The sequence below is a fragment of the Pristiophorus japonicus genome, chromosome 1 (genome assembly GCF_044704955.1).
Source record: "Pristiophorus japonicus isolate sPriJap1 chromosome 1, sPriJap1.hap1, whole genome shotgun sequence".
In the NCBI taxonomy this organism is placed as follows: Eukaryota; Metazoa; Chordata; class Chondrichthyes; family Pristiophoridae; genus Pristiophorus; species Pristiophorus japonicus.
Genome location: NC_091977.1, coordinates 31,098,295 through 31,242,473, shown reverse-complemented (window position 1 = coordinate 31,242,473; position 144,179 = coordinate 31,098,295). Strand labels below are relative to the sequence as shown.

The window sequence follows — 144,179 nt, the reverse complement described above, 5'->3', positions numbered from 1 at the left end:
TTTTTTATAGTTGGACTCCCTAAGGCTCCATCTGATAGAGGGTTAAAGGGCACGGGGAGTGAGCAGAAGAGTGGGATTAGACCACTCCTCTGTTGTCGAACTACAGTACGCAGACGACGCTTGTGCCTGCGCACATTCAGAGGCTGCATTCCAAGCCATCATCAACATCTTCACCGAGGCATACGAAAGCATGGGCCTCACACTAAACAGCTGTAAGACAAAGGTCTTCCACCAACCTGACCCTGCCATACAGCACTGCAACCCGGTCATCAAAACCCATGGCACGGCCTTGGTCAATGTGGACTACTTTCCATACCTCGGGAGCATACTACCAGCAAGGGCAGACATCGACGATGAGGTCCAACACTGCCTCCAGTGTGTCAGTGCAGCCTTCGGTCGCCTGAGGAAGAGAGTGTTCGAGGAGCAGGCCCTCAAATCTGGCACCAAGCTTATGGTCTGCAGGGCTGTAGTGATACCCGCCTTCCTGTATAGCTCAGAGACGTGGACCATATACAGCAAATCGCTGGAGAAATACCACCAACTATGTCTCCGCAAGATCCTGCAGATCCCCTGGGAGGATAGACGGACGAACATCAGTGTTCTTGATCAAGCCAGCATCCCAGGATTGAAGCGCTGACCACATTTGACCAGCTCCATTGGGCGGGCCAGATTGTCCGCATGCCCAACAGAAGACTCCCAAAGCAATCGAGCCCCAGGTGGACAGAGGAAACATTTCAAAGACACCCTCAAAGCTTCCTTGATAAAGTGCAACAGCCCCACCGACACCTGGCCAAAGACCGCCCTAAGTGGAGGAAGAGCATCTGGGAGGGCGTTGAGCACCTCGAGTCTCGTCGCCGAGAGCATGCAGAAGACAAGCGCAGGTAGCGGAAGGAGCATGCGGCAAACCAGACTCCCCACCCACCCTTTCCTTCAATGACTGTCTGTCCCACCTGTGACAGAAAATGTAATTCCCGTATTGGACTGTACAGTCACGTGAGAACTCACTTTTAGAGTGGAAGCAAGTCTTCCTCGATTTTGAGGGCCTGCCTAACCCTAACCCTAACCCTAACTCTAGGTGGCTAATATGGAGAAAAGCTCCACATTAGCTCCAAAAGATTTGATGATCCAAAAGGTCTGTTTCTGTGCTGTAGCGTTCTTTGAGTTGGCTAAAAATTGTTTCATTTATATCAGGAATCGTTTAATTTGCTGACCAGCAACAGACAAACCCTTTGCCAAGCAGTATACGGCTAAATGAATAGTAAAATCTGTCTCATGTCAACTTTAGCAAATCAAGAAACAGCTATCAAGATAAAAGTTCATTTAACTCTGGTTATGAATTCACGTAGAAAGGGTTTGGCAGCCATGGTGTCTGCCTTAACGTGAATGTTCAACGTGATGAACATACTTTCAGTCAGCCTAAAAATTGGGACATGCTTTCATCCTTCTGTTGCAGTACTAGATTGGTGCAGTTCAGTTCGAAGTAATTGCTGACTGAATGACGACGTTAAGTTACCCACTCTCACTATAGTTTTACTCGCCCTATGAAGGTAATTTAACCACCGTGTATATAGCTTCCTGTCTCCTACCTCTTACTTCTGTCTCTCTCTCTGACTAGGAACTCTATATTTGCTGCAACTTAATGAGATTCAATCCCAACATAAGATCTTATGTGCAGAAATTTTGGCACAGGGGCACATTATTCAGCCCTGTTTGCTTGCACTGACATGGGCTGGTTTCAAACAGTTCCACAATTTGATCCCATTTTCCTGTTGTCTCTCCAAGAATATCAAGGGACATGGAGAATAGGTGGCTAAATGGGGTTCAGGTATTGATCAGCCACCATCTAATTGAAACAAGTTCAAACTCCTGTTCCTAGGCATAGAAATTTGGGTCATTTGCTTCTCATTTGGGGAGGTGAGCTGCTGTTAAAAAAAAATTCTCCAATTTTTTGCTGTGCCCCATTGGTGCTTTAAGGTGGGGTCCGTGCTGTGATCAGTCAGCCCGGCACGCTGCATGAGTGCTGGGCTGTTGGCATGGCATCCCTGTTGGTCCAGGTAGGACCCTTTTTTCACTGCAGAGTATGCAGCTTGGGCCCTTCCCTTTAATTAAGAGAAGAGCCCCTCCTACGCGGCAGTACGTAACGCTACGCCCCGCACCCGAGGTGTCCGTCCTGCTACTGCCCCAGAAAGGAAGTGGAGCGCTTGATTTAGTGCCCCACTTCATTTCGGGGGCGGTAACCCCAATTTCTCACCCGTGGAGAGACTTCTGCCCTGGTGCAAAGTCTCGAGCCTTGTGAGTGGTACTGCTCCCGGTACCAGGTTATTCCCCGGTACTAGTATTTAGGACCCAAATTTGATGAAGGCCCCCGCCTGCCCACATGCCGCCCAAAGGTCTGCCGATGGCTGCTGAGGTCCCTGACGGTACTGTGAGTGGGGTTTTCATTCGGAAGGGTGCCTCGAAGATCGGCGGGCAGCAAATGAGCGACTTACGCCACCAATCACGGCGGCAGCGCTCATTCTCAGCGGCAAAGGCCCACGGAGGGTCGAAGAGCTGGAAAGCAAAAGCATAAAAAAAAAATGTAAACCATCTGAAGACCTTCAAGGGGATCCCATCCACGTAAATCCCTGTAAAGGAAAAAAATTATTAAAAAATGTACTAACCTTTTTTTCTCCATCTTCCTACTCGCCGTCGGGGACAGACCAGCCTTCAGCCAGCGGTCCTTCTCCGTTCTACTGCCGAGTCCCGCCGACTCCCGCCCGCATCAATATCGCAGCTCGGCGGGCGGGAGGTCAGCCGCGCCACTCGGCCATCCGCTGACGTCGGCGGGCGCTTACCAGTGGCTCTCCCCTCCTGCCCGCTTCCGCCTGCTCCAGGCCACGTCAAAAGTGGCACTGGGCGGTTCGACGAGAAGAATGTTGCCGGTAGTGGGCAATAAGTTCTTCAATTTCGTGCCCTTATACTCCACCTGTAATGAAGAACCTAAAACTACATACAGTATTCCAGATGTGGGCTAGCTATTGCTATGACCTCCATATTTTTGTATCTAATCCTTCTCAGCATAAATCTTGAAATTAAATCAGCATTGCTAATGTTTTTTAAACTTATCCACCTATTTTTAAGAGTTTCTGTATCTGCCACAATGAGATCCTTTTTCTTTTCCGCTGCCTTGAGAAATTTACCATTTGAGGTTAAATTCCTTTCTGTATTCTTGTTTTCAAAATATATTCGTTCACTCTTTCTGTATTAAACTGCACCTGCCATCTATCTGCCCATTGTCCTGGCCCAGTTGTGACCTCATGCATTCTTCCTGACAGTTTGCTACTCATTCCAGTTTGGGGACAATTAAAGGGGACAATTAAAGTCTTTGAAAAGGATCTTAGTCCTGTAACAGGAAGAAAAGACTGAGACGTGAAGTGAAGTGAAGGGAAACCCAAGGTACAGGCATGTATCTGCAGGCAAGTGATGGTGCAGACCACCAACCAATCCTTGTTTGATGACCCCTGAAGCAGAAGCGGTTGCGATGACGGCCGCCACCTTTTTTGCCACTGTATGGTACCAGCCCCACAGGTCTGCATTGTAGCAAGTTTGCAAGGGGATGAAGATGGTTTGGTGGTTGTGGCAGACTGGTACTGTCATTGGCCATGCCAGCCTGATGCTCCATGTTAAACGCAGGGGTCAAATCAGCAGGGTGGTGCTGTGCAATTTGCTCTCTGTTGACATGGACCTGGTGAAGACAGCTCCTTGCGATCACTACCGGGTAAATTCAACAGGGCGTGCCGATATGATTGGTGACATCTTGGTGGATGTGGCCGATTCGAAGATGGTATTTGTTGATCACTATGGCGTGTCTTCTTTCATACAGTATCACTGATGACATGGCACATCATGACTGGAGACGTTTTCAAAGGGAGCATCCAACACTATAGTTAATCGGGCATCGTATACTTTAGTGGTGCCATTAAATCTGCGGTCCCAGCTTCTATTGTTAATACAAGCCTTTGTCTGCATTAATCATCTGCCAAAGTGAAATATATTCACCTCAGTCAACATGAATAGCAGAAGGTGGGCACAGAACTCCCCTCATACAGTTTAATCTGCCTGGATTCTCTCCCTTAGTCCTCGCTCATCGAAATACTTCGATTAGAGAGTTTGCCTTTGGTAAACTCAATCATCAAAGCAAATCCAACGATCGGATCAAAGGCTTATAAGAACCTAAGTTCCGACAGAAAAAACACAATAAAAGTGAAAGATTGGTTCAGAAATGGCTCTAGAACTGCAGAATTAATGTACCTGACATGTCCTCGAAATCACAATTAGCAAACTTGGACACCCAGTTGAAATGGCCTTATTTGGAAACAACCTCCTGCATGCCAGAACATTTGACAAATGGTGAGCTTCATGCCCTTCACCCCGCACATTAATATTTAAATGAAGTTCCTGTTTGTTCAAAGCAGGTGCTTCCACAACCAATGCTTTCCACAAACACAGGAAATAACATTTGACACAAAGTAGTCGGACATCTGGTATGATTACATTTTCCACACAGGAAAATTAAAGCATGGATCTGGTAGATTCGACTGAAAAATCCAGGCTGCTAATTAATTCTAAGAAATGTTAGATTCCTCACAGATTTTCTTATATAGATAAGAAAGAAAGATTGCATTTATATGGCGCCTTTCACAAACCCAGGAGATCCCGAAGCACTTTACAGCCAATAAAGTACTTTTGAAGTGTAGTCAATGTTGTCATCATCATCATAGGCAGTCCCTCGAAAGCGAGGAGAACTTGCTTCCACTCTAAAAGTGAGTTCTCAGGTGACTGAACAGTCCAATATGGGAATTACAGTCTCTGTCACAGGTGGGACAGACAGTGGTTGAAGGAAAGGGTGGGTGGGGAGTCTGGTTTGCCGCACGCTCCTTCCGCTGCCTGCGCTTGATTTCTGCATGCTCTTGGCGATGAGACTCGAGGTGCTCAGTGCCCTCTCAATGCTCTTCCTCCACTTAGGACAGTCTTGGGCCAGGGATTCCTAGATGTCGGTGGGGATGTTGCACTATGTCAAGGAGGCTTTGAGGGTGCACTTGAAACGTTTCCTCTGCCCACTTGGGGCTTGCTTGCCGTGTAGGAGTTCTGAGTAGACATGCAAACCGCGATCCTGACCAATGGATCTACCACAGACCCAATCCACATCCAGGCCGGGGTCAAGCAGGGCTGCGTCAACGTGCCAACATTATTCTCGATCTTCTTCGCTGCAATGCTCCATCTCATGTTCAACAAGCTTCCCGCTGGAGTTGAACTAAACTATAGAACTAGTGGGAACTTGTTCAACCTTTGTCACTACCAGACTAGATGTTGGCTTGATCGAGAACACTGCCATTGGTGCGTCTATCCTCCCAGGGGATTTTCAGGATCTTGCGGAGACATCATTGGTGGTATTTCTCCAGTGATTTGAAGAGTCTACTGTATATGATCCACGTCACTGAGTCATACAGGAGGGTGGGTTTCTCTACAGGCCTGTAGACCATAAGTTTGGTGCCAGATCTGAGTAGAGCGCTTGCTTTAGAAACATAGAAACATAGAAAATAGGTGCAGAAGTAGGCCATTCGGCCCTTCGAGCCTGCACCACCATTCAATAAGATCATGGCTGATCATTCACCTCAGTACCCCTTTCCTGCTTTCTCTCCATACCCCTTGATCCCTTTAGCCGTACTTGAATACATCCAATGCTTTGGGAGTCTTGTGTCGGGCCTGCAGACGATGTGGCCTGCCCAAAGGAGCTGGTCGAGTGTGGTCAGTGCTTCGATACTGGGGATGTTGGCTTGATCGAGAACACTGACGTTGGTGCGTCTGTCCTCCATGGGGATTTTCAGGATCTTGCGTGGAGACATCGTTGGTGATATATCTCCAGTGATTTGAGGTATCTATTGTATATGGTCCACGTCTCTGAGTCATACAGGAGGGTGGATTTCACTACCTGCCTGCAGACCATAAGTTTGGTGCCAGATTTGAGGTCCTGGTCTTTGAACACTCTCTTCCTCAGGCAATCGAAGGCTGCACTGGTGCACTGGAGGCGGTGTTCGACTTCGTCATCGAGGTCTGCCCTTGCTTGATAGTAGGATCCCGAGGTATGGAAAGTGGTCCACGTTATCCAAGGCCGCGCCTTGGATTTTGATGACTGAGGGCAGTGCTGTGTGGCGGAGTCAGGTTGATGGAGGACCTTTGTCTTACAGATGTTTAGTGTGAGGCCCATGCTTTCGTACACCTCTGTGAAGATGTTGATGATGCCTTGGAGTTCAGCCTCTGAATGTGCGCAGAAGCAAGCGTCGTCCGCGAACTGTAGTTCGATGACAGAGGATGAGACGGTGTTGGATCTAACCTGGTCATAACAAAGTTTGAACAAGTTCCCACTAGTTCTATAGTTTAGTTCAACTCCAGTGGGGAGCTTGTTGCGCGTGAGATGGAGCATTGCAGCGAAGAAGATCGAGAATAATGTTGGCGCGATGACGCAGCCCTGCTTGACCCCGGTCCAGATGTGGATTGGGTCTATGGTGGATCCATTGGTCAGGATCACGGCTTGCATGTCGTCATGGAGCAGGTGGATGATGGTGATGAACCTTTGGGGCAGCTGAAATGGAGGAGGACATTCCATAGTCCCTCACGGTTGACAGTGTCAAAGGCCTTTGTGAGGTCAAAGAAGGCCACGTAAAAGGGTTGGTGCTGTTCCCTGCATTTCTCTTTCAGTTGTCTTGCAGTGATGATCATGTCCGTTGTACCCCATAGTGAACAGAATCCGCATTGTGACTCTGGGAGGAGCTCTTCAGCCACAGGGAGAAGACGGTTGAGGAGTATTCTAGCGATGACTTTCCCAGTGGTCGAGAGGAAGGAGATATGTCTTTAGTGGCCACATTTGGACTTGTCTCCTTTTTTAAAGATGGTCACGATTACGGCAACTCCAGGCATGGTCTCCTCCTTCCAGATAAGAGAGAGGAGGTAATGCATTTGTGCCAATAGTGCCTCTCTGCCATACTTTAGCACCTCAGCGGGGATTCCATCTGCTCCCGATGCCTTGTTGTTCTGGAGCCGACGGATGGCCTTTTCCACCTAGTGCAGGGCTGGGGTTTTGCTGAGATGGTGGCGGGTAGCATGTTGCGGGATGGAGTTGAGGACAGTCATGTCAAAGGCAGAGTTTCGATTAAGGAGATCATCGAAGTGCTCCTTCTAGCCGGCCCTGACAGCCTCGGTGTCCTTGATGAGTGTCTCCCCTTTCTTGGCCAACAGTGGGGTGGGGCCTTGGGTGCTTGGGCCGTAGGTGGACTTGACTGCAGTGAAGCACCCTCGCATGTCATGGCTGTCGGCCAGCTGCTGAATCTCATGTGCTTTCTCCACCCACCATCTACTCTTTAGCTTGCAGGTTTTTTGTTGGACCTCGGCCTTCAGCCGTCTGTAGAGCTGCTTTGCTGCTCCCGAGTTGGGTTGTTGCTTTAGGTTCAGAAATGCCCTGTGCTTGCAGTTTATTAGCTCCTGGATCTCCTGGTCATTCTCATCAAACCAGAGGCCTGAAGGGCACTCTGTGTCTCAGGGTCATCGAGGGTCGCCAGGTTGGCAGTGAGGTGCTGGCTGTTTAGGGCTCTCTTAGCTGGGTCTTTGAGTGCCCCGGCGTTGATTTTTCTGCAGCATTGCTTCTGTTGCCATCATCACTTTGGGGCTATATTGATGTTGATGACGGAACGGATTAGGCGGTGGTCCATCCAGCAGTCGTCGGCTCCTGTCATGGCACGAGTGATGCGCACGTCCTTGCGTTCCTTCGCTCAGACGATGACATAGTCGAGCAGGTGCCAGTGCTTGGAGTGAGGGAGTTGCCACGATGCCTTGAACTTGTCCCTCTGGCGGAGCAAGGTGTTGGTGATGACAAGGTCGTGATCTCGGCATTTTGTCAGGAGCAGGGTACCGCTGGAGTTGGTTTTCCCTACCCTCTCTCTGCCGATCACGCCTCCCCAGAGGTCTGTGTCCTTACCGACTCTGGTGTTGAAGTCGCTGAGGATCAGTTTGTCATCCGTAGGGACTCGGGACAGGGATTGTTCGAGGCTGGAGCAGGGTCCCACAAAAAGCAATGTGATAAGGGCCAGACAATCTGTTTTAGTGAGGGATAAATATTGGACAGGACACCAGGGATAACTCCCCTACTCTTCGTCAATATATTACAATGGGATCCTTTACATCCACCTGAGAGAGAAGACAGGACCTTGGTTTAACGTCTCATCTGAAAGACGGCACCTCCAACAGTGCAGCACTCCCTCAGCACAGCACTGGAGTGTCAGCTTAGATTTACGTGCTCAAGTCCCTGGAGTGGGACTTGAACCCACAACCCTCATCATTCAGAGGCGAGGGTACTACTCACTGAGCCACATCGGACACCCTTTATATTCTTTAAACATAGTTCACTACTTCAAATAAATTGGGGAATCAAAGGACATGGCCCTTTAAAACAACTGATCTTCCCCGTTGCCACATGAATTGTCTCATCACTTGATGCTTTGATACATGTACAGCAATGCTGTGGATTCACACCTCAGTTCACAGGCGTATCAAGTATGTCTAAGCAATCTTGCCGGAAAGCAAAACCCGCTCTTAGCTAGCAGAAGGCAGCACCCAGCGGACAGAGCAGCATTCTCACCTGGTGGCCTCCATTTTGATGAGGTTACACGGTTCAGCGATGCAAAAGCACTGCCACTCTCGAGAAATTGCCACAGTGATTTACTGCGAACAGCAAACAACATAACCCTTAACACACTTGCCTAAAAAAAATCAATCAATCTCAGTTTTTAAATTTTCAATTGACCCCTCAGCCTCAAGAGCTTTTCGAGGGAGAGAGTTCCAGATTGCCACTACTCTTGGTGTGAAGAAGTGCTTCCTGACATCACCCCTGAATGTCATAGCTCTAATTTTAAAGTTATGCCCCCTTTGTTCTGGACTCCCTTCGAGTTTCCCTTGATCTATCTATCCTTTCAACTCTTTTAATCATCTTAAAGGTCTCAGTTAGATCACTCTTTAATCTTTTATATTCGAGGGAACACAAGCCGAGTCTATACAATCTGTCCTCATAATTGAACCCTTTTAGCCCCGGTCATCATAGGCAGTCCCTCAGAATCGAGGAAGACTTGCTTCCACTCCCAAGGTGAGTTCTCTGATGGCTGAACAGTCCAATACAAGAGCCACAGACCCTGTTACAGGTGGGACAGACATTCGTCGAGGGAAGGGGTCAGTGGGGCTGGTTTGTCGTGCATTCCTTCCGCTACGTTCGCTTGACCTCTTCACGCTCTTTGCGTTGAGACTCAAAGAGCTCAACGCCCTCCCGGATGCACTTTCTCCACCACGGGCGGAATCAATCTGGTGAATCTGCAGGATCCTCCCAGACCAATATACCCTTCCTGAGGTGCGGTTGAACCCCAGGACTGTAAATGGAATCTATAGAGCTGTAATATAACTTCCACCCTTTCATATTTCAACTTCAATGAGGGTGTGAAATTGATGCTATTGGATGAGCCGCCCATCATAAACACTGCTCAAATTTCCTTTCCATTGATGGGTGGTATAACAGGCAGTCGATCTAATATCGCTAATTTTCCACCCCCTCAAAAGCTGTAAGTTACCCCCACTGTTCATGCTGATCATTGTTTCCAGGCTAGGATGAAGCCTGTAAAAACACATGGGGCTCAGCAATCGAGTCTCCATTTGGAACATTAGCATTTCCCCAGGACCCTTTCGAGTGTGCCTTGGGATTGAATGAGGACGCTTTGAAAGCATTATCCCAATCTCAAAAAGGCTTGCGAGATTTCAGGCATCTCTTCGGTAAGTTCAGGTTGTATTGTACTCCCGAGTTGTCTCTCTCCATATTTTAGGTGGAGTATATGAGCCGCAGTGGTCAGCCATTCAACGGCCGATGCTGCAGTATTTTGTTGAGACAGTGTCAAAGGATCTTATCCCACATGCTGATGCCTGATAATAGATGCAAGAAGTGAAAAAAATATGGTGTTCCTCAGCAATAACATCCTTAACCTGAGCACAATATTAATTAAAAATAAAAGCCCATTACTCAAAATGTTTAACATTATTGGTGATTCAGTAGTTAGCAATCACATAAATTGTTATTGGATATGTTATGCCCAGTTATTTATGTCTCTGCAGCGGTAAATCAAAAGGACCACTGCAGATAAGAGCTATTACATGCAGTTACAATCGGTCTAATCAGAGAACAGTTGCTGAATCCATTTGAACTGTGCTTGCCATTTAATCAACTGCACTGTATCTGTTCAATAAAGCAAATATTCAGAACCCAAGGAAATGGATTCAGTCCTTAATGCTCAGTATTAGTAGTGATGTTTAATCATTAAGATAATTTCATAAAAGCATTGGCTGCAAAATGGCCATTCAATGAGAAGTGTTTACGATCTTGCTCTTGCAGAGAGCCGGCACGGGCTCGATGGGCCGAATGGCATTCTTCCGTGCTGCAATCATTCTACGATTCTATGATCTGAAAAGCATAGAGCTTCCTAACTGTTGGCCAAAGCATTTTTAGCTGCTTAATCAATGATCTTCCCACCGACATAAGATTAGGAATGGTGCTGTTCATGCAGTGGCGGACAGGTAAAGACCCTTTGGTCCATCCAGCCTGTCCTACACAATTTCTGATACCTTGTGCTTCACAGTATTTACACTCTCCACTCCACCTGAAACCATGTGATCTCCTCGGAGAGGCGGAAAATATTAGATTAAAAACACAGGCCAATTTGGGTGAAAAAAATCTGGAAAATTCCTCTCTGACCCTCTTAAACGATCTAAACTAGTCCAAGGTGTTTCACTGATGATTCCACTATGTTCAGCTTCATTCACAACTCTTCACATTTTATTTTGCCTTTAACATAGAAAATGATCACAGATGCTTCAGAAAGATGTGAGGGAATGATGGCACTGTGACAAAAAGGGAAAGGTTAGATGAGATAACCAAAAGCTGGTCTAAGAGGTGAGAGCAAAAGAAGACTCAAAGGAGGAGATTGAATTGGAGAGGCAGAGGGTTTGAAGAACATATGAATTAGGAACAGGAGTCATACAGCCCCTCGCACCTGCTCTGCCATTCAATAAGATCATGGCTGATCTTCGACCTCAACTCCACTTTCCCGCCCGATCCCCATATCCCTTGATTCCCCAAGAGTCCAAAAATCTATCGATCTCCGCCTTGAATATACTCAATTACTCAGCATTCACAGCTCTTTAGTGCAGAGAATTCCAAAGATTCATACACCTCTGTGAAGAAATTCCTCCTCATCTCAGTCTTAAATGATCGATCCTTTATTCTGCAACTATGCCCCCTGGTTAGACTCTTCAGCCAGGGGAAACAGGGAGGGATTTCCAGCTGCAAGGTGTGGCTGCTAATGGTGGGACAAAGGACTGGAATCAGACAATTGGATAGTTTAGGAGTTTGGGGTCTGGTATGGAATATTTTTGTTGTGCTGGAGGAGATCACAGAGATAGGGTAGGAATTCAAATTAGAATTTTCTATAGAATTATAAAGATGGCAAGATTTTTTTTATTAGTTCCTGGGATGTGAGCGTCACTGGTAAGGCCAACATTTATTGCCCATCCCGAAATGCCCTCGAGAAGGTAGCGGTGAGCCTTCTTAACCCGCTGCAGTCCATGTGGTGAAGATATTCCCACAGTGCTATTAGGAAGGGAGTTCCAGGGTTTTGACCCAGCAACAATGGAGAGATGGTGATATACTTCCAAGTCAGGATGGTGTGTGACTTGTTGCAAAATTTGGAGGTGGTTGTGCTTCTAGATGATAGATGTCGTGGCTTTGGGAGGTGCTGTCGAAGAAGCCTTGACGAGTTCAATCTAACATCATAAAATAATAAAGTTCTATTCTACAGTGGTGCATATGTTTTCCTAGCTGAAAGTTACTTCTGAATTTGTAAGCTCTGCCAGTTGAAATTCAGATGGTAATGTGAATGGAGTGCAAATTGAATTAGAAAATGTGATTAATGAGAATCCACAGTTTCTAGGCTGAAAGCAAAAGTATTTTATTTTCCTGCTTTCTAATCACATTTTTTTCCTCCTCTGCTGGTGGAGTTTGCTACTGTATGGTTCTGTCCTTTCCTTTTACCTCATTCAAACAGGCTCTTTGGTTCCAGAAGAACATAAAAATTAGGAGCAGGAGTTGGCCATTCGGCCCGTCGAGCCTGCTCCGCCATTCAATAAGATCACGGCTGATCTTCTACCTCATCTCACCATATCCCTTGATTCCCCTAGAGTCCAAAAATCTATCAATCTCTGTCTGGAATATATTCAATGAATGAGCATCTACAGCCCTCTGGGGTAGAGAATTCCAAAGATTGAGAAGAAATTGCTTCTCATCTCAGTCCTAAATGGTCGACTCCTTATTCTGAGACCATACTCGGAGTACTAGAGCCTTAGCCTGGGGAAACATCCTTCCTGCATCTACCCTGCCAAGCCCTGTAAGAATTTTGTATGTTTCAATGAGATCACCTCTCATTCTTCTAAACTCTAGAGAATGAAGGCCCAGTCTACTCAATCTCCCCCCATCCCAGAAATCAGTCTAGTGAACCTTTGTTGCACTTCCTCTAAGGTAACTATATCATTCCTTAGGTAGGGAGACCAAAACTGTAAGGGTTAAAAGGGAAATCATAACTGAGGTCGGTCCTGTGCATATGTGTGAACTTTCCAGTGGTGGTGGTCGGGGGGGGGGGTTGCGGTTAGGGAGTGGGAGGGGGGGCGAGGCTAGGGGGGTTGTTGGGAGTGGGGAAGGGGGGGTTGGGGGTGGGGTCGTTTGGGGTGGGGTTATAGAGTGGGGGAGGGGGATTGAGGGGTGGGGGTGTTTGGGGTGGGGCTAGGGAGTGGGGGGGGTTGGGGTGGGGTTAGGAAGTGGGGGAGGGGGATTTGGGGTGGGGTTATGGAGTGGGGGGTGTTGGGGGGTTGGTGGTCGGGTTAGGGAGGGCAGAGATTGGGGGTGGCAAAAAGCAAAAAGGGTCACATTACAGCAAAATTACAGCAAAACTCTAAAGGGGCAAAGTGTGTTAAAAAGACAAGCCTGAAGGCTCTGTGCCTCAATGCGAAGAGTATTTGGAATAAGGTGGACGAATTAACTGCGCAAGCAGCTATTAACGGATATGATGTAATTGGCATCACGGAGACATGGCTCCAGGGTGACCAAGGCTGGGAACTCAACATCCAGGGGTATTCAACATTCAGGAAGGATAGACAAAAAGAAGAAGGAGATGGGGTAGTATTGCTGGGTAAAGAGGAAATTAATGCAATAGTAAGGAAGGACATTAGCTTGGATGACGTGGAATCGGTATGGGTGGAGCAATGCAATTCCAAAGGGCAGAAAACACTAGTGGGAGTTGTGTACAGACCAACAAACAGTAGTAGTGAGGTTGGGGATGGCATCAAACAGGAAATTATGGATGTGTGCAATAAAGGTACAGCAGTTATCATGGCCGACTTTAATCTACATATAGATTGGGCTAACCAAACTGGTAGCAATGCGGTGGAGGAGGATTTCCTGGAGTGTATTAGGGATGGTTTTCGAGACCAATATGTCGAGGAACCAACTAGAGGGCTGGCCATCCTAGACTGGGTGATGTGTAATGAGAAAGGACTAATTAGTAATCTTGTTGTGCGAGTCCCCTTGGGGAAGAGTGACCATAATATGGTAGAATTCTTTATTAAGATGGAAAGTGACACAATTAATTCAGAGACTAGGGTCCTGAACTTAAAGAAAGGTAACTTCGATGGTATGAGATGTGAATTGGCTAGAATAGACTGGCAAATGATACTTGAAGGGTTGACGGTGGAAAGACAATGGAAAACATTTAAAGATCACATGGATGAACTTCAACAATTGTACATCCCTGTCTGGAGTAAAAATAAAACAGGGAAGGTGGCTCAACCGTGGCTAACAAGTGAAATTAAGGATAATGTTAAATCCAAGGAAGAGGCATATAAATTGGCCAGAAAAAGCAACAAACCTGAGGACTGGGAGAATTTTATAATTCAGCAGAGGAGGACAAAGGATTTAATTAGGAGGGGGAAAATAGAGTATGAGAGGAAGCTTGCTGGGAACATAAAAACTGACTGCAAAAGCTATTATAGATATGTGAAGAGAAAAAGATTAGTGAAGACAAACGTAGGTCCCTTGCAGTAAGATTCAGGTGAATTTATAATTTATAATGGGGAAGAAAGAAATGGCAGACCAGTTGAACAAATACTTTGGTTCTGTCTTCACGAAGGAAGACACCTTCCAGAAATAATATGTGACCGAGGGTCTAGTGAGAAGGAGGAACTGAAGGAAATCCTTATTAGGCAGGAAATTGTGTAGGGAAATTGATGGGATTGAAGGCCAATAAATCCCCGGGGCCTGATAGTCTGCATCCCAGAGTACTTAAGGAAGTGGCCCTAGAAATAGTGAATGCATTAGTGGTCATTTTCCAACAGTCTATCGACTCTGGATCAGTTCCTATGGACTGGAGGGTAGCTAATGTAACACCAATTTTTAAAAAAGGAGGGAGAGAGAAAACAGGTAATTATAGATCGGTTAGCCTGACATCAGTAATGGGGAAAATGTTGGAATCAATTATTAAAGATGAAATAGCAGTGCATTTGGAAAGCAGTGACAGGATCGGTCCAAGTCAGCATGGATTTATGAAAGGGAAATTATGCTTGACAAATCTTCTGGAATTTTTTGAGGATGTAACTGGTAGAGTGGACAAGGGAGAACCAGTGGATGTGGTGTATTTGGACTTTCAAAAGACTTTTGACAAGGTTCCACACAAGAGATTGGTGTGCAAAATTAAAGCACATGGTATTGGAGGTAATGTACTGATGTGGATGGAGAACTGGTTTGCAGACAGGAAGCAGAGAGTCAGGATGAATGGGTCCTTTTCAGAATGGCAGGCAATGACTAGCATGATGCTGCAGGGCTCAGTGTTGGACCCCAGCTATATACAACTTACATCAATGATTTAGATGAAGGAATTGAGTGTAATATCTCCAAGTTTGCAGATGACACTAAGCTGGATGGCGGTGTGAGCTGTGAGGAGGATGCTAGGAGGCTGCAGATTGACTTGGACAGGTTAGGTGAGTGGGCAAATACATAGCAGATGCAGTATAATGTTGATAAATGTGAGGTTATCCACTTTGGTGGCAAAAACACAAAGGCAGAATATTATCTGAATGGCGGCAGATTAGGAAAAGGGGAGGTGCAACGAGACCTGGGTGTCATAGTATATCAGTCATTGAAAGTTGGTATGCAGGTACAGCAGGCGGTGAAGAAGGCAAATGGTATGTTGACCTTCATAGCTAGGGGATTTGAGTATAGGAGCAGGGAGGTCTTACTGCAGTTGTACAGGGCCTTGGTGAGGTCTCACCTGGAATATTTTTATGTTCAGGTTTGGTCTCCTAATCTGAGGAAGGACGTTCTTGCTATTGAGGGAGTGCAGCGAAGATTCACCAGATTGATTCCCGGGATGGCAGGACTGACATATGAGGAGAGACTGGATTGACTGATCCTGTATTCACTGGAATTTAGAAGGATGAGAGGGGATCTCATAGAAACATATAAAATTCTGACGGGACTGGACAGGTTGGATGCAGGAAGAATGTTCCCAATGTTGGGGAAGTCCAGAACCAGGGGACATAGTCTAAGGATAAGGGGTAAGCTATTTAGGACTGAGATGAGGAGAGACCTCTTCACTCAGAGAGTTGTTAACCTGTGGAATTCCCAACCGCAGAAAGTTGTTGATGCTAGTTCATTGGATATATTCAAGAGAGAGTGAGGTGTGGCCCTTACGGCTAAAGAGATCAAAGGGTATGGAGAGAAAGCAGGAAAGGGATACTGAGGGAATGATCAGCCATGATCATATTGAATGGTGGTGCAGGCTCGAAGGGCCAAATGGCTTCCTCCTGCACCTATTTTCTATGTTTCTATGTTTCTAAGTTTGGGAGTGTGGGAGGGGAAGGGTTGATGGATGGGGTTAGGGAGCGGGGGAGGGGATTGTTGGGGGTGGGATGGTTGGGGTGGGGTTATGGAGTGGGGTAGGTGGGGTTGGGGGTGAGAGTGGGCTTAGAGAGTGGGGGAGGGGGTTAGCGAGTGGGGGAGGGGGCCTCTGTGTAACAATGAGAAATGTCTACGTTGACTGATCTTTTTGATTTTTAATTTGCTCTACCTTCTTATTTCATACATATACCTTCCTCGGCCATGGAAGCAGCAAGCCAATTGTAGTACCCCTGTTAAGATTAGCAAACTCCACACAGACAATGTCCAAACCTAGAACATTTCTCGTCTACATGGAGTCAGCACTACATAGGAACATTGGAACAGGTTACTCAGCCCCTCGAGCCTGTTCCGCCAATTAATTAAATCATTGCTGATCTGTTCCTCAACTCCAATGACTTTTGGGTAAGGGAGTTCCAGATTTCCATGACCCGTTGTGTAAAAAGGTGCTTTGAGATTTTATCCCTAAGTGGCGTAGCTCATATTTTAAGATTATTCCCTTTTGTCCTGGCTTCCTAATCAGAGGAAATAGTTTCTCTGTATCTACCCGTATTTAAGGAAGGATATACTTGCATTGGAGGCTGTTCAAAGAAGATTCCCTAAGTTGCATCATCATCATAGGCAGTCCCTCGAGTCGAGGATGACTTGCTTCCACGCCAAGAAGTTCACAGGTGTTTCAATGAAGGATCTAAAATTCTAGATCCCGAACAAAATCTTGCAGGGTGGAAGATGCCTGTGCGTGGATTTTTTTAACGTCTGGTGGCCGTTGCACACCAGCCACCATACGGGCTTGACAGAGCTAGGTCTTGGTCCAGTGGCAAGGGGTTATCCAAGATGACTGGAGACCAGCTCTGCTGCACGGGCCTACTGCGCATACATATCGCCGTGTGGGCTGGCCCCTGCTGCCCCTGGGCTCTCGCCTCTTCTGGGCCCCGAACTCACACCTCTCCTGCGCCACGATCACGTCCCTCTACAATCATTCGCCACTACAATCACTAGTTTGATTCCGGTGATGAGGGGGTTGATTTATGAGGATATTTTGAGTAGGTTGGGCTTATAATCATTGGAGTTCAGAAGAATGAGAGACGATCTTATTGAAATTTTATGATAATGAGGGGGCTCGACAAGGTGGATACAGAGAGGATATTTCCACTCATAGGGGAAACTAAAATTAGAGGTCACAGTCTTAGAATAAGGGGCCGCCCATTTAAAACTAGGATGAGGAGAAATTTCTTCTCTCAGAGGGTTGTAAATCTGTGGAATTCTCTGCCCCAGAGAGCTGGGTCATTGAATAAGGCGGAGATAGACAGATTTTTGAACGATAAGGGAGTAAAGTGTTATGGCTAGCGGGCTGGGAAGTGGAGCTGAGTCCATGATCAGATCAGCCATGATTTTATTGAATGGCGGAGCAGGCTTCAGGGGCCAAATGGCCTACTCCTGCTCCTATTTCTTATGTTATTATGTTACCCTGTGTTGTGTTTACCTGAGGAACCATCATAGGAGCCCAAGATCATCTTCTGAAGGGTACAAAAACTTCGGGAGTTCTGACCTAAGTGTACCATATGCATATTAATGTTTCTCATTTTTTTTTATTTATTCTCGGAATATTAGTATCTAAAGCTGATATTTGTTGCCCATCTGCAGTTCACAACATAGAAACATAGAAACATAGAAAATAGGTGCAGAAGTAGGCCATTCGGCCCTTCTAGCCTGCACAGCCATTCATAGAAACATAGAAACATAGAAACATAGAAAATGAGTTCATGGCTGAACATGCAACTTCAGTAACCCATTCCTGCTTTCTCGCCATACGCCTTGATCCTCCTAGTAGTAAGGACTACATCTAACTCCTTTTTGAATATATTTAGTGAATTGGCCTCAACAACTTTCTGTGGTAGAGAATTCCACATGTTCACCACTCTCTGGGTGAAGAAGTTTCTCCTCATCTCGGTCCTAAATGGCTTACCCCTTATCCTTAGACTGTGACCCCTAGTTCTGGACTTCCCCAACATTGGGAAAATTTTTCCTGCATCTAACCTGTCTAAACCCGTCATAATTTTAAACGTTTCTATGAGATCCCCTCTCATTCTTCTGAACTCCAGTGAATACAAGCCCAGTTGATCCAGTCTTTCTTGATATGTCAGTCCCACCATCCCGGGAATCAGTCTGGTGAACCTTCATTGCACTCCCTCAATAGCAACAATGTCCTTCCTCAAGTTAGGAGACCAAAACTGTACACAATACTCCAGGTGTGGCCTCACCAAGGCCCTGTACAACTGTAGTAACACCTCCCTGCCCCTGTACTCAAATCCCCTAGCTATGAAGGCCAACATGCCATTTGCCTTCTTAACCACCTGCTGTACCTGCATTCCAACCTTCAATGACTGATGTACCATGACACCCAGGTCTCGTTGCACCTCCCCTTTTCCTAATCTGTCACCATTCAGATAATAGTTTGTCTCTCTTTTCTTACAACCAAAGAGGATAACCTCACATTTATCCACTTTATATTTCATCTGCCATGTATTTGCCCACTCACCTAACCTATCCAAGTCACTCTGCAGCCTCATAGCATCCTCCTCGGAGCTCACACTGCCACCCAACTTAGTGTCATCCGCAAATTTGGAGATACTACATTTAATCCCCTCGTCTAAATCATTAATGTACAATGTAAACAGCTGGGGCCCCAGCACAGAATCTTGCGGTACCCCACTAGTCACTGTCTGCCATTCTGAAAAGTATCCATTTACTCCTACTCTTTGCTTCCTGTCTGCCAACCAGTTCTTAATCCACATCAGCACACTACCCCCAATCCCATGTGCTTTAACTTTGCACATTAATCTCTTGTGTGGGACCTTGTCGAAAGCCTTCTGAAAGTCCAAATACACCACATCAACTGGTTCTCCCTTATCCACTCTACTGGAAACATCCTCAAAAAATTCCAGAAGATTTGTCAAGCATGATTTCCCTTTCACAAATCCATGCTGACTTGGACCTATCATGTCACCTCTTTCCAAATGCGCTGCTGTGACATCCTTAATAATTGATTCCATCATTTTACCCACTACCGATGTCAGGCTGACCGGTCTATAATTCCTTGTTTTCTCTACCTCCTTTTTTAAAAAGTGGGGTTACATTGGCTACCCTCCACTCCATAGGAAGTGATCCAGAGTCTATGGAATGTTGGAAAATGACTGTCAATGTATCCGCTATTTCCAAGGCCACCTCCTTAAGTACTCTGGGATGCAGACCATCAGGCCCTGGGGATTTATCGGCCTTCAATCCCATCAATTTTCCCAACACAATTTCCCGACTAATAAGAATTTCCCTCAGTTTCTCCTTCTTTCGAGATCCTTTGACCCCTTTTATATCCGGAAGGTTGTTTGTGTCCTCCTTAGTGAATACCGAACCAAAGTACTTGTTCAATTGGTCTGCCATTTCTTTGTTTCCCGTTATGACTTCCCCTGATTCTGACTGCAGGGGACCTATGTTTGTCTTTACTAACCTTTTTATCTTTACATATCTATAGAAGCTTTTGCAGTCCATTTTAATGTTCCCTGCAAGCTTCCTCTCGTACTCTATTTTCCCTGCCCTAATCAAACCCTTTGTCCTCCTCTGCTGAGTTCTAAATTTCTCCCATTCCCCGGGTTCGCTGCTATTTCTGGCCAATTTGTATGTCACTTCCTTGGCTTTAATACTATCCCTGATTTCCCTTGATAGCCACGGTTGAGCCACCTTTCCTTTTTTATTTTTACGCCAGACAGGGATGTACAATTGTTGTAGTTCATCCATGTAGTTGAACTTGAGAAGGTGATGGTGGGCCTTCTTCTTGAACCGCTGTAGTTCTTGTGGTGAAGGTACTCCCACAGTGTTGTTAGGGAGGGAGTTCCAGGTATTTGACCCAGCGTCGATGAAGGAACCGCGACATATGTCCAAGTTGAATGGTGTGTGACTTGATGTCGAACTTGGAGGTGATGGTGTTCCCATGAGTCTGTTGCCCCAGTCCTTTCTAGGTGATAGAGGTCACGCGTTTGGGAGTTGTTAATTTTTAGCGATGCACTTTTATATAGTAGTAGTGATGGGCTAGCCTTTTGTATTGCCCGAGTATCATTAGTTTGTGAAAATGTCAATGTACAATATAGTGATGACAACCAATGATGACCCAGGTTCAAGTTTAAATTCCAATGAGTTAAATTTCAAATCAAGTTCACCTGAATGTTTATCCCGGCTCAGACCATTCAGTACATATTTCCAGGCTGCTTTATTTACGCAGTGAGCTGTTGTGATAAGGAATGCGCTGCCTGAAAGAGTGGTGGAAGTAGATTCAATATTAACTTTCCAAAGGGAATTGGATAAATACTCGAGAAGGAAACATTTGCAAGGTTATGAGCAAAGAGCAGGGAGAATGGGACTAATTGGATTGCTCTTTCAAAGAGCTGGCACAAGCACGATGGGCCGAGTGTCCTCCTTCTGTGCTGGAAGATTCTTTTGATTCTATAATAAAAACAGAAAATGCTGGAAATCTCAGCAGGTCAGGCAGCATCTGTGGAGAGGAAGCAGAGTTAACGTTTCGGGTCGATGACCCTTCGGCAGAACTGGAGAGTGTTCGAAAAGAACAGATTCTTAACAAGCACTGAAAGGGGGAAGAAAGAACAAAAGGGAAGGTCTGTGATAGGTTGGAAGGCAAGGTTGCTTTTGTCTTATGATTCTATGCTGGCTTCGTGCTGCAATCACAATGGGATCAACTTTATTCCCTTTGTTTTGAGAAATAAGTCTGAGTCGGAGATTCTGTGAAATTTCACTTGGGTGAACATTTATCTCCCGGCCCCACAAGTCCCTCTTGCGATGCCCCACCAGGTGCTCAGAGTCTGTGTTGGCGCGTCATCAACTTTTTTCCCCAGCGCCCCCTATAAAAGGGAAGGGGACACTAAAAGCACCGGCAATGAAAACAAATTAAACTTTAAAACATAAAATCAAATTAAAATTTGGTTGCCGGGCGTGATGATGCACTCCAGTCCCTCCGGTGCCCACCTCTCGCGGAAGGCCGCGAGCGTACCGGTGGACACCGCGTGCTCCATCTCCAAGGACACCCTGGACCGGATGTAAGAGCGGAAGAGAGGCAGGCAGTCAGGTTGAACGACCCCCTCGACCGCCCGCTGCCTGGACCGGCTGATGGCACCCTTGGCCGTGCCCAGGAGCAGTCCTACGAGGAGGCCCTCAGACCTACCCGCTCCCCTCCACACAGGGTGCCCAAAGATCAGGAGAGTGGGACTGAAGTGCAGCCAGAATTTCAGGAGCAGCCCCTTCAAATAATGGAACAGGGGCTGCAACCTCGTGCACTCAATAAAAACATGGAACACGGACTCCTCCAGACCGCAGAAATTGCAGGCGGCCTGGGAGTCCGTGAACCGGCTTAAAAATTTGTTGCACGGCACTGCTCCGTGCACCACCCTCCAGGCCAAGTCCCCGACGAATAGTGGGAGGACCCCTGCGTAGAGTGCCCTCCTCCGGACGGCAAGATGGTACGCCATGGCGTGTCCGGATGGCAGGCGAGGATGGCAAAGTTGAGAGTGTGCAGGAGCAGCCCGTACAAGAAACCCCTCCGCGCGGAACTGAAAGGCACGGAGGAGATTTCCCCGAGGCGGCTCAAGTTGTGAGGCGCCGGCCCCCGAGGGAGGTTCCGGGGTTTGGCGCCGATGAGGAATTCCGTCCGGACGGGGGTCAGTTCGGACGGGATCTCCCCACGTGCTTGAGCCTCCTCGATGCACCTAACGGAGTCAGGGCCCAGAGCTGTTTTTAGCGACTCGATGGCATCGGCCGCGTGGCGGACGTTGGCAGAATTTAGGCGCCGCGCCAGCGTGTCTGGCGCCATCCAGCCCGCTCCTCCGCCATCGAGCAGGTCCCTGACTCTGGTCACCTCACCAGCCACAGCCCTCTCTTCCGACCGCCACATAAAACCTCGGTCGTGGAGGTACGGATTCCCGAGCAGCGGCTCCTGCAGGACGGCCGCCACTCCAGCCGGCGGAGAGCTGCGCTTGGTGGAGACTTTGTTCCAGACCCTGATGAGTTCCTTGTAAAAGACAGGCAGCTCCCGGAGGGCGGTCCTGACACCCCCCAAGTTCACAAACAGGAGCTGCGTGTCATAATTGAGGTCGCGCTGCTGGCGGAAGAAATACCTCGCCAGAGCACACCACCTAGGAGGGGGCTCGACGTAAAGGTATCTCTGCAGGGTCTGAAGACGGAAAGTCGCGAGCTGGGCGCTGACGCACACCAACGACTGACCGCCCTCCTCAAGCGGGAGACTCAAGACCGCAGCAGAGACCCAGTGCTTCCTGATGTTCCAGAAGAAGTCCACCAGCTTCTTCTGTATCTTGGCGACAAACGCAGGGGGAGGGGTCAAAGTGACCAGCCGGTACCACAACATTGCGGCCACCAGCGGGTTTTTGACTAGTTGGCGCGTCATCAATACTGGTTTGACTTTTTCCAGGTGTTGCACCTGGCACAAGGACCACGGCACGTGACGCTCCGTGCAGGCATGTGAGCAGCAGACCTGTGAAGCAGTGAGATTTGTTTCTGCCTGTTCCATGGGTTGCGGTTTGGTGCGTGAGCCGTTTCCCTTCTTGGCAGGCAGGCGGAATCCCACCATGTCAAAACAAAAGCAGGAAATAGAGATGAAGTGCCTCATTGCTCTTTGTTCAGTCGCACAAAATGGCACATTGTTCTGCTGGGGAGGTGGGGGTGGAGTGGTGGTGGTGCGGGGTGGGGGGTGGGGGCGGGTAGGAGTGCAAGGGATAAGAGTCACTTGAAGGGATACATGACGCGCTGCTAACATTCACCCAAAGGATATCCAGGCAGCCGTAACTGTGGCTCTCACTGCCAAAATGATCTATGATTCGGTCACAATAAACTTGTACTGTGTGCACCAACGCTACACTGAGGGAAGTAAATTTAGCACAGTGGCTTTTGCTTCTGCATTGTGAACAATACCACAGGATGATCACCGGTCAGGAGCCTCAGGAGGTGGAGGGACCCGAGTTTCATATCCAAAGTGAACAATGTCTTAATATCATGCGTTTTGTGAAGCAGTTTTCATTTAAGCAGGTTACGGTACAATGGAACAGTGCCAAACACTGAGCCAGTCTGCAGGAGAGCTAGCTACAAATTTTGGGTTGATTCACGGGTGGGCGCATCTATTTTTATGACAAGTACTTTCAAAGCCTTGGTTTTGGGCACATAAATGTCACGCCTTCTCAGCACATTGACAACCCAAAATTACTGTGTCACTGCACTGCCAGGCTGTCTAACCAACTGATTTGATTAATTGGAGATAAACGTTTGAGAAAGGACTGAACCAATCAATTCCACCCAACGATTAGTCTACTGCACATATTTCTACTGAGGTGATAATGACAGGGCCCATCACTGAACCTCAGCATCCAGCTTAAACGAAAAGTAGCTCAGATATGTCGGGAGCTGGGTTTTATTCCCCAACTCTGATCATCATTTTTAATTCCCTGCTGCACGGAAGGATTCACAAGCGGGAAAGAGCAGAAAATTAACGACTGAGTCCATTTGAATCGACTCTAACCTATCGGTGAAAAGCATTGCAGTTATTTGTCAAGGTGTGCCCGAGGAGCCCGAGTATGGTGTGTTAGCCAATACCAATATCTCTTAATGTTTTCCAGTGCTACACTCATCGATTGAAGCGGAAGAACAAATGATAACATATTTCACTGCATTCAATTCTATATTTTTTTTTCCAACAGCATTCTGTAAAATGAATTACAGTATGTGATGAAATCCTATTAAAATGCAAATGGTCTTTTGGATTTCATACTTTTCGTTACAAATAGTTGTGGGACAAAAGAGGTTTTCTGGCTAGGAAATCACTCAGAGAGGATGTATATTGACTATAATTGCATGTGTTTGAAAAAAAATCTAATTTTGTCAAGTTTGGCCATTTTTAATGTAGAGGTGATATATGACGATACTTGATTCTCGTACGATCTTTTAAGTCAGTATTGGCGTTCTCGTTTTCCACACATTTATCTTTTACAGGCTTCTCAACTGTCATTAAAAAAAAGAAATGACTAGCTGTCAGGATGTGATCTTACTGCTTCTAAATGTTGTCACTTTGCTGCCAAAATGCCCACCTTCAGCACTGGGAATCATGGACTCCCACTCCCGATAAAGTTCTTAGCAAGGAGCCAGATGCATCAGTAGTGGGGATGAGGCATCCATCTTAGAAAAGAACACAGACGTTTACATATAGTCAGGGTTAATTGGAATGCTTCTAATTAGTTGCTAAACAAGATTTAATTCACCGCAGCAAGGCCTAAATTGTACAGTGAAACACCCAAAATGGCTGAGTGGCAAAAGAATGGGCAATTGATGTCGAATATTATTTCCTTTTGTAAATTGATCTTCCTTTGATTTTTATTGTGTGTGTTTTCTTTTTTTCATAAAAAGAGAAGAAAAATCTTATTGCTGTTTGTGGGAGCTTGCTGTGTGCAAATTGGCTGCTGCATTTCCTACATTTCTTACAGTGACTACACTTCAAAAAGAAAGACTTGCCTTTATATAGCACCTTTCATGACCACCAGATGTCTCAAAGCGCTTTGCAGCCAATTAAGTACTTTTGGAGTGTCGTCACTGTAGTAATGTGGGAAACGCGGCAGCCAATTTGGCAAACAGCAATGTGATAACGACCAGATAATCAGTTTTTGCTGTGTTGATTGAGGGGTAAATATTGGCTAGGATATTGGGGATAACAAACTAGTGCCATGGGATCTTTTACATCCACCTGAGGGAGTAGACAGGGCCTCGGTTTAACATCTACTCCGGAAGACAGCATCTCCGACAGTGCAGCATTCGCTCAGCACTGCACTGGAGTGTCTGCCTCAATTTAGGAGCTCAGGACCCTGGAGTGGGACTATGAACCCACAAACCTCTAACTCTATAGGTGACTGTGCTACCCATTGAGCCATAGCTGACACAAATACTTAGTTGGCTGTAAAGCACATTGGGAGAAAAACAGAAAATGCTGCAAATGCTCAGCAGGTCAGGCAGTATCTGTGGAGAGAAAAGCTTCAGGTCGATGACCTGCAGTCAGAAGTTTGATTTTGTTATAAGCGTTTTGGGATGTTCTGCGGTCGTGAACGGTGTTGCTCTACACATAGGTTTCTTGCTTATAAGTGAAAGTAATTGATCATTTTGACACTTTGGGACATTTAGAGTATAACCACAACAATGTCATCAATCAGCTTGATGATGCAGAATTCGTTAATGGCGAACAGATGGTCTGAGATGTTAATTTGTTAAAATGGCTGCATGAAATTTTGAACAGACACCGAACTGGCATTGGCTGATATTCCGGATTTAACATTATTATCTGGCAAGTCGTATGAGATTCTTACAAACAACAGTTTATTAATGTTTTTAAACAGAGAGACATGAGAGCTTGTTGTGGCTCTCAATTATATTGGATTTCTTTCTTGTGTTCATAGCAAATATCATAAAATAAGTACATTCAGTTCAACTTGCTCATCCATCCACAGGTTCCCCTCCACCCCACATCACAACACCTAACTGGCCCGAGAAGGTCTCCAGAGTTTTTAATAAGATTGTGCTCCCCCTCCGCCCCCCGGACTAGAGGAAGCAGTTGTTCTCTATCTACCCTCTCAAATCCTTTAATCACCTTAAACCCTCAATTCGATCACCCCTCCGAGCGCATGTCCTTGCTACCTGCTCAGGAGAGCAGGTTAAAATGGTAGATGTTGCGATCATGGCGACTTTCGGACAGGTGAGAGCCAGGGCGATTCTAACTGCCCACCCGCCCGGTTTCTGCGGAGCGAGTAGGGTTAAAGCCCCCCCCTTAAAGTCAGCTTTAAAAGAGTAATTGTAACTGAGCAGATTTAGTCTTGATATAATATGTTCAGACATATTTAAATTAGATCTTTGACTGATATAGGAATGATGCTAAATTTCTACTGTAAAATGTGTCACATATGTACAAAATGTTTACAGAGATAAAAATAGAGCAATAAGTTTTAAATGTTAATTATTTCTGTTTCCACTTTCTATCTGTCAGCTTCCTGCTGTGTTGTCATTGATTGAGGACCCATTTATTGGTATGTGGGTTTGTCAGACTTCATTAGTGTTGTGTATGCAATAACTGTTGGATTGAGTACTGTTTAACTGCAGGAGGTATGATCATGGCTCTGCTTTATTAAGGCCCAAAGTGATTAATATACAAAATGGCTAGCCTTTTATACTTGGGCTGCACACACGTGCGTGCAGCCCAATGGTCTCCAATAGTGACGCCATCTAGAGGCTAGTGATCCCAAAAGTACATACATGACAATTAGCTCACAGAGGCAAACTTCTCAACTATTATCCTTTTGATCGGGCTTTGCACAAGTGACTGTCTCTGAACGGATTTAAAAGGGGCAATTCTACATAGAACTTACAGCACAGAAACAGACCAACTGGCCTACGCTGGTACAAAAAATAAAAACAGAAAATGCTGGAAATACTCAGCGGGTCAGGCAACATCTGAGCAGAGAGAAGCAGAGTTAACGTTTCGGGTCGATGACCCTTGGTCAGAACTGGAACTAGTTGGAGATGTAACAGGTTTTTCAGCAAGTGCAGGGGCAGGGAAAGGGGGAAGGGGATAAAAGAACAAAAGGGAAAGCTCTGACAAGGTGGAAGGCAGGAATGATTAAATGTCAAAAGGTGTGATAGTACAAAGCGAAAGGCGATGGTAATGGCAAAAGTACAGAAACAAACGTTGAGTCCAGATGAGATGTAAATGGGAATGGCAGAATCACCAACAACTGCCATGAAAAAATAGGAGCAGAGGTTATGGCCTGAGGTTGACTCCAGACGGCTGTAAAATGCTTAATCGAAAGATGAGGTGCTGTTCCTCGAGCTGACGTTAAGCTTTGTAAGAGCAGTGTAAGAGGCCGAGGACGGAGAGGTCAGAATGGGAGTGGAGCAGAGAATGAAATTAAATTCACATGGCAGCTTTTTCCAGTTCTGCCGAAAGGTCATTGACCTGAAACGTGAACTCTGCTTGTCCCTCCATGGACGCTGCCTGACCTGCTGAGTATTTCCAGCATTTTCTGTTTTTATTTCCGATTTCCAGCACCCGCAGTATTTTGCTTTTGCATTCGTGGTCTATGCTGGTGTTGATGCTCCACACAAGCCGTCTCCCACCCCTCACTTTCTGACTCTGCGTTTCCACAGGGGCAGCCCACCCGCTGGGAAGTTGAAGTGTAAACTCCTGCGGCAGCGGCAAAAGGGCAGGAAGGTGTCCATAAAAGAGTAAACTGTATTGGCCCTATTCCGAATGTACAGGCCACAGATCGTTAACTAGGTAGGGTCTTTGGATCAATGAGTGGCTTGAGAGAATCCCAGGGGTCTAAGGGTTCAACAGACTTCCTGCCTTTTTCTGTATTTGGTTGATTTACTAGCACATTATTTCTGTTGTTGCATATAAATGCAAAGTCTTCTCTGCAGTGACAGCCCTCTTTTCCTTTAGATAGCTGACATGGCCTTTTGGAAATTAGGATAGTTTTTTTTCAATTTATTAATTCATGGGATGTGGGTGTTTATTTTTGCATCCTAAAATATCTCTTGAGAAGGTGGTGGTGAGCTGTGTTTTTGAACCGCTGCAGTTCATGTGGTGAAAGTACTCCCACAGTGTTGACTTTGTTGTAGCGGTTTGGTACAACTGACTGGCTTGCAAGGCCATTTCAGAGGGCAGTTAAGAGTCAACCACATTGCTGCGGGTCTGTATGGCTCAGAGACATGGACCATGTACAGTAGACACCTCAAGTCGCTGGAGAAATACCACCAACGATGTCTCCGCAAGATCCTACAAATCCCTTGGGAGGACAGACGCATCAACATTAACATCCTCGACCAGGCCAACATCCCCAGCATTGAAGCACTGACCACATTTGATCAACTCCGCTGGGTAGACCACATTGTCCGCATGCCAGATACCGAGACTCCCAAAGCAAGCGCTCTACTCAGAGCTCCTTCACGGCAAACGAGCTAAAGGTGGGCAGAGGAAAAGTTACAAGGACACCCTCAAAGCCTCCCTGATAAAGTGCAACATCCCCATCGACACCTGAGAGTCCCTGGCCAAAGACCGTCCTTAGTGGAGAAAGTGCATCCAGGAGGGCGCTGAGCACCTCGAGTCTCATCGCCGAGAGCATGCAGAAATCAAGCGCAGGCAGTGGAAAGAGCATGCGGCAAATCTGTCCCACCCTTCCTTACCCTCAACGACTATCTGTCCCACCTGTGACAGGGAATGTAGCTCTCGTATTGGACAGTTCAGCCACCTAAGGACTAATTTTAAGAGTGGAAGCAAGTCTTCCTCGATTCCGAGGGACTGCCTATGATGATGATAATGATGGGTCTGGAGTCACAAATAGGCTAGACCGGGTAAGGACGGCAGATTTCCTTCCCGAAAGGACATCAGTGAACCAGATGGGTTTTTCTGACAATCTCGTAGTTTCATGGTCATCACTACAAGCTTTTTTAAAAATTCCAGATTTATTTAATGAACTGAATTTAAATTCCCCAGCTGCCGTGGTGGGATTTGAACTCATGTCTCCAGACTATTAGTCCAGGCCTCTGGATTACTAGTCCAGTAACATAACCACTATGTTACCTTGGGCATATTCCTGTATTTCAGGGCTGGAAAACTTTTTTAAAATCACTAGAATGGACCTTAAAAGAATGACAATTGTTTTCCAGTAATGAGCATAAATCACGCACGCAGCTGAACGTTAAAATAGCATGGTAATTTTTTAATGCTTCATATTTAATAGATCTTGCAGTCTAACAATTTAACACAGTTGTAAATCTGTAAACTTGCCAATTAACTTTTTACATTTTAGTCCGATGCAAGATATATTATGCAACACAATAAAAATGAATTGCAATTTAACTAGAATGAATTTCAGGATTGCGAGTTTGTTTACTTGTCTGGCAGGGGATACAGCCTTATATACTAGTTTCTCTGATTGCTTTCTGCTGTGGTGTATAGACGACTTGTTTCTCTTGTAATATCAGGGGTATCGTGAGTAAGATTTTATTTTCATGGTTAGGGTTGGAAATAGCTCTTCTTGTTTGTCAAGCTGCAGGGTTTGACGGTGTAATCGTAATACAGTGGAGGAAATTCCTCTTTCATACAAAATTCTTACAGGGCTTGACAGGGTAGGTGCAGGGAGGATGTTTCCTCTGACTAGGGAGTCTAGAACCGGGGGAGGGGGCCACGGTCTCAGAATAAGGGGTCGGCCATTTAGAACTGAGATGAGGAGAAATTTCTTCACTGAGTGAGTGGTGAATATTTGGAATTCTATACCCCAGAGAGCTGTGGAGGCTCAGTCTTTGAGTATATTGAAGACAGAAATCGTTAGATTTTTGGATATTAAGGGAATCGAGAGATATGGGGATAGAACAGGCAAGTGGAGTTGAGGTAGAAGATCAGCCATGATCTTATTGAATGGCGGAGCAGGCTTCTATTTTTTATGTGCTTATGTTCTTAAATGAACAATATGTCAATTTGGCTCAGCTGCTTCTGAGACAAAAGGCTGTGAGTTCTAGCCCTGCTCAAGAACTTACAGCACCTAACTTGCATTTATATAGTGCTTTTAATACAGAGAAACATCCCAAATTAATATCGAGCCACATAAAGCGATATTAGGACAGCTGGTCATAGTGGTAGGTTTTAAGGAGTGACTTAAAGCAGGAGAGAGAGCTGGCGAGAGGTGAAGAGATTTAGGGAGGTATTTCCACAGCTTAGATCCTAAGCAGCTAAAAGCACGTCCCCCAGTGAAGGCACGAAGAATATGGGGGATGCACAAGAAGCCAGAACTGGAGGAATGTGGAGTTCTCAGAGAGTTGTTGGGCTGGAGCAGGTAACAGAGATAGGTAGCAGCGAGGCTATGGAGGGATTTGAACACAAATGTGACTTTTTTTTAAATAGAGGTGTTGGTGAACTAGGAGCCAATGTAGTTCAATGAGTGGGACTTGGTGCTGAGTTTCGACGTGATGAAATTGAAAATATTCCTTCAGTTGGCCAAAGATGGAGCAATCCCTGGGCTACAGGGATACATGGCCTCAACAGACACAAGAGGATGTAATCTTTGAATTCGAGCTAAGAAATGAAAAACCTCTTCACTCAAATGGGTGCAAGAATGCTACAAGGGTACCACACTGAAGACACAAACTAAATTAAGTTTTAAAATTCTCATCTTCCTGTTCAAATCCCTCCGCCTTGCTAACTCTCTTTCCTCCTTTAAGACATTCCTTAAAACCTGACTCTTTGACCAAGCACCATCCTAATATCTCCTTATGTGGCTCGTGGTCAAATGTTATCGCTCCTGGGACATTGAACTATGTTAAAGATGCTTGCATAAATGTGAGTTGGTGTATTACGCCTTTAGAAAAAAGTATATAATTGGCTGTAATGCACTTTGGGACGTCCTGAACTCGTAAAAGGCGTTGTATAATTGCAAGTCTTTCCTTCTTCTTTCTCTATGATTAACAGCCTGCAGATTAAAATTGCATGTTGAGAAACTGCACCTTTCAAACAACAACAACAACAAACTGTACTGATAGACTTTTTAATTTTCAGTCTCGTCCCATGGTGCTTCATACATATGTATGAGGGAAAGATCAAGAGGGGTGATTGAGAGCTTGGGCAAAGAGGTGGGCCTTGAGTAGGTTTTGAAATGTAGAGAGTGAGGGGGAGAGGCAGCGCAGGTGCTGCAAAGAGTAGGACTACTGGTGGTTGAGAGGCCCGCCACTGATTGTGGGGCAAAGGGAGAGGGGATGGGAATAAACGGCTGAAGTCAGAGGAAGATACGTTGCACAATGTCACTTGTTTACAGGAAACAAACTCATGCTACGTTATTAAAGAACAAAGATTTAGAAAGTGAGGCGAGTGCTATTCACAGTGACTCATAAATCTTTTATCATTTCTAACCAATAACGCACAGAGAAAATTATCCCCTGCGTTCCTATAGAGATTACAATTACAGAAGCACATAGAACCAGGAGTAGGCCATTCAGCCCCTCAAGCCTGCTTTGTCATTTAATTAGATCATAGCTGAACTATGATCACAATTTAATTTCCATGCCTTGCTTCCATATTCCCTAATACCCAACAATCTATCAGTCTCAGTTTTGATCTAGCCTCTTGGAACATAGCAACAGGAGTAGGTCTTTCAGCCCCACGAGCCTGCTCTGCCATTCAATGAGATCGTGGCTGACCTGCGACCTAACTCCATATACCCTCCTTTGGCCCATATCCCTTAATACCTTTGGTTAACAGAAAACTATCAATCTCCGATTTAAAATCAACAATTGATCTAGCATCAATTGCCTTTTGTGGAAGAGAGTTCCAAACTTCTACCACTCTTTGGGCCCAAGTTTCGAGCCGCGCCTAGAACGGCGCAGTCCCGACCTGGACGCCCGTTTTTCGCGCCACAAAGTGCGCCTAAAAAAACCCTCCAGATTCTCCACCTCCTTGCAGGTCCTCTGGCCCTCGGCGCAGCGCAGCAGGAGCTGTAGGGGGCGGAGCCAGGTCCCTGCGCCGAAAACAGTGCCGGGACCTCTGCACATGCGTGCTACAGTGGGCATGCAAGTGCAGTAGCTCCAGGCGCCCGAAACTGTGTGGGAGGGGCCCGAAGCACGCAACCCCTAGCCCTGGCCCAATGGCCTCACTGGGGCTGTGTGAATAAGGCTCCTCCCACGGCCAGTTCCTGCTTCCTCCCGACCCGACTCGACTCCCGCTTCCCGCCTCCGGACCAGACCCGACACCCGCTCCCGGACCGGACCCAACACCCGTTCCCCCCCTCCCCGCCCCCGGACCGGACCCGACACCCGCTCCCCCCCCACCCCGCCCCCAGACCAGACCCGACACCCGCTCCCCCCCCCCCCCAGCCCCCGGACCGGACCCGACACCCGCTCCCCCCACCCCCCCGCCCCCGGACTGGATCCGACCTGACCTCCCTCCCCCCAACCTGACCTCCCTCTCCCTCCCCACGACCCAAACCGAACCGACCTCCCTCCCACCACCCCACCAACCCGACCCAATGCCACCTACCTGTAAATCTGGTGCTGGGGACGGGCCCTGCCCGAAGTCTTGGGCCCGGCCCATTCAGCCTCCCTCCCCCTTCTCCTTCCCCCCCACCCCACCCAATCTCCTTCCCCCCCCCAATCTCCTTCCCCCCCCCAATCTCCTTCCCCCTCCCCCAATCTCCTTCCCGCCCCCAATCTCCTTCCTCCCCAATCTCCTTCCCCCCCAATCTCCTTCCCCCCCAATCTCCTTCCCCCCCCGCAATCTCCTTCGCCCCCCCAATCTCCTTCTCCCCCACCATCTCGTTTCCCCTCTATCTTCTTTCCCCCATCTCCTTTCTCCCCCTTCTCCCCTTTATCCCCTTCTTTCCCCCTCCCCCCTTCTCCCCCCCTCCCCTTCTCCCCCATCCCTCCCCCTTCTCCCCCATCCCTCCCCTTCTCCCCCATTCCTCTCCCTTCTCCCCTCTCCCCCTTCTCCCCCATCCCTCCCCCTTCCCTCCCCTTCCCTCCCTCTGCTCCCCCTCTCTCTCCCTCTACCCCCCTCCTCCCCCTCCCCTCGCTGTCAGAAACACTGACAGACAGAGAATGAGAGACACACAGACAGACAGAGAGATAGAGACACTGACAGAGACACACTGAGGGGGGCATCCCAGCACGCTGTTGGAGGGCACCCGGTGCTGCAGTCGGTAAGTAGAAAATGTTTTATTTATTGATTTTTTAAAAAAAAATTATTTCTTATTAATTTTTTTTGATTGATTTATTGGTTGGTTTATTGATGTATTTATCATTTATTATTGATGATGGCTCTTTATTTGTAAAATTGAAGTGTTTAATGTTTGTAAACTTCCCTTTAAACACCCCATCCCCCCCCCCCCACCATTCCCTACGCCTGATTTGTAACCTACGCCTGATTTTCTAAAGTGTAGACAAGATTTTTTCGAGCATACAAAAATCTTCACTTACTCCATCCTAAGTTAGTTTGGAGTAAGTTTTCACTGACGAAACTTTGAAATCAGGCGTAAGTGGCCGGACATGCCCCCTTTTGAAAAAAAAATTCTGTTCCAAAGTGAAACTGTTCTAACTGACTAGAACTGGAGCAAACTAAATGACGAGAATTCCGATTTCTAAGATACTCCGTTCTACACCAGTTGCTCCTAAAATCAGGAGCAAATCATGTGGAAACTTGGGGCCTATGTGTGTAGAAGTGTTTCCTAATTTCACTCCTGAAAGGTCTGGCTCTAATTTTTATACTATGCCCCCCTAGTCCTAAATCAGCAGGAATAATTTCTCTCCATCTGCCCTATTTGGTCCCCTTAATATCTGGAAAACTTTGATCAGATCACCCCTTAACCATTTAAATTCTAGGAAATACAACAATCAGCTGTGTAATCTCCCCTCGTAACTTAACCCTTAAGCCTCAACAGCCACGACCTTATTGAATGGTGGTGCAGGCTCGAAGGGCCGAATGGCCTGACCCTGCACCTATTTTCTACGTTTCTATGTAACAGCTTTTATGGGGAGAGAGTTCCAGATTTTGACTACTCTTTGTGTGAATAAGTGCTTTGTGACATCGCCCCTGGATGGCCTAGCTCTAATTTTAAGGTTATGATCTCTTGTTCTAGACTCCCTCACCAGAGAAAATAGTCTCCTTCTATCTACTCTATTAAATCCTTTTTTGATAAAGGGACCGCAATTACAACTGGTTGGGTCAGTAATTACAGAGAAAAAAAACAACAGACCTTTTTCTTTGAGAAGCATTTCAGACCTCCAAGTAAGAGAACCTTTCAGACCTTAAATGCACAGTTCTTGAGCAATTCGTACTAAGGATGAACCAGCCATTCCTCCATAGAATTTCATGGAGTGTAATAAAGCAATTGATAGACCGCCCTGAAATGAGTTAAAGCAGAAGCCTTGAGCAGGCTGTGCACTCTTCTGATAGGTTTAGTGGATATTCACTACCAGTGCTCAGAAAACTGAATTACCAATGAAAAGGAGTTAATGCCACTTTGTTCAGTGAGAGGGATATTACTGCGATAAATCACAACACAATGGTTCTGTTTCTTCACTGCTTAAGCCTTCTCAACTTAGAATGAAAGGATTTTGGCCTGCTTATTTATACGATGTATTCAGAAAGCAATGATGCAATAACAATTTAATGTTGTCGTTCTTCTTTCTGTAAGTACCTCTCGCGTGACCTCAGTAACCTGGACCAGCAACATTTGTGATCTTTCTCTTAAGTCAGCTTGGAAATCTTTCTATCCTGCCGAGCTCCTGGGGAGTGGAGTATAGGCCTTGGCGGAATACAGAAATGCTGAACGTGTAATTTTAAAAAAACCCACAGAACTATAGAATATCAAAGGCTTCAGTTTCAAGGTCGCTCATTCAATGTTACAAAGTGAAGACAGTGTCCCACATTGTGTTTTATTCAGGCTCTAATTGAAACATTTTAAAAGCAGCCGTTGAACTGCACGCTCCACACTTTCCAACAACTACTGTTCCTGACGATGTTACCATTTTTTTGTGTGGTAGCTCTTTTAGTCCTCCAAATAATTGTGATGGCATCATGTACACTGAAGTTATTTCAGAATCAATGTGATTCTGAACCAATTGAAAACAGTTTCTTCGTAAGAAAGCCCCTTGTAAAGAACTTAAGAACATAAGAAATAGGAGCAGGAGCAGTCCATTTGGCCCCTCGAGCCTGCTCCGCCATTCAATAAGATCATGGCTGATCTGATCATGACCTCAACTCCACTTCCCTGCCGGCTCCCCATAACCCTTGGCTCACCTCTAGTTCAAAAATCTGTCTATCTCCGCATTAAATATATTCAATGACCCAGCTTCCATCAATCTCTGGGGTAGAGAATTCACTTGCTTCATTATCCCTTTACTTTTGTCTCTCAGCTGATTATTTTGAACATATTTTGGTTTTAAGAATAGAAACGGGTGGCCTTGCTGGAGCGAAAGGGCGGACTAACTTGGCGGAGGCCGTTACTGACCTTGAAGCTGACTTTGTTTACAGGGCACCATCAGGCAGCAACAGATTTGTCATCAGTTATTTGGATCTGTTCTCATTATTGGGTGAAGGGATAACAGTGAGTGGTTGAATCGCTATTGAGGCATTAAGGTTGAGGAATCCTGTGTTTGAAATGCTGGACGTTAATTAATTGGCAGCGACACAGCTCCTTTATTTACATGCTTTCAATAAATGATGGAAACTTGTCTTTAGGTTTGATACATGGCAGATATTAGTTTACTAAATTAAGCAGAAGTCATACTTCAGGAATGAGCTATTTAGAGACTTGTTAACCAATCGAAGACAAACCAGAGCAAATTGACAAATTCTCAGCTACACATAGTTGGCCCAGAATAATACTTTTCAAATTTTCGCAACATTCAGAGTATATTCGCTTCACAACTTTCCATTTGTAGATGTGTATCTTCCACAGTGTTAGGAGGAAGCTTCGACCTAAACATTGTATCGCTGGTCTGGAGAGGCCAAAGGTCAGCAGAATAAAATGGCAGCCATTTATATTGCCTCCAGTGGGGGTGGGAGGCGGAGGCGGTGGGGGCAGAGAGGAATTGAGAGACGCTATTCAGTGACTCCACAGGCTTGTGTGGCAGCTTTAACTTTGGGTGCAGTACTGTAATTGTATAATTTACACTCCAGGATTTTGCTGTCTCAGTTCAACTCCAGCCTTGGGTGAGTGTTCAGAGTCTGTTGTGATTGGTGGCTGGGTGGCTGACCTGGCGGGAGTGGCAATGGCCATGTCAGGGATTGAAAGTCCATTTTCATTGAACATGTCAGCGATTGAAAGTTCCGATTCACTGATGACCACTGAGTCCTCTGATGACTGGGGATAGGTTGGTTGGTCGTCGATTGTCTCTTCTTCCGACTGTTCCGTCTGTGTGCCGCAGCTTTGTCTGATCCATATGTTTCCTGCATGTTTGCCCGTTTTTGAGCGTGACAATAAATACTCTGTTGCCCTCCTTGGCCATGACAGTACTAGCTGTAAAGTCCTGAGCCTGCAGTACAGACTTACATGAGGCACATGCTGAAATCAAGGTCACTCTGGACCTGCACCTTTATTTCACAGCTCTCGAGTGCCACACTTGCCTGAGACCTGCCTTTATATACCTGTGTGAAACAGGTATGCAGTGTCTCCTGCAAGTGCACCCCTGGTGGTAAAGTATGCTTGTGGTTACAGGTCATATCTAGTTACAGTCATGTACAGCATGGTAAGATATAGTTATATACAGTAGTGTGAGCTACATGACATCACCCTCCCCCAAGGTTGTATTGTCTTTGTAGATTCAGTATCTCAGGTGGTCTACGCTCTTGCGTGGAGCGTCTTAGTTGTGGTTCAGTTGTTGCCTTGGTGCCTGTTTTTCTTTCGGTGTGATTGCTGGTATCTCGCCTGGGCTGTCTGTTTCGTTCAGTATGATTGCTGGTATCTCGCCTGGGCTGTCTATTGAGATTGCCCTTTCCTCAGGTTGTTCCCTCTGTCTGTCCACCAGGTGTGGTGTGAGTTCCACATTGTAGTCTGCCTCTGGTTCTGCAGTGTTGTTGGTGAATCTACTTTTTACTTGGTCTACATGCCTCCGGCAGGTTTGGCCAATTGCACAACCAGTAGCCTGTTTCCTTCCTTGCCTGTTACTGTCCCTGCAAGCCATTTGGGACCCCTGCCATAGTTTAGCACAAAAACTTTGTCCCCTATCTCATTCTACCTCCTCCTCGAATTTCGGTCATGGTACTCAGTTAGCTTTCGGCGCTTTGCCTCAGCAATTTCATGCATGTCTGGGAGGATTAACAAGAGCCTAGTCTTTAAAGTCCGTTTCATCAATAGTTGCGCGGGGGGAACCCCAGTCAATGAATGCAGACAAGATCTGTATGCCAGCAGCAGTCGCGACAGGCAGCTCTGCAGCGTGGGACCTTGGATTTTTAGCATGCCCTGTTTAACGATTTGCACTGCTCGCTCTGCCTGGCCGTTGGAAGCCAGCTTGAACGGTGCCGTCTTAACGTGATTTATGCCGTGGTCAACGATAAAATCTTGGAATTCTGCGTTGGTGAAGCACGGACCATTATCACTGACCAATATGTCAGGAATTCTGTGCGTTGCAAACATGGTTCTAAGGCTCTCCACAGTGGTGGAGGTGGTGCTCGAGTTTAAAATGGTGCACTCGATCCATTTTGAAAATGCAACGCGACTACGAGGAACATTTTGGCCATGAATGGCCCCGCATAGTTTACATGCACCCACGACCACGGTTTGGTGGGCCAGGGCCAGGGGCTTAGGGGGGCCTCCCTGGGGGCATTACTGAGTTGGGCACAAATGGTGCACCGCCGGACGCAGAGCTCCAAGTCTGCATCAATGCCAGGCCACCAGACGTGAGATCTGACTATGTCCTTCATAAAGACGATCCCCTGGTGCTCGTGGTGGAGCTCCTGGACAAACGTCTCTCTGCCTCGCAAGGGCATAACTACTCGGCTGCCCCACATCAGGCAGTCTGCCTGTAGTGATAGTTCATGCATGCGCCTATGGAAAGGTTTGATCTCCTCGGGGCAGGCATCGCAAGCCTCTGCCCAGTCACCAGTTAAAACACATCTTTTGACTAAGGATAACGTGGGGTCGCTGGTCGTCCAGGCTCTGATTTGACGAGCCGTCATGGGCAAACCTGTAGATTCAAAGGCATTGATTGCCATGACCATCTCACAGTCCTGTTCATCGGACCCTTCCGTGGTCGCCAGGGGTAGCCTGCTAAGCGCGTCGGCACAGTTGTCTGTGCCTGGTCTGTGCCTTATCGTGTAGTCGTAAGATGCCAGCATGAGTGCCCACCACTAAATGTGCGCCAAGGCATTGGCGTTTATTGCCTTGCACTCGGATAGCAGGGACGTGAGGGGCTTGTGGTTGGTTTCTAACGCGAACTTAGCCCTGAAAAGGTATTGGTGCATCTTTTTAATACCGTACACACACGCGAGCGCCTCCTTCTCAACCATACCGTACCCTTGCTCCACCCACGAAAGTGACCTGGAGGCATAAGCAATGGGTTGTAATTTACCCACATCATTGACATGCTGTAAAACGCACCCGACCCCGTACGCTGATGCATCACATGTAAGAAGTAGCTTTTTACCTGGGTCAAAAAAGGCTAAAACACTCTTGGAACATAGAAGGTTGCGTGCTTTATTGAAGGCGCGTTCTTGGGCGTCCCCCCAAAACCAATCGCACCCCTTTCTGAGTAGCACGTGGAGAGGCTCCAGCAGCGTGCTCAACTTCTGCATAAAGTTCCCAAAGTAATTGAGTAGCCCAAGAAAGGCGCGCAGTTCCGAGACATTCCGGGGCCTGGGTGCCAGGCGAATTGCTTCGGTTTTGGATTCTGTTGGGCAGGTTCCATCAGCGGCAATCCTTCTCCCCAAAAATTCAACTTCGGGCACGAGAAACAGACACTTGGATTTCTTAACTCTTAGGCCTACCCGATCCAATTGACTTAGTACTTCCTCCAAATTGCGGAGATGAGAGTCGGCGTCCCTGCCCGTGATGAGTATGTCATCTTGAAGCACAACTGTCCCCAGGATGGACTTGAGCAGACTCTCCATGTTGCGCTGGAATATAGCAGCTGCTGACCTGATGCCAAAAGTGCATCGATTGTACATAAAGAGGCCTCGATGTGTGTTGATGGTGGGGAGTAACTTAGACTCTTCGGTCAGTTCTTGCGTCATATACGCAGATGTGAGATCTAGTTTCGAGAAAAGTTTTCCTCTAGCCAATGTGGCAAATAGGTCCTCCACTCTGGGCAGCAGGTATTGGTCCTTTTGGGAGACTCTGTTTATGGTAGACTTGTAATCCCCACAGATTCTTATGGATCCATCAGGCTTCATGACGGGGACGATGGGACTTGCCCAGTCGCAAAATTCCATGGGTGAGATAATGCCTTCCCGCAGAAGCCGGTCCAGTTCATGTTCAATCTTTTCCCTCATCACATGAGGCACAGCTCTAGCCTTGTGATGGACCGGTCTGGCATCCTGTGTGATGTAGATTTTAACTTTAGCCCCTTTGAAGGTGCCCACACCTGGCTGAAAGAGATGTTCAAAATGACTTAGAACTGTTGAGCAGGAGGTCCGTTCCTCTGACGACATGGCGTGAACATCATCCCATTTCCAATTTAGTTTTGCCAGCCAGCTTCTCCCCAACAGTGCTGGGAGATCTCCGTGGACAATCCACAGGGGAAGTCGGTTCACCGTTCCTTTGTGCGTGACTGAGAGCATGGCGCTGCCAAGGACTGGGATGATTTCTTTGGTATAGGTCCTTAGTTTGGTGTCGATCCTTGTGACTTTTGGTCTGTTGCTTTTGTGCGGCCACAGCTGTTCAAATTGTTGGATGCTCATGAGAGATTGACTCGCTCCCGTGTCCAGTTCCATGTTGACGGGTATCCCGTTGAGTAGGACCCTCATCATTATTGGAGGTGTCTTGTTGTAAGAACAGTGGACATTGATCGTGTTGACCCGCTGTACTCCGGCGTCCCGGGCACTGTCCCCACCGTCTTCTGGTCCGCTTTCCGACCCATCCGATTTGTATACCAGCCGAGCTGCTGTTTTTCTGCACGTGCGAGCCAGATGCCCTGTATAATTGCAGTTTCTGCAAACAGCATGCTGAAATCGACACCCCTTTGTTGAGTGCCTTCCTCCACATCTCCAATACAGACCATTTCCATTATTTCCGAAGGAGGAGCTGCGTCTGGCTGATCTCTCTTGAGCTTCTCTCAGTCTGTAGTTGATTGCTCGCATTGTGGGTTGATGAGGTGTGAACGACTGTTCATGTGGCCCTTGATGGCTTCTGGCACCACTGCCATCTGTTGAAGGCCTGCTCTCCTGCCTTTGTCTGTGTGTGGGGGTAGCAGCTTGTTTCACAATGTGAACCCCTTGTTTCGATGTTTCTTTAGTTGTCGTACCCGCAGCATAGATCAACCTCGTTTCTTCTTCTCCTGCCAAGAATGTCTGTGCGACCAGTGCTGCTGCCTCTAGGGTCAAGTTCTTGGTCTCTATAAGCTTTCGGAATATGCCTGCGTAGCCTATTCCTTCAATAAAAAAGTCTCTTAGTACTTCTCTCCTTAGTTCATCGGAGAACTAGCTAGCCTCCGAAGTTCCACCACAAAGTCAGATATGCTCTGGCCCACACAGCGTCTGTAGTTGTAGAACCTGTGCCTGGCTATGTGTAGGCTGCTCGCTGGCTTCAGGTGGTCTCTCACCAGTGTGCTCAACTCCTCAAATGACTTGCTTGCTGGTTTCTCGGGTGCCAGCAGGTCCTTCATTAAGGCTTATGTTTTCGAGCCACAGCTAGTCAAGAGATGGGCTCTTCTCTTGTCTGCCTTATCGTCGCCCAACCAGTTTTTGGTTACAAAGCTTTGCTGGAGCATTTCTATAAAGTCCTCCCAATTGTCTCCAGCATTGTATTTCTCATTTGAGCCATTGGTAGCCATTCTGTGGATTCTGTGATCCCGTAACTTGTCGCCACTGTAAAGTCCTGACCCTGCAGTACAGACTTACATGAGGCACATGCTGAAGTCAAGGTCATTCTGGACCTGCACCTTTATTTCACAGCTCTCGAGTGCCACACTTGCCTGAGACCTGCCTTTATATACCTGTGTGGAACAGGTATGCAGTGTCTCCTGCAAGTGCACCCCTGGTGGTAAAGTATGCTTGTGGTTACAGGTCATATCTAGTTACAGTCATGTATCGCATGGTAAGATACAGTTATATACAGCAGTGTGAGATACATGACACTAGCGATCCACTTGGGACCCTGACCATAATTCAGAACTAATATACAGGATCATTTACAGAAATATCGCGTGACACAGTGCGATCGTGATACCTTTGCTGATTTTTTCTTCTATATTCAATATGATTATTCAAGTCAGGGTGTACAAGAGATGGCTTGGTCTTAAGACCTCTTTTCATCATTACTTCAGCAGGTGAGACCCTTGTAAGCATGTGTGGTCTTGTCCTGTAACTAAGCAGTGTGCATGACAGGCGGGTCTGCAGTGACCCTTCGGTTACTCACTTCATACTCTGCTTTATGATTTGCACAGCACGTTTTGCTTGCCCATTGGATGCAGGTTTGAAGACCTGGACCAGCTGACCTTACATTTTTGATACCATTGAGTTTCATGAACTCTTGAAACTCCTGACTGATGAAGCACGATCCGTTGTCGCTAACAACGATATCAGGCAGACCATGTGTCGCAAACATGACACTGAGATTCTCAATGGTAGCTGTGGATGTGTTGGATGACATGATTATACAGTCTATCCACTTTGGAAATGCATCCATCACAACTAAAAACATCCTCCCCAGGAAGGGACCTGCAAAGTCTATGTGGATCCTGGATCATGATTTGGATGGCCACGACCACAGACTCAGCGACGATTCCGCTGGTACTTTGCTGAGCCGCATGCAAGTGTTGCACTAATGCACACATGATTCCAGATCAGAGTCAATTCCCGGCCAGCATACATGAGACCTTGCGATGGCTTTCATCATTAAATGCCGGGATGTATGCTATGTAGCTCACGTACAAATTTTCTCTCCCTTTGTTGGGCATAACAACACAATTGCCCCACAGTATACAATCCAACTGAATAGACAGTTCGTCTTTGCGACGAATGTAAGGTTTGGTCTCCTCGCACATTTGCTTGGGTATGGCAGACCAATCATCTTTGAGGATGCAACACTTCACCACCGATAAAATCGGATCCTGGCTGGTCCAGGTCTTAACTTGTTGAGCCATGACAGGGGTTCCTTCACTCTCAAAAGCATCCATAACTAATAATAGGTCCGCCGGTTGTGGCGTTTCCACCTCCGGTGTGGACAACGGAAGATGACTCAAAGCGTCGGCACAATTCTCGGTGCCAGGTCTATGGCAAATGACATAATCAGAAGCGGATAATGTCAGTGCCCACCTCTGGATGCGGGATGAAGCATTGATATTGATACCTTTGTTTTCAGAGAACAATGAAATGAGCAGCTTGTGATCTTCTCCAGTTCAAACCGAAGACCAACAGGTACTGATGCATCTTTTTAACCCCATACACACAGGCTAGAGATTCTTTCTCTACCATGCTGTTGGCTCTTTCTGCTTTAGACAAACTTTTTGAGGCATATGCGACTGGTTGAAGTTTACCCGACTCATTAGCTTGTTGGAGTACACAACCAATTCCATATGACGAAGCATCACAGGCCAATACTAAATATTTACATGAGTCATAATGTACCAGCCACTTGTTAGAGCAAAGCAGATTAGTGGATTTCTCAAAAGCTCTGTCTTGAAATGCACCCCACACCCAGCTGTTGCCTTTTCTTTGCAGCATGTGCAGTGGTTCTAATAAGGTGCTCAATTTAGGTAGGAAGTTACCGAAGTACTTGATTAGGCCCAGGACCAAACGCAGCTCCGTCACATTCTGCGGCTTGGGTGCATTCTTGATGGCCTTGGTTTTCACGTCCGTGGGCCTAATGCCGTCAGCACCAATTTTCCTCCCCAGGAATTCGACCTCTGGTGGCATGAGGACGCACTTCGAGGGTTTCAATCTGATTCCGACTTTGTCCAGATGATGTAGAACCTCTCCCAGGTTATTCAGCTGTTCCTCGGAGTCACGACCTGTGATCAGGATTTCATCTTGGAACACAACGGTTCTGGGAACGGACTTCAGTAGACTCTCTATGTTCCTTTGAAATATTGCAGCAGCTAAGCGAATTCCAAAAGGGCACCTGTGATAAATAAACAGTCCTTTATACATGTTAATGAACGTAAGTCTCTTCAACGTCTCAACCAGCTCCTGTGTCATGTCGGCCAATGTCAAGTCCAGTTTGGTGAATGACTTCCCCCCCCAGCTAGCGTTGCAAACAAGTCATCAGTCTTCGGTAATGGGTACTGATCCTGTTTTGAAACCCTATTGATCATAGCCTTGTAGTCTCCACAGATTCTGACTGTGCCATCACTTTTCAGCACAGGAATAATGGGGCTGGCCCATTCATTAAATTCAACCGGTGATATGATCCCTTCACACTGGAGTCTCTCTAGTTCGATTTCGACCTTCTCCCTCATCATATATGGAACTGCCCGAGCTTTATGATGGACAGGTCTTGCATTCGAGTCCACGTGGATCTGCACCTTGGCTCCCGTGAAGTTGCTGATGCCTGGTTCAAACAGCGAGGGGAACTTGCTCAGTACTTGGGCACATGTATCTTTCTCCGACGACAACGCCTTGATGTCGTTCCAATCGCATCTGATTTTTTCAAGCCTGTTCCTGCCAAACAGCATTGGGTCATTGCCTGGGACAATCCATAGCGGTAACTCGTGAACCGCACCGTGATACGACACTTTAATTGTGGTACTGTCAATCACTTATGATTTCTTTGGTGTATGTGCGCAACTTGGCATTGACTGGACTCAGCCTGGGTCTCACAGCCTTCATATCCTACAGCTTGTTGAATGCCCTCTGGCTCATTATCGATTGACTTGTCCCCGTGTCCAGTTCCATCGATACCGGCACCCCATTCACGTTGATCATTATTGGTTTGCTCTTAGTTAGGAATGAGTACAGTCCATACACTTCCTCCTGTGGCGTCTCGGATTGCGTATCCGGATCCAAGCCAGTCTGACCATCATCCTCCACATGGTGTGTTGCAGCACGCTTGCTCATCTGCGGACACTTGCGTTGGAGATGCCCCACTCTCAGACAGCCTTTGCAACTATATTGCTTAAATGTGCACTGCTGGTGCCGGTGATTTCCCTCACAATGCCAACATGGAGAAATTGGATGCATTCCCACTGGCAGACTTTGGGCAGCCACAGATTTCACGTACACTATCGGGTAGGCCCTGCCATGTGCCGCTCTGCCGAACGCCGAATCAATCATATTTACAGTATTTGCCGAGTTTCGATTTTTCACTGATATCTGCTTTAGAGTTCTATAAGTCGTCATGCATGACTGAGCGATCGAGATGGCCCTGTTCAAGTCCAACGTCTCCACCGCCAGTAGCTTACACAGGATCACCTCGTGGTTGATGCCGATTACAAAGAAGTCCCGCAGCATGTCTGCCAACACAGCCCCAAACTTACACGGTCCCGCTAGATGTCTCAGGTCGGCAACAATTTGCGCCGCATTCTGGCCCTCTGAGCGAAGGTGTGTGTATAATCTGTATCTTGAGATGATGATGCCTTCGTCTGGCTTAAGGTGGTCCTGTACCAGTGTACACAATTCTTCATACGTCTTCTCTGTTGGACTCTCAGGTAGGAGTAGATTCTTTATCAGACCATAAATATTTGGACCGCAAACCGTGAGGAACACCGCCCAGCGCCGATCTGCGTCGCTGACCTCTTCCACTTTGCTAGCCACAAAGAACTGGCTCAAACGACTCACAAAGTCTGCCCAATCTTCTCCTTCCACAAATCGCTCCAACAATCCAATTGTGCTCATTTTTGCATGTAAAGGTTCTTGTTGCCTCGTTGCCAAATGTTGTGTGTGCAATAACTGTTTGACTGAGCGCTGTTTAACTCCAAGAGGTATGACCTTGGCTCTGTTCTATTAAGACCCAAAGTGCGTTTTATACAAAATGGCTGGCCTTTTATACTTGGGCCTCCAACAGTGACGTCATCTAGTGGCGAGTAATCCCAAAAGTATATACATGTCAATAATATGAAGGGGATATAAGTTCATTCAATTACTATTGATAGGACATCAACCTTTAAATTGATTTTAAAGTGTTGAAAGCCTCAACCACTGAAAAGAACTATTAATTTTGCTGATTCTAAAAGGCTATTAAAATGTTATATTTTTCACAGCCCACCAGTGATGTACTGAGGGTGTGCTGCACTGTCGAAGCTGTCGTCTTTCGGATGAGACTCAAAACCAAGGCCCCGTCTGTCCTCTCATAAAAAGAGCAGGGGAGTTCTCTCGGGGGTCCTGGCCACTATCTATCCCTCAATCATAGAATTATAGAATCATACAGCACAGGAGGAGATCGTTCGGCCCATCATCTCTGTGTTGGCTCTTGAAAAGAGCTATCCAATTAGTCTTTCCCCATAGCCCTCTCAATTGGTCCTTTCAAGTATAGATCCAGTTCTCTTTTGAAAGTTACTATTGAATCTGCTTCCACCACCCTTTCAGGCAGTGCACTCCCGATGACAACAACTCGCTGCATAAAAAATATTCTCCTCATCTCTCCCCTGGTTCTTTTACAGATTATCTTAAATCTGTGTCCTCTGGTTAACGACCCCACTGCCTGAAACCGTTCCTCCCTATCCACTCTATCATGCAGTATATTTGCTCTGTAACCCCCTTATGAGCTTCTTAGCCCAGCTTTGTGGAGCATCAAGTCATTCTACGCAGAATCCATCATCTGTGAATTTTTTTCTTAGAGGTGATCGAAGAAACAAAGGTTCCCTTTGTGAGGAATCCAAACTGGGCCACAACCACTTGTCAAGATGCCAGTGTTTGGCAAAGCACTCGAACTCTTCTGCTCTTCCTTTCAGAATGTGATTTCATTTTTTTTGTTAAAAAAAACACATTCTCCAAGTCTCTAGAAGAGCTACCGTGGTTGTGTGAAACACAGCGCTCCTTGTTATGGGCACCATTCTCTGCAGGGAAGGCTTTACAGATTTCAGACGCTATAGGGACAGAACCGTACTTAAAACCGAACATTGTGGACTGTGTGCAAGGCCTTCGCTTGGCTAAACACGATTGTACCAGTATTCACTGCACCCAGCAGACCTGCTCTTTCCACTCATTTCTTCGGTGCTTCTGCACACTGGGACATGCTAATCTAATAGAATGTGACAGAGTGCATACGGTATTCCAACTCGCTATATTAGTATTTTCCAAGCTGGTCAAGAGATCCCACAATCCATTTCAGTGTTGCAAATTAATCAAGAATTGTTTTGAATTTGCCTGTTGGCTTCTATCACCATCCTTCGGTTAAAAAAAATAGATAAAGCTGTGGGGAGGTTACCATGGTCACAGGTCAGGTTGTAGGCCAAGTACAGGCATGCGGTTAACAATAACAGAATAGCAGTCACTGGGCTGTGTGATGCGAAACTGTAAATAGAATTACTTTATAAAAGTCTTGTGTTATTAGTTTAATTGGTCCATAAAGAAAACAAATCTCCTTCACGTGATAATTGGATTTAGTTTGAGGAATCACAGCGCTTTGCTCCCACACAAGTCAGAGCTCCTACATTACAACAGTGACTACACTTCAAAATGTACTTAATTTGCTGTAAAACGTTTTGGGATGTCAGGTGGTCGTGAAAAGCGCTATATTGAGTTTTTATCTGGTTTTTGCCTCTCCCAGGAGATCACATGGCTCCGGTTGGGGTGGAGTGTAGAATGTTTCGGTGCAAGGGGTGTCGCAGTTGTGCGGGGCGGATTGGTTGGGCTGGGTGCTCTGCACCTTTCTGCCATTGTTCATTGTTCATAGATTTATATGTGACCGAGGGACCATGTGGCTCTTTGTCTGTCGGCGTGGACGCGATGGGCCAAAATGGCCTCCTTCTGTGCTGTAAATTTCTATGTTTCTATAAATGCAAGTCTTTTTTTACGTGAACCAGGATGGTCTGGCAAAAGCTGACTCCGATTCTCCGCAGTATCTCTACCTGATAAAGGTTTCGGATGTGTTTTGATAAGCCGAACCCTCATTAATCCTTTGACATACCCACAAACTCTGTTGATGGGGACACGGACTCCTGCTCAGGTGAACCGACAGTTTAGATTTACGGCTGGTGAACCTGCGGAACACTCTGCCCAAGGAGATGATGGATCCAGATAGAACCATGGAGCCTTACTGAACAGAAGGAGGCCATTCGGCCCGTTGTGCCTGTGGCTGGCTCTTTGAGTTCACGATGAAGCCGGATATGTTTTTTCCTCCCAAAATAAAGCTATTAAGTGTGTTTGGTGTTTGGAGATAGACTAATGTCCTTGAGGGAAGGATATGCGCTGCCCTTACCCAGTTTGGCCTGTTGTGACTTCAGACCCACAGCCGTGTTGTTGACTCTTAACTGCCCGCTGAAATGGATGAGCAAGCCACTCAGTTGTCTCGCCATCATCTTCTCAAGGGTAAGTAAGGATGGGCAATAAATGCTGGCCTCGTCAGCAACGCCCACATTCCATCCAATATAAAAACAACTGCACTATGATGGGCTGCTGTGATATATTCTTCACAACATCACAAACACACAGAGTACAAGATGGCTCTACAATAACTTGTCATGTGACCTTGTCACATGATCCTTTTATCATATTTCCATGAGTAGTTGCATTACCACAGTCGTCCACTAGGTGGGGAAGTAGTCCACTAGGCTCTATATTACAAGGGGTGGGGCAAATTCCAAGGGTTGGGGCAAATTCCAAGGGTTGGGGGAAGATGCAATTCAGGCAGAGTGCCCAGGATGGGTAGTGGTGGGGGTGGGGGGGGGGGTGGACCAGGAGAAGGGAAGCCGACGGCATAAACTTGGCATGGAATCCCTCGGATCTTCCCTTTTTAATCTGCACCAGCAATCCCAATCGAGGACTACACCAACATCTTCCAGTGATGGCCCTATGTCCTCGGAGGCCGCTTGGCGAAGTGTCTGGGCGGGGGGGGAATTCCTAGGTTCTGCTGGGAATTTCAACCCACCCAGTGCACCACTCGTTGGCCCAACAGATCCCATGCCCGCCGAGGATTATGCTGCGAGGCCTTCACGGAGGCCCAACGAGATGCTGAGACCCAAAGGAAGGACCAGTAAGTTAAGCTGCTGCCCCTGTGAGGCCCTGCCAGACAGTAAAATTGTTTCCCCATTAAGGTCCTTGGGATCCCACCACTGGAGGGGAAGGTTGCTTCTCCGAGTAGGCACATCTGTCGCACCTCGACAAGTGGGGGTCACAGCTCCTGGGATGTGGGCTGGGTCAATGTCAGGGCACAGCTGTGGCCGGAGGTCCTTCACCATAACACTTCTGGCAGAAATGTGGGAACCCAGGAATGTTGACCCTGATATCTTTTGAAATTTGGAAGTGACCAGTGGCCTATTCTGGTCTGCACATTCCTATCTTTCTGAAAGTAAGTTGGAGCAGACAGTTTTACTAAAAGAGTGAAGATTGGAAACATTCAAAGGAGATGTATGAAATTCCAAAATCGCACATCTCTCTCAGTTTTATAAATAAAATGCTCTCAGTACATACTTATTAATTTAAATAATCTGAGTAGACAATAGCTATGGCTATACATCTGCAAGGAAAATAAACATTACAATCAAAACTTCCATGTCGTTTTCTTTACCTTTGATTTAATTTTGTGTAGAGTTCTAGAATTAGTACACTGCTCCTTGAAGATATGGGTTTGAACTCAGTCCCAGGCTGACATTAGGCCCTGATTTTAACTCCAGGCGAAATCTCTGCTCAGGCCTGAATAAAAATTACAGTCGGATCTCAATGATGTCATCGGGCCACAAGATGCATATGTGAAGACCCTGTTGGCTCCGACTGTATGTCCTTGCTGCCTGCTCAGGAGAGCAGCTCAAAATTGCAGATTAAACATTCACCTTAAGCATTCACGCCCTCCACCACCGGCGCATCGTGGCTGCAGTGTGTACCATCTACAAGATGCTCTGCACTAACTCACCAAAGCTTCTTCGACAGCACCTCCAAAACCCATAACCTCTCCCATCTAGCAGGACAAGGGCAGCAGGCGCAGGGGAACATCATCACCTCCAAATTCCCCTCCAAGTTACGCACCATCCTGACTTGGAAATATATCGCCGTTCCTTCATCGTCACTGGGTCAAAATTCTGGAACTCCCTCCCTAACAGCACTGTGGGAGTATCTTCACCACACGGACTGCAGCAATTCAAGAATGCACCAAGGGCAATTAGGGATGGGCAATAAATGCTGGCTTTGCCAGCGACGCCCACATCGCGTGAATGAATTTTAATAAGGATGTTGCGATCATGTCGGCTTTCAGACAGGTGAGAGCCAGGGCAATTTTCAACTGCCCACCCACCAGTTTTCTGCTGAGCGAGTAGGGTTAAATTCGCTCCATCAGACATAAACTGATTTTTACACTTACCCTGCCATCTCTTCAAGGTTGGGGTAATTTTGACCTTCGCTGCTTGGGTGGTAAATTAGAGCACCCTGCCTGTTATAGAATCTGTCCGATTCTCATTACCATGAGACAAAACTCAGGCGGGTTCTATAAGGGGCGGGCGATCTGCTCTGCCAGTATAATGCCCAAGCGGGTGAAGGTGAAAGTTGCCCCCATTGCTTCTGGTGACACAGGACAGACTTTAGGTGGCGTTATACAGAAAAACGAATCGAAAGCAAAACATTGTCATTATATATGGCCTGGAAATTTCCTGCGTTTACGCTCTTAAACGGGATTTACGCCACACCTCCGACGGTGGCAGAGAGGGAGCAACTCAAGGAAATTCCTGGCTCTGGTCTTGGAGGGAGATTCAATACAAAAGATAACTATTTGTGCTGTTAAACCCAAATTGCTTTCTCCACCATTGACAGCAATAAAGGAAGAACATGCATTTATAAAGCACCTTTCACATCCTCGGAACATCCCAAAACATTTACTTTTTGAAGTGTAGTCACTGTTTTAATGTAGGAGCATGAGGAAGCCAAATATGTGCGCAGCAATTTATGTTGTTATTTTTCATTGCATGATGTTGAATGAGTTGGGAGTGCAGACACACATTTGTTTTGGACTAGTGGTGATGCTTGAGTTTGCTACAAGAAGAGATAAGATACCATGAATAGTGCGGAAAGCAAGTAGCCAGACACCCTGCTCAGTAGGGTTGGATAAGCAGGCAGGGCAGGTTAGTGAAGCAGTGAGATCTGTCCAGTCCCAACCAGTCAAATGCAAAATGGAAGCTTTCTCATTTCCAGTCTTAAAACGTGTCTCCTTGAGGATAGCCTCGTTTAGGTTCTTTAAATGTACCATTAATGGAGGACTTCATAGACCACTCGAATGGCAGAAGTTTTGCCTATTGTTTACAGGTGGAAGTCGCTGCCCTGAATAGAAACCCTGGAGGCACCATTACTAGGATCAAATATTACTACATTATAAGATCAGATAAAATAGATGGGGGTGGGGGGAAAAATTGTGGGGCTTGCCTGTTTAAACATTATATTTTGGGACTGAATCACGAGCTATCACACTGATGTCACCTTAAATGCGGAAGAAAATTGTGCACGATTCAGACTTAGCCATCTTGCTTACCAATGAACATTTAAGAGTTGTTAGAAAAATGTAAATATAACATATTGAAGTGCAATTTGTGTTTATTTTGTTTTTCAGGGTGCTTTGAGTGTTGCATCAAGTGTCTGGGCGGTATTCCCTATGCGTCTCTGATCGCCACCATCCTACTGTACGCTGGCGTGGCACTGTTCTGTGGCTGTGGCCATGAAGCTCTCTCTGGAACGGTCACAATCCTACAGAATAACTTTGAGGTGGTAAGAGGTGCTGGGGACACCATAGACGTTTTCACTATGTAAGTAATCCTACTCGTTATCCATTCTGGTTCACGGGCCTTGGTGCGGTCTGGAGCTCAGGATCGCAGACCTGTCAGTCGTAGCTCAGTTAGTAGCACTCTCGCCTCTGAGTCAAGAAGATCATGGATTCAAGTACCACTTGAGCTCATAGTGCAGTGCTGAGGGAGTGCTGCAGTGCCGGAGGTATCCTCTTTTGGATGAGATGTTAAACCGAGGCCCACGTCTGCCCTCTCAGGTGGACGTAAAAGATGGCACTATTTTGAAGAAGAGCAGGAGCGTTCTACCTGCTGTTCTGGTAGTTATCCCTCAACCAACGTCACTGAAACAGATTATCTGATCATTACAACAGTGATTACACTTCAGAAGTGCTGAATTGGCTATACAGTGCTTTGCGACGTCCTGTGATGATGAAAGGCGCTATTTAAATGCAAGTCTTTTTTTTCTTGCAGACAGGTTTCTTCTTTTGTTAATTTTTTCATTTTTGCCCAAACTTCAAGCAGTCTATTTTTCAAAAAGTTATATAATGTTGTCTCAAGGTTCGTATATGCGTTGAATCATTTTGTTTATTTCAGGTGCCCAGTTTAGGGGAAGATAATACCACAAGCCACAATGTTGGGTCTCCAAGCTGAAGCGTCATCAAAGCATGACAGAGTAGTTGGTCCCAGGTTTGATTTACAAGTTTAAATTATCTCTGCTAAGACAGTAATAGGACACTATGATTGTGCTGTATGCTCGTAATCCACAAGATGGGAAACCAGTCAGGATTCCTGCCTCTGACCACTGTCCATGATCCCTATTGGATAGTGTGGACTTTGTGTGAGAAACAAAGAAACATAGAAAATAGGTGCAGGAGTAGGCCATTCGGCCCTTCGAGCCTGCATTACCATTCAATATGATCATGGCTGATCCCCTTCAGTACCCCATTCCTGCTTTCTCCCCATGCCCCTTGATCCCCTTGATGATAGGAATTGGGGTCATGAGTTGGTTCAGTGAGGGGATTAGCTCACTGATAATCACCATTTAGGAACCCCATGTGAAGAATAGTCCGCACATGAGGTACCAGCAGGCACCTGGTGCCTGTGGAATTGTCTCCTCATCAGTCGTACGTGCCTTCAGGATAAAAAATTCGGCCTAAAAATAGACTGAATGTGAACCAAAGTCTTCTCCAAGGACAGCATATACATCAGCCAGGGCCAGAAATAATAAATTGACCTGCATCTCCTCATCGCTGAACAAAAGACCATTGTATAATGGTGCCTGTGAAGAGGTCTTCAAATTAGATCACCTAGTTGAAGAATCAAGCATGATACACAAAAAAAACCATACAAAAAAAAAAGTAATTGTTTTTTTAAAGCTGATGGTTTATGTAGTTTCTCTATTGGTAAGGGAATCAGAATAAGAGCTCAAATGACCTCTCTGCCTTTGAACAGAATTGCTCTTTGGTGGTGGGAAAATATTACTTTCCACACCTTTAAAAGTAAAATGAGTGCAGGAGTTGGAGAGATTTCGCCCGTGCGGAGCAAATTGCTTTGAAAGGTGATACTATCGTCCTCCATGTGCTGTATTGATGTATGATCCACTAGGAACAGGACGAGGCCATTTATCCCCTTGAGCCTGTTCCGCCATTCAATGGTGTTATGTATGCAATAAAGGTTCAAACTGAGTACTGTTTAACTAAGCAAGGTACAATTTTGGCTCTGCTTTATTTAGGCCCAAAGTGCCTGACTCTCAAAATAGCTGGCCTTTTATACCTGAGAAGGCTACAACAATGACGCCATCTGGTGGCTACTAACAGAATGTACATACATGACAAATGGGATCATAGCTGATCTGTATTTTAACTCCATCTACCCGCCTTGGTTCTGTAGCCCTTATTACTACCCTCGCCTAACAAAAATCTATCAATCTCAATTAACCCAGCCTCAACGGCTTTTTTTTTGTGTGGGGTGGGAGGGGGGGGGGGGGATTTAAGATTTGCACTACCCTTTGTGTGAAGAAATGCTTCCTGACATCACCCCTAGGTTTAAGTCAAGCCCCCTTGTTCTGGATTCCTTCGCCAGAGACAATAGTTTCTCTCTATCTACGCTATCAACTCCTTTAATCATCTTAAACATCTCAAGTAGATCACCCCTTAATCTTCTATACTCATGGGAATACAAGCCTAGTCTATGCAACCTGTCCTCAGCGTTTAACCTTTTAACTTCGGTATCGTTCTGGTAAATCTGTGCTGCACCCACTTCAAGGCCAATATATCCTTCCTGAGATGCGGTGCTCAGAACTGATCGCAGTACTCTACATAGGGACTAACTAGATCTTTATATAACTGTAACATGGTAGCAAATCTTATCTGTGTATACCCCGTATAGCATAATTGAAAACTCCAAACTTATTGTGTATCAACTACTTTGCAGAAGTTCTTAACTTAACTCAATTAAGATAATTCACTGAGAGAGCTTTTGGATGTTATTTCCAGCTGTCGATGGGAATTCATACAATCAATTGTTGCCTTTAAAATGAGTTGGCAGAAGCGCTATCAAAGCATTGAAAGGAACACTATTGTTTGGCTCATGACACTTTATGCCCACTGATTGTACAATGATATGATCTTGATGTTTGCAATTCACTGTCACAAAGTACTGAACATTTCTGAGTACACTTTTAAGCTGTTTAACTAAGGAATTTGCTGGGTTCCCAGTTACATAGGTTATAGTGCAGAGTAGGAATACAAAAACTCTATGCTGCTTGCTGCCAAATTTATTTCTGTTTGAAATTCAGTTAAGCAGCAGTTGTGCATTCAAGACCCCATGCCATAACTTGTGCAATGTTCCTTTAAATTTTTTGTGGGGGGGTTGTTCGGCCCCTTTAAGTCAGGAGTGTGATGGAATACTCTCCACTTGCCTGGATGAGTGCAGCTCCAGCAACACTCAAGAGGCTCAACACCATCCAGGACAGTGCGGCCCATTTGATTGGCACCAAATTCACCACCTTCAACATTCACCGGTGCACCATGGTTGCAGTATGTGCCATCTACAAGATGCACTGCAGCAATTTGCCAAGGCTTCTTCGGCAGCGCCTCCCAAACCCGCGACCTCTACCACTTAGAAGGACAAGGGCAGCAGGCGCATGGGAACACCATCACCTACAGGTTTCCCTCCAAGTCACACATTCGGCCCATTCAAAATGCTGCAAATGCGCTGTTTTTCCTATTTAAAAGCTAGTGAGCCAGCTGCGCGGGAGCTGCGGAGAGCTGTGCAGTCGCGCAGCCTCACGGGAACATTGGACTTGAGCCCATAATCTAAGCTGATACTTCAGTGCAGCACTGAAGGAGTCCTGCAGTATTGGAGGTGATGTCCTCTGGGGGGGAGATGTTAAACCAAGAGCCTTTCTGGTGGTTCAAGTCACAATGGAATTAATTGAAGAAGAGCAGGGCTAGGTCACTTGGAAATTTCAAAACTGAGATTAATAGATATTTGTTAAGCAAGGGTTTTTTTATTAATCCGTTCATGGGATGTGGGCGTTGCTGGCAAATCCAGCATTTATTGCCTATCACTTATTGCCCTTGAGAAGGTGGTGGTGAGCCACCTTCTTGAACTGCTGCAGTCCGTGTGGTGAAGGTACTCTCACAGTGCTGTTAGGGAGGGGGTTCCAGGATTTTGACCCAGCAATGATGAAGGAATGACGATATATTTCCAAGTCAGGATGGTGTGTGACTTGGAGGGGAACATTGAGGTGATGGTGTTCCCATGCGCCTGCTGCCCTTGTCCTTCTAGGTGGTAGAGGTCATGGATTTGGGAGGTGCTGTCGAAGAAGCCTTGGCGACTTGTTGCAGTGCATTTTGTAACTGGTACGTACTACAGCTATGTTACATCAGTGATGGAGGGAATGAATGTTTCAGGTAGTGGATGGGATGCCAATCAAGTGGGTTGCTTTGTTCTGGATGGTGTCGAGCTTCTTGAGTGTTGTTGGAGCTGCACTCATCCAGGCAAGTGGAGCTTATTCCATCACACTCCTGACTTGTGCCTTGTAGATGGTGGAAAGGTTTTGGGGAGTGAGGAGGTGAGACACTCGCCACAGAATACCCAGCCTCTGACCTGCTCTTGTTGCCACAGTATTATGTGGCTGGTCCAGGTAAGTTTCTGGTTAATGGTGCCTTCCAGGATGTTGATGGTGGGGGATTCAGTGATGGCAATGCCGTTGAATGTCAAGGGACGGTGGTTAGACTCTCGCTTGTTGGATATAGTCATTACCTGGCAGTTGCCACTTATCAGCCCTAGCCTGAATGTCATCCAGGTCTTGATGCATGTAGGCATGAAATGCTTCGTTATTTGCGAATGGCACTGAACACAGTGCAGTCATTAGTGAACATCCCCACTTCTGACCTTATGATGGAGGGATTAAGGGCTATGGAACCAAGGTGGCTAAATGGAATTAAGTTACCGATCAGCTATGATCTAAATGAATGGCGGAACAGGTTTGAAGGGCTGAATGGCTTCCTCCTGTTCCTATGTTTATAGAAGGTGAAGTAAAAGGTGGTGTACATTCTTATGCATTAAATATCGAGGCTGGAATTGTAAATCGCCCCGTTTGGGACGATAACCTTCATGAGGCGGGAGTTCCTGCACCCGGAGAGGAAGTCCCGCCCCGCGACCTAAATTCCGCTTACCGACCCCGAGTGGAGCATAATGTAGGGTGTTGCTCTCGGGGGTGGGGTCTAGGACGCTAACCTACGTGTCCTCTCCACGTAGCGCTGACGCGATCACACGCCTCTCCCCTTCGATAAATGGGAGGGCACACTGCGAGCTCTGCAGTGGTTCTGAAGGCCTCTGCTGCATCACCGGGGATGCAGGGTGACGTGGCCGCAGCCCGGCACAGAAGCAGAGTGCCAGGGCTGCACCATCGCGGCACGGACCCTGCAAAAATTATCAAGGAAGGCCAGAACGGGTAAGTTGGCCAAAAATTCAAAATGCCATCGTGCACCTCCCCATTAAGTTTCATCCCATGAGTGGAGAGGGGCTGGCACTGACATTGCCCACGGTGGCCACGTGGGCCGTTGCCCAATTTCCATCCCGGGGTGAAAACGGGGTGCTGCGCACGGCAGGCGCAGTGACCTGGGGGACAACACCAGTTTTTGCCTCCGCTAACTCTCGCGCAATTTTGCGGGAGCTGGTAGCGCCCCCCTCACCCCCCAGGCGAGAAATGGTTTGTGCCCCGTTCGCGCCCCCAGAGGCGCTAATGGCAGTAGCAAACCATGCGAATATCTCCCCCATAATCCTGTAAAAAGAATACTTCAGCTTGAATTACTTTAAGGTTAATTATATGGTTAAACTCTTTTCCATGTGTCTAAAACAAATGCTGTGAAGGAACTAGTCAAATTTGCAAAGCTGTCTTGGATGTTGAAACAAGCAACAATACACGAGCAACATTTCTGACTGTCCGATGCAAGTGTTGTTTCCCTTCAGTTTCTTTTGCTGATGTATTTTAGTGAGATGGCAGTTAATTTTTATGGGCGACTGTACACTTTGATGTGCTTCTTGACTGACTCAGGATCTTAACTGGGTGTGTAACAACACGTGAGCTTGAATGGGCCTGGCGTTTCAATGGGGTACAAGATTATTTATTCATTCTCAGGATGTGGGCGTCGCTGGCAAGGCCGGCATTTATTGCCCATCCCTAATTGACCTTGAGAAGGTGGTGCTGAGCTGCCTTAAAACATAGAAACAAAGAAAATAGGTGCAGGAGTTGGCCATTCAGCCCTTCTAGCCTGCACCGCCATTCAATGAGTTCATGGCTGAACATGCAACTTCAGTACCGCCTTCCTGCTTTCTCGCCATACCTCTTGATCCCCTTAGTAGTAAGGACTTCATCTAACTCCCTTTTGAATATATTTAGTGAATTGGCCTCAACAGCTCTCTGTGGTAGAGAATTCCACAGGTTCACCACTCTCTGGGTAAAGAAGTTTCTCCTCATCTCGGTCCTAAATGGTTTACCCCTTATCCTTAGACTGTGACCCCTGGTTCTGGACTTCCCCAACATTGGGAACATTCTTCCTGCATCTAACCTGTCTAAACCCGTCAGAATTTTAAATGTTTCTATGAGGTCCCCTCACATTCTTCTGAACTCCAGTGACTACAAGCCCAGTTGATCAAGTCTTTCTTGATAGGTCAGTCCCACCATCCCGGGAATCAGTCTGGTGAACCTTCGCTGTACTCGCTCAATAGCAAGAATGTCCTTCCTCAAGTTAGGCGACCAAAACTGTACACAATAGTCCAGGTGTGGCCTCACCAAGGCCCAGTACAACTGTAGCAACACCTCCCTGCCCCTGTACTCAAATCCCCTCGCTATGAAGGCCAACATTCCATTTGCTTTCTTAACCGCCTGCTGTACCTGCATGCCAATCTTCAATGACTGATGTACCATGACACCCAGGTCTCGTTGCACCTCCCCTTTTCCTAATCTGTCACCATTCAGATAATAGTCTGTCTCTCTGTTTTTACCACCAAAGTGGATAACCTCACATTTATCCACATTATACTTCATCTGCCATGCATTTGCCCACTCACCTAACCTATCCAAGTCACTCTGCAGCCTCATAGCATCCTCCTCGCAGCTCACACTTATTGTCATCCGCAAATTTGGAGATACTACATTTAATCCCCTCGTCTAAATCATTAATGTACAATGTAAACAGCTGGGGCCCCAGCACAGAACCTTGCGGTACCACACTAGTCACTGCCTGCCATTCTGAAAAGTACCCATTTACTCCTACTCTTTGCTTCCTGTCTGACAACCAGTTCTCAATCCACGTCAGCACACTACCCCCAATCGCATGTGCTTTAACTTTGCACACTAATCTCTTGTGTGGGACTTTGTCGAAAGCCTTCTGAAAGTCCAAATATACCACATCAACTGGTTCCCCCTTGTCCACTCTACTGGAAACATCCTCAAAAAATTCCAGAAGATTTGTCAAGCATGATTTCCCTTTCACAAATCCATGCTGACTTGGACCTATCATGTCACCTCTTTCCAAATGCGCTGCTATGATATCCTTAATAATTGATTCCATCATTTTACCCACTACTGAGTTCAGGCTGACCGATCTATAATTCCCTGTTTTCTCTCTCCCTCCTTTTTCAAAAAGTGGGGTTACATTGGCTACCCTCCACTCGATAGGAACTGATCCAGAGTCAATGGAATGTTGGAAAATGACTGTCAATGCATCTGCTATTTCCAAGGCCACCTCCTTAAGTACTCTGGGATGCAGTCCATCAGGCCCTGGGGATTTATCTGCCTTCAATCCCATCAATTTCCCCAACACAATTTCCTGACGAATAAAGATTTCCCTCAGTTCCTCCTCCTTACTAGACCCTCTGACCCCTTTTATATCCGGAAGGTTGTTTATATCCTTCTTAGTGAATACCGAACCAAAGTACTTGTTCAATTGGTCTGCCATTTCTTTGTTCCCCATTATGACTTCCCCTGATTCTGACTGCAGGGGACCTACGTTTGTCTTTACTAACCTTTTTCTCTTTACATATCTATAGAAACTTTTGCAATCCGTCTTAATGTTCCCTGCAAGCTTCTTCTCGTACTCCATTTTCCCCTGCCGTAATCAAACCCTTTGTCCTCCTCTGCTGAGTTCTAAATTTCTCCCAATCCCCGGGTTCGCTGCTATTTCTGGCCCATTTGTATGCCACTTCCTTGGCTTTAATACTATCCCTGATTTCCCTTGATAGCCACGGTTGAGCCACCTTCCCTTTTTTATTTTTACGCCAGACAGGAATGTACAATTGTTGTAGTTCATCCATGCGGTCTCTAAATGTCTTCCATTGCCCACCCACAGTCAACCCCTTCAGTATCATTCGCCAATCTATCCTAGCCAATTCACGCCTCATACCTTCAAAGTTACCCTTCTTAAGTTCTGGACCATGGTCTCTGAATTAACTGTTTCATTCTCCATCAGAATGCAGAATTCCACTATATTATGATCACTTTTCCCCAAGGGGCCTCGCACAACGAGATTGCTAATTAATCCTCTCTCATTACACAACACCCAGTCTAAGATGGCCTCCTCCCTAGTTGGTTCCTTGACATATTGCTCTCGAAAACCATCCCTTATGCACTCCAGGAAATCCTCCTCCACCGTATTGCTTCCAGTTTGGTTAGCCCAATCTATGTGCATATTAAAGTCCATTATAACTGCTACACCCTTATTGCATGCACCCCTAATTTCCTGTTTGATGCCCTCCCCAACATTACTGCTACTGTTTGGAGGTCTGTACACAACTCCCACTCACGTTTTTTGCCCTTTGGTGTTCTGCAGTTCTACCCATATAGATTCCACATCATCCAAGCTAATGTCCATTCTAACTATTGCATTAATCGCTTCTTTAACCAGCAATGCTACCCCACCTCCTTTTCCTTTTATTCTATCCTTCCTGAACGTTGAATACCCCTGGATGTTGAGTCCCCAGCCCTGATCATCCTGAGCCACGTCTCCATAATCCCAATCACATCATATTTGTTAACATCTATTTGCACAGTTAATTCATCCACCTTATTGCGGATACTCCTTGCACTAAGACACAAAGCCTTCAGGCTTGTTTTTTTAACACCCTTTGTCCTTTTAGAATTTTGCTGTACAGTGGCCCTTTTTGTTCTTCTTCTTCGGTTTCTCTGCCCTCCATTTTTCCTCATCTCCTTTCTGTCTTTTGCTTCTGTCTCCTTTTTGTTTCCCTCTGTCTCCCTGCATTGGTTCCCATCCCCCTGCCATATTAGTTTAACTCCTCCCCAACAGCACTAGCAAACACTCCCCCTAGGACATTGGTTCCGGTCCTGCCCAGATGCAGACCGTCCAGTTTGTACTGGTCCCACCTACCCCAGAACCAGTTCCAATGCCCCAGGAATTTGAATCCCTCCCTGCTGCACCACTGCTCAAGCCACGTATTCATCTGCACTATTCTGTGATTCCTACTCTGACTAGCACATGGCACTGATAGCAATCCCGAGATTACTACTTTTGAGGTCCTACTTTTTAATTTAGCTCCTAGCTCCTTAAATTCGTTTCGTAGGACCTCATCCCTTTTTTTACCTATGTCGTTGGTACCAATGTGCACCACGACAACTGGCTGTTCTTCCTCCCTTTTTAGAATGTCCTGAACCCGCTCCGAGACATCCTTGACCCTTGCACCAGAGAGGCAACATACCATCCTGGAGTCTTGGTTGCGGCCGCAGAAACGCCCATCTATTTCCCTCACAATTGAATCCCCTATCACTATAACTCTCCCACTCTTTTTCTTGCCCTCCTGTGCAACAGAGCCAGCCACGGTGCCATGAACTTGGCTGCTGCTGCCCTCCCCTGATAAGTCATCCCCCTCAACAGCACTCAAAGCAGTGTATCTGTTTTGCAGGAGGATGACCACAGGAGACCCCTGCACAACCTTCCTTGCACTACTCTTCCTGCTGGTCTTCCATTCCCTAGCTGGCTGTGGCTCCTTCTCCTGCGGTAAGACCAACTCGCTACATGTGTTACTCACGTCGTTCTCAGCATCGTGGATGCTCCAGAGTGAATTCACCCTCAGCTCCAATTCTGCAACGCGGTCAGTCAGGAGCTGGAGGCAGATACACTTCCCGCACACGTAGTCGTCAGGGACACCGGAAGTGTCCCTGAGTTCCCACATGGTACAGGAGGAGCATAACACCCGACCGAGCTCTCCTGCCATGACTTAACCCTTAGAGACACTTAAATTAGCAACAACAATTTTAAAAGTTACTGACTGATATAAAAAAGAAAGAAAAAGAAAAGCTACTCACCAATCACCAGCCAATCACTTACCCCCTTGGCTGTGACGTCATCTTTCTGTTTCTTTCTACTTCTTTTTGCCCTCTACCTGTAGCTGCACAAGTAACCCTTTTGTAGGCCTCTCACCGACCCCGGACTCACGTCTCTCCACGCACATCCCGACGCCTCTCGTGGCCTTTTGTCGGCCTCTCGCTGACCCCGGTCTCACGTCTCTCCACGCACATCCCGACGCCTCTCGCGACCTTTTATAGGCCTCTCGCCGACCCCGGACTCACGTCTCTCAACGCACCTCCCGAAGCCTTCTTGAACCACTGCAGTCCATGTGGTGAAGGTTCTCCCACAGTGCTGTTCGATTGTAATTTTGTGATTTTTGTGTTTCCCATGATGGGAATCCATAGCAGGAATTTGTAGTTCACGTGACTTTGCATCCATTGTATGCAACTGGATCCCGGCCATTTCCTTTAGGTACATAGCAACATAAGAATCTAGGAACAGGAGTAGGCCATTTAACCTCTCAATCCTGTTCCACCATTCATGGATGATCTGTGACCTAACTACATATTGCCCCATATCCCTTAATACCTTTGGGTAATAAAAATCTATCAATCTTCGATTTAAAATTAACAATTGATCTAGCATCAATTGCCATTTGTGGAAGAGAGTTCCAAACTTCTCCCACCCTTTGTGTGTCGAAGTGTTTCCTAATTTCACTCCTGGAATGTCAGGCTCTAAGTTTTAGACTTTGTCCCCCTAGGCCTAGACTCCCCAACAAGCGGCAATACTTTCTCTCTATCTACCCTATATTCTCTTCAATATCTCGAAAATTTTGATCAAATCACCCCTTAACCCTCTAAATTCTAGGGAATGTAACCCCAGTTTGTGTATTCTCTCCTCGTAACTTAACCCTTGAAATCCAGGTATCATTCTGGTAAACCTACGCTGCACTCCCTCCAAGGCCAATATATTCTTCCTAAGGAGTGGTGCCCAGAACTGTTCACAGTGCTCCAGCTGTGATTTAAACAGGGCTTTGTATAGCTGTGTTAAACAGGGCTTTGTTAAACAAATTAAAAGTATAAGCTGAAATGTGAAATAATTTTTTCTATGTGTATAAGAGAAAGAGATGCGGAGGGCAGATAGCGGGTCACAATCATTTGATGTAGGCCCAATTAAGTTATTTGAAGACCTGTAAAAAGAAAGAAAGACTTGTATTTATATAGCGCCTTTCATGGCCACTGAACGTCTCAAAGCGTTGAGCTAGTGCTGAGGCAGCGGTGTAATCGTGCGCCTTCTGGTACTGTGTTTGCTGGATGTGAAGAACTACTCAGTGGCTTTTGACAATCTGCTCCCGATGGAAATTGTGGACCGTTTGCTCCTCCCCCACCCGCCCAATTAACTTTCCCAAATCAGTGTCAGAAAATAGATCCCAAGCAAAGGTCTGCTTCAACAGGGTCCCGCGTGCATACACCTTTTAAATACATGTTGCTTCCAGTCCCCTGTAGGAACTTGAGCTGTGGGACCTACAGAATAATTCTCCATCCCAAACTGAAGGAAATTTATCCTTGGCCCAAAGTGCTTGCTTCCGATCTTCTGCACTAATTGAAATGAAATTCTGGCTGAGGCAAAAATTCTTCCAAAGGCAGAGGGGTAAAGTGGGGCCTAAACTGTTTGATACGCTTAAATTGATTGTTCCTTAAACGCTAAGGTAAGAAAATTTGAACCAGGTATGAGAACGGCGACTGACAGAACATGTCCCTGATGGTGGTACTGTCCCGATGTGTGTGTATTGCTCATTCATGGTAACGTTCATCATCTGATGCTTGTAAATTTGACCCTGTAGGATTGACATCTTCAAGTATGTAATCTATGGTGTGGCAGCTGCCTTCTTTGTCTATGGCATTCTACTGATGGTGGAAGGATTTTTCACAACTGGCGCCATTAAGGATCTTTATGGAGACTTCAAAATCACCACCTGCGGCCGATGCGTTAGCGGCTGGGTATGTAATATCATGTCATTGTTTGCTGTTTCGCTGCAAGTCCGAGTTTTGGTCTATATTGAATGTGATTGCATGCTATTCGAACATAAATCACATCCTACTGCTTTTTAGGGCTTCAGATAAGATTCTTCCCCTGGCAGTGTTGGCTAATTTAATTTTAATCTGTCACCAGTATTTTTAATTCATTCTGGAGATGTGGGCACCATTGGATTTATTGCCCATCCCTAATTGCCCTTGAGTAAAATGGTGGTGAGCTTCCTTCTTGAATCGCTGCAGTCCGCGCGGTGAAGATACTCCCACAGTGCTGTTAGGGAGCGAGTGCCTGGATTTTGACTCAGCAATGATGAAGAAACGGCGATATATTTTCAAGCCAGCATGGTGTGGGACATGAAGGGGAACATGGAGATGGTGGAGTTCACCTGCACCTGCTGTCCTTGCCCTTCTAGTTGATAGAGGTCACGGGTTTGGGAGGTGCTGTCGAAGAAGCCTTGGCAAGTTGCTGCAGTGCAATTTGTAGATAGTACACACCGCAGCCACAGTGCGCTGGTAGTGGAAGGAGTGATGCTTGCTTTTTTATTCCAGATTTATTTATTAACTGAATTTAAATTCCCCAGTTGCCATGGTGAGATTAACAACTCATGTCTCCAGATCATTAGTAGAGATTTCTGGGTTATTAATCCAGTAATATAACCACTATGCTACTATTCCTTGTCAGACCCCACCTCAAGTACTGTGTCCCGGTTTGGTTACTGAGGCATAAATACTTGAGTTGCATCAGAGAAGAGTCACAAGGTTGACCACATTTTTGGCAAACAGATGGAATTGGGTGCAATGCTGATTTTACATCCTGACCGATTCTGCTCTCCATTTGAAGTAAGTATAAAATCGGTGTTCCACCCGATCTCATCGGTTTTCCGATGGGAGGGTTAAGTTAAAATAACCCCCGGACCTTCAGTGGACTGGAAGTATCAGAAAAGACTGGAAAAAATGCCTCTATCAGCCCCAAAAAGTTACAACTGAGAGGTGATCTTGTAGAGATTTGGAGAAAGTATGGAAAAGTTCGATCTGGAAAATGAGTTGAAGCTGAATTGTGACATTAGGGCAAAAGGACGCAAAGTTCAAACTAGTTCGTGGCAAATTTAGCATCGAAGTCAGGAAGTTATTCTTCAGACAAACTGATTGGCACATGGAAAGGACATCTGGGTGGAGTGGTGTAAGTGACATTCATGGAATAATTTAGGAAATAGCTGGAACCTGCAACAGGGAGTGGGGTAACTGTGTAATCTTTCTGGTTGGGCGAAATAACACAGGCACAATGGTCTTCTTCATCTCGAGCACGATCCAGCATAAGGAGCTCGGATAAGTCATGGGGAGTCAGAAACCTGAGCATGGATTTTCCTCTTCCGTTAATGTGTGTTACTACTGGTGTGCTGCTCATTCAGTTCATATCAGTGGAGACCTGTTTGCTGTGAGCAGGGACTCAAATTGTGCTGCCTTGTAACAAATTAAACAAAACAAAATAATAGAGGAGTCGCAGGAGGAAAGACCACTCGCTGCAGTCTGGCTGCTCTATAGATTATTGCCTTGAGGCATAATATGTGGACAGGCATTGTTGTGACGATGTGGTGAAAATCCACAACCAGGTGGTGGCAGATTGTCCACTGTCCTGCCAGCAGCAATGCTATTGTCACCCCCCAAAGGGAAAAACCGTTGCTGTCCTTCAGCCCCAGGTACGATGGGCCGAATGTCCTACTTCTATGCGGTATCATTCTATTGTCCAAACCCTCTTTCTCTTTAAACTCCACATTACTGCTACACTCACCTTTGGCAAGATGCAGAATCGATCAGCTAGCCAGTTGAAGTGTTGCATTTAAACAGCGGCTTTTTTCAATCACTAACTAATCAGTACACGCTATAGTTTGTTGTTTATACACATGAAACCGTGTAAGCACTTCTTCGACAAAAGCACCTTGCTGTTTATAAATGCAAAGGCAAGGTTGCCAAGCAGACAGTTCAAGCCACAAATGTTGCAGAGGGATGTATCAATGCAAACTTGTCATGATGGTGCTACGTTGTGGAGTAGTGTGGTTTGCCAGTTTGAGTACCTGATGCATGCATGTGTACTGAATTCCTGCTTGTGGCAAAATAACCATGCTTTATGTTCTGACAATTACAGTGATGTTGGTGGACCCAAATTGAGACAGTCAGTCATTTATTTGCAATTTGTTGTCATCTACAATGGAAGTAACTGAACTGGTGCAGCAAAAGGGCAGACTTTGCTGTTTACTCTCTCTCATCCCCATGCTCAAATCCCTCCATGGCCTCGCCTCCTCCCTATCTCTGTAACCTCCTCCAGCCCTACAACCCAGAGATCTCTGCTCTCCTCCAATTCTGGCCTCTTGTGCATCCCCGATTTTCCTCGCTCCACCATTGGTGGCCGTGCCTTCAGCTGCCCAGGCCCGAAAGTCTGGAATTCCCTCTCTAAATCTTTCCGCCTCACTACCTCGCTCTCTTCACCTTTGAGACACTTCTTAAAACCTATGACCAAGCCCTGTCCTAATATCTCCTTTTGTGGCTCAGTGACGTATTTTTTCTGATTACGCTCCTGTGAAGTGCCTTAGGACATTTTACTACATTAAAGACGCTAGCTTAATGCAAGTTGTTGTTGTTTTTGTCATTACGTCGTGCAGTTTTACTTGGAGCTGGTGAACTTGGTCAGGGCCGTTGTCCTGCCTGACATGGCCTGCTTGTCCAGCTCCAGGTCTACAGCATTCTGGATTCCCCAAGAGCAGGAGAAAGCCTGCACTTTGTTGCTGCTCCAAGAGGATTATAGAATCATACAGCACAGAAGGAGGCCATTCGGCCCATCGTGTCTGTGTCGGCTCTTTGAAAGAGCAATCCAATTAGTCCCATTCTCCTGCTCTTTTCCCATAGCCCCTGCATATTTTTTTCTTGTCAAGCATATCTCCAATTCCCTTTTGAAAGTTGCTGTTGAATCTGCTTCCACCACCTTTTCAGGCCGTGCACTCCAGATCACAGCAGCTCGCGGCATGAAAAAGATTCTCATCTCTCCTTTGATTCTTTTGCCATTTATTTTAAATTTGTGTCATCGGGTTACCGACGCTCCTGCCAGTGGAAACACCTTCATCCTATCTATTCTATAAAAAAACCCTCATAACTTTGAACACTTCTGTCAAATCTTCTCTTAACCTTCGCTGTTCTAAGGAGAACAACTTCTCCTTAAGCTTCTCTAGTCTCTCCACATTTACCACAGTTTAGGGACTCTGGCGATTGAAGCCTGCACATTGGTTCAGTCTACGTTAGCACTCTGACCTGGCGTTACACATTTTGGGCTCTCTCGTTTAGATATTGGCCGACAAATTCGGCTTGCTCTCAGATGCGTGCAAAGTCGGCGCAGCGATGACTCCTCGGTAGGTCCGCGGCGGTCTGAGGCCCGAGGAAACCTTCTGCCTTAGGCCTCACTTAAATGACCCAGATGAGATGTGGACACCAAACAGTACAGTTCACTGGTTCCCAAGGGTGGGAAATCAGCCGGGTCTTGCCCATGAACGATGATGGGCAGGAAAACGCCTTCTAGTCTGTCCAACCTGCCCCACACTATATAGGCTCCCCAACTAAACTGAAACCATGTGAACTCCTTGGAGGGGCGAAAAAACAGAAAAACCCAGGGCAACTTCTCCCGTAGAAGCGGCTGGTTGGTCAGGTTCTCGAGCAGAGGCAATCCCCGGGGGAGCCTCGAATTTGCCAGCAGTGAGGCGGAGTTTTTTTTCCATGTAGGCCCAGGGTGCGTGCTCCTGTTTTGCCGAGGCCCACAAAAAATTAAAACTGAAAATGTCATGGGCTTATTTTTTCGGAGCGGCCTTCAGCGATCCCTTTAAGGATCCCTTTAAGGATTGTTGGTTAGATCATTCAATGCCTGGTACAACTAGGCAGAATGTGCACGGTGCAAAGTTCAGCCTATTTGTGCCTGAATTTCACATTCGGGGTCCTACAACCAGCAATTTATATATTTAAGGAGCTGAAGACCTATTTCAAGTGGGTGCCCTTGATGAATAAAAGTTGGCACAAATATGGCGTCCGGTGCAGTTTAGGTGCGGCGGATTACGATGCAAATTTTGGTGGCTAACACTGATTTTAAGCTGCTAAAATGGTTGGCCGTAAGTTGGATCTTTCTCAGGTACAGCAACGCTGGTCACTCCCATATGCGGTCCCTGAGTCCTGCATTCAGGAGTATGCCTGCAATGCCCAATATGTAATTATATGCTACCAAAACCCAGTGGCATAACAAAGATAACCCCTTCCTATCAGATGATAAAGAGCTGGTTTTCCACAGACTCAAAAACAAATCATTTACCATTACTGAGCAGAGAAAGCTCAGGCCTCAGTACTCCTGGAGCAGGCGTCATGTGCCTCTGTCAGCTACATAAAATAATAGGTGGAAGTGAGAAGGGCCAAGAAATTATGCAGCGTTTGTTCTATTTTGCCTTTTTTATGGGGCAGTAAAAACTAAAATGACGCTGTGAAGACCCGAATAAGATTTATTTTCCCCATAGAACAAATGTTCTGAACTTATTCGACAAAACGTAACAAAAGACAATATCAATCCCTTCTTCAACAGAGTCATTTTTAGTCTTCCCAAAACATCAGATGAAATCATTCTTCTGCAGTTTTGTTCACCGTACAGCTACAGTGCATGTTGAAATGACACTAAGTAAATTGGTGTGCATGGCAACAACTGCGTGCAGTTTAGTGTTGCAGATGCTCAACGGTGTAAGCACGTCAGGAAAATGAACAAACTCCATGACTCATCGTGTTGAAGAATTAGAATAAGAGTTGGGTTTTTTGTCTTGATCTATTCTTGGATTCTGGGAAGAAGTTTAAAATAATGGACCTCGCTAAGACTCTTTCATTTGCAATAGTACATCTCCACGTTTAACCCAACAACTGAAGTGTTCTTGTACACAGACAAAACTTACAAAGTTGACCAGTGGGTCCATTTCTTTTAACAAGAGAGGTATAGATGAACAAAGCCATTCCAATCATCCTAGCTAATCTATTCCGATAAAAAGCTTGCGTGCCTCCGTCACATTCTCCAAGTGTATCTTGAATGCATCTATGGTGTTCACCTCAACTATCATACCTCGAAAACTATTTCAAATGTGTTTGCATGAAGGTCTTCCAGCTAAGATTTGTTCTAAATTGTTATTCATCAATTTGAACCGACACCTCTGAGCACAATTTGAATTGGGTACCATATTTGTCTTATTTTTTCTCCTTACTATCTAGTATACTTTTATAAATATTTTTTTAATTACTTTTCACTTTTCAAGATTAAAGTGTCCCAATTTCTCCGGGTCTTTCCTCTTAACTCAATCCTTTGAAGCTACGGACCAACTTTGTTGCTTTACCACTGTGGCTTTATGACTTTGTGACTTGGTGACCAGAATTGAACACATTACTCAAGTTGTTGTGTGACCAGTTTCAGAGAGACATCTTCTGACTTATGCTCAACTGGTCTAGCAATATAATTAAGCATTCTATGCGCTTTTTATTTTATTGCTGTTCCACAATAATTTGACATGTCTATCATCGTCCAGATCCCTACTTACGATGGCCAACTTTCCTTCCAATATATATTACCTTGCACTTGTCCCGATTGAGTTTCATCTACCATTGATTTACCCATTGGTAAATGTAACAAACTGCTTTCTTCAGCCCTTGGCTATTTCTTCCGAGCCTGATTTTTCAGCTTGACACTGATTTAAAATACAGTGCTACCTGATCAAATCTGACATGGCAACACTTTCCTCAGTTTAAAAGACACATCATTTCAGACGTCCTATCATTGCTGGGTAACACCTGTGAGAGAAACTGTAGATCCCACATTGGTCTTATCAGTCACCTTAGAATTCATTTAATCTGGAAGCAAGTCATCCTCGACTCCAGGGATCTGCCGAAGAAGAAGAAGTGCACATATTGTTCGCATTGGAACAGAGGAGGTTGTGAGGAGACCTCATTGAGGTGCACAAAATATTGAGGGGCCTGAACATAGTCGATAGTAAGGCTCTATTTCCATTGGTGGTGGGGTCTATTATGAGGGCGCATGGTTTTAAGGTGGTTGGTGGAAGGTTTAGAGGGGATTTGAGGGTGGGGGGGGCTTCTTTACGCAGAGGGTTGTGGGGATCTGGAACTCGCTGCCTGGAAGAGTGGTGGATGCAGAAACCCTCACCACTTTTAAGAGCTGGTTGGATGGACACTTAAAGTGCAGTAACCTGCAGGGTTACAAACCTAGAGCTGGTAATTGGGATTAGATTCGATGACATTTTGTTGGACGGTGCAGATATAATGGTAAGTACTGCAGGGAATAGAATACGGCCAGTGTGATCTCCTGGACTAGTTTCGATCACCTGGATGGTGTCGGAGAGGGATTTTCCCAGATGTTTTTCTCCCTAAATTGGCCTGGGTTTTTTATCTGGCTTTTGCTTCTCCAGGAGATCACATGGCTCCTGTTCAGGTGGAGTGTATAATGTTTCATTATAAGGGGTGTTTTAGTTGTGTGGGACGGATTGGTTGGGCTGGGTGCTCTTTGCCTTTCCGTCATTGTTCATAGGTTTATATGTAACCTTCAGGGCTGCTGACCAAGGGCCGTGTGGCTCTGTGTCGGCCGGCGAAGACACGATGGGCCGAAATGGCCTCCTTCTGCGCTGTAAATTTCTATGTTTCTATGTTTCTATTGGAGGGTTAGGCCAGGCCATTTCATGTGATGCACAAAAGTTCATCATTTCCTTAGGTTCGTCCTCTCCACATGTACATGCTTGCTCATAGATGTTTAACGGGAATTCCTTCATTTCTGCAAAGGGCACTGACAACTGAACGATAGACCCAACAGACCCAGCATCCAGTGCTAAGCTCTAATAATAGCTTTCTTTCTTCACTCTCGGCGTAGTTGAACACGTCTCCTAATCTGTACACACAGACTGAACTGAAAAGGGACACTTTTTAGCTGATTATAATTGTTGAAACTGTTAAAAGGATTTCATATGCACTGAGAAAAAGCAGTTCATTGTGCGCTGATAGACACATTGCATAGAATTACATAAAATTTAAAGCACAGAAGCAGGCCATTTGGCCCAACTGGTCTGTGCCGGTGTTTATGCTCCACACGAGCCTCCTCCCACCCTACTTCATCTCACCCTATCATCATAACTTTCTAGATTCCTGACTGTAACTTCCCCTGCCTGGTGGAAACTGGATGGGGTGGCAGTTAAAATGAGGCCAATCACTTACCCGCTCTGATCTCACTGCCTTTTCGCCGTGTCCCAATTTTAACCCCACCCCACCCCCTCCCCATAAAATCAGGGTTGTTGTTGCCTCCAACTGGTCAGTGGCAAGTAAATGTTGTTTGACAGGTTTGTGTTAGCCCACACCACAAACCCTAATCGAAATCCCCTCTTTCCTAAACCCCTACAAAGGTAGTCCTTTAGGGGGTTGTTCCTGATACGCAGATAATAACAAATGAAGATGATAAATAGATTAGTTCGCTTTGTTCATCAAATGAAGTTACTCTCCACAGATCATATTTCCTCTCTTTTCCTCACGGGCATGGTCTAGTGAAAATTGGATTTCTGTGATTGGATTTTATTCATTGTGCTGTAACTGTTTAATATTGTGTCAAAATTGAGAAAGGGTATCTGAATCTTAAGGGTTATGACATTTAAAATATTATTTTGAACAGTGAGATTTCCAATTTCTCCTTTTTTGCTACAGAAATTAATAAAAATCTCTCCCTTGTTGTGAGTCTATGCACAGCATTTCAAATGAGATTGTGACCTGCCACTGTGACATTGCCCAATATGACCATGTGATGCTGACCATTAGGAAACTAGTGACACATGAATTGTAATTTGTTTGCATGTACTACAAGGTATCTCGCATTGGACCGAATTGCACTTGAACTGGAAAACAAGGAAATGTAACGAACGGAACTGCTGTCAGCACCCAAATAATAGTGTATGGGATTGCTGACCGCAGCTAAAAGTATTGAAATGCCTTTGAATGTACTGTACAGATTTTTTTATGAATAAAGTATATTTTGAAATTAAAAAAAAATTAGGAAACTAGCAACAGCAGTTTCTAAGGAACATAAGAACATAAGAATTAGGAGCAGGAGTAGACCATACAATAAGGTCATGGCTGATCTTCGACCTCAACTCCACATTCCCTCCCGATCCCCATATCCCTTGATTCCCCTAGAGTCCAAAAGTCTATCTATCTCCCTCAGCTTTGAATATACTCAACAAATCTGATGATCCTTTGATTAGTTGGTCCTCCCTGACACATTCTGCACCTGTCTGATGGCACGGTTAATACAGGGAACTTGTCACGTAGAAATCATGGTGTCAAATCAATGATTGCCTCAGTACAGCACTAGTCAATTCCCATTTAAGGTCTGTCCCATGTGCAGGGAGAACAAAGTCACGGTATGGGATTAAAATCTCAGAAAGTCAAATGATGATGGTATTTTTCCCAATGCGCTCTCAAAGTAACAGCAGGAAAATAGGAAAAGGGTCGACTTCTCCAGTTAAACAGCTGGCACCAGCATTGGCACATAGAAACTACAGCACAGAAACAGGCCTGTCAGCCCAACTGGTCTCTAATCCACACAAGCTTCTTCCCACTGTAATTACCTTTTCCTACCCCGTCCCCAAATCTCCATATTTCTTTCCTCGTCATGTGTGAACATAAGAACATAAGAAATAGGAGCAGGAGTAGGCCATTTGGCTCCTCGAGCCTGCTCTGCCATTCAATAAGATCATGGCTGATCTGATCAAGGACTCAACTCCACTTTACTGTCCACTCCCCATAACCCTTTATTCCCTTATTGCTCAAAAATCTGTCTTTCTCCGCCTTCAATGACCCAGCCTCCACAGCTCTCTGGGGCAGAGAATTCCATAGAGTTACAACCCTCTGAGAGAAGAAATTTCTCCTCATCTCAATTTTAAATGGGCATCCTCTTATTCTGAAACTATGCCTCTTAGTTTTAGTTTCACCTATGAGTCGAAATATCCTCTCTGCATCCACCTTGTTGAGCCCCCTCATTATCTTATGAGTTTCAATAAGATCACCTCTCATTCTTCTGAACTCCAATGAGTATAAGCTCAACCTACTCAACCTACCCTCATAAGGCAACCCCCTTATCTCTGGAATCAACCTAGTGAATCTTCTCTGAACAGCCTCCAATGCAAGTATATCCTTCCTTAAATACGGAGACCAATCCTGCCTTAAATGCATCTCTGCTTCAACCATGTGTAAAGAAATTCCTCATAAATTCTTTATTTGATCTGTTAGTGGCTATATTATATTTATGTCCCCTATTTTGGATTCACTCACAAGTGAAAATATAAGAGACTGCTAATAAAAATGAGAGTGCGTGGAACTGGAGGCAACCTATTGACAGGAGTGGGGAATTGGTTAGGAAGTAGGTGACAGAGAGTAGGGATAATGGAATGTGACTTGTGATGTCCCTCAGGGATCTGTACCGGGGCTTCAGCTATTCACCATATTTATAAATGACTTGGATGAAGGAATAGGGAGTTGTATATCCAGGTTTGATGACACCAGGTTAGGTGGCACAGTAAATAGTGTAGATGGGAGCAGAATGTTGCAAAGGGAGATTGAGAAATTGAGCGAGCAAAACTGTGGCTGATGGGGTTCAATGTGGGGAAGTGTGAGGTCATAAAAAAGATAGATCAGGATATTTTCTAAATGATGAGAAGCTAGGAACTGTGGAGGAGCAGAGAGATTTACGGGTACAAATACTAAAAGTTAGTGGTCAAATAAAAAAATAATTTGAAAGGCTGAGGGAGCCGACATGGGCTCGACAGGTTGAATGGTCTCTTTCTGTGCTGTAACCATTCTATATGATTCTATGATAATGAAATGTTGACCTTTGTCGCAAGGGGGCTGCACTAGAGAGGGGTGGAAGTTATCGTACAGTTGTATAAAGCTCTGGTTAGACTCCATTTAGAGTATCGTGTTTAGGCAGTGCACCTCAGGATATATTGGCCAGAATGATACAAGGGCTAAAAGGGTTACCTTATGAGATAAAAGCAAAATACTGAGATTGGAAATCTGAACTAAAAAGAGAAAATGCTGGAAATACTCAGCAGGTCAGGCAGCACCTGTGGAGAGAGAAACAGAGTTAACGTTTCAGGTTGATGACCTTTCATCAGAACTCGAAAAGGTAAGAGATGTAACAGGTTTTAAGCGAGTACAGAGGCAGGAAAAGGGGCGAGGGAGGAAAGAACAAAAGGAAAGGTCTGTGATAGGGTGGAAGGCAGGAGAGATTAAATGACAAAAAGGATGATGGTGCAAGACAAAAGGAGATGGTAATGGGACAAGTAAAAGGTGGGGCTCGAGGAGCTGGAAATGGCAATAGCAAAATATTACTATCAGATGATGTCCGGAAAAATGGGTGCAGTGTTTATGTTCTGAAATTGTTGAACTCAATATTGAGTACGGAAGGCTGTAAAGTGTCTTAAATTATGAGCACCGGTTGCATAGACTAGACGGTTGCTTGTTTCTCCTTGAGTATAGAAGATTAAGGGGAAAACTAATTGAGGTGATTAAGAGAATGAAAGGAGTTGATAGGGTAGATAGAGAGAAACTACTGCCTCTGGCGGGAGAATATAGATCAAGAGGACAGACCCTTTTAATTAGAGCCAGACCATTCAGAGCTGATGTCAGTCAGGATACACTTCTTTACACAAAGGGTAATGGCTATCTGGAATTCTCTCCCCCAAAACATCGGTGAGGCTGGGGGTCAATTGCAAATGTAAAAACTGAGATTGATAGTTTTTTGGTAGGCGAGGGTATTAAGCGATACGGAAACAAGGCGGGTAGATGGAGTCAAGATACAGATCAGCCACAATTGAATGGTGGAACAGGCTCGAGGGGCTGAATGGCTTATTCCTGTTCCTATGTTCCTAAACAGTTTCTCCACACCCCCCTCCTGTCGAACCCCTTTATAATTTTAAAGGTCTCTATCAGTTATTTTCTTAGTCTACTCTTTTCCGCAGAAAAGGGCCCCAGCCTGTTCAACCTTTCCTGGCTAGTTACATCCTCTCAATTCCGGTAACATCCTTGTAAATCTTTCACGCACTTTCTTCAATATCATTTCTACAAAATAGAGGCCAGAACTGCCGGCATTTCTGATTCAGTCGAGTATATTCTCACCTTGGCGTCATGGGATGGTAACCTGGTGGAGCACATCGACTTCCTGTTGTAGAACCTGTCTGGATTTCAATGCCTTGATATCAATGAAATGAAAATAGGGCGGTGGGTTAAATAACGATGGGACGATCTGTTCTGCCAGATTATCCTCCTGAGCAGTGATGAAAATATGTCTCACATGATGCATGATTTATTTATGTTAAAAATGAAAGAATAAGATAGCCACTGATAGAGCAGAAATCTGCTTCTTCTTCATCAGTCGAGAGCTGGATTTTCATACAACTGTTTTTATGATGATTCTGCATCTTTGACTTTTGAAACTAATGTTCACAATAAACCTCTTGTCAGATGATTTATGCGCTGTCTGTTACACGCAATGTCAGAGACCGGAGAGGTTAGAATTATCAGGAACGACTGAACAGGCTGGGGCTCTTCCCTCTAGAAAACTAACTTGGCAAGGGGATGGGAACCTGAGAATAGATTCAGTCGGGAGAAGCATAGCTGGAATTAGAAAGCAAAAAAGTAGAAAGTGAATTTGGAAGACAGAGGAAACAAGGGCTAGAAAATAGTCAACAAGGAAGTTTGGCAATGCTAAATGCAAAGAGTGTATAGAGTAAAGCAGATGAGCTGAGAGCACAGATAGACACTTGGGAGTATGATATTATAGCTATTACTGAGACATGGCTGAAAGAAGGGCAGGTATGGCAGCTCAACATTCCTGGTTACAGGGTTTTCAGACAGGATAGAGAGGGGTTAAAAAAATAAGGGGAGGGGGGGTGGGTCACAGCATTGATTAAAGAAACAATTATAGATGTGAGGAGGGATGATATGTTGGAAGGATCACCAAATAAGGCCTTTTGATTCGAATTGAAGAACAAAAAAGGGGCGATTACACTGCTGGGATTGTACTAGAGACCCCCCAAACAGTCAGAGGGAGATAAAAGAACAAATATGTAGTCAAGTTTCTGAGAAGTGCAAAAACTATGGAGCAGTAATAGTAGGGGATATCAACTACCCTAATATTAACTGGGGTAAAATTAGTGTGAAAGGTATAGAGGGTGTGGAATTCCTAAAATGCATTCAGGAGAACTTTTTTAGCCAATATATAGCAAGCCCAACAAGGGAAAAGATGGTTCTGGATTTAGTTTTAGGGAATGAAGCTGGGCAAGTGGAAGGGCTATCAGTGGGAGAGCATTTTGGTGTTCGTGATCATAATTCAGTTAGATTTAGGGTAATTATGGAAAAGAACAAAGATAGACCAAGAATAAAAGTTCTCAATTGGAGAAAAGCCAATTTTGATAAGCTGAGAGTTGATTTAGACTGGAAAAAGCTACTCGAAGGTAAATCGGTGCCAGAGCAGTGGGAGGCATTCAAGGAGGAGATCCGGAGGGTTCAGAGCAAGTATGTTCCCTTCGGAAAAAAAGGTGAGGCCAACAATTCTAGAGCCCCCTGGATGTCATGACAAATACCAAGGACTAAATACTGCAGAAATTCTAGAGGAGTATAGAAAGTGCAGGGGTGAAATTAAAAAGGAAATTAGGAAAGCAAAGAGAGAGCATGAAAACATTTTGGCAAGTAAAATCAAGGAAACTGCAAAGATGTTTTATAAATATATTAAGAGCAAAAGGATAACTAAAGAAAGAGTAGGGCCTATTAGAGACCATAAAGTTTATCTGTGTGGAGGCAGAAGATGTGGATATGGTTCTTAATGAATACTTTGTGTCTGTTTTCACAAAAGAGAGGGGCAATCAAGGATGAGGAGTGTGAAATATTAGATAAAATAAGCATAGTGAGGGAGGAAGTATTAAGGGGTTTAACAGCTTTGAAAGTGGATAAATCCCCAGGCCCGGACGAAATGTATCGCAGGCTGTTAAGAGAAGCAAAAGAGGAAATGGCAGAGGCTCTGACCATCATTTTCTAATCCTCCCTGTCTATAGGTGTGGTGCCAGAGGACTGGAGGACTGCAAACGTGGCAACTTTATTTAAAAAAGGAGAAAGGAATAGGCTGAGTAATTGCAGGCCAGTCAGCCTAATCTCAGTGGGAAAATTATTGGAAAAAATTCTGAGGGACAGGATAAATCTTCATTTAGAAAGACACAGATTAATCAAGGTCAATCGGCATGGATTTGTCAAGGGAAGGTCATGTCTGACAAACTCGATTGAATTTTTTGAGGAGGTAACACGGAGGGTCAATGAGGGTAGTGCATTTGACGTAGTGTATAGGGATATTAGCAAGACTTTTGATAAGGTCCCACATGACAGACTGGTCATGAAAGGGATTAAGGCAAAGTGGCAAGATGGATCCAAAATTGGCTCAGAGGCAGGAAACAAAGGATAATGGTTGATTTGTGACTGGAAGGATGTTTCCAGTAGTGTTCTGCAGGGCTCAGTACTAGGTCCCTTGCTTTTTATGGTTGATAATGAAGAAGAAAACTGTAGTCTGCAAGAAGATATCAATGAACTGGTCAGGTTGGCAGAACAGTGGATAGTGGAATTCTATCTGGAGAAGTGTGAGGTAATGCATTTGGGGAGGGCTAACAAGGCAACAGAATACACATTAAATGGTAGGACACTGAGAACAAAGGGACCTTGGAGTGCATGTTCACAGATTCCTGAAGGTAGCAGTCTAGGTAGATAATGTGGTTAAGAAGGCATACTGAATGCTTGCCTTTCTTGGCCGAGGCATAGAATAAAAGAGCAGTGGGGTTATGCTTGTGCTGTATAAAACACTAGTTAGGCCACAGCTGGAGTACTGCGTGCAGTTCTGGTCACCAGATTACAGGAAAGACGTGATTTCACTGGAGAGGGTACAGAGGAAATTTACAAGGATGTTGCTAGGAATTAAGAATATTAGCTATGAGGAAAGATTGGATAGGCTGTACCTGTTTTTCTTGGAACAGAGGAGGCTGAGGTGAGACCTTATTGAGGTATATAAAATTATGAGGGACCTAGATAGAGTGGATAGGATGTAACTATTTCCCTTAGCAGAGAAGTCAAAACCAGGTGGTATAGATTTAAAATAATTGGTAGAAACTTTAGAGGGGATTTGAAAGAATGAAAGACTTGGATTTCTATAGCGCCTTTCATGACCACCAGACATCTCAAAGCACGTTACAGCCAATGAGGTACTTTTGGAATGTAGTCACTGATAATAGTAGGAAACGCAGCAGCCAATTTGCGCACAGCGAGATCCCACAAACAGCAATGTGATAGTGACCAGATCATTTGGAAGATGGCACCTCCGACAGTGCAGCACTCCCTCAGCACTGCACCGGAATGTCAGCCTAGATATTTTTATGCTCAGACTTGAGCCCACAACCTTCTGTCACTAGAGAGAGAGAGAGAGAGAGAGAGAGAGAGAGAGAAATGTTTTCACCCAGAGGGTGGTATGGAATCCAAAATATGGCGTCATTAATATAAAATAGTCCAATGAGAATGTTATTGAAACAATAATTACTTTCTGCAAGGTAACCTGTCCAAATGATGTGGAGTAACACTGGAGACCATTATACTTCCTTGAGTATTGCTTCTACAGATTGGATTCTGCATTGGATAAACCTTCTGAGGACAACTAATCAAATTCAGTGACATCCCGTAGAAACCTTTTTACCCAGGGAGTGGTTAGAATGTGGAACTTAAGAGTAGTTGAGATGAATAGCATAGATATCGTTAAGGGGAAATTAGGTAAGTACATGAGGGAGACAGGAATAGAAGGATGTGCTGATAGGGTGAGGTGAAGACGTGTGAGAGGAGGCTCATATGGAGCATGAACTCTGGCACAGACCAGCTGGGCTGAATGGCCTGTCTCTGTGCTGTAAAATTTTTATGTAAGCGGTCTGAACATTTATATGATGTAACAGAACTAATGTTACGATAGTAATTTAAATGTTTAAATTGGGCAGTAATATTATTTAAGGAAACAGATCTATCCTGCAAAAAATACTTCAGTACAATTCAATTTTTTAAAAATTATGTGAAATCCTTCTTCTTAGGCCATCACCCAGAGTCAAGGATGACTTGCGTCCACACTAAAATGAGTTCTAAGGTAATGAGAGCAATGCGGACCTGCAGTCTCTGTCACAGGTGGGGCAGATGGTGGTTGGAGGGACGGGTGGGTGGGGAGCTTGGTTTATCATGCGCTCCTTCCGCTGTTTGTACTTGGCTTCCGCTTGCTCTCGGCGAAGAGACTCTGGGTGTTTGGCGCCTTCTCGGATGCTTCATCTCCACTTTGAGCGGTCTTGGGCCAGGGATTCCCAAGAGTCGGTGGGAATATTACATTTTTTCATGGAGACTTTGAGGGTGCCCTTGAAGCATTTTCTCTGCCCTTCTGGGGCTCGCTTGCCATGACGAAGCTCAGAGTAGGATGCTTGTTTCGGGAGTCTAGTATCGGGCATGCGGACAATGCGGCCCGCCCACCGGAGCTGATCGAGCGAGGTCAATGCCTCGAAGATGGGGATGTCGGCGTAAGAGAGAACGCAGACACGGTGCGCCTATAAACCAGTGAATGTGCAGGATTTTGCGGGGACAGTTGGTGCTACTTCACCAGTGTTTTGAGGTGCCTACTGTACATAGTCCATGTCTCTGAAGAACATAGGACGGCGGGTATCACTACTGCTCTGACCATAAAGCTTGGTGTCGGGTTAGAGATCCTGGTCTTCAAAATATTTATCTTTTTATTTAAGACTCCTGAGCTTTCCTCCAAAATGTTAGCGGTTTTGATGAGGTCAATGGGTGAGACGGTAACTGGAGGACATAAATTTAAAGGCATCACCAAAAGAGCAGAGCGGGGAGATTAGGAGAATGTCTTTTTCTGCAGAGGGTTGTTGGGACATGATATGTTCCACCAGAAATAGTGATGGAAGCAGAATCCATAACAGATTTTAAAAGGGAAGTGGATAAATATTTTAAAAATTAACGTGTGTGGGGAAAGGACAGGGCGATAGGACAAAGGGGACAGATCTGTCTGTCAATGGCTATGACAATCTAACCCACTTGGTGGGAGGCAGAAGCGATGAGTTCGATCGTCCATTGCATTGAAGTCAAACGGCCAACTGATCTGATCGGCCCAGCTACCTACTGGGCGAGTTAAGGTAAAAGGACTGCATTCATTTAAAAGGGAATTCGGTAAATATTAGAAGAAAAAGATTGTAAATGAATAGCGGGAAGAAAGGGTAGGCTAATTAGATATGTGTAGGTAGGTACAGTAGAAGAGCTAGCAGCAGCTCAGACAAGATGGGCTGAATGTCCTCCCTCTGTGTTGCAAATGTCTATAGTTAATTCTGTGACTGAGGCAATGGATAGGTCATTTGCCCCCAAGTCTTCAATCTCTGCTATGATCTCGCTGACATTTTGGAGGTGCACAAACGTGTCCTCTTCTGTTCTTCCTCCCTTCCCACACTGCCCACGGAAAATTACAGGCACGGGTCCCAAATCACATCACCAGTGTGCCAACCTGCTGGCTGTTTGCAAATGAAAGAATAACCAATTCAAGAAAAATTGAATAAGGGCAAGTCATTAAAAATATGCTGTCCCGACTTTTAATTTTTTTTAAATTATAGCATTGAAAACCCGAATGCCATGAATATATGCAAATTTGTGTGCCATGCTTGCACCAAATTGAGGAAGGCAAAGCAACTGTGTAAGAATAGTCAACATAAATTGATATGATACATTGTGATACGACATGATTGATATGATACAATATGATTGAAGATACTATACGAAATATTGGTCCTGAAATCCTGATCCTCTGCTTCCCGCGGGTGCTTGACAGAAAATGGTAAAAAGGTTGCGGACCTAACTTTTCCTGCTGCGCTCACCAGCGATCCCTGTCCCGAGGCCTCCTCTTCCCGCGGATCGGAGCGCGTGCACGTCAGGACGGACATATGCTGGAGCTGGAGTCACATGGCACTGGGCAGCCAATCCAGGTACAGTATTTTCTCATTCATAATAATGGGAACTCTGTAAGGAGTTCCCATTATTATGATTGAGAAATAACACCCCCCCCAAACACACAAACACAAATAAGAAATAGAAAAACACATCACATATTTAAGATTAATTTAAATTAAAGTTAATAAGTGTCTTAGAAAAAATATATATTTTCCCGATTTTTTAAAAAGTCTTTTAATCATGGTTTAAAATAAACTTATCTTAGTGGGCAGGGTTTTTAACATTAAAAGGTGCTTTTTAAATTTTATTGTTATCTGTTTCTTTATATTTTTAAACTATGTGCCTGCTTTTCAGGCGCAAGAGTTTTCAGGACATTTGCTGGGCAAGAAATACCGCAACCTTGCCCTTCCGAATATCCTGGCTATGGGGATACGGAGGATAGGGCTCGACATATCGGGAAAGCTGTTTTTCAACACACACTCTGTACGGACCTGGGGAGGCTGCGATTTCAGGGCCAATATGATATGATATGAGTGATAGGTACGATATGATTAATCTGATCTGATATCACACGCTACAATGATACGACATGATTCCGCTAATATGATTGATCTGACAAAATACTATACGATACAATATGATACGATATGAGTGATCTAATCTGGCATGACACATTACGATATGTTATGATACAAATGATTGATATGATACAATATGACACGATATAATTGAAATGATCTATATGATTGATATGAAAGCAAAGCAGCAGTGTAATAATAGTCAACTTCTACAGAACAATCACAGCTTAATTGTCCAGACTCCTTGTGAGGTCCAACAGGAATTGCTTGATGAAAAAAAGACCAAGCTCCATCTATTTCGCCTTCCACCGTTGGGCTATGCAAAGACAGCCACACACTTTTAGAAGTAAGATGAGGTCACATTATTTCTCATCCGCAATCTTTAACTTTTTCAGTTCATCATGCTGACCTATATCTTCATGCTGGCGTGGTTGGGAGTGACAGCCTTCACCTCGCTGCCTGTCTTCATGTACTTCAACATCTGGACGCTCTGCCAGAACGTCACCATCATGGAGTCCACCGATCTCTGCTTTGATCTCCGTCAGTTTGGTATGTATCAGCTCGAACTGAGCGATGGAATAAAAATATGTGAGAATGTTTACACTTGGATTTGAATGTTCATCATTTCTCTCCTCCTCCCTTCCTGAGGCTCAATTTGTAGCAGTCTCATTTGAGTCAGGAGGAAGTCCCACTCCAGAGACTTGAACACAAAATCCAGGCTGACACTCCCAGTGCAGTGCTGAGGGAGCGCTGCACTGACAGAGCTGCCGTCTTTCAGAAGAGTCATTAAACCGTGGTCTCGACTCCCCTCTCATGGCACTATTTCAAAGAAGAGCAGGGGAGTTTTCCTCGTGTCCTGTCCAATATTTATCCCTCAACCAACATCACTAAAGCACAAAAACAGAAAATGCTGGAAATACTCAGCAAATCAGGCAGCATCTGTGGCGAGAGAAACAAGAGTTAATGTTTCAGGTTGAAATCAGAAATGCTGCATTTCCTACATTAAAACAGTGACTACACTTCAAAAGTAAAGCGTTTGCAATGTCTTGAGGTCATGAAAGGTGCTATATAAATGCACGTCTTCTTTTCTTTCTATCCTTCTTTCTTTCCTTCGTTCCTTCCTTCTTACCTTCTTTTCTTCTTTAATTCCTTGTTTCTTTTTCTCTTGCCTTCTTTCCTGTTTTCTTTCTTAATGTCCCTTATGTTCATGCAATCAGGTGACTTGTTGCTAGACTCCTGTTGATGCTGCTCGATGATTGGTCGGCAGGAGGCGTACCAGAACAGTATGAAGCAGGGGTAGCAATTAGTGCCCCGCTGAATGAAGTGCACTTGGAGCAGTGCCGAGGTTGCGGATTGCTAATGATGATTGATTAGCGGACGTTTCTGTTTCAGGTATTGTGCCTATTCATGAGCAGAAGACCGTCTGCACCTTGAACGAGAACTTCAGCAAGCTGTGCCAATCCAACGATGTAAGTCCATTGGAGAGTTTACTGTCCTTGGTAACAAGCGCTGAATACTGAGTAGATGTACATTGTGGGACCTTGCCTATCTATATATCATCATCATCATCATAGGCAGTCCCTCGAATCGAGGATGACTTGCTTCCACGTCAAAAAGTTCACAGGTGTATCAATGATGGACCTAAAATTCCAGATCTGAACGAAATCTTGAAGGGGTGGAAGATGCCTGTGCTTGGATTTTTTTAATGTGTGGTGGCCGTTGCAGCCCAGCCATCACATGGGCTTGACAGAGCCAGGTCTTGGTCCAGTGGCAAGGATTAACCAAGACGACTGGAGACCTGCTCTGCTGCACGGAACTAGTGCGCACACATATCGCAGTGTGGGCTGGCCCGTGCTGCCCCTGGGCCCTCGCCTTATCTGGGCCCCGAACTCACGCCTCTCCTGGGCCCCGATCACGTCCCTCTACAGTCTCTCGCCGTTCCTTCGCCCCGATCTCGCCGCTCCTGATGTACCTGCCCACGCTCTAATCACCAACCTGGACCTTGGTGATGTCCCTTTTCACTGCCGTTGTTCTCCTGCTCCAACACGTGCTGCTCCCTGGAGTGGTATGCCGCCTCACTGCTCCTTCCGCTCCCTGGCCTGCTCCAATGGTGCTTGCAAGCCGGGGGCCACTCAGCCTGCTGGGCTAGGCTGCCACGCTGCTCCTTACTGTCCATATACCCCCATACTGTCCGCCCTTTCAGGCTGAAATATATACACCTGGAAGCCACTGTTGCCATGAACCAAACGCAGTTCCAGTGTTTTTTATTGTTTGTTGTCGTCGGACTTCCCAAAATGAGGAATAAAGAAGCAGATTAAAAAAAAAATCTTGTTCATTTGTAGTTTAATTTAATAATTGTGTAAATTGTAGAATTTATTCAGGTAAGAGCCACTTGTTTGAAACGGGATTGTGATCCGTCTCAGTGTTTCTGATCAGACATTTCTCCCATCAGCTCCCGTGTTGACAGACCTGACAAGTGATAAAATAGGTTAATTGATTTTAAATTGGCAATGCGGGGTGAAGAGCAAATGATCGTGAGAAGGAACGAGAAGACTAGGTGATGGTGAGGTAACAGCAAGCTGGGCTTTTAAACACCTGTAGGTTGTCGGAGGAAGGGAAGACTGAGGGAGGGAAAGAGGTTTAAGGTCCCAGGAAAGTACAGATTAGTGTGGGAGAGCGATGATGCTAATTACGGAGCGCTTAAAAATGGTTTTCTGCTGAGCTAGGGTGGTTGGGGGAATCTTGACTGCAGAGCTATATGAGCCATTGTGAACATTATTTTTTAAATTTGCGCAGCTTCCGGTAGCTTCCGGTTCGTTGTCATGAGTCATTCCACATCAAAATCCTTCGTGGGACATATACCTGTCTACAAACCTCATTTCCTTATGATTTTTGATCACGCTTTTCTGTTTTCTACTCAAATTTGCTATGTCAATTGTATAATTTGGACACTAGGGGAATCAAGGGATATGGGGCTCGGGCGGGAAAGTGGAGTTGAGGTAGAAGATCAGCCATGATCTAATTGAATGGCGGAGCATGTTCAAGGGGCCAAATGGCCTACTCCTACTCCTAATTCCTATGTTCTGCATGTTCTTGTAACTGCAATTACAATCCACCCTCTACCACTGTCTTTGTCCATGAGGAAACTTTGGACTCAAACCTCCTGGGGCTGGAGATGGTGGAAAGCCACAGAACTGCAATTTGGGATAAAACCCGGTTCTGCTGGGATTCTACAAGAACACAAGAAATAGGAGCAGGAGTAGGTTATATGGCCGCTCGAGCCATTCACGTTAGAGGATCGTGGCTGATCTTCCATCTCAACTTCACTTTCACGCCCTATCCGCATATCTCTTGATTTCCAGTGATTCCCAGTGTCCAAATATATGTGTCTGTTAATTAAAAATAAGTAAGGGGCCATATGGATACATTGGAGTTGAAATTCCCCATAGCGATTGTAGTAGCCTATTAGATTAAGAGTGTGTATATATAAAATCCCTCCCGCTCGCTCCTTCACTGACTCCGTCAATGAATCAAATAGAGCTGTTTGATCAGTGAGCTGCAATTATCTCAGAGCTGAGTTTCAATGTTATGTTTTCATGCATGGAATTTTCGATTTCCTGACTACTCACAGCATGTGACACTTATCTGTTTTGCTCTTCTGCCTCCTAGCTGAACATGACTTTCCACTTGTTCATCGTGGCCCTGGCTGGAGCTGGTGCGGCAGTCATTGCGATGGTGAGTACAAAACAGAGCCCATTGTATGACTTAAGACAATGCAGAGAGGGTGTCTCTGCTGATAGGGGAGACTAGAACTAGGGGGCATAATCTTAGAATAAGGGGCCGCCTATTTAAAACTGAGATGAGGAGGAATTTCTTCTCTCAGAGGGCGTGAGTCTGTGGAATTTGCTGCCTCAGAGAGCTGTGGAGGCTGAGTCACTATTTAAGACAGAAATAGACAGTTTCTTAACCAATAAGGGAATAAGGGGTTATGGGGAGCATGAGTCCATGATTGGATCAGCCATGATCTTATTGAATGGCAGAGCAGGCTCGAGGGGCCGTATGGCCTACCCCTGCACATATCAATATACATAAGAACATACTTCTTATGTTCTTATGTATATTGATATATGCACTGAAGATGTTCATGCCATGTTATCCTGTAAAAACTTCAAGTGCCAGTGAAGCCAAATCAATAGGAGATTGCTCAATAACTGTATTTAGTTTCTTGCGGAGACAAATGTAAATCTCCAGTAACTGGAGGTGTACTTGCATTTTCGACTGCAGTGAAAATGATGGGTTCTTTCACAATATCAGATGGCTTTTCGATTGCAGGATAAGCTGATTGAGTTCAATTATGCGATGATTGATTCTCTATCACAGAAGACAAGCTCAGCAGTTGCATTTGTAGCTTTGTTCAATTGTTAGGTTAATACGAGCATGACTCAAAGCCACGGTACTACCTGTGCAGTAATTATGTTTTACTTGAGCGCAACCATTTCTGGGGAAAATGGTATTGCTCTGTTTGGAAGCTGCATAGGTCCCGAAGTTTGCTTTGCAATTTGTGCCAAATAAACGCGTAATCTGGGCGCAAACCAATTACGTGGTTTGAAAGACCGAGGAATCTTGGACATAAGTGAGTTACCTGCGTAACTAGAATATGCCCAAGTCTCCAAATTCTCTTACCTCCCTCCATCAAACTCTCCACCCGAGCGAAGCTCCGCCCACATAACCGACCACGCCTCCGAGTGTCGGATTTCATCCGATTGCGTTTGTTGGGGGAGGTCGCTCAACATTGCCATCAGATTTTCAGCCGCAGCAAAAAAGAAAGGGTTAAAAATTCGTTATAGCCCAGTTTGAGGCGGTAATACCGCCTGGTCGCTAACTTTAGCGTCAGGCGATATTTTCCACCTCCAATTGGGATTTTGGTTTTTTAGCACCCCAAGAGTGGAGTGGAACGCTGAGAGAAGCACTCACACTCCTCTTAGGGCATTATCCCTGATTTTCGGGGCACTATTGCGGGAGTGCTGCTGAAGTTCTGGAGCTCGGAAATCTAACCCCTAAACGGGAGGTCAGCTGGACCAGCCGAAAACTGAAAGAAAATGCAGGGGAAATTAGCAACAGTGTTGAACACCTAAGATTTACAAATTAATTGCAAATAAATTCCATTTTAACCGCCCATCTGCTCACCCGGGGAAATATCGCTCTGGCAGCTTCTTCGGGACGCCTTCGCTGGAAGCGCACAGGACAGGGCACGGCCCCAAACTGTTCACGTCCTCAGAATGAATTCATCACCATTGGGAGTTTCCACTAATTGCACATTCATTTGTGGGATCTTCGAGGCGGCTCCAAATATTAAGTTGGTTCTTTTGGGCGTGAGGACACTCATAGCCACGTTTTAAAAGCTTTTGAATTTTTTTTGAATTTACGAAGCAACTGACTACTGTGCACCAATCTAATTAGCACATGGCTCTGTACAGTTTTTTAAAGTCATTTTCAATGATTTGAAATTGGGTTACTCACAGCTAGTGGACTAGGCACTCTGATTAAAATGCTTATTTTTTTGTGATAGGTCCATTTTCAGCTATATTAATAATATTGTTCCATGTTTTAAATATATCAAAAATGACGTTTTAAAACGCTGCCTGATTGTGCTGGTTCAGGGCAGATTTTGGATTCGATGATATCCAAATGAGTTTCGGCGGGAACCTGGGGGAAAAAACACTTCTCAAAACTGCCGCAATTTGGGCCACAATTTGTGCCCCGATCACTGATTGCAGCCAAAGCGGAGACTTGACCCCACTGTGCCTGAAGTGCTTGAATGATGGGGAAATGAGTTGGAACTTCAAATTTTAAGCCTCAATCAAGAAAGATACTGGTGTGTGTTTGGAGCTTCCTTGGGCCCTGATGGTTTATGTTCATTTATGCCCATTTTAAGTTCGGGCATATTCTAATGGGTTTGGAGGGCACTTGGGTGCAACTTGACATCAGCAAAATGGGTCCAATTTCGGGTGCAACCTCCGGGTTTCGCCCACGGAGAAAACTCCAGGCCGTTGTGTCATGGCCACCAGTGCGTATCTCCTTGAGCAAGGCTGGCTGGTAACTCACCTTGCATAGTAACTCTCCCTTCCCCCATCATAGCATCACAAGTATATTATACTGGCCTGCCCCATGATTCAGTATATAAAGGGCATCCGTCAGGAGAAGTGGTTTATGGGGAAATAAAGCAGTCGCGGAGGCTACAAGTAAATGACTTATCGGCGCTGCACCACTGCTCAGTCATTTTTCACGCCCTAGCCCTCTCTGACTTGTGGAATAACAACAGTCAATGCCGGAAGCCCCCAGCAGCCTTTGCCGAGAGAGTAAAGCAGGGCGAACTTGACAGGTCAATGACCTTTTGCTGTTTGTACAGCACATGTGAGTCTGAACATGGATCTTGATTTTGGAATTTTAAGTGTCAATATAGTGGGAGGCTGGAAAAACCAGCACAAAAAAAAGCACTTATAAAAATGTATAGTTATTAACTCAAAACATATTACGTAAAGCAAACAGATGTTGGAGGATTTAAAAAAAAACATCTACGTCACGATTTCTTTGAATTAAAATATATATATTAAAATGTTTTAGCAGAGCCAGATCATGCTAAGTTCCATTGTACATGATTTTAAGAGAGTTACTAACCTCTAAATAGCACAGAGATGAGTTTCAACCCGATGGGTCTGCCTGAGGCCCATAAATCTCTGAGGGAAAATCCACGATAATCTTGCAAACATGCACTGTACAAATTTGTCATTTCATGAGGTCTCCCCATGATGAATTCTATTTGAAATACATCGATCTTAAAAAAACAAGATGTACTGTGTTTTAATATTCAAACCCATGATCCTGATTCTCCGACCCGAACGCCTATCTCCTGAGGCTCTGTGCTGCAACTGGAGTCTTTCAAAATTACCGCCATATTTTTCGAGTCATAGAACAAGACTTCTGAAGTGTTTGAGGTGTCACTGCATCGTCACATCTGTGACAGTAAGCTCCGATTTCCACTGGCATTCTCGTACCGTTTGTGTATCCCTGCATGTGATATATTCACAGAGCACAGCACACACACCTTCCAAAATGGCAGACAGCATCTCAGAAGTTCCGGAAGCTTCTCGTCAGCTAACTCATTTATTCACCTTTAGATGCAGTAACACAATAGGTCCACATCCACAGTGTAGAGCTGCAACATTACAGCTTACAGACATTACACTTCTCCCTCCTGAATGAAGAAGTTATTATAACAAACATCATACATAACTTGCATGTTTATACATAACAAAGGATATAGACTTATTTTGCCATATCTACAAATTTAACTCAACCATTTGTTTTCTGTTTTGAAGAAGATACCTTCACTCTCGAACAGAACCTTCCAAACATGGTGTTGAACTTAAACTCATTCGAGACTGATCCTGGGGAATGTTTTCCTCCAAGGGATTTCCTTGATTTTCATTTGAACTCACTCTAGCTTCAGACTGTTTGTTTTCCTGACTTGGACTCAGATTAAATTCTGATTTTCTCTTGGATTTGTTTCCAGTACATTAGATGTAGGATCTGATACTGGTGTATCAAAACTATCTGATGAGTCAGAAATAATTGAATCATTCCCACCTTCCATGTCTGTAGGTAAAATATGATCAATATGAACAAACCTAACCTCTCTATTATCAAACATCTTGACCAAATATGTGCGAGGACCACATACCTTCACCACTTTACCCATTTATGGTGATGGTTCTTCACTCTCACCTTCTAATGTTAATTCCACACTTCTCTCTTTTACTCTACCTCTATCATGATTCTCTTTCTGTCTTAATTGTGCCTCTTCTACGGACTGTGCCAAATTTGGTTTTAACAACAAGAATCTGTTTTGTGGCTGTTGTTTGAGAAACAACTTTGGTGGTGTTGTACCAGTAGTTGCATGAGGAGTATTACAATACATAATCAGAAAATTAGCCAATTTGTGATCCAATGACAACTGTCACTTCTTTGGATTTGGATCCAACATTTGTTTTATGAGGGCACATTTTACAATTTATACAATGCGCTCTGTTGCACCATTTGAAGCAGGATGGTACAGCGGCACCTTGGTATGTTTCATACCATTTTTGTTCATGAACTGTGCAAATTTTTCTGAATGGAATTGTGGTCCATTATCCAAAACAATTTCTTCTGGAAGGCCAAATGAAGAAAATAAACTTCGGAAAATGTCTAATGTTTTACTTGTTATTTTCCACATTGAGAACACCTCGACCCACTTCGAATGGCTATCAATTACAATGAACAATTGTTCTCCTTCGAGCTCAGCAAAATCAATATGTAGCCTTTGCCACACCCTGGGAGGCCATTTCCGTGGCTGTAATGGTACTGATGGTGGTTGCGTACTTCTCTTTTGACATGTCGTACACTGACTTACGATGTACTCTATATCTTTATCCGGTCATCATAAATAACTACGTGCAAAACTCTTGGTCAAGCACATTCCCAGGTGCTGGCCATGGAGGTCTGCTAATAATTTGGATCTGAATTTATTTGGTATAACCACTCTTGCACCCCACATGATACAATCTTTATCGACTGATAAGTCATTCCTACGAATGAAGAATGGATGAATATCTTTGTCTGTTACCTGGTTTGGCCATCCATTTGCAATATAATCATATACTTTGACATCACTGGGTCATGCTTGGTTGTTCTACCAATCTCTTCAGCTGTGACTGGTCATTCATCAATGTATGAAAAATAGAACATTTCTTCCCTATCAGGTGTGACTTGTGATGGGGAAGGCAATCTAGACATTGCATCAGCATTACTGTGATCAGCTGATCATCTGTATTCAATATCATATGAATATGCTGACAAAATCAAAGCCCATCTCTGCATTCGGGCTGCAGCTAATGTTGGAACTGGGGACTTTGGATGAAGGATTGCTGTTAGGGGCTTATGATCCATAACGATGGTAAACTTATGACCATGCAGGTATTTGTGGAACTTCTTGACCCCAAAAATTAATGCCAAAGCTTCCCTTTCAATTTGCACATAATTACTCACACCGGCACTGAGATTGCGTGAAGCAAAAGCAATTGGTCTCTCCTCTCCACTACGTAATACATGAGAGATTACTGCCCAACTCCATATGGAGAGGCATCACATGCTAGCTTAATCTCCTTAGATATGTCATAGTGAACTAACATGGTGCTCTCTACCAATTTGCTTTTGCACTCCTTGAATGCTGTATCGCATTCTTTTGACCACTTCCAATGGATCTGTTTTTTCAATAGTTCATTCAGTGGATGTAATACTGTAGCCAAATTAGGTAGGAACTTCCCATAATAGTTCAAAAGACCCAAGAATGAAAAATTTAAGTGACATTCCTGAGAGTGGGTGCATTTCTAATTGCATCCAGTTTTCCCATAGTTGGATGTAAACCATCTTTGTCTACTCTGTACCCTAAGTACTCCACTGAGTTTTTAAATAACTCACACTTACGAGCAGACACTCGTACTTTGTGCTTCTCTAACTGTTTGAGGACTTCATTCAATATGTTATTATGAATTTGCCTATTTAGTGCTGAAATTAGTATGTCATCCAAATAACATACTACCCCTTCAATACCTTGCAAAATCTGGTTCATCTGGAATATGGCAGAGGTGGAAGACACTCCAAACGGTAGCCTATTAAATTGATATAGGCCAAGATGAGTATTTATAGTCAAGCATGACTTGGACTCCTCATCTAGTTCAAGCTGTAAGTAGGCATTCGTAAGATCCAGCTTTGAGAAGATCTGACCACCTGTCAGTGTTGTGAACAAATCTTCTATATTTGGCAATGTATTGGGGACATTATCCTCTAGAACCTGGTTTACAGTTACTTTAAAATCACCACACAATCGGATTTAGGTACAACAATAATGGGTGTAGACCAATTACATTGATCTAGCTCAGAAATAATGTTCTCATCTCTAGTCTTTTGAGTTCTTGCTCAACTTTTTCCTTGAGTGCATATGGTACGGAACATGACTTGCAGTAAACCGATCTAGCATCCTTCTGTACCCTGACACTTGCCTTGAAGCCTTGGATCGGACTGCCCGTTTCACAGAACACCTTCGGATAACTCTTGATAACATCATCCGTTGATGCAAATCTCGCTTCAACACAAAAAATCTCAGTTTCAGTGATCTCAACCAATTTCTTCCTAGTAAGGCAGGCTTGTCTCCTTTCACTACTATTAGAGGCAAGTTCTGAAATTAAACCTTGTATTTCACCAGTACGATGATATGACCAACCACAGGAATTTTCTCTCCCAAGTAGCCTCGCAGCTCCATCTTGGATTTCTTCAATGGGAAATCACGCAATTTGTCGAGGTATAGCGACTCCGGTACTGCACTCACAGATGCACCCATGTCGATTTCCATTTGTATCTTGAATCCCGCAACATCTATGTGGATTTTGATACTTTTCGAATTGTCGTCCGTTAACCTCGTGCTTCTGATGACGTGTTGTTGTTCGTCCATGCTATGTAGTCGCTGGGGATTTCTACTCATAGCTTTGAAAACTGGACTTATAGCTTTGAAAGCTGGTTTACCCTTCAGTCGGTAGGCCTTCGCAAGATGCCCAGTCTTTCTGCAGAAGAAACACTCTTCCTTCACATATGAACAATTTGAGCAATGTGTTGTCCCAGGCACCTATAGCATGACTTTGGTGCTCTGTTAGAACTTTCAGTTTCTGAGACTTTGGGCCCCCACCACCCTTTACTTTGAATCTGTAGGCGATTCACCTCGGTTGACTGATGACTGTAATTATTATGAAATTCTCAGAAATATTGATCGGCCATGCCCATCGACCTCACTGTCTGACAAGCAATCTCAAAAGTCAAGTCATCCGTCGTCAATAACTTTCTTCTGATCGCATCATTTTTCACCCCACAAACAAAATGATCCTGTTATGCTCGGTTTTGAAAGTTACCGAACTTACAGTGAGTAGATAACTTTTTTAATGTTACAATGTACTCACTGATATCTTCATCAGTCTTTTCATTTCGTATACTGAAATGATAACTTTCAGCAATTTCTAATGGTTTGGCGTTGTAGTGCTGCTCCAGCTTCATTAAAATCTCTTTAAGTGTTGTGTCCTTTGGCTCGTCAGGCACAAGCAGATTTATCAGCGTTTCATACAATTCCAGGGCCGCTGCAGATAAGAAAATTGCCCTTTTCTGTTCCAACACTGTATGATTACGGTCTCCATCATTTAGGACTTTGATTATTTTATTTGCAGTGAAATACATTTCTAGCCGATCCACATATGCCTTAAACCTTTCACAGTTGCGTTTATATTCACCTAACTGACCCATTCCTGCTATGGGTGCCGCCATTTTGATGTTGCAGTTTAAAACTAGTGTGCTCGTTTTTTTTTACTTCGGATTTTGTAGCTACTTCCAAAGACAGAGAAGCTTCCAAAGTCTCTCTGTTGGCTGGCTGAATCCTTCACCAACAAAATTTCAGCTTTATATCATCCGAAAAATCCCATCTCATCGCCAAATGTGATATATTCACAGAGCACAGCACACACAGCTTTCTATAATGGCAGTAAGCATCTCAGAAGTTCCGGAAGCTTCTGGTCAGCGGATTCATTTATTCCACTTTAGTTGCAGTAACACAATAGATCCACATCCACAGTGTGGAGCTACAACATTACAAGCTTACAGGCATTACACTGCGACCTCTGCACTTTGAGCCAGACAGGGAGCAGAGGTAAGTGCTGTTATCTGGACTAGTAATCCAGTAGGCCTGGAGCACTAATCCAAAGACTGTGAGTTCAAATCCCACTTTGCCAGTTTGATAATTTGATTAAAAAACTAGAAGTAATTTAAAAAGCTGGAATCAGTAAAAGTGACAATGAAGCTGTCGGATTGTAGTTAAAAACCTAATATATTCATTAATGTCCTTTGGGGAAGGGAAGCTGCTGTCCTTACCTGATCTAGCCTATGTTTGATTCCAGTTCCACATCGAGGTGATTGACTCTGAATTGCCCTCTGAAGTGGCCTAGCAAGCCACTCAGTTGTCCAAGGCCAATTAGGGATGGGCAATAAATGCCAGCCTTTCCAGCGACATCCACATACCACGAATGAGTATTAAGAAAAATAACTCCCTGTAAATAAAACTAAACCTTCACAGAAAATTGCTAAATATCCTGTCAAGGATGTCAAGGCTTTGGAGGGCATACTGAGGAGATTTAATTGGATAGCTCTTGCAAAGAACTGGCTCAGACACAATGAACTGAGAGGCCTTCTTTTCTATGATTCTCTGACTCTCCAGTCATGTGGTGCGAGAATTGCTGGTTTGAATTACTTCATTAGCTCCTGCCTAAATTCTGCAGTGAGTGTCTTACCTCCTGATTCCACAAAGCCTTTCCACCATCTACAAGGCACAATTCAGGAGTGTGATGGAATACTCTCCACTTGCCTGGATGAGTGCAGCTCTAACAGCACTCAAGAAGCTCAACCCAAGCCATCCAAGACAAACCAGCCCACTTGATTGGAACTCCATACACCAACTTAAACATTCACCACCGCGCACCGTGGCTGCAGTTTGTACCATCTATAAGATGCACTGCAGCAACTCGCCAAGGCTTCTTCACCTGGAAGGACAAGGCAGCAGGCATATGGAAATACCTGTGTAATGTATGCACCTGTGAGTCTGCTCACAGTTTTGTGAGCTGTTGAGTTGGGAGTGGCATAGCCAGTCACGTAATGTTCACAAGACTCAATAAAACTCCCGCCAGTTGGGTTTGGGGGATCCACGATGAGGCAGTTGATTGTGAACTGGTAATGTATAGTGCAATAGCTAATAAACCAACTAGTTCTTAGTTGCAATGTGTTGCTATGAATTCTAAAGCAAATATATTACAACCTGAAAGTTCTTCTCCAAGTTACACACCATTTTGACTTGGAAATATATCGCCATTCCTTCATTGTCACTGGGTCAAAATCCTGGAACTCCCTCCCTAACAGCACTGTGGGAGTACCTTCACCACACGGATTGCAGCAGTTCAAGAAGGCGGCTCACCACCATCTTCTCAAGGGCAGTTAGGGATGGACAATAAATACTGGCCTTACCAGCAATGCCCACATCCCATGAATGTATAAAAAAAAGGGCAAAAATAATAATTACATGAGACAACCAGGAGATTCTGCCAGATTCAACGCTGTCAACTACAGCACGGTTGTGTTCATTTTTAACAACAGTTGAACAGAAGATGTTTATTTTTTTTAATATCTTCAGTCTCATAGTGCTGCAAGTTTTCTGGCAGCGAAGATTTGTGGGTTATAATCAGCGAGGCGCACGCATGGCTGGAGCTATTTGTCTAGAAATGTATCCACAAAGTAATCTTGTCCCTTGCCAGATGCTTGCTGCACAGATAGATGGCACTTTCACAATGGGGTTAGATTGTGCATCATACTTCATACCATGCGTGCAGGCTGTCCCTGGCCCTGATCCAAGTCGCTGTGGCACTGGATGTTTTTCACCAAGTGCGCACGCAGCCAAGTCACTCGCCATTTTGTGATTCGAGTTTCTTTTCTTACGCTGGAAATAGTTTGACTCCCTTACCCTGTGCCGCCCATCACTTCAAGGCTGAGGTTGGGAAGTTGCCGCATGGAGAAAGCTCTTGTTGTCAAGAAAGCCTAATCATGTTCATGAAATGCCCAATGACGATAACCACAACAACTTGTATTTATATAGCGCCTTTAAAGTAGTATGTCCATATGTAATGAAACCCCATCAGCATGAATAGGAATGCCCCTAAAAATACACCTACACATCAAATATATATATATTTTAATTACCTATTTAAAATTAATTAAAATGCCATTTAATTAAATATTTAAAACAAAAATTCAATTTTTTGAAAAATATATTTAAATGTTTTAAAGGGGCTAAACATAACCTTAACTTATTGTACATGTATTTTTATGTTTACATTTTCTTTAGAAATAGGAGCAGGAGTAGGCCACCTGGTCCCTCGAGCCTGCTCCGCCATTTAATAAGATCATGGCTGATCTGATCATGGACTCAGCTCCACTTCCCTGCTCACTCCCCATAACCCTTTATTCCCTTATCGCTCAAAAATCTGTCTGTCTCCATCTTAAATATAAGAACGTAAGAACATAAGAAATAAAAGCAGGAGTAGGCCATTTAGCCCCTCCAGCCTGCTCCATCATTTAATAAGATCATGGCTGATCTGATCATGGATTCAGCTCCACTTCCCCGCCCGCTCCCCATAACCCTTTACTCCCTTTTTGCCCAAAAATCTGTCTCTCTTCGCCTTAAATATATTCAATGACCCAGCCTCCTTAGCTCTCTGGGGCAGAGAATTCCATAGATTTACAACCCTCTGAGAGAAGAAATTTCTCCTCATCTCAGTTTTAAATGGGCGGCCCCTTATTCTGATACTATGCCCCCTAGTTTTTGGTCACCTATCCTAATATCTCCTTCCGTGGCTCAGTGTCAATTCCTTTTACTGTGAGGCACCTTGGGATGCTTTACTACATTAAAGACGCTATTTAAATGCAAGCTGTTGTTGCAATGTTTTATTACTATTGAATCAAATTCTCAGTGATGAAACACTAAAAAAAAATGCATCATCCCATGCTACTCGCTGAGATAAAAGCACAGGACTGTCACTTTAACAGAGGCTGAGAGAAGAATCTACCTTATAAATTAACGGATGACATTTATTGCTGCCATAAAAAATATCCACAGCCATGTTGGATGATGGGGTGCTGTAAACAGTGCTTCTGGCTCTTTGCCTTTAATTTATACATCTGAATAAGAGCTGGGCTTTATCTGACCTTGTTATCCATCTGTTCTCACATAAAAACAGGCCACTTGCCTTTTGGCTTTGACATACAAATCCGCCATAACAAAGGTTATTGGTCTGTACAAACTACTGCACAAAGCTGTAAACGGCCAACACCTCCAAATACTCTCAAAATCACCAGATTAAAGGCATCTTTGTCTCGACCTAGTTGCCTGACCGATCTAAACAGCCACTCTAATAAAGGGCAACTAAAGAGTAAGGACCAAGTGCTGAATGTGCCAACACTGCCACTGCAAGTCCCAGGTATGCTTCGGTGAGTTTTATTCCACTTAAAGCTGCGAGGCTCCGCAATCTGCTGTAAGCTTCTGGGAGCACTTGCAGAATAGTTGATGTCATCAGGCTGAAAATATCTTGCTAGGCTATAAGCAGCACAGGGCGTGAGTGCTACGATGTGTGTGAAGTAATTATCAGCATTACTGCTAATATGACCAGATTAGCAGCGATGATTGGCCTGATGGAATTCGCTCCATTATTATTGGCCCTGAATGGGCCTGGCCATTTCAGTCACCAGTCACCCTTTCTGTGTCTCTCTTGACATTGTCTGCCCAGTGCTTCCTTGGTCTTCATCAGCTTCCCGTTCCACCTACCTCTGTGTGCAGGGCCGTGAAAGGTGTTCAAGTTGTTTCCGTTCTTGAAAAGTGCCCAAAACATCGCAGTAGTTGTTCTTGGACCTTCTTGCATTGGAGGCAGTTCAGGGAAGGTTCTTGAGGTTAATTCCTGAGATGAAGGGGTTGTCTTATGAGAAAAGGTTGAGCAGGTTAGGCCTGTACTCATTGGAGTTTAGAAGAATGAGAGGTGATCTTATTGTAACATGTAAGGTTCCGAAGAGACTTGACAGGGTTGAGAGATGTTTCCCCTCATGAGGGAATCTAGAACTAGGGGGCATAGTTTCAGAATAAGACGGAGGGTGGTGAATCTTTGGAATTCTCTGCCCATATAGCTGTGGTCGTGGAGTCATTGAATATATTCAAGGCTGAGATAGACAGATTCTTGAATAATAAGGGAGTCAAGGGTAATGGGGAACAGGCAGGAAAGTGGAATTGAGGCCAAGACCGGATCAGCCATGATCTTATTGAAGGCAGAGCAGGCTCGAGGGGCCAGGTGGCCTACTCCTGCTCCAATTTCATATGTTCCGCATAAGCACTATTTCTTGCCGAAGCCATGTCCACCTTGGCTCAGTGGGCAGCACTCTTGCCTCCGAGTCAGAAGGTTGTTGGTTCTAGGCTGAGTATAGAATCTAGGCTGACCTCTCAGGTGGATGAAGTAGCTCCCCTGGCACTATTTTAGTAGAGTTATCCCCAGTGTCCTGGCCAATATTTATCCCTCAACCAATGTCACTGAAACAGATTATTTGGTCAAAATCACATTGCTGTTGGTGGGACCTTGCTGTGAGCAAATTGGCTGTTGCATTTCCGACATTACTGTCAATGTTAAGTATTTCAAAGCTTCTAAATCACTTTGCGACATCCTAAAGTAGTGAAAGTAAGCAGTATTGGTGATGGATAGATTTAAAACTCAAGGTCTTGCTGTGGGCAAATTGGCTGCCGTGTTCCCTACATTACAACAGTGGCTACTCTCCAAAACTACTTCCTTGTCTGAGGTCGTGAAAGACGCTATGTTCTTTATAATATTACTCTTGATTCTTTGTATTCTGGATACTCCCAATATTTTTTCATTCATGAGATGTGGGCGTCGCTGGCAATGCCAGCATTTGTTACCCATCCCTAATTGTCCTTGAGATGCTGGTGGTGAGCCGCCTTTTTGAACCACTGCAGTCCGTGTGGTGAAGGTACTCCCAACCAACTTATCTCTGCTGTTAGTATCTCTGCTGTTAACTTTTATCATGTTGCAGCACTCGGATCCGTATAATAATGTGGGGATAGCCATCGTTTCACCAATTCCTACCTTCATTTTTACCAAAATATCTTTAGCCTTCTATAGCTTGTTTAATCTTTCCAATGCAGCAGAGCGTAGAATATAAGAACATAAGAAATAGGAGCAGGAGTAGGCCATTTGACCCCTCGAACCTGCTCCGCCATTCAATAAGATCATGGCTGATCTGATCATGCTCCATTTTCCTGCCCACTCCCCACAACCCTTTATTCCCTTATCGTTCAAAAATCTGTCTATCTCTGCCTTAAATATATTCAATGACCCAGCCTCCACAGCTCTCTGGGGCAGAGACTTCTCAGATTTACAACCCTCTGAGAGAAGAAATTCCTCCTCATCTCAGTTTTAAATGGGCGGCCCCTTAATCTGAAACTATGACCCCTAGTGTTCGTTTTCCCTGAGTGGAAATATCCTCTCTGCATCCACCTTGTCGAGCCCCCTCATTATCTTATATGTTTCAATAAGATCACCTCTCATTCTTCAGAAATCCAATGAGTATAAGACGAACCTACTCAACCTATCTTCATAAGTCAACCCCCTCATCTCTGGAATCAACCGAGTGAACCTTCTCTGAACAGCTTCCATTGCAAGTAAATCCTTCCTTAAATACGGAGACCAAAACTGCACGCAGTACTCTAGGTGTGGCCTCACCAACACCCTGGACAGTTGTAGCAGGACTTCTCTGCTTTTATACTCTATTCCCCTTGCAATAAAGGCCAATAATCCATTTGCCTTCCTGATTACTAGCTGTACCTGCATACTAACTTTTTGTGTTTCATGCACAACGAATCCCAAATCCCTCTATACCGCAGCACATTGCAATTTTTCTTCATTTAAATTATAATTTGCTTTTCTATTTTTTCTCAAAAGTGGATAATTTCACATTTTCCCACATTGTACTCCATCTTCCAAATTTTTGCCCACTCACTTAGCCTGTCTATATCTCTTTGCAGATTTTTTTGTGTCCTCCTCACAATTTGCTTTCCCACCCATTTCTGTATCATCAGCAAACTTGGCTACATTGCACTTGGTCCCTTCATTCAATCATTAATATAGATTGTAAATATTTGAGGCCCCAGCACCAATCCCTGCGGCACCCCACTAGTTACCATTTGCCAACTGGAATATGACCTGTTTATCCCGACTCTCTGTTTTCTGTTAGTTAGCCAATCCGCTATCCATGCTAATATATTACCCTCAACCCCTTGAACTTTTATCTTGTGCAGTAACCTTTTATGTGGCAACTTATCGAATGCCTTCTGGAAATCCAAATACACCACATCCACTGGTTCCCCCTTATCCACCCTGCTCGTTACATCCTCAAAGAAGTCCAGCAAATTTGTCACACGATTTCCCTTTCACACAACTAGGCTGCTTGATTGAATTATGCTTTTCCAAATGTCCTGCTACTGCTTCATTAATAATGGACTCGAGCATTTTCCCAACAACAGATGTTAGGCTAAGCGGTCTATAGTTTTCTGCTTTCTGTCTGCCTCTTTTTTTAAATAGGGGCGTTACATTTGCAGTTTTCGTATCTGCTGAGACCTTTCCAGAATTCTGGTAGATTACAACCAATGCATCCACTGTCTCTGCAGCCACTTCTTTTAGGACCCGAGGATGCAAGCCATCAGGTCCAGGGGACTTGTCTGCCTTCAGTCCCATTATTTTACCGAGTACTACTTCTTTCGTGATAGTGATTGTATTAAGTTCCTCCCTCCCTATAGCCCCTTGATTATCCACGATTGGGATGTTTTTAGTGTCTGCTACTGTGAATATTCTGATTGGCAAATAGTAACTAGTGGGGTGCCGCAGGGATCGGAGCTGGGGCCTCAACTATTTACAATCTATATTAATGACATGGATTATTGGTAGGAAATAAAACAGATAGTATAATTCCAAGTGGCCATGGTTGTTCTGCAGTTTCATTTTCAGAGCAGCGAGTTGACAGAACTGAATACAGATCCTAAATTCGTCATGACTTGGGAGGAGCCGGTGAGCAATTTGCACCCCTCAATGGTAACTCTCATCAATGAAGCTGCATCTGATTTGACTTCACGTCGGTAGAAAAAACATCAGTGTGGCGTGTGTGTGTGTGTGTGTGTGTGTGTGTGTGTGAGAGAAAGAGATTGGTCCTGGGACAAACTCTCATGTCTCGTTAACTTACGTGTACTGGCTCCAAGTGATTTATCGAATCACAATATGCTGCCTCTCGGCTCCTCTGTCGCGCCGACCAGCACTGACCAATCAGCAGCAGCAGCTTCCCTCGTCACCTGTCGGTGAGGTGAGTACATCCCGGAGTGAAGGGGGTTTAACTTGCCTCCAGCACCTTTTGGGTTTGGCACCACTTTTAGTCCTGCTCCTCAGTGTTGCATGCAAAAGCATTTGTCCTCAGTGTCCTGACCAATATTTACCCCTCTACAAAAATGACTAAAAGCAGATCATCTGGACATTATCTCATTGCTGTTTGTGGGAGCTTGCTGTGTGTAAATTGGTTGCTGCATTTCCTACATTACAACAGGGATGACACTTCAAAAAGTACTTTTGATAAAAAATGTGTCAGCTGTGGCTCAGTGGATAACACCCTTGCTTTTAAGTTAGAAGGTTGTGGGTTCAAGTCCCATGCCAGGGATTTGAATACATAAATCTAGGCTGACACTCCAGTGCAGTGTTGAGGGAATGCTGCACTGTCAGAGATGCTGTCTTTCAGATGAGATGTCAAACCGAGGCCCTGTGTTCTCTCTCAGATAGAGGTACTAGATCCCATGGCACTATTTTGAAGAGGAGCAGGGGAGTTCTCCCCGATGTCCTGGCCAATATTTATCCCTCAATCAACAAAAAACATTACTACATTGCTGTTTTTGGGTGTTTGCTGTGCGTAAGTTGGCTGCCACGTTTCCTACATTACAACAGTGACTACACTCCCAAAAGTACTTAATTGGCTGTAAAGATCTTTGAGATGTCCGGTGTTCATGAAAGGCGCTATATAAATGCAAGTCTTTCTTTCTTTTTACTTTACTGGCTGGAAAGCGCTTTGGGACATCCTGAGGTCGTGAAAGGCGCAATGAAAGTGCAACTTTTTCTTTAATATCCGTGCCTTCATTTAAAATACATTTAAAATAATGAGTTTGACAACTAGGATTCAATTTGAAAATGTCACACCTTGAAACAGCAAAATTTGAATATGTTTTAATGGTGGGTGACATGATCTGAGGTATCGTGACTATATTAATAGCTGCATTGAAAAGCCACAAACCAGAAACGTGGAAAAGTGATTTCGATAGGTTAAGCGAATGGGCTAAGGTTTGGCAGATGGAATACAATGTCGGAAAATGTGAGTTCATCCACCTTGGAAAAAAAAACAGTAAAAGGGAATATTATTTGAATGGGGAGAAATTACAACATGCTGCGGTGCAGAGGGACCTGGGGGTCCTTATACATGAATCCAAAAAAGTTAGTTTGCAGGTGCAGCAGGTAATCAGGAAGGTGAATGGAATGTTGGCCTTCATTGCGAGAGGGATGGAGTACAAAAGCAGGGAGGTCCTGCTGCAACTGTGTAGGGTATTGGTGAGGCCGCAACTGGAGTACTGCATGCAGTTTTGGTCACCTTACTTAAGGAAGGATATACTAGCTTTGGAGGGGGTACAGAGACGATTTGCTAGGCTGATTCCGGAGATGAGGGGGTTACCTTATGATGATAGATTGAGTAGACTGGGTCTTTACTCGTTGGAGTTCAGAAGGATGAGGGGTGATCTTATGGAAACATTTAAAATAATGAAAGGGATAGACAAGATAGAGGCAGAGAGGTTGTTTTCACTGGTCGGGGAGACTAGAACTAGGGGGCACAGCCTCAAAATACGGGGGAGCCAATTTAAAACCGAGTTGAGAAGTAATTTCTTCTCCCAGAGGGTTGTGAATCTGTGGAATTCTCTGCCCAAGGAAGCAGTTGAGGCTAGCTCATTGAATGTATTCAAGTCACAGATAGATAGATTTTTAACCAGTAAGGGAATTAAGGGTTACGAGGAGCGGGCGGGTAAGTGAATTAAGGGTTACAGGGAGCGGGCGGGTAAGTGGAGCTGAGTCCACGGCCAGATCAGCCATGATCTTGTTGAATGGCGGAGCAGGCTCGAGGGGCTAGATGGCCTACTCCTGTTCCTAATTCTTATGTTCTTACGAATGCAGGGAAGGTGCTCAGCCGTCACCCTTGAACACACAGGTTAAAACATTTGTTGTAAGGATCATGCACAGTTTAGGTGATGCAGTCTGGGCAACATTCCTGCTATTGGTGATTTTCTCTCCCTTGTAGTTTTAGGTTGCTTTATTTCAATGAGTACAGAAAAAAGAAAGACTTGCATTTATATAGCACCTTTCATGACCATCAGACATCTCAAAGTACTTTTGAAGTGTAGTCACTGTTGTAATGTAGGAAATGCAGCAGCCAATTTGTGCACAGCAAGCTCCCTCAAACAGCAATGTGATAATGACCAGATAAGCCTTTTTTTTATGTCGATTGAGGGAAAAATATTGGCCGGTACACCTGGCCTGTTCTTGTTTGAAATAGTGCCATGGGATTGTAAGTGGTTATGCCCTTGGTGTTTTCAAATCACCCCCCTTACAACAGTTCTAGATCCCTGGAATTATAGTAGTGAACAGAATATTGACAGATCTTTCAGTCTCCACCATGACAATGCTTTTATTCAAGTTAAAGTACACACCTGGTGGTGTAAAAAAGACATAGTACAACACACAACACTGGCCCAGCTGAACAGGCCCTGATCATGAAGTACCCACGACTAAAACACCCTGCTTGGCTCAATAGGGCACCACCAAATCTGTCCAACAGAATTTGATCCGCGCAGAAACCTCCCCACTAACCCCTAAGGCTTGATTGGGACATACGACACCCCTTCACTATGCGGTGGTCTAAAGGATGTGTGGGCTGGGATAATGCTCACCAGTTACCCCTCTGACTTACTCACTACTTCTCCTGATGAGGCGTATCTTCTGGTTCTGTACCAATCTGTGGTTTCCAAGTCCAGTCTCAAGGTCAGCTTCCCAGTCGAAATAGCAAGGCTCTCTTTGCTCATAGATGGTTTCTTCTCTCCATCCCAGACAGAGTGCTCGGTCCTTGAATGTCTTGAACAAAGCAAGTAAGCGTAGAAGAGGAGAGAGAGAGAAATGGCAGCAAACTGCCTCTCTTATATCTGAAAAAATGCTTGCTAAAATCTCGTGCCAAAAACTAGTCCTTTGCCTGAGGCAGTCCAACTAAAGAGCAATGAATCACATCTCTGGCCTGTGACTTTGTTACTGGGCTCTTCCTGGGGATAAAGGCTCCAACGAGTCTGGGTGGCCAAATAGCTTCCTTTGTCCTGAGATTTCCGCGCTCTGGGGCCCTCAGTCATTCCGATGGCTTGAGCACTGACCAGTTTTCCTGATCTCTCACTGATGGGTTACCATTACATGACAAAAGGGTCCTCCATCTGCTTTCAGCCCTCCCAGACTATCCCCGCCCACCTGATATATTCCTGTGGAACATGCCTGGGCCTGTCCCAGCTCATGCTGTCGGCTCTTTTGAAGTATGAAAAAGCAATGTCCAAAACTTAAAGTCCAAAATGTTTACGCTGATGCTTACAGGATCATTCATGGTCCACCTGAGAGAGCAGATGCTGCCTCAAGTTAACATCTCATCTGAAAGATGACAGTGCAGCACTCCCTCAGCACGGCACTGGGAGTGTCAGCTAGATTTTTGTACTTTAGGTCCCTGGAGTGGGATTTGAACCCACAAGACTCAGAAGCAAAGGTGCTACCAACTGAGGCACGGCTGACATCGCATCTAATGTAGAGTAGGTTCCTCAAATTCTAGTTGCACTTCAGTCCCATACTCCTGATCTTTGGGCATCCTGTGCAGAGGGGAGCGGGCAGGTCGTAAGGCCTCCTTGTAGGACTGCTCCTGGGCCTGGCCAAGGTGGCCATTAACCAGTCCAGGCAACAGGCGGTCGAGGGGGTTGTTCAGCCCGACTGCCTGCCTCTCTTCCGCGGTTACATTCGAGCCAGGGTGTCCCTAGAGATGGAGCAAGCGGTGTCCACTGGTACGCTCGCGGCCTTCCATAAGAGGTGGGCGCCGGAAGGACTGGAGTGCATCAGCAACACCGGCAACCAAATTTTAATTTGATCCATTAACGCCAAAAGTTTAATTTGTTTAATTTATCAGTTTTAAGGGGCACTTGAGTTATTATTTCAACTTAAAATAGTTGTAGAGTAGGTTCCGCAGTTCTGGAAAAGGTGAAACAGCCTGTCATGGCCGACATTATCGAGTCCGTTTGGAATCCTAAAAACAGCAATCATGTCACCTTTCAATCTTCGCTTTTCCAGTGAGAAGATTTCCAATTTACATAACTGTGCCTCATAATCCAATCCCTTCATCCCATCAATCATTCTCTTCTGTATCCTACCAATAGCTGTAATATCCTTTTTGTATTGTGGCGACCAGAAATGTGTGCAATATTCTAAGTGCAGTCGCACCAATGATTTATAAAGTGGCAAGATTATCTCTCTCAGCTTAATATTAACCTTTTAACACACATCTGATTAGTTTCACTCATTGCCGCCGAGAATTGTTGCGATAGCTTCAATTTATTGTTAATCAGGACCCCCCCAGATCTATTTGATTTTCCATCCACATTATTATGTGACCCCCACCGACAATGAAAGCTCGGATGGCCCCAAAGTCGAGGGTTTATCCATTTATGCACATCACCACGGCACATGTTGCATAGCTACTATCCAGTATAGGTTCTGAAGAACCTGGTTTCAAAGGCAAGGTATGAAGACAGTGATTGGATTGAAATTTAAATATATTGTCCCAGAATTTGCGGTCAGTGGTGAGGCAACGGCGTTCTCCGCTAGCCCCGAAGAAAGCTGCCCACCGAGATCTCGCGATCTGTGGCGAGAAGTTTGCCTTTTTTCGATGTGTAATTAATTACAGGGGACTCCCAGCGAAGAGCTGCAGTGGCATCAACAAGCTGTCTAAGCAACCAATCACAATTAAGAATTCTCACGGACAGCAAACCAGGAAATAAGAAGCTGTTTTTATCCTGACTGTTTCAAAATGATACAGAGAGCAATAAAGATTGGGACTCTCACATGGGGATAAGGTAGAAACTGAATTATGATGAACAAACTTTAAAAAAAAATTACATTTAAAAAAATATTGTAATTTCTATCATAATGGAGAAATTTGACACTCCCCAAATATCAAAATTAGTTTTTCAGAGCCAGAACGTTTGTGTAGCAGTCAATACGCCGTTAACATTCCAGTCACACCAAATCCAACAAGGCTTAACATTTAATTGGATAATTAACAGCAATATTAGCACGGAAAAGCCCAAGTTTTCATCAGTTCCACTGATTGCCGGGGTCCACAGTGCAGCCAGTGTCGGAACAGTGAACGACTGACCACAACTTCAGGATTTTCACATTCGCGTGCGCCTGCGGCAAATCCTGAAGTTGCGGTCAATTTCAGAGGTGTAATGACGATGAATGCTGTTCGTTCACCTTCATTATCCACTGCAAGTTCCGGGCTATAAATGGCATATGATTCGTGATACTTACTGGTCACAATCAGCGATATTTCAACTTGTCTAACCCAGACAATCCAATTCTCAGAGAATACCTTCGCCTCAGATTTATTTTTTTATTTGTTGTAATGGAAGTCATTGGAGCATGTCAGTTTCAGTTGCTATGGTGACAGGTGCAGGCACAGGTTGCCAATAGTGAACCTGCATTTACTGTCTTTTCATGTGGAGCAAAATGCTAATGCAAAGAATAAAAAAGAAAGAATGCACATTCAATAAAGAGGCGTTAAAGGCCTCAAGCAAAAATGAGATGCCAGTCATTTCTTGGGCGCCAGTCTCTTGCGATCGTCCACCATAACTTCAGGAGATCGGTGGAAACTCTGGAGAAATGGCACCAAGGGCCATTTACGCCAGTCCTTCAGGATTTCCATTGGGCTGTCGCTGAGGTTGTGGCAGGCGTTCCAGGAGAAGCCCCTTTGGAAAGCTGTCTGTGCGGCATGTGGAACAATGTGAGAATGGTGTTTTCTCGCTTATTTTTCCTAGCCTCTGAAACGTAAAATTGCAGCAAATTTCACTATGCCCGTCGGTCGTGGAAATTTGCAGGACTTTTTTGGAGTAACACATCGTCTCATTGCTCGTGGTGGCATCGTGTGTGATCCCGTCACCCGCGAGCTAAGTTCCAAATTCAGCAGCATACCGTCAAGTATTCTGGTTACACCAGACTAAGCATTCACTCCCTCCACCACTGGTGCACCGTGGCTGCAGTGCGTGCTACCCACAGGATGCACTGCACTGCAACAACTCGCCAAGGCTTCTTCGGCAGCACCTCCCAAACCCGTAACCTCTACCACCTAGAAGGACAAAGGTAGAAGGTGCATGGGACCAACATCACCTCCACGTTCCCCTCCAAATCACTTCACACCATCCTGACTTGGAGATATATCATCGTCGCTGGACCAAAATCCTAGAACTAACCTCCCGAACAGCATTGTAGGAGTACCTTCACCACACCGATTGCAGCGCTTCAAGTAGGCAGCTCACCACTACCTTCTCAGGGCAACAAGCCATGGACAATAAATGCTGTCCTTGCCAGTAACACCGATATCCGAGAATTATTTTTTTTTTAAGTGGGATATCAATTTTGGTTAGATTTTATTAGAAATTGGAATTAACTTTGGGTTTGCTCTCAGGTTGTTACCAGATACTTCTATGGATATTTTCTTCCTGGCATCTTGAAAATCTTGTGAGTGTGTGTTAAAAGTTATAACCAACTGCACCTCCTACTCTTGCTGTGATTCTGACTTTAATTTCAAACTCTTTGATACATCTTCACTTTAAGTATTACAAAGACCTAAATAACCTTAATAGTACTGACTTTGTCACGGCGATAGGATGTAATATTCCCTGCTCTACTCTCACCACATGACAAGGTTTATCTATTTGTAATGTAATATTCCCAGTGACACTATAATTCACAGGATTAAAAAAGTACATTGCAATGGGAGTTCATATGCATTGCTTTTTTGGAGCTTGTGAGTTATTCCAGGCGCACAAGAATGATAGATTCATAAAAGGAGGCTTTTCAGCCCATCGTGCCTGTACTGGCACATTCCACTAGCTGTTTGCCTGGATTCTGCTCCGGGGGCAAGTTTATCCCATTGTCTTAAGATGGATACAGATTCAATAGTAGCCTTCACAAGGGAACTGGATAAAAACTTGAAGGAGAAAAATTGCAGGGATATGGGGAAAGAGTGGGGGAATGGAACTAACTGGATTGCTCTTCGAAGGAGCCGGCACAGACTTGATGGGCCGAATGGCCTCCTTCTGTGCTGTACGACGCAATGATTTTATGAAAGGCTAGTTGTACATTTAAAAGAAGAAGAGGTCAGTAATCATCATCATGGGCAGTCCCTTGAAATCGAGGAAAACTTGCTTCCACTCTAAGGGCCCAAATTTGGCCAGGAGTTGCTCCGTTTTTTTTGAGCAACTTGATTTTTCTGGAGTATCTTAAAAATCCCCATTCTTCACATTTAATTTGCGCCAGTGTAAGTGAGTTAGTCAGGATTTTTTTTGGTTTAGGTTTTTTTTTTCAAAAAGGGGCGTTACCAGCCATCTGCATCTGTTTTGGTCATTTAAGCCAGTTTGGACAGCTAATAGTTGCTCCAAACTAACTTAGGCCAGCGTATGTGGCCACTTGCGGCCGCACAGAAAATCCTTGCGGAGAATTAAGAAATCAGCGCAGGTAGCCAGAGATAGGAGAGGGAAGGGAAGCTCAGAGGACCTTGCAAAGCACTAAACACCTTCACAACAACATTAAAAAAGCATAAAAACCATCAATAATATATAAATAAATAAATAAATTATAAAAAATAAAACTTAAGTCCTACCTTCCTTACTCGTCCCCCCAAGGGTCTTGACTTCTCTCCGAGAGACTTGACTTCTCTCCGAGGGGCTTGACTTCTCTCCGAGGGACTGGACTTCTCTCCGAGAGACTGGACTTCTCTCCAGGGAAAACTTAATCAGTGTTGCGAAATAACGATTTGACATGTGCCCATACAAAATGCAAAGTTCTCTCCACATTCCTGTCCGCTGGCCCATGTTTTATCGGGAGGTGCTGTTGAAGATTATCAGGTCGTCCCTTCGGCCAAGGATAGGGGCAGCGACCATCGGGTCCTGCTCACAGCCTGCAGGACACGCTGGGAGGGTGAGGAGCTACTGCGCATGCGTGCAGATTCCACTGCGCATGCGTGCAGCTGCCGGCACTGTTTTCAGCTCAGGGCTGTAGCTCCACCCCCCACTCCACGAGAAACGCCACGCTAGAATCCGGGACACACAGCAGAGCGTCCAGAATCGTTAGTAAGTTTTTTGGCGCCGTTTTGAACGCACAAAGTCGCCGCATTTCGGGAGAGTGCTCCAGAAAAAGGGGTTGGGGAAATTAAGTGTGTTCTCAGATGACTGTACAGTCCATCATCATCATCATAGGCAGTCCCTCGAATCGAGGATGACTTGCTTCCACGTCAAAAAGTTCAAAGGTGTTTCAATGAAGGATCTAAAATTCCAGGTCCGAACTAAATCTTGCAGGGTGGAAGATGCCTGTGCTTGGATTTTTTCAATGTGTGGTGACCATTGCAGACCAGCCACCACGCGGGTTTGACAGAGCTAGGTCTTGGTCCACGAGCAAGGATTAACCAAGACGACTGGAAACCAGCTCTGCTGCACGGACCTAGTGCACACACATATCGCAGTGTGGGCTGGCCCGTGCTGCCCCTGGGCCCTCGCCTCTTCTGGGCCCCGAACTCACGCCTCTCCTGGGCCCTGATCACGTCGCTCTACAATCTCTCGCCGCTCCTTCGCCCCGACCTCGCCGCTCCTGCTGTACCTGCCCACGCTCCAATCACCGACCTGGACCTTGGTGATGTCCTTTTCACTGCCGTTGTTCTCCTGCTCCAGCACCTGCTGCTCCCTGGAGTGGTATGCCGCCACACTGCTCCCCGGCCTGCTTTGCTGGTGCTCTCTTTGGTAGACTGTGGGTAAGGCACACAAAGAAACTACACACGGGGCAGGTTGAACGGCCTCTCCCCAGTGTGGATTCATTCGTGTACCAGCAGGTTGAATGAACGAGTGAATCCCTTCCCACATATGGAGCAGGTGAATGGTCTCTCCCAGTGTGAATTCGTTCGTGTACCAGCAGGTTGGATGAATGAGTGAATTCCTTTCCACACACGGGGCAGGTGAACGGCCTCTCTCCATTGTGTCAGCGTCGATGAGTTTCCAGCGCAGTGCAGTTTGCTGTAACCAGCGGTTGGACAATGTGGTGAACCGGGGGCCGCAGGGAACTGGACTGATGGTGGGCGGCTGGAGCCGGGGCAGAGCGCTTGGCCGGCGGGCGGGCAGGGAGGCTGCGATCTCCTGGTGAATGGCGGAGTGATTGAGAAAGTTCCACAGCTGGAAGGAAACAGGAATTGTGGACTGAGGAACCACAGCAGGTGAACCAGCGCAGGATTGTGAGAGCACCAACCAGTGAGCTCCTTCTGATTGAAAGCGCTTCAGTAGATCGACTGGGGAGAAAGGATATTTGAAAAGGAGGATTTACAGATGGGAAACTCAAACCAATCATATGATCTGACAGAGTCACTCGATTCACCTGTACATCATCGGCCTTTGGATGTGGAAGGAGAAACGTTCGTCTGCTCTGTCTGTGGGAAAAGATTTTAAACATTAGTGTGACTGGTAAAGCACCGAAACACACACACGCGAATAAGAGTGTTCCAGAGCACTGACTGTAGAAAGAGCTTTAACCAGCTACACAGCCTGAAAAAACATCGCACCATTCACAGCGTGGAGAAACTGTTCACATATTGTGCATGTGGACGAGGCTTCAACTGATAATCCAACCTGGAGAGACACAAGGACACCCAGACCACGGAGAAACGGTGGAAATGTGGGGACTGTGGGAAGGGATTCAATTGTTCTCTGTGCTGGAAACTGTACAGTCCAATACGGGAATTACAGTCTCCGTCACAGGTGGGACAGCCAGTGGTTGAAGGAAAGGGTGGGTGGGGAGTCTGGTTTGCCGCACGTTCCTTCCGCTGCCTGGACTTGTTTTCTGAATGATCTTGGCGATGAGACTCAAGGTGCTCAGCGCCCTCCTAGATGCTCTTCCTCCACTTAGGGTGGTCTTTGGCCAGGGACTCCCAGGTGTCGGTGGAGATGCTGCACTTTATCAAGGAGGCTTTGAGGGTGTCCTTGAAATGTTTCATCTGCCCACCTGGGGCTCACTTGCCGGTAGGAATTCCAAGTACAGCGCTTGCTTTGGGAGTCTTGTGTCAGGCATGTGGACAATATAGCCCGCCCAATGGAGTTGGTCGAGTATGGTCAATGCTTCGATGCTGGGGATGTTGGCCTGAACGAGAACACTGATGTTGATGCGTCTATCCTCCCAGGGTATGCAGTGGTGTACTGGTTTATGTTACTGGACTAGTAATCCAAAGGACTAAACTAATAACCTAGTTAAAACATGCGTTCAAATCTGACCATGGCAGTTTGAGGATTTAAATTATTTTTTTAAGAATCCAGGAATAGTGAAAGAAGCTGGTATCAGTAAAAGTGACCATGAAGCTGTTGGATTTTCGTGACAACTCACTGGTTCACTAATGTCCTTTAGGGAGGACAGCTGCCGTCCTTACCCGGTCTGGCCTACATGTGACTGCAGTCCTAACCACACCGCCTAACCACGCTCTGAAATGGCCGAGCATTGCTGTCAGTATTCTGCCACTGTAAGCCCACGTAGATCAACAGTGGGTAAAGTCAGTCAGTGCACAGCTTCTTTGGAGATTGGATTCATTAAATCAAATTCAAATGCGGCAATCTTGAAATTGACTCCTCAAAAAAATCCTGTCGAACTGATGAATTTTATAAATATGTCCTACTTTGGAAGGTCTGATACTCATTTAAAAAAAAACTCGAGCCTCTGATATTGGCCATTTTCACTGAAACTTATGCCGCAGACCACCAATTTATAAAATGTAGCTTTAAGTGTACGGTTGACCTTTTCATTAAGACAATGGGGTGGGAATCCGGGCAATTGACGCAATGTGTCAGCGGGCCTAGTAGTCAGGATCCATGTTGTTGGCCGGACCCCATTTGCATCGGGTCGGCGAGCTGCGGTGGGAAAACCGGCCCCGGCTTCAAGCCGGAAGATGGTCAGTTCCCCAGGCGTGATCTGCAGACAGGAGGGGAGTTCCCAGGCCGGCATTGTGGAGCCCAAGGTGCACAACCTCACAAGACGGAAGAAGAAGCAGGAAATCGCCTCCAGGATCCTTCTTCAGCTGGGTTGCCATGTGTCGCTGGTCGGAGCACGCGGAGGGTGGGGGGGCAGAGCTCCAGCTCAGTCCAGGGAATGGCAGTTGGGGTCCTGCATGCTTCATTGGGTCCCGATTAGCATTGCAAATGGGCCTACTGGCTGCCTTGTCATGTATGTAACCACAATGTAACACCACTGTATTACTGTATACACTCAACCTAAATACACACCTTGACCACAAGGGGTGAACTTGTGGGAGACACTCCTTACCTGATCACACAGGTATTAAAAAGGGAGGTCCCACGCAGGGTCATCACTTGAGGTTCTGTGAATAAAGAGTTAAGATCACAGAGTGACCTTGTTCCCAGAATGTGCCTGGTGTGGTTTCATATTGTAGAGTAAGGACTTTACATTGGCAACGAGAAACAGGAATTCACGAGAATGGCCACTGGTAGCACAGAGGAACGGTACTGTGTTGGGGAAGACTGGGGCAATTTTGTCAAGAGGCTTCAGCAAAGCTTCGTTACGAAAGAATGGCTGGGGGATGCAGCGGCCGACCAGCGAAGGGCTCATCTTTTGACCAGCTGCGGACCAAAGACTTACGCGCTCATGAAGGACTTACTGGCATCCGAAAAGCCGGCGGACAAAACCTTTGAAGAACTTAGCAAATTGGTCAGGGAGCACCTCAAACTGGCGAGTAGCATAAATACAGCCCGATACAGATTCTACATCCACCGACGTCAAGAAGGACAAGGACGTCATAGCGGACCTCCGGCGTTTGGCCAGCCTCCGTAAGTTCACAGATGCCTGCAGGGGGGAGATGCTAAGCGACTTCTTTATCGAGGGCATCGGTCATGCGGGGATTTTTCGCAAATTAATTGAGACCAAGGATTTGACCTTGGAAGCGGCGGCGTTGCTAGCTCAAATTTTCATGGCGGGGGAGGAAGAGACGAAAATAATTCTGCCTCTAACGTGGCGAGAGATCAGGGAGTCAACATCATCAATGCGACTCAGAGCTCCGCAGGCAGGCAGGGGCAGTTCGACAGCCCCCAGGCAGCAATAGACCCCAGAGTAGAAATTCAACAGAGACAATGGCAGGCTGATCGGACATTCATGCCATCACAGCGGACAATGCGGCCTGGGATGGGGCCATTGACACCCACTAATAGGGTACTTAAGAGCAGTCAAAGGGTCAGTCAGTGTGGAATGCCTGGCCATAGTCCCTTTGTTCCCAACAATGGAAACTTTAACTCATGCTGGAGGTGTGGGAGAAAACACTCAGCTAGATCTTGCAGATTTCAACAGTTTGTCTGCAGGAACTGCAATCTCAGTGGCCACTTAGCTCGAATGTGCAGGAAGTCTACAACCAGACTAATATATGAGGCGGATAGACCAGAAGAGGGTTCTTTGCGGCAGGATGAATCTTGGGGTGAATCGATGGATGCAGAGGTTCAGCGGGTCCATGTGGCGAATATTCACAGGTCATACACCAAAACGCCACCCATGATGATGAGGGTTTTATTAAATGGTATCCCTGTACACATGGAGCTGGACACTGGGGCCAGCCAGTCACTCATGGGCGTTCAGCAATTTGAGAAGCTATGGCCATTTAAAGCCAGTAGACCAAAATTAGCACGTGTTGAGACACAATTACGAACTTACACTAAAGAAATCATTCCGTTGCTAGGCAGTGCAATGTTGGCTGTCACACACAGCGGGGTAGTGAATTGGCTGCCGCTCTGGATTGTCCTGGGCAATGGTCCCACACTGTTGGGGAGAAGCTGGTTAGCCGAGATGAACTGGAAATGGGGGGATGTTCATGCAATGTCATCTGTGGAGCGAAGTTCGTGCTCACAAGTTCTGCAACAATTCGATTCACTATTCCAACCTGGCGTCGGGACTTTCAAGGGCACTAAAGTAGAGATACACATCACCCCAGACGCCAGGCCAGTGCACCACAAAGCCAGATCGGTGCCGTATGTGATGCGGGAAAAGATCGAGAGCGAATTGGACCGGCTGTTGAGAGAGGGCATCATCTGTTGAATACAGCGACTGGGCGAGCCCCATCGTTCCCATCCTAAAAGCGGATGGCTCTGTCAGAATCTGTGGCGACTACAAGGCCACCATCACTCGGGTGTCCCTACAAGATCAATACCCGCTCCCGGCAGGCGTCAAGCTGTTCACCACATTGGACCTCACTTCAGCCTATATGACCCAGGAACTGGCTGACGAATCTAAACAACTGACCACCATCACCACGCACAAGGGACTGTTCGTTTATAACAGGTGCGCGTTTGGCATTCGATCAGCGGCCGCGATTTTTCAACGAAACATGGAAAGCCTGCTCAAATCCATTCCTGGAACGATCGTATTCCAGGACGACATCCTCATCACGGGTCGAGACACCAAGGAACACCTCCACAACCTGGAGGAGGTGCTACGCCGACTGGACCGGGTAGACCTGCGACTCAAGAAGTCTAAATGTATGTTCTTAGCTCCTGAGGTTGAATTTCTGGGCAGGAGGGTTGCTGCAGATGGGATTTGGCCCACCGAATCCAAAACAGAGGCGATTCGACGAGAACCGAGGCCCTGCAACACATCGGAGCTGCGTTCATTCCTGGGACTGTTGAACTATTTCAAGAACTTTCTGCCGAACCTGAGCACGTTGTTGAAGCCGCTACACGTGCTCCTGCGTAAGGGTTGCGATTGGTTTTGGGGGGACTGTCAGGAACGGGCTTTTGATCGGGCGTGAAACCTACTTTGTTCAAACAAGTTGATGACCCTGTACGACCCCTATAAAAAATTGGTTCTTACATGTGATGCATCGTCCTATGGGATTCGGTGCGTGTTGCAGCAGGGCAATGCTGAGGGTCAACTACAACCTGTGGCTTATGCCTCCAGGTCGCTGTCTCAAGCAGAACTGGGATATGGCATGGTCGAGAAGGTAGTGCTTGCATGTGTCTATGGTGTAAAAAAAATGCATCAGTACCTCTTTGGCAGGAAGTTTGTATTAGAGACGGACCACAAGCCATTAACATCCCTGTTATCAGACAGTAAGGCTATCAATGCCAACGTATCAGCTCGGAGACAGCGATGGGCTCTCACGCTGGCTGCTTATGACTACTCCATCCGGCACCGGCCCGGCACTGAAAATTGTGCTGACGCGCTCAGCAGGATTCCACTGGCCACCACCGAGGAGGCAGCGGAGCAAAGTACCAAGATGGTCATGGCTGTCGATGCCTTTGACACCGCAGGCTCCCCCATCACAGCCCGCCAGATCAAAATCTGGACAAACAGAGATCCCCTCCTATCCCTGATTAAGAAATGTGTCCTGACTGGGGATTGGGCGCCCGCACACGGAGCATGCCCTGAGGAGGTCAGATCGTTCCACAGACGGATGGATGAGCTCTCCATCCAAGCCGACTGCCTACTATGGGGCAGCCGGATAGTTATGCCCCAAAAGGGCAGGGAGGCATTCATCAGGGAACTCTACAGCGAGCACCCAGGCATTGTGCTGATGAAGTCCATTGCCCGGTTACACGTTTGGTGGCCTGGAATTGATTCAGACCTGGAACACTGTGTTCGCAGGTGCACGACGTGTGCCCAGCTGGGTAATGCCCCCAGGGAGGCCCCGCTCAGCTTGGCCCACCAGGCCATGGTCACGCATTCATGTCGACTACGCAGGCCCGTTCATGGGTAAGATGTTCCTTATTGTGGTAGATGCTTACTCGAAATGGATCGAGTGCATCATTCTGAATTCATGCACATCATCCACCACCGTGGAAAGCCTATGTGCGATCTTTGCAACCCATGGCTTGCCGGACATCCTGATTAGTGATAATGGCCCATGTTTTACAAGCTACGAATTCCGAGAGTTTATGTCGGGTAATGGCATCAACCATGTCAGGACGGCGCCGTTCAAGCCGGCTTCCAATGGCCAGGCGGAACATGTGATCCAAATCATTAAGCAAGGTATGCTCAGGATTCAGGGACCCTCCCTACAATGCCGCCTATCACGCCTCCTGCTGGCCTATAGATCCTGACCGCACTCGCTGACGGGGGTCCCGCCCGCAGAGCTACTAATGAAACGGACACTCAAAACTCGGTTGTCCCTCATTCACCCGGTCCTGACCGACATAGTTGAGGGCAAGCGTAAGTCACAAAACGAGTACCATGACCGTAATGCGAGGGGCAGATGTATAGAAATAAATGATTCTGTATTCGTCCTCAATCACGCTATGGGGCCCAAATGGCTTGAGGGCACTGTAATTGACAAAGAGGGGAATAGGGTCATCGTGGTAAAACTCAACAATGGTCAGATATGCCGTAAGCATCTGGACCAGGTAAAAAAAAGGTTTAGCATCGACACGGAGGAACCTGAAGAAGACCATGAGATGGAGCTCACAACATCGCCAGTGAACGAGCAACAAGAGCATTCAGAAGAATGCACAGTCCCTGCGGTCAGCCCGGACAGGCCGGAGTCACCACAGGTGACAGACACTCACATCAGTGTCCAACAACCAGAGCCCCAACTGCAGCGCTCCACGAGGGAGCGTAGACCACCTGAAAGTATAAACCTATGATCCCAATAAGACTTTGGGGGGGGAGGTGATGTCATGTATGTAACCAGAATGTTACACCACTGTATTACTGTATACACTCAACCTGAATGCACACCTTGACCACAAGGGGTGAACTTGTGGGAGACACTCCTTACCTGATCACACAGGTATTAAAAAGGGAGGTCCCATGCAGGGTCATCACTTGAGATCCTGTGAATAAAGAGTTAAGGTCACAGAGTGACCTTGTTCCCAGAATGTGCCTCGTGTGGTTTCATATTGTAGAGTAAGGACTTTACATGTCTCAAGGGGACGCATCATACCATCCACGGCCACAATAGTGGCAAGTCATTGCCCGCCATTTTCAGGGGGCTACAACCTTGTTTCCGCCAGGAAGGCCTGAACTCTCACCCCGATGTTTCCCTGTTATGGCTGTTTGATTACAAACTGAAGCTTGCTGCTGGGACCATCGTCAACGAGTAGGCCTCAGTAAGGCCCAGTCCACTGTTGCTCTGAGGCTTCGACTGGCCCAGCTAGACATGCGGCTGAGAACGGGCCTGTTTTTACGGTGCTAACGGTTGCAGCATTTTGATCTTTCTCACTTAATCCTGCACTGAAACCATTTACAGCCTGTTGGGCAGGCCTTTAAATCTCGGGCCTTGTTCCTAGGCGATTACAAGTCAAGGTTCAATAATCATTTTCAGTAAATAGTCATGGGTAGATCTATTGGGGATTAAAGCATTCGATAATAGCTGTGTGATCAATGACAAGAGAGGTTGAACTACACGGTCTGTCACTCAGGAGAACCTATGAAGAGCATTCAGAAGGAAAAGAGATTGGGGAGAGTAATTGGTGTGTTAAATTGATATTGCAAAGCTTGGTATGATTACATTTTATATAAAATGAAAGGCTAACATTATCAGGGATCCTTATTTCTATTGATTGAACCTACTTGTGTCAGCTGTGACTCAGTGGGTAGCACTTTCACTTCTGAATCAGGTTGTGGGTTCAAGTTCCACTCCAGCCACATGGGCACAAAAATCCAGGCTGACACTCCCAGTGCACTGCTGAGGGAGCGCTGCACTGTTGGAGGTGCTGTCTTTCAGATGAGACGTTAAACCGAGGCCCCATCAGCCCTCTCGGGTGGATGTAAAAGATCCCGTGGCACTATTTCGAAGAAGAGCAGGGGAGTTATTGCTGGTCTCCTGGCCAATATGTCACAATCAACATCACTAAAACAGATTATCTGGTCATTATCACATTGCTGTTTGTGGGAGCTTACTGTGTGCAAATTGGCTGCTGCATTACAACAGTGACTACAGTTCATAAAATACTTAATTGGCTGTAAAGCGCTTTGAGATATTCGGTGGTCATGAAAGGCGCTATATAAATGCAAGTCTTTCTTTTTGTATGTCTGCGGTGTTTTTGACCATTCACCTTCCTTTTCTGCTTTGTGAACCTTTTGCTTTTCCTTCAATATTTGTTAAAAGTTTTTTTTTATGCTTCTTTTCCTTCCTGGTTCTCCTATAGAGTTGTCCAGGTTAGGAGTCAATCTGGCTCCATCCCACCCCCCCGCCATCCCTCTCCACGTCCTCCTTTACCATCACCAACCCCCATTCCCCCCCGCCGGTATTCCTGTCACTCTGCGTGTTGGAGTCCCTTTACCATGTGTCGAGATTGAATGCTTTCGCTTTTAACTCGTCATCACTACGATTCCCTTAAGCATTTCTTTCTGTTCCTTTTATTGTATGCATTCGCGCCTATGTATACATCTGTGTGGGCACCAATGCTCCCGCTAATGTTTTCTTTGGGCCGCGCGACCCCTTTAACAGGCTGTGCAGCCCATTCAAAATTCCGCGCATGCGCGATTTTTCCATTTAAAAGCCGGTGAGTCGGCTGCATGGAGCCTCCAGAGTGCTGCACGGCCGTGCAGCTTAAAGGGAACGTTGGCGCGCATGTACATGCGAATATTTATCCATGTATGTACATTCATGCATGTATATGCGAATTGTGCATGAATGTTTGTGCACGCGCGCGTGTGTGTATAAATGCGCGTGTGTGTATACATGTGTGCACGTGTGTGCATCAGCAACACTATTAAACTCCTGTGTCTGCCACGGAGCTTGCTTGTTACTAAAGGTCCTCCACCCCTGTATTTTGCCTTGCAGGTTCATTACTTAATGGTGCTGTCTGCCAACTGGGCCTATGTGAAAGATGCCTGCAGAATGCAAAAGTACGAGGACATCAAATCAAAGGAGGAGCAGGAGCTGCATGACATCCACTCCACCCGCTCGAAAGAGCGGCTAAATGCTTATACATAAAGAGTCCCGCCCCCTCGCTCGCACCAGTTACTGCTTTGTGTCTGACTAAAGCTTAACAACTGACTCACGACCCTGGTTACTGGTTCAGTAAGTTCCTATGCGACCCGACCACAAAAAAAAAATGTGATTAAAAATCTGATAGCCTTGTCATTTGGTATAGCGTTAGTCCTGGCTTCACTCACACAAGAAATTTCAATTTATTGGGTTTGTAAAAAAATAATTCTGATCGATTTTTTTAAAAAGCGACTTTGGTAACGGTGATTTTTTTTTAAACATTCCTTTTATTTTTACTGATAGGAAATTGGTAGCAGGACCATATACAAGGGAAAGGGGAAGGGAAAACTTAAGCTGGGAGATCACTGTTGCTGATTTTATTGTGCAAATGTTTAATGCACTCGTATCAAATTCCACTCTCTGTTATTTTAATGGAGTTGCGAACCCATTTATTGCAAATGGTTTATTGCCTCGGTTAAAGGAGAGGAACTTGATACCAGCCTGATAACCGTTCACATTATACATCACCTGCAGTCATTTCCAGGCCTACTATTCTTTTCCCTATTTAAAGTTGTCCGAGTGCAAAATGTTCCTTAGAAATACTTGTGAGCTGATAAAATCCTGAATCTAATAATCATGTTCATACTGTTTTTTTTTTAATAACATTACATCCTTAATTTTTATAATTATCGGTAGGGTCAGTGTCTTACAGTGACCGAGCAGTTCAATATTCATTTCTAATGCATGGGATTGAAGAATTTCAGCAGTCTTTTGGCCTTCACGAGACTCATTGGTAATCGGGGCCTCTGGTGCATGCCGGCTAAAATGGGCCAAATTCCATAAAAAATTTGGAATTTGGAATCGCTATGGGAACCGGTCCGGGTCCTGGCTGTGCCTGCCTTTTCGTGGGATATATGAAATGTTCTTTGTTGCAGCCCTCCTTGGGACCCCCTCCCTCACCCCTTTTTCCAGTGCATTGATGACTGTGCCAGTGTTGCTTCCTGCTCTCGCCCCACACTGGAAAAATGTCACCATTGGGAAATTCCTTGGTTATTGGATATTTTTTTAAAAAAGATAATAAAAGGCTCTACACCTGGAACGTTAGCCTGTCTTTTGGGGACTGCCCTGAAGGCCAACCCATTTGGTGGTACGTCCCACGCCAAAGGAATAGTCTTAGAAAAAGTTGGTGTTGAGGCTAAGCAGCCCAATTGTGCCATCAGAAAATGTGTTCGAGTCCAGCTTATTAAGAATGGCAAGCAAATCACAGCTTTTGTTCCAAACGATGGTTGCTTGAATTTCATTGAGGAGAACGATGAAGTTCTGGTTGCTGGTTTTGGTCGTAAGGGCCATGCTGTTGGTGATATTCCTGGTGTCCGCTTCAAGGTGGTCAAAGTAGCCAATGTATCTCTGTTGGCCCTGTACAAAGGCAAGAAGGAAAGACCAAGATCTTAAATGTTTTGGTGTATTATCAGAGATTGAAAATAAATCACTGTTTGAATGCTGACAGACTAGCTGTGTATTGGCAGTGAGGCCATTGTGACGAAACGGGAATGTGGGCGGTCTCCCATCATTTTGGAGATCGCTGTCTGTCATTCCATCCACTTATGATTGGAGCCGTCTGTTCCTTTACGCCGACTGAACGAGCCTACTTCCATTTTGATTACTTACTTTTAATAGCGCGGCTTGTTCTCCCCACGAAAGCTGCCTGTCAATGGCTTTGGTTTTGGTGGGGGTGGGGGTTAACATTTTCATGAAACATGCAGGTACACCATCAAGAGCCCGGTAAGTTACACACTGAATATTGAATGTTTTCCGAACAATAGGCGACGCAAACGTACCCCGTTTCGTAGGAGCTTACTGCCACAGGACACACACTCTCACATTCCGTTTTGTTTTAGGTCTTTTTCTTAACTGTCGTGTTTGGCGAAAACTTTAATCGAGCACTTCACAACAAAAGGGAAACGGGGGAAATAATGCTTTCGGGGCCTTTTTTTTTCTGTTCGGTGCCGACAATAAATACCCGCTTCAGATCGAGCGGCCAACCCTTTGGCAGTTTAATCGAGCGTTCTTTACCGAGCGAAAGTAGTCTCACACGTAAAATATGTAGTATCTGACATGACTGGGGGAGAAAAAAAAAGAAAGATTTCATCGTGAACATAATCGGGCCGCTAATGGCAAAAGTTGATGTTAAATATTTAGCCGAAGGAGAAGCTACCAGTGAAATTTGTAACGTAAAAGTCATTGAGAACGATCTGTCAATACTGGACCAAAATGGGTGTGTTGAATTTTATTCTGTATTGCCTATTGATCCTGCTGTATGTACGCAGTATGGTGTCTCCCTGTAGCCTGAACAAGATCTCCATCAGTGTTTTTGGAAGTAAAATCCGAGTTTGTTTTTCTTTTCGGTCCACCTCTCGGACCCATTGTGAACTATGGTGAGCTGTTTCCTGATGTAAGTGCATTTCTAATGAAGTTAAAGGAATTGAGATCTGCTTTATACTGTAACAGTCATGCAACATTTGGTAATTTCTAAGCGTTTTCTGTATTAGGTAAGAACTTTGACGTAGCTGTTATTCGTGGCATGGTTATACACTAGATATGGGGATAGTTTCTCGAGAGTCGGCCAGCAAGTTTTTTTTTAACCCTAGGCTGTCTTACTGTATCAACGGTTGTGTGCAGTATTATGGTTCCGATGCTGCCAGTATTATGCTGCGACTCTCTTTATGCTATTTTAATGTAGTGTTTGATTCCTTTTGTGTGATATCTATAGGTTGTGTCGATTTAATCCATGTCCTTTTGATTCATATATGATGTCTTGTATTCAGTAATAACTTAATGCTATTGGCTTTCTGGTACTAGTCTTTGTATTTTCACAAAGAATGCTTTGTAGCAGGCTGTATAATTAATCTGTTTTTGTACATGAATGTGCCAACAGCTTGACAAGTGGCTTTTTTTTGATTGTAGGAAGAACATGCTTGCAATTTAATTAATAAAAATAAATTTGTGTAGTTGTTCCTTTGTGGAGATGTTGTATCTATCTTGATCAACCGGACGACTCAATGGGGAGACTTATTGAAAGCTGGTCAGTTAAAATAGCCCCTTGTGCGTGTGTGTGTGTGTGCACATGTGTTTGTGTATGTGAGAGAAAGACCATTTTTGCTGTTATTAAGATGAGGGAGGTTAGTGGTGAAGGATGAAACAATATCCACTTTTGACCTGCCCAGCATCAACATTGAGCATTTCCAAGCCAAGTACAGCACAGCTTTGTAGATCAATTGATAGAGATTTATTGCCATTATTAATCAATAACTCCATTATTGTTGTATGATGCGACTGCCAGGATGGTTGAAGGCGAACTAGATGTATCTTAGTCTTGTAGTTCCTGCAGGGAGTCTCGCAAACCAAAAGTTATCAGAAACTACGCCTGATTTCTTGACTGTGGTCAGATATTTGTGTGCAATGCTCTTGAATTCCTCATATGTGCTTCCAACAGATGAAGCTGCCCACCAGAGGTGCAAATTCAGTAAAATTAAATGTTGAAGCCCCCCTCTTTTTTGCCCTGACAATGGGACTCGATCCCAACATCAGAAACACACCTCCCTACTTGTCCAACAGTGACATTTTCCATTGTGCAGACCAGCCATCCTGAGGTCCTTCTGGGTGAGGTTACCTTGGTGTTAAATTAGGCCCACGCACAGTAAAATCTGCATTGAGTCTGGCCAAACCCACTTACGGCCAGCAAGCAGAAGAGACCTCTGTCCCATCAGTTGTGTTGGATTTCAAGCCAGATTCTAGCGGTTAGAAGGATATTGTCCTAACCCAACGCAACACCCATTCCCTAAAATGTCTTTTCATTGCACAGAATATTTACAACAAAATAAGATGGAAACAATATATCAAATCGGAACACAGAAATTGCTGGACGAAAAAAACCAAGGTACTTCTAGTTCGCCTTCTACCATCCAGCAACTTGTCAAGGATTTTTCGATAATGCCTCCCAAACCCATGACCTCTATCACCTAGAGTGGCAAGGGCAGGGGAACATAATGACTTGCAAGTTCCCTTCCAAGTCACACACCATCTTGACTCAGAAACAGATCATCGTTCCTTCATTATTGTTGGATTAAAATCCTAAAATTCCTTATCTAACAGCATTGTGGGAGTACCTTTACCTCATGGACTGCAGTGGTTCAAGAAAGCAGCTCACCTCCAACTTCTCAAGGGAAATTAGGAATGGCCTTGCCAGCGATGCCCACATCCCAGTAATGAATTAAAAAAAAAGATACAATGATAATGGATCTGGTGACTAATCATTGCAATCAATCTCTATCAATTAGCATACAACAGACCCAGACATGACGAGGAAAACTCTAGTGATGGAGAGCTTTGGAAACCATAAGTCCAAAGGGACCTGTTCCTCCCAAGCACACTACACTCACCACATGTCACGTCTCAAATTACTCGTGTACTGCATCCCAAAATAATGGCCTAGAAATCCCGGTCGAGATCTTCCCTCGGGCGATCGACTGAAAAAGTTAAAAAAGATGCACACCCATCTGCTCCTGCTGTGCCCACTGGCGATCCCGGTCATGAGGCCTCCCTGCGCATCGGAGCGCGTGCACATCGGGACGTCTGTATGCTGGAGCTGAAGTCACATTGACACTGGGCAGCCAATCCAGGTACAGTATTTTCTCATTCATAATAATGGGAGCTCCGTAAGTAGGAAATAAAAAATAGAAAAAATACAACACATATTTTAGATTAATTTAAATTAAAGTTATTTATGTCTTATATAAAATATATATTTTCTGATTTTTTAAAACGTTTTTTTAATTATGGTTCGAAGTAAACTTACCTTACTGAGCAAGGTTTTTAACAATTACTTTTTGCCCCATCAGTGGTGCCTGATAATGATCTGCAAACGGTAAATGCTATAAACAGGGCCAATTATACAATGGAAAATCCAGAGGGAATAGGACAAAGGTCAGTTAGCGGGGTGGGGGGGGGGGGGTGGGTGAGGGATCTATGGAGTTAACAACTCTCATTAGATTACAGGAAGAATTTGACTGACTAAAGATGGTGTTAAAATCTGTAATAAACCTACAATCATTTTAACAGAGGAAAATCTGTTTTTGCTGAAGTTGATACTTTTGCACTCATTATGGGTTTGGACTCTTTGAAATTAAAAAAAGCTGTTTACCAGTCGCACAACTGGTTTACAGCAATTCAAAAAACAGTAAAGGGACACTGAATCTTCCTCACTGCACCTTACATCATCCCAGAGCAACATAAGAATATAAGAAATAAGAGCAGGAGTAGGCCATACGGCCTCTCGAGCCTGCTCCGCCATTTAATACAATCATGGCCGATCTGATCATGGACTAAGGTCCATTTCCCTGCCCGCTCTCCATATTCCCCTATTTCTTTATTGTTTAAGAAACTGTCTATTTCTGTCTTAAATTTATTCAATGTCTCAGCTTCCACAGCTCTCTGAGGCAGTGAATTCCACAGATCCACAACTTTCTGAGAGAAGAAATTTCTCATCTCAGTTTTAAATGGGTGGCCCCTTATTCTAAGATTATGCTCTCTAGTTCTAGTCTTCCCTATCAGTGTCAACATCCTCTCTACGTCCACCTTGTCAAGCCCCCTCATAATCTTATACGTTTTGATGAAATCACCTCTCATTCTTCTGAAGTCCAATGAGTATAGGCCCAACCTACTCAACCTTTCCTCATAAGTCAACCCCCTCATCTCTGGAATCAACCTTGTGAACCTTCTCTGAACTGCCTCCAAAGCAAGTATATCCTTTCGTAAATATGGAAACCAAAACTGCACACAGTATTCCAGGTGTGGCCTCACCAATTCCTTGTATAGCTGTAACAAGACTTCCCTGCTTTTATACTCCATCCCCTTTGCAATAAAGGCCAAGATACCATTGGTCTTCCTGATCACTTGCTATACCTGCATAATATCCTGTTTCATGCACAAGTACCCCCAGGTCCCGCTTTATTGAGGCACTTTGCAATCTTTCTCCATTTAAATAATAACTTGTTGTTTGATTTTTTTCTGCCAAAGTGCATGACCTCACACTTTCCAACATTATACTGCATCTGCCAAATTTTTGCCCACTCACTTAGCTTGTCTATGTCCTTTTGCAGATTTTTTGTGTCCTCCTCACACATTGCTTTTCCTCCCGTCTTTGTATCGTCAACAAACTTGGCTACGTTACACTCAGTTCCTTCTTCCAAGTCGTTAATGTAGATTGTAAATAATTGGGGTTCCAGCACTGATCCCTGCGACACACCACTAGTTACCAGTTGCCAAGCAGGGAATGAACCTTTTATCCTGACTCTCTGTTTTCTGTTAGTTAGCCAGTCCTCTATCCATGCTAATGTATTACCCCCAACCCCGTGAACTTTTATCTTGTGCAGTAACCTTTTATGTGGCACCTTGTCAAATGCCTTCTGGGAGTCCAAATACACCACATCCACTGGTTCCCCTTTACCCACCCTGTTTGTTACATCCTCAAAGAATTCCAGCAAATTTGTCAAACATGACTTCCCCTTCATAAATCCATGCTGACTCTGCCTGACCGAATTTTGCTTTTCCAAATGCCCTTTAATATTCTTTAATAATGGACTCCAACATCTTCCAAACCACAGATGTTCAGCTAACTGGTCTATAGTTTCCTGCTTGTTGTCTGCCTCCTTTTTTAAATAGGGATGTTACATTTGCAGTTTTCCAATCTGCTGGGACCTCCCCAGAATCCAGGGAATTTTGGTAAATTACAACCAATGCATCCATTATCCCTGCCGCTACTTCTTTTAAGACCCTAGGATGCGAGCCATCAGGTCCAGGGAATTTAACTGCCTTTAGTCCCATTATCTTGCTGAGTACCACCTCCTTAGTGATTGTGATTGTGTTAAGTTCTTCCCCCCCTATAGTCCCTTGACTATCCACTGTTGGAATATTGTTAATGTCCTCTACCGTAAAGATGAGGCATGTTAGAATGCCTTTACATATTTCATACCTAGGTAGATCTACATAAAGCTCTCTTTAATCTGCCTCAATTATATGCTCCAGTTTCAGCAGCACATCCACTATTGCAGCAGTGTGACATTTTCTTTTGCCATGCCAATCTTTTTCATGGTTTGCCTTGGTGAGATTGTCAATTTAGTGTCACCTAGTGGTAAAGAACATAAAAGAATACGAGCAGGAGTAGGCTCCTCGAGCCTGCTCTGCCATTCACAAAGATCATGGCTGAGCATCAACCTCAACTCCACTTTCCCACCCTATCTCCATATCCCTTGATTCCCCGCAAAAGCTTATCTATCTCAGCCTTGAATATATTCAGAGATTCCGCAACCATAGCCCTCTGGGGCAGAGAATTCCAAAGATTCACAACCCTCTGGGTGAAAAAATTCCTCCTAATCTCTGTCTTAAATGGCCTACCCCTTATATTGAGACTGTGCCTCCCTAATTCTAGACACTCCCCAGGGGAAACAACCTCTCAGCATCTACCCTGTCAATCCCCCTCAGAATCTTGCATGTTTCAATTAGATCATCTCTCATTCTTCTAAACTCCAGAGAGTAAAGCTACATTCTATACAATCTCTCATCATAAGACAGCCCTCTCATCCCAAGAATTAATCTAGTGAACCTCCGCTGCACCGCCTCCAAGGCAAGTTCATCCTTCCTTAGATACAGAGACCAAAACTGTGCACAGTACTCCAGGTGTGGTCTCACCAAAGCCCTTTACAATTGTAGCAAGACTTCCTTACTCTTATACTCCAACCCCCTTTCAATAAAGGACAACATACTATTTGCCTTCTTTATTGTTTGCTGTACCTGCAAGCTAGCTTTCTGTGTTTTTTGCACAGGGACTTCCAAATCTCTCTAAAGTCAGTGTTATGCTTGTGTCCACTCAAACCTGGGTTGAGTCTGTTCAAACACATTTCACAAAGGACCATGACAACTGGCACAGAAGAGAAACCGTTATCACATTAATCTCGACTGAATTGAAAAGCAGGTCCCAGGAGTGAATGGATTAACCCACGATACAAATTAACCTGGAGACCCCGAGCAGCACCACTGCAGGGATGATGGTCACAGGGAAGTCGAGAGACGCTGGCTGATGGAGGGACCTTTAAGGGAGGAGCTGAATGTGAAATGAGTGACAACACTGGGATCAGATCAAACGAAACAGATGTTCTTTATAATCATATCCCCTCAACTGTTTGTGTTCAGTCTTACAATGTAATAAATAGAAGTTATGAAATTCCCAGGCAGCAAAATAAATCCCCGTGATACATATGGTTTACCCGCTTAGTAAATGAGCAGGAGCTGGCTGTTAATTGCTGTCTGCCACAAATTGGCATTAAATGGAGTGGAAAATGTTAAACTTAGAACATTCTGTGTGTATTGATGACCCTGAACTTTAAATCTATCCATCACCAATACCGCTTAACTTCTACTACTTTAGGATGTTCTAAAGCGCTTCAGAACCAATGAAATACTTAACATTAACAATATATATCAATTATTATTAACGGTCTACCAATATATATCATGCATTATATTATAACATTAACAGTAATGTAGAAAATGCAGCAGCCAATTTGCACACAGCAAGGTCCCACAAACAGCAATGTGATAATGACTTGAGAATCTGTTTTAGTGATGTTGGTTGAGGGATAAATATTGGCCATGGCCCCTGCTCATCTTCGAAACAGTGGCCATGTGATGCTTTATGTCCAGCTGAGAGGGCAGATGGGGCTTTGCTTTAATGTCTCATCCAAAGATGGCATGTCCAACAATGCAACACTCCCTCAGTGCCAGCCTACATCTTATGCTCAAGTCTCTAGACTGGGACCTGAACCCATGACCACCTGACTCAGAGCCAAGGGTGCTGCCCACTGAGCCACAATTGACACATGTGCCAACAGCCCGAGTGAGAGTTAAAGCTGATATTATCTGGAAATGTCGGCCAGAAGTAGTTTCAACAAATAGAACTGGGTGAATAGTCTATGTACATTCACCGTTCTTACCTATTAGATATAATATTATACGGCAGTGAGCAGACAGTTCAGGCACATGGACAGTAAGTGAGGACACAAGTGAGGACAAGTAAAATCCGGAGATTGCTAGTCTAAAGGTCCTTTGCTTCAATTTGTCAGACCCGCCATGGATAAGGAGATTGCAAAGGAGACTTTTCACTTTAGGAAAGTAGACTTTAAGGGAATAGGGAAGAGTTAAATGAAAGTGGACTGGAATAGACTGTTGGAGGATCAAAGCTTGGAAAAGTGGTAACCTTTGAAAGGCTCAGTGCAGGTTTTTTAATTTATTCGTTCCTGGGATGAGGGCATCGCTGGTAAGGCCAGAATTTATTACCCATACCTAATTGCCCTTGAGAGTGTGGTGGAAAGCCAATTTATACAACTGTGTGGCTTGCCAGGCCATTTCAGAGGGATATCAAGAGTCGATCACATTGCTGTGGCTCTTGAGTCACATGTAGGCCAGACCGGGTAAGGACGGCAGATTTCCTGCCCTAAAGTACATTAGAGAACCAGATGGGTTTTTATAACAATCAGTAGCTTCATCACCATTATTGATTCGAGCTCTCTATTCCAGATTGTTAAAAGTTTAATTAACTGAATTTAAATTCCCCCGTTGCTGTGGTGGGATTTGAATTAATGTCGCCAGATCATTAGACCAGGCCTCTGGATTACAAGTCCATTAACATAACCACTATGCTAGCATACCAAAGGTACAGATAAGTCATAAGTTGCAAAGTCAATTTATCTCACTAAGTAAGAAAAACAATACAAATAAGAATAATGTGCTTGCGTGAGTGTGTTAGTGTGCATGTGTGAGAAGCAGGTTTGCCTAAGGTGGCCCCTGCAGCCCGCTAGCCGTCAAAGTCAAGGCCCACACATATGGAGAGTCCCTGGGGCCAGTGGAACAGGGCAGTAAAACTTCCAGGAGATTGAGTGCGAGGGGGAGGGAGCAAATTCGGTCAGGAACATAAAAGAATGGATATTATATTGGAAAAATTTGACAGCGAACGGTAGGTAAGAAGGCGATAACTTAATTTCAAGGTTGAGATCATATCCATAAGCCTTGCTTTAAAGCATCATCTGAATATCTCAATTAAATTACAGTCTCATTATTCACTCTCAGCCATCCGTAACTCGGTTTGATTATATTGATGCACCAATTAGACATCAGATGAGAGAACATGATGCAGAAATTAAACAACGAGATTAACCAATAAAAATAAACCTGGTTAAGATCAATTTTAGTTCCTGGAGGGAAAAAGTATCACCAGAACCTCTGGCCAGCAAAATGTAACAGAACACTAGTGAACCCATGTGCGATTGTACCTTTAATTGAACCGTAGCAGCTTATTGCTGCCTGTGCTATGGAAACAATTCACATCACTTTTCTGTGCTTTATAATTAGTCTGCAAACCTTATTCAGCAGCTTTTAAATAAATGTAATTGTTAATCTCAGCTGTGACTCAGTGAGTAGCACTCTCAGCTCTGAGTCAGAGAGTTGTGGCTTTAAGTCCCAATAGATCCAGCCTGGCACTCCAGTGCAGCGCTGAGGGAGTGCTGCACTGTCAGAGGTGCCGTCTTTCGGATGAGACGTTAAACCGAGGCCCCGTCTGCTCTCCCAGGTGGACGTAAAAGATCCCATGGCACTATTTCGAAGAAGAGCAGAGGAGTTATCCTGGTCAATCTATTTATCCCTCAATCAACATAACAAAAACAGATTACCTGGTCATTATCACATTGCTGTTTATGGGAGCTTGCTGTGCGCAAATTGACTGCAATGTTTCCAATATTACAACAGTGATTACACTTCAAAAATTACTTCATTGGCTGTAAAGAGCTTTTAATCCGGTGGTCCTGAAAGGCGCTATATAAATGCAAATCTTTCTTTTTAAGTGAAGTAAATAATTGGTCTCGCTGGACTTAATGGGACAGCTTCATTAACACAAGCAACAACAACTTGCATTTATACCGCGCCTTTACCATCCCAAGGTACTTCACAGGAGGGTTATCAGACAAATTTGGACACCGAGCCACATAAGGAGATACTAAGACCCAAAACATTGTCACATAGGTAGCGTGAGGGTGAAGAGAGAGGTAGCGAAGTGGAGAGGTTTAATGGCATTTTCCCTGTCGTGCTGGCTGTCTGGAGCTTTGCCCGCCCCTCCCCGGCCGAAACTGCTAGGATTGGCAGAAAGCCGGAGCTGTGACTTCTGCCGTCATTCCACCTTGCCAGGCGGGTGATCCCTCCGCCTGTGCCGCTTCAGGTGCCTGTAATACCGTCTCGGAGACAAACGTAGGAATGATGACGGGCAGGAAAAAAGCAGCTGGAACATCAAGCTTCCCCCACGCTCACGATGCTGGAGCATCAGGGCCAGATGTTTCCTAATGCCCACCCCCTCAGGCTTGCAATCTCCTGGGAGAGCCGAAACAATAAAGAAAAGAAAGACTCAACTTTATGTAGCGCCTTTCACGACCACTGGACGTCTCAAAGCGCTTTACAACCAATGAAGTACTTTTGAAGTGTAGTCACTGTTGTAATGTAGGAAACGCGACAACCAATTTGTGCACAGCAAGCTCCCACAAACAGCAATGTGATAATGACCCGGTAATCTGTTTTTATGTTATGTTGATTGAGGGATAAATAGATTGGCCGGACACCGGGGATAACTCCTCTGCTCTTCTTCAAAATAGTGCCATGAGATATTTTGTGTCCACCTGAGAGAGCAGACAGGGCCTTAGTTTAGCCTCTCAACCGAAAGATGGCACCTCCGACAGTGCAGCACTCCCTCAGCACTGCACTGGTTTGACAGCCTAGATTTATGTGCTCAAGTCCTTGAACCCACAACCTTCTGACTCAGAGGCGAGGGTGCAACCCATTGAGCTACAGCTGACACTGTGGCTCAGTGGGTAACACATAGAACAATACAGGGCCAATAAGAGAGAAAAAAATCGGAGAAATTCCTCACCGACCCACTCAGGTCTTTGTGTAGCCCCAGCAGAATTTGTAGAGGAAGTTCTGAAGACCATCCAATATAGAGTAGCTTCGGGTCAAAATACTACGATTAATTTTTGCAAGCAAAATAAGCAAAATAATCAGCATCAAAGGTGCCTAGACATCTCACTCAAAACACAGGTTGAGAGAGAAAGTGCTTAAAATGCCTTGAACGTGTGCCAGCAGCACCACCAGGTGGCAGAATCCAGAATAGATCTTTTTTCTCGACATTCGATGGGGTCTGTAAGGTTGGACGGCAGATACCAGCGACAGGGATTTATACCTCCAATTATCCCCGTTGATTATCCGGAATGAAAGCCCACATCATCATCATCATCATAGGCGGTCCCTCGAACGAGGATGACTTGCTTCCACAAGAGTGCACAGATGTTTCAATGAAGGACCCGATGTTCCAGTCCTGAACTCCAATTGAGGGGGTGGAGGATGCCTGTGCGTGGATTTTTTTAACGTGTGGTGACCGTTGCACATCAGCCACCACACAGGCTCAACAGAACTAGACCTTTATCCAGTGGCAAGGGTTGAACCAGGATTACTGGAGACCTGCTCTGCTGCACAGACCTAGTGCACACATCGCAGTGTGGGCTGGCCCGTGCTGCCCCTGGGCCCTCGGCTCTTCTGGGCCCCGTGCCCTCATTTGCCACACCTTCGCCCACCTTGGTCCCTTTACCACCCGCTTATTGGCCGCAGTTCAGTTATATTGAACACCTATAAGGATGCCTGTTGGTATGTACAGCACCTGTGCCCTTCCCCACTCCAATGCCAGTGTAACTGGTACATTTATCTGGTAAATTAATCAGTACTAATATAGAAAAAGACAGGAATACTGGGTGTGTGTGCAGTATAAACCAGATTAGACTGGTTGGGCCGAATGGCCCACAAACAATGCATTGGCGTACCAACTGACAAGTCACAGATCTCCCTGCATTTGTGTGCCTCTGGCATCATGTGCAAACCTCACTCACTAGCCCCACCACTGGTGGCCCTACGCAAAAACAACAAGGCCTCAGGAGCAGATGGAATCCCCGCCGAAGTACTAAAACATGGCAGAGAAGTACTCTCGGCGCGAATCCACGACCTCATCTCTCTTTTTGAAGGAGGAGAGCATGCAAGGGGATCTCAGAAATGCCCAAATTGTGACCATCTTCAAGAAAAGTGACAAGTCCGATTACGGTAATTACAGAGGAGTTTCCTTGCTGTCTGCTGCAGGGAAAATCATCGCAAGACTCCTCCTCAATCGTCTCCTCCCAGTGGCTAAGGGGGACAACGGACATGATCGTCACCGTGCGTCAAATTCAAGAGAAATATAGGGAGCAGCACCAACCTCTGCACATGGCTTTCTGTGACCTCACAAAGGCCTTCGACTCCACCAACTGTGAGGGATTATGGAGAGTCCTTCTCAAATTCGGTTGTCCTCATAAAGTTGTCACCATCCTCTGCCTGCTTCACAATGACATGCAAGCCGTGGATACTTAAAGGGTTGACGGTGGATAAGCAATGGCAAATATTTAATGATCACATGGATGAACTTCAGCAATTTAAATCCCAGTCTGGAGTAAAAATAAAACGGGGAAGGGGGCTCAACCATGGCTAACAAAGGAAATTAAGGATAGTGTTAAAGCCAAGGAAGAGGCATATAAATTGGCCAGAAAAAGCAACAAACCAGAGGACTGGGAGAAATTTAGAATTCAACAGAGGAAGTCTAAGGGCTTATTTAAGAGGGGGAAAATAGATTACGAGAGGAAGCTTGCAGGGAACATAAAAACTGACTGCAAAAGCTTCTATAAATATGTGAAGAGAAAAAGATTAGTGAAGACAAACATAGGTCCCTTGCAGTCAGATTCAGGTGAATTTATAATGGGGAGCAAAGAAATGGCAGACCAACTGAACCAATACTTCGGTTCTGTCTTCACGAAGGATGACACAAATAATCTTCCGAATGTACTAGGGGACAGTGGGTCTAGTGAGGAGGAGGAACTGAAGGATATCCTTATTAGGCGGGAAATTGTGTTAGGGAAATTGATGGGATTGAAGGCCAATAAATCCCCGGGGCCTGATAGTCTGCATCCCAGAGTACTTAAGGAAGTGGCCCTAGAAATGGTGGATGTATTGGTGAGCATTTTCCAACAGTCTATAGACTCTGGATCAGTTCCTATGGACTGGAGAGTAACTAATGTAACACCACTTTTTAAAAAAAGGGGGGAGCGAGAAAACTGGTAATTATAGACTGGTTAGCCTGACATCAGTAGTGGGGAAAATGTTGGAATCAATCATTAAGGATGACATAGCAGCGCATTTGGAAAGCAGTGACAGGATCGGTCCAAGTCAGCATGGATTTATGAAAGGGAATCATGCTTGACGAATCTTCTGGAATTTTTTGAGGATGTAACTAGTAGCGTGGACAAGGGAGAACCAGTGGATGTGGTGTATTTGGACTTACAAAAGGCTTTTGACAAGGTCCCACACAACAGATTGGTGTGCAAAATCAAAGTGCATGGTATTGGGGGTAATGTACTGATGTGAATAGAGAACTGGTTGGCAGACAGGAAGCAGAGAGTTGGGATAAATGGGTCCTTTTCAGAATGGCAGGCAGTGACTAGTGGAGTGCCGCAGGGCTCAGTGCTGGGTCCCCAGCTCTTTACAATATACATTAACGATTTAGATGAAGGAATTGAGTGTAATATCTCCAAGTTTGCAGATGACACTAAACTGGGTGGCGGTGTGAGCTGTGAGGAGGACGCTGAGAGGCTGCAGGGTGACTTGGACAGGTTAGGTGAGTGGGCAAATGCATGGCAGATGCAGTATAATGTGGATAAATGTGAGGTTATTCATTTTAGGGGCAAAAACACGAAGGCAGAATATTATTTGAATGGCGGCAGATTAGGAAAAGGGGAGGTGCAACGAGACCTGGGTGTCATGGTACATCAGTCACTGAAAGTGGGTATGCAGGTACAGCAGGCGGTAAAGAAGGTAAATGGTATGTTGGCCTTCATAGCTAGGGTATTTGAGTATAGGAGCAGGGAGGTCTTACTGCAGTTGTACAGGGCCTTGGTGAGGCCTCACCTGGAATATTGTGTTTAGTTTTGGTCTCCTAATCTGAGGAAGGACATTCTTGCTATTGAGGGAGTGTAGCGAAGGTTCACCAGACTGATTCCTGGGATGGCAGGACTGACATATAAGGAGAGACTGGATCAACTGGGCCTTTATTCACTGGCGTTTAGAAGGATGAGAGGGGATCTCATAGAAACGTATAAGATTCTGACGGGACTGGATAGGTTGGATGCAGGAAGAATGTTCACGATGTTGGGGAAGTCCAGAACCAGGGGACATAGTCTTAGGATAAGGTGTAGGCCATTTGGGACTGAGATGAGGAGAAACTTCTTCACTCAGAGAGTTGTTAACCTATGGAATTCCCTGCCGCAGAGAGTTGTTGATGCCAGTTTATTGGATATATTCAAGAGGGAGTTAGATATGACCCTTATGGCTAAGGGGATCAAGGGGTATGGAGAGAAAGCAGGAAAGGGATACTGAGGGAATGATCAGCCATGATCTTATTGAATGGCGGTGCAGGCTCAAAGGGCCGAATGGCCTACTCCTGCAGCTATGTTCTATGTTTCTATGTTTCTTACCAATGGATCCACCACAGACCCAATACAAGTGCAGACTGGGTCAAGCAAGGCTGTGTCATTGCACCAACACTCTTCTCAATCTTCTTCGCTCAATGCTTCATCTCATCATCAACAAGCTCCCCGCTGGAGTGGAGTTAATCTACAGAACAAGCAGGAAATTGTTCAATCTCCATTACCTCCAGTCCAGATCAAAGGTTGTTTCAACCTCTGTCATTGAATTACAATATGCAGATGACACTTGCATTTGTGCACACTCGGAGTCCAAACGGCAAACCATCGTTGCCACCTTCAGTGAAACATACAAGAGTCTGGGCCTTACATTAAACATCAGTAAGACAAAGGTTCTTGACCAATCTTCCCCCACCACACAGTACTGCCCCCGCTTATCAAGATCCATGATGAGACCTTGGACAATGTGGACAACTTCCCATATCTTGGGAGCCTACTATCAACAAGGACAGACATCGATGACGAAGTCCAACATTGCCTTCAGTGTGCCAGTGCAGTCTTCGGCCACCTGAGAAGAAGAGTGTTTGAAAACCAGGATCTCAAACCCCCACCAAGCTCATGGTCTACAGAGCAGACATGCTAGCCACCCTCCTATATGCTTCAGAGGCATGGACAATGTACAGTAAGCACCTCAAAGCACTGGAGAAGTACCACCAATGCTGCCTCCTCAAAATCTTGCAAATTCATTGACAGGATGGGTGCACCAATGTCAGTGTTCTCTCTCTCGGGCCGCATCGAAGCATTGACCACGCTCAATCAGCTCCGATGGACGGGCCACATTGTCCGCATCCCCAATACTAGACTCCTGAAACAAACACTCTACTCCGAGCTACGTCATGGCAGGTGAGCCCCAGGAGGGCAGAGAAAACACTTCAAGGACACGCTCAAAGCCTCCTTGAAAAAATGTAACATCCCCACCGACTCTTGGCCCAAGACCACTTAAAATTGAGGAGGAGCATCCGAGAAGGCGCCAAACACTTCGAGTCTCTTCATCGGGAGCACACGGAAGCCAAGTACAAACAGCGGAAGGAGCGTACGACAAATCAAGCACCCCACCCACCCGTTCCTCCAACCACCGTCTGCTCCATCTGTGAGAGAGACTGTAGATCCCACATTGGTCTCATCAATCAGCTTAGAACTCATTTTATTGTGGAAGCAAGTCATCCTCGACTCCAGGAGACTACCTAAGAAGTAGAAGATACCTCATTCATTAGCTCCACCATTGGCGGCCCTACCCCTCCCAATCTCGGCGCCAAATGCAATCCTCGGCAAAGTACCACCGAGGATTGAGTCGAGCCCAGGGAAGGGGAAACATGTAAAATTTAAAATTTGCCCGAAAAAGCCCAGGCAAACTTTCAGGAGACCCCCATCCACTTGAATCATTGGAAAAATAAATAAAAGAAGTTTACTAACCTTTTTTTGCAGGTCTTCGTACTTACTGTTGAGGTTAGACCTGCTTCCATGCGACAGTCCTTCCCCCTGCTGCAGCGGACTCCGGCCTGAACCAAACTGTTAGCTCGGCGGGAGGGAGGACTCTTACGTGAGTTACGCGCCAGCGGCTATCGGTGGGCGGTTCCCAGCGGTCTTCCCTCCCCACCGGTGGGAGGCCTCCACCAAACTCGCTCGGAGGGGAGACCACCCAGAAAACTCGGTGGCAGTTGCCAGCAGCCGACGCAAGCGGGCGGTGAGTCCACCAAGTTCGGCCCCAAGGAATACAAACCAACTTATCCAACCCTTCATCATAAATGAACCCTTTTCGAATCAGTATCAGTCTAATGAGTCTGTACTGCACCCTCTCCAAGGCAAATTTATCCTTCCTGAGGTTCGGTGCCCAGAACTGAACGCAGTCCCCCAGATCAATGTTCCCTCCAAGCTGTAATGGGAAAGGTCCCACAGCCCGTTCACAGGCGTTTCCATTGTAAGTACCGCACGTGCACAGAAATATACAGGGACAGCGCGGTCAAAGAAACAGGCTGCGCAGAACAAAGTTCAGCTTACAGGGAACATTGCTCCGGATGAGGTCTGACCAAGGCTCTATCAACTAAAGCATAGCTTCCTCCCCTTTGTATTCCAGCCCACCTTGAGATAAAGGCTAACATTCCATTCGATTTTTTGATTGCGTTTTGAACCTGCCCACTAGCTTTTAATGATTTGTGTACGTGGACATCCAAACCACTTTAATCTTCCACACTTCCTAGTTTCTCACCATTTGTTTTTCTTCAATCACATTTCCTCATATTGAACTCCATTTTCCATCATTTTGCCCACTCACTTAATCTACCTATGTCCCTTTATAACTTTCTGCTCCAATCTACACAATTTACTGTACCTCCTAACTTAGTGTCAGCTGCAACCTTGGATATACAACTCACTATCCCTACATCCAAATCATTGATAAATATAGTGAAAAGCTGACCCTTGTACGGGAGAACACCACTCATCACTCTAGCTGGACAGATTGAATGTTTTTTTATCAATATCTGCAATATTTTCCTGTATGAATTTCTTTATTTCATGACGAAAGCAAGTAACAACTGAAGTAAGGTAGACTATAAGGTTCAATTTTGCCCAAGGTCATTTTTTTTGCATATTGTCAGAGTTACGCCCATTTTGCTCAGCCAGAAATACTCCAACAAAATTCGTCCCAAGTTTCCCTGCTGTATTTTTCAAATTTGGCACAGCACAGCCTGTCCAGTTGCCTCGGGGAGTGGAGCCTGCTGTCTGCTGAAAAAACAATGCCGCACCTTCTGCTCATGCGTGATTCCAATGGGTGCGATTGCGCAGTACAGCTCCTGGTCTGCAATCGGCCATTTTTAAAGAGCCAGTTGTGTGTGTGAGAATGTTGAGTGCTGTGTGAGAACATTGGAAAAATCGGAGCAAGGCTCGAGCAATCATTAAAGGGATATGACGGCCCGCCCTCCTCCGCCGTCGTGCTCTGGATTCAGATACTTGCATGGCTTCCTCGTCATCACCCTACTGCTCGTCACCTGCATCTTCCTCATCATTATCATCAGCCACTCTCACCACAGGTGGGTCTTCTACTACCAGCTGCTGCTGCCTCATGATGGTTAAGTTATGCAGCATGCAGCACACCAGTGAACTGGCTAACACTCTCAGGGGAGTATAGCAAGTAGCCTCTGGAATGGTCCTGGCATCGGAAACGCTGTTTCAAGATGCCAATGGTCCTCTCTATGATGCTGCGCATCGCAATATGTGACATGTTGCAGTCCCGGCCAGCTTCCGTCTGGGTTACACGTAGGGGCGTCATGAGCCAGGTGGCGAGGCCATACCCTTTGTCTCCCAGCAGCCAGCTCTGCCCTTCTGGCTGCTGCTGAAACATGGCAGATATAATGCTCTCGCGTGGATGAACGCACCATGGGTGCTCCCAGGGTATCCTGCATCGACTGACATGATGCGATGCATGTCATCACACACGAGCTGTACATAAATGGAGTGGAAGCCTTTTCTGTTCCTGTACATCTCAGAATCCTCCAAAGGTGCTCACAGGGTGAAGTGGGTACAATCAATGCAGCCCTGTACCTTTGGGAAACCAGCAATCCTGGTGAAGCCCACAGCCCTTTCACGCATTACCTAGCTGGCCATGGGGAACTTTATGTAGTCATTTCTCCGTGCATATAGTGCAGCTGTCACCTGCCAAATGCAAACATGTGTTGCATGTTGAGAAATGGCGCACACATCCCCAGTAGTAGCTTGTAAGGATCCGTAGACATAGAATGAAAGTGCAGCTGTAACCTTCACTTCAACTGACAAAGCAGTCCTCCTGACGCTTCTCAGGTCTTCTCAAAGCAGGTCTGCTTTTACGAACTCACAGATCACAGTTACAACTTCTTTGCAGAAATGCAGCCTTCCGAAAAAGTCTGCATCACTCATGTACAGGTACGAATGCCTGTCTCCATATACCCGAGGTGGATAAGGCCGCCTGGCCATCACCCTACGGGCACTGAGGTTCCTGATGCGATGACGTCGAATCGATTGTCTCCTCCGCAGCACCATGATGCAGAAGGCTCACAAAAGGTATGGCATTGTCAGTATTGCCCCCATGCTTAAATGTTATCTTTGCAAGATGTTCAAAATGGCAGGAAGCAAGGCAGGACAGGTTCTTTGATCTCTCTCCCCCAAGGTCTGTATGAACCACATCCAGGTCTGAGCAAGCGCAGTGATCGGGAAGACCCACCACCCCTCCCCCACCCGCAATCCCCCCGGGCTCACTGCAGTCATGTGACATGTTCCGATCACATTTAACAGCACCTTCTCCTCTCTCCCCCCTCCTCCCCTCCCCCCCCTCCTCCCCCCCCCCCAGGCTAATTGCAGTCTTGTGACTTGTTCCGATCGCGTTCAAAAGCAGATAAGGGGTTGCCCATTTAGAACTGAGATGAGGAGAAATTTATTTTCTCAGAGGCTTGTGAATCTATGGAATTCCCTGCCTCAGAGAGCTGTGGAGCCTGGGATATTAAATAAATTTAAGACAGAAATAGACAGTTTCTTAAACAATAAGGGGATAAGAGGTTATAGGGAACGGGCAGGGAAGTGGAGCTGAGTCCATGATCAGATCAGCCATGATCTTATTAAATGGCGGAGCAGGCTCGAGGGGCCTTATGGCCTACTTCTGCTCCTATTTCTTATGTTCTTATATATAGAGGATGAGGAATTCTTAAAATTCATTCAAGAGAACTTGTTTAGTCAGTATGTAATAAACCTAACACGAGAGTGGGAGGGGGATTTGGATTTAGTTTTGGGGAATGAAGCTGGGCAGTGGGAGAGCACTTGGGTGCCAGTGACCATAATTCAGTCAGATTCAAATTAATTATGGATAAGGACAAGTATCGATCAGGAATAAAAGTCCCAAATTGTGGAAAAGCTAACTTTGCTAAGTTGAGGAGTGATTTGGCCACAGTGGACTGGAAACAGCTACTTGAAGGTAAATCAGTGTTGGAATAATGGGAGGCATTCAAGGAGGAGATCCGAAAGGCTCAGGCCAAACATGTGCCCTTAAAGAAAAAGGCTGGGAAAAAGTAATTCTAGAGCCCCCTGGATGTCTAGGGGCTTACAGGGGAGGATAAAATAAAAAAGGGAAGCTTATGTCATATAGCGATGGCAAAATACTACAGAATTTCTGGAGGAATATAGAAAGATCAGAGGTGAAATTAAAAAGGATATTAGGAATGCTAAGAGAGAGCATGAAAACTTCTTGGCAAGTAAAATTGAGAAAAATCAAAAGTTCTATAATTATATTAAGAGCAAGAGGATAACTAAAGAACGAGTAGGGCCTATTAGAGACCATGTAGGTAATCTTTGTGTGGAGAAGGAAGTTGTTGGTATTGTTACTTTGCAATGAATACTTTGCGTCTGTTATCACAAGGGAAAGGGGCAATGTAGATACTGCTATCGAGGAGAAGTGTGATATTCTGGATGAAATAAATATAATGAGAGAGGAAGTATTAAGGGGTTTAGCAGCTTTGAAAGTAGATAAGTCTCCAGGTCCGGATGAAATGCATCCCAGGCTGTTGAGCGAAGTAAAAGAGGAAATAGCAGAGGCCTTGACCGTCATTTTCCAGTCTTCTTTGGATCTGGGCATGGTGCCGGAGGATTGGAGGACTGCTAATGTAGTACCCTTGTTTAAGAAGGGAGAAAGGGATAGGCTGAGTAATTACAGGCCTGTCAGCCTAACCTCAGTGGTGGGAAAATTATTGGCAAAAATCCTGAAAGACAGGATAAATCTACATTTAGAAAGACAAGGATTAATTAGGGACAGACAGCACAGATTTGTTAAGGGAAGATCATGTTTGACTAACCTGATTGAATTTTTTGAGGAGGTAACCAGGAGGGTCGATGAGGGATAGTGTGTACAATGTAGCAAAGCTTTTGATAAGGTCCCACATGGTAGACTGGTCACAAAGGTTAAAGCCCATGGGATCCAGGACAAAGTGGCAAATTGGATCTAAAATTGGCTGAGAGGCAGGAAGCAAAGGGTAATGGTTGAAAGCTGTTTTTGTGAGTGGAAGGATGTTTCCAGTGGGATTCCACAGGGCTCAGTACTGGGTCCCTTGCTTTTTGTGGTGCACACCAATGATCTAGATTTGAATAAAGAGAAAATAATTAAGAAGTTTGCAGACGACACTAAAATTGCCTGTGTGATTGATAATGAAGAGGAAAGTCATGAACTGCAGGAGGATATCAATGTACTGGTCATGTGAGCAGAACAGTGGCAAATGGAATTTAATTCGGAGAAGTGTGAGGTAATGTACTTGGGGAGGGCTAATGAGGAAAAGGTATACACATTAAGCGGTAAGATACTTAAAAATGTAGATGCACAAAGGGACCTTGGAGTGCTTGTCCACAGAACTCTTTTGGGAGGAAACGAAAACATTAAATCGTGGCCCCCCGATCTGGGGGACGCACCAAACATTTACAAGGTTCTTTTTTTTGGTTTTTTTGTATTTTTTTTTGTGTTTTTTTTTTAAGTTTTTTTTTTGGGGCACTAAAATCATATTTTTTCTCCAAGTGCCCCCTATAAAAGGGGAGGGGGACACTAAAAACACCGGCAATTAAAACAAATTAAACTTTAAAACATAAAATCAAATTAAAATTTGGTTGCCGGGCGTGATGATGCACTCCAGTCTCTCCGGTGTCCACCTCTCGCGGAAGGCCGCGAGCGTACTGGTGGACACCGCGTGCTCCATCTCCAAGGACACCCTGGCGCGGATGTATGCGCGGAAGAGAGGCAGGCAGTCAGGTTGAATGACCCCCTCGACCGCCCGCTGCCTGGACCGGCTGATGGCACCCTTGGCCGTGCCCAGGAGCAGTCCTACGAGGAGGCCCTCGGACCTACCCGCTCCCCTCTGCACAGGGTGCCCAAAGATCAGGAGTGTGGAACCGAAGTGCAGCCAGAATTTCAGGAGCAGCCCCTTTAAATAATAAAACAGGGGCTGCAACCTTGTCCATTCGATAAAAACATGGAACACGGACTCTTCCAGACCGCAGAAATTGCAGGCGGCCTGGGAGCCCGTGAACCGGCTTAAAAATTTATTGCACGGCACTGCTCCGTGCACCACCCTCCAGACCAAGTCCCCAATAAATACTGGGAGGACTCCCGCGTAGAGTGCCTCCATCGGGGTCCCCCGCCTCCTCCGGACGGCAAGATGGTACGCCATGGCGTGTCCGGACGGCAGGCGAGGATGGCAAAATTGAGGGTGTGCAGGAGCAGCCCGTACAGGAAACCCCTCCGCGCGGAACTGAAAGGCACGGAGGGGATTTCCCCGAGGCGGCTCAAGTTGTGAGGCGCCGGCTCCCGAGGGAAGTTTCGGGGTTTGACGCCGATGAGGAATTCCGTCCGGACGGGGGTCAGTTCGGACTGGATCTCCCCACGTGCTTGAGCCTCCTCGATGCACCTAACGGAGTCAGGGCCCAGAGCTGTTTTTAGTGACTCGATGGCATCGGCCACGCGGCGGACGTCGGCCGTATTTAGGCACTGCGCCAGTGTTTCTGGCGCCATCCAGCCCGCTCCTCCGCCATCGAGCAGGTCCCTGACCCTGGTCACCTCACCAGCCACAGCCCTCTCGTCCGACTGCCACCTAAAACCTCGGTCGTGGAGGTACGGATTCCCGAGCAGCGGCTTGTGCAGGACAGCCACCACTCCAGCCGGTGGAGAGCTGCGCTTGATGGAGACTTTGTTCCAGACCCTGGTGAGTTCCTTGCAAAAGACAGGCAGCTCCTGGAAGGCGGTCCTGATGCCCCCCCACACTCACAAACAGGAGCTGCATGTCGTAGTTGAGGCCGTGCTGCTGGCGGAAGAAATACGTCGCCAGATCACGCCACCTAGGAGGGGGCTCGACGTAAAGGTATCTCTGCAGGGTCTGAAGACAGAAAGTCGCGAGCTGGGTGCTGACGCACACCAACGACTGACCACCCTCCCCAAGCGGGAGCCTCAAGACCGCGGCAGAGACTCAGTGCTTCCTGTTGTTCCAAAAGAAGTCCACCAGCTTCTTCTGTATCTTGGTGACAAACGCAGGGGAAGGGGTCAAAGTGACCAGCCAGTACCACAGCATGCCGGCCACCAGCTGGTTTATGACTAGCGCTCGACCCCTGTAGGACAGCACTCAGAGCAGTCCTGTCCAATGCCCTAGGCGAGCGGCGACCTTGGCCTCCAGCACTTGCCAGTTCGCCGGCCAGGCTTCCTCGTCGGGGCTAAGGTAGACTCCCAGATAGAGGAGATGGGTCGTGCTCCAGGCAAAAGGCCTGAGCTCCTCCGGCAGGGAGTCCACCCGTCACTGACCCACCAGGAGTCCGGAACATTTCTCCCAGTTGATCCTGGTGGAGGATGCGGCTGAGTAAATCTCCTGGCACTCACGCATCCTCCGCAGGTCAGCGGGATCCTCTACCGTGAGGAGCACGTCATCGGCGTAAGCCGAGAGGACGACCTCCACGCCCGGCCCTTGCAGAGCCAGTCCCGTCAACCTCGTCCGCAGGAGGCGCAGGAAAGGCTCCACGCAGATGGCATATAACTGGCCGGACATGGGGCATCCCTGGCGCACCCCTCTCCCAAAGCAAAGGGGCGCCGTCAAGGACCCGTTAACCTTAATCAGACACTCCGCGGCGGCGTACAAAAGTCGGATCCGGGCGACGAAATGCGTCCCGAACCGGAAAGCGCGCAGAGTCCCGAAAAGGGAGTCGTGATCCACCCTGTCGAACGCCTTCTCTTGGTCGAGAGATAGGAAGGCGACCGACAGACCAGCCTCCTGGGAATGATGGATGAGGTCCCGGACCAGATGGATGTTATCGTGGATTGTCCGGCCCGGGACCGTGTTGGACTGGTCGGGGTGGATCATGTGGTCCAGCCCGGCGCCAAGGCGAGCAGACATCGCCCTGGCGAAGATTTTGTAGTCCGTGCTGAGGAGGGAGACCGGGCGCCAGTTTTTAAGGAGGCGGAGATCGTCCTTCTTAGGCAGCAGGACGATGACTGCCCTGTGCCAAGAGAGGGGCATCTCCCCGGTCGCCAGACTTTCCCCCAGGACCCGCGCGTAGTCGCTCCCCAGGACGTCCCAGAACGCCCTGTGGAACTCCACGGTCAGCCCGTCCAGCCCCGGGGATTTTCCACTCGAGAGCCGGTCGAGGGCACCGGTCAGCTCCACCAGGCTTAGCGGAGCTTCCAGATTTTCGGCGCCCTCCGGGCTGACCTTCGGCAGGTCCTCCCACAAAATTCTACGCGCTTCCTCGCTGGACGACTCCGGAGAGAACAGAGCCCTGTAATATTCATGGGCCCTGTTGTTGACGCCCTCCGGATCCGAGACGAGAGAGCCGTCGTCGGCCAGCAGCGTCAAGAGCTGCTTATGGACACTCTGTCTTTTTTCCAGCGAGTAGAAGAAGGGGGAGCCATGGTCCAGATCCCGCAGGAACCAGATCCGCGACCTCACGAACGCGCCTCGGGACCTGACGAGCTGCAGGTCCTTCAGCGTGGCCTTCTTCGCTTCGTACACCGTCCGCAGGGCCGGGTCCTCGACGACTTGACCGAGACGGGCCTCCAGGTCGAGCACCTCGCGTACTCTTGACAGAAGACGCGGACGTGAGCCTTGCCCACGTCCCACCATAGCCTCAAGGAGGGGAAGCCCCCCTGCTTCCTTCTCCAGTCGGACCAGAATCGACGGAACGAGTCCTGGAACCGCACGTCCTCCAGCAGCCGGTTGTTAAAGTGCCAGTACGCGGACCCCGTCCTCACGCGGAGCGAAGCGAGCTCCGCCCACACCAGGTGGTGGTCCGAACACGGCACCGGCCGCATGGAGGCCGCCGGGACGCAGGAAACGTACGCCCGAGACACGTAAAGGCGGTCGATTCTGGACCATCCTACTCCAGGCCTCACCCAAGTAAAGGCGCTGGAGTCGGGGTGGAGATTTCGCCAGACGTCCACCAAGTCGAAGGACCCGACCAGGTCCCTCAACTTCTCGATCGCCGTCATGCTCTGTGGGGCACCGGAGCGGTCCCTCGCCTCGAGGGTGCAGTTAAAATCCCCCCCGAGGACAATGCAGTCGCCGACGTCGTCGGAGCCAAGAAGAGCGGACACTTCTTCGAAGAAGTGCGTTTGCTGCGGGCCGGGCTGAGGGGCGTACACGTTCACGAGATGGAGCGGCACGTCCCCCAGGCGAACCGTGATGTGCAGCAAGCGGCCTGGCACGGGCTCCTCGACCCCCAAGATCTCCGGCTGAAAATGCGGGGCCAGCAAGATGGCCACCCCACAAGAAGTGGCGGTGAGGTGGCTCATGCGGACCTCTCCTTGCCATTCCAGGAGCCACGTGGCTTCGTCTCCCGGAACGGTGTAGGTTTCTTGCAGGAAGCACACCGCATATTTCCCCTCCCGCAGGAGCGAAAATTTGTTAAATCTACGGCGTGCCTCTCTGCCGCCGTTGATGTTGAGGCTGGCTATGGTTATCTTCATGACAAAAGCATAGTGCAACCTCTACCTAACCTATTGTGGGGGAGGGAGCGGAGTCGTTTGTTGTCCTCCACTCCTTCAGCAGCCCAGCGAGGAACATTTTGAGCCGGCGCAGCTCAAGGCCTTGCGCCTTTGATAAGGGCCCGCCCGCGGCCATGGATTTAGCGGCGGCGCGGACAGACGCGACGAGCAGCCCCGGCTCGGACCATCTTTCCAGGGCCAGATGGGCTCGGTTGCGGCAACCCTGGCTCTGGGCCAAAAAGTCCCGGAGTTCCTTTACAGGAATGAGGGGGGACTCAGCGGCGGACACGAGGAGATCCACCGCCTCACTGGCGATGGACTCAAGATCTTCTCCCTCGTCCCCCACCGAGTCCCCGTCCCCCTCTGGGAGGTCGCCGCCAGCAGCCGGCCCGTCGACCGCACGAGGTACGACAAACGGCCCGGCCGCTCCATCCGGCACTGGCTCTGCCCCGATCCCACCCCCAGGATCGTCGGCAGAGGAGTCCCCACTGGGCTCTTTTAAAAGTGGTGCTGGGTCAGGAAGCGACAGCGGAAGGGGTTCCTCCTCCGCCCCAGGAACCGGGGAACACGGAGAGACCTGGCCAAAGTAATTCTCCAGTTCCTCCAAGTACCCCAGCTCCAAAGTAGGGGGCGAGGGTTGGTGGTCTTCCCCCTCTCCGCCGCCACACCCCGGCCCAGCGTGTACAGAATCGTTAAAATTGTTCATATTTTCTGTTTCTTACGGGCCGAGCGACTCCCGGGGGAAGTTGGTTAATAGCTG

The 144,179-nt window shown here is 45.8% G+C and overlaps 1 protein-coding gene across 1 annotated transcript; it reads left to right on the top strand.

Moving 5' to 3' along the window:
* The first annotated feature begins 50,620 nt into the window (after positions 1-50,620).
* Positions 50,621-117,478, top strand: gpm6ab (glycoprotein M6Ab). Its single transcript, XM_070896715.1, has 6 exons — positions 50,621-50,683; positions 62,321-62,477; positions 80,596-80,749; positions 81,593-81,669; positions 83,870-83,935; positions 117,104-117,478. Coding segments are annotated over exons 1-6 (609 nt in total). The 5' UTR covers positions 50,621-50,681; the 3' UTR covers positions 117,257-117,478.
* The last annotated feature ends 26,701 nt before the right edge of the window (positions 117,479-144,179 follow it).

What these genes read in the sequence shown, in the direction of transcription:
- gpm6ab (XM_070896715.1), top strand. An exon ending in AGCTGTGCCAATCCAACGAT is followed by an intron (nt 81,670 to 83,869) that starts GTAAGTCCATTG and finishes TCTGCCTCCTAG; the next exon opens with CTGAACATGACTTTCCACTT. An exon ending in GTGCGGCAGTCATTGCGATG is followed by an intron (nt 83,936 to 117,103) that starts GTGAGTACAAAA and finishes TTTGCCTTGCAG; the next exon opens with GTTCATTACTTAATGGTGCT.